General features: G+C 46.1%; 3 protein-coding genes across 3 annotated transcripts in view; 2 read left to right on the top strand and 1 right to left on the bottom strand.

Annotated features, from left to right (window-relative positions):
* The window catches only part of LOC144510639 (cell division cycle protein 20 homolog), a 46700-nt gene extending 20909 nt beyond the window's left edge, over positions 1-25791 (bottom strand). Inside the window, 7 exon segments of the mRNA XM_078240324.1 lie at positions 4402-4519; positions 10402-10626; positions 16202-16363; positions 16365-16431; positions 19488-19582; positions 21335-21522; positions 25641-25791. Coding sequence (XP_078096450.1) covers positions 4402-4519; positions 10402-10626; positions 16202-16363; positions 16365-16431; positions 19488-19582; positions 21335-21522; positions 25641-25791 — 1006 coding nt within the window.
* A 34142-nt stretch (positions 25792-59933) lies between these two features.
* On the top strand, positions 59934-74099 carry LOC144500235 (granzyme A-like). Its single transcript, XM_078222940.1, has 5 exons — positions 59934-60006; positions 61899-62043; positions 63984-64137; positions 66329-66601; positions 73639-74099. Exons 1-5 carry the CDS (start codon positions 59949-59951, stop codon positions 73780-73782), a joined length of 774 nt encoding a protein of 257 aa, XP_078079066.1. The 5' UTR covers positions 59934-59948; the 3' UTR covers positions 73783-74099.
* A 4953-nt stretch (positions 74100-79052) lies between these two features.
* LOC144510584 (granzyme K-like) lies at positions 79053-131711 on the top strand. The gene is made up of 6 exons (XM_078240184.1): positions 79053-79112; positions 110667-110829; positions 113533-113674; positions 121823-122092; positions 124750-124861; positions 131695-131711. Exons 1-6 carry the CDS (start codon positions 79055-79057, stop codon positions 131709-131711), a joined length of 762 nt encoding a protein of 253 aa, XP_078096310.1. The 5' UTR covers positions 79053-79054.
* The last annotated feature ends 12468 nt before the right edge of the window (positions 131712-144179 follow it).

Here is a 144179-nt window from a genome sequence, read left to right as displayed (position 1 = left end):
GAGACTAATGCACGAGGACATCAAGGTCTCGCTGAGTATCCATCTCGCTCATTTACACTCATTCAAATAACAATCTGTCTTCCTATTACTGCAACTGAAGTGGACAACCTCACATTATACTGCATCTGCTGTGAATATGTCCTCACACTCAGCCAGTGCAAATCATGCTGAAGCGTCTCTGCATCCTCCTCACAGTTCACCTCATTGGGGCTGAGGTTTAAAGATAGTTTACAAATCCTAGGAGGATTTGTGTTGAGGTTTTGGGCAGAAATGTGGCGTTTTGCCTGTGGTTTTTTTCACGGAGACATATTAATAAGTCATTGTTTCAAGTGTTGTGCATTACACTAGTTTAAAGCTCATGAATTACGAGTGGCTTCTTCTGTTCATAAAATCATTCGTGGTTGAGCCTAAAAGCCTCTGTCTGTGTTAGTTTGTACTTTATGAATTGCTAAAGTCATGAAGTGACAGAGTAAACAGGAGCTTGTACTTTTTATATGGGTGAGGCCAATTAAACCACCAACCAACATGTTGGCCTTCCTGTGGGCTCAGGGGTGGAGGGAGTCACGGGTGCTCCTGTGTGGCAATGGCTACTCCTGTGGTATTGACCAACCCCTGGGAGCAGCACCACCTACCTTTATCAACCATCCATTTCCTCCCCTTATCTCCGAGGGAGATCCAGCTGCTTAGGCTTCATGCCTCCCTCGACACCTAACCCCCCAGCTGGGGGGGTAGGCATTGTTCCATTATGTCCTGGCCACTCTTCGGGATAGCACTGAGACTACTGGGCTAATTTCTCGCTGTGTTTGGGAAGGGGGTTAGGTGGCATGGGGAGATGGGAATCTTTAAAGGGACAGTAGCCCTGATAGCAACCATTTAGTTGTATGACGCCCATAAAATGCAGCAGTGAGTCCTGCAAATTGTCGCCCCAGATTTTGGATCTATCATCAAGACCCAGTCGTAAGAATAAACATCCAATGTTTTTTTAAATAAAGGCTTCTATTTCAATATGCCCTCGACAAATGATGTTGCATGATTGGTGTATTTTTCAAGTGAACTTTGAAGATGCCCCATAGTTTAAACATTTTTTTAAATCTGCAATGCTGTTGGGGACTGTGTGCCAAATGAAGGCCATTAATTGCCAATTGAGGGCCATTTCCCACCCCTCCAGCATTTCACTCATGTTGGGAGGGCCAACCCCCTCCATGGGGAGACCATCATGTAAATCCTGATGACCTACTAGGGGGTTTCATAAAGAGGCCCATCGGTGACAATAGCTGCTCCTGTGGCTAGGCTATCACAGCAGAATGTCCCAACCACACTGATCATCAGACCTGCCTGTATGCCTCCAGCATGATAGAAAATAACTTCAGGGATGACATATCAATGGTCTCTTCAAGGTCCCTTCCTGATGCCACTGGAGTTTTAATGGGCTGTGGAAGATGGGCATTTTGCCACCTGAGGAGGCTGCCCATTAAAACCTGGCAGCCTCCCCAAGGGCTCCCATAGATGTCCTCCCCAGAGTCAAGATGTGTTCTTGCTGGAAGAATCCCTTACTCTCACAATAAAGTCCCTCCCCCTTGCCAAGACCTGCCTGATTGTATTCAAACAAACCCCATTTTCACCGGAGCAAAGGCCTTAAACCACATTGTATGACTGAAGATTTTGTTTTACCGAAGATGTGCGGAAAAGGTGAATAGGGTACCTGTAACTATCAAGCTGTGTAATTATTTCAATGCCTGCCTTTAAATTTTCATAAGAAGTCGGCCTGTGTCTCTGAGTTAAAACAAATCAGTGTTTCCAATCTCAAAAACTGTTTGTTGATATGACCCAAAGTGTTGCCATTGTAGTATGGTTATTGCTTGACTGTTTCCACAACCTGTAATTATCAAAGTGGGGGAGGGGAAGGCTGTAATTTCATTTGAATTGACAGATTCAAGAGCTTATTAAAGGATTAGCTATGTTTAATGTGATGTTATGAATACAAGTATCTATCTTCATAAGGTATTAAGTACTTAGGAGGAGTTAAATGTATTAAATGGCCCTTTCTCATCAGAGTGCATCTTTATATCACGAAGTCTGCAATAAATACTTAAAATTTTATTTTATCACTGTATGGCTCCTGAGGTCTGCCATGGTGGAGGCTGGGTGAGGTATCATGGAGGGTGTAAGAGCAAATGGTGGTGGGTGGGTGGGTGGGTGGAATGGGTTGGCATGAGTTGGAACTAAGTTGGCATAGGGGCTATAAGGGACCATGGGAGTGAGTGGGGGTCATGGAGGATATAAGGGACCTTTGAAAGTGAGTAGGGGGTGTAGGTTGACATGGGGGGTATGAGGGGCTATTGGGGTCTGTGATTGTGTGGAGGGTATGAGGGGTCATTGGGGGTAAGTGTGGGATGGGTTGGCATTAGTTGGCGTGGATGGGAATGATGCATGGGTAATGAGGTGTGAGGCAGCAAGGCTAGTTGGCTTAATATTCATCCACACAACTTGGAAGAAGTCCCAGAGCACCAAGGCGGTCCTTTTAATCATCCTGCCGGAGCACTCAGCTGACCCTGTAGCTGCATCCAAATTGTTTCTGGAGGTGGCAGTCCTGACTCCAGCTCACAACAAAAATTTCCTGACTCGCCGCACTCACCTCAGGAGCAAAAATCCAGGTGATTAAAACATAGAAACGTAGAAGATAGGAGCAGGAGGAGGCCATTTGTCCCTTCGAGCCTGCTCCACCATTCATTACGATCATGGCTGATCATCCAACTCAATAGCCTAATTCTGCTTTCTCCCCATAACCTTTGATCCCATTCGCCCCAAGTGCTATATCTAGCCGCCTCTTGAATACATTCAATATTTTGGCATCTACTACTTCCTGTGATAATGAATTCCACGGGCTCACCACTCGTTGGGTGAAGAAATGTCTCCTCATCTCCATCCTAAATGGTCTACCCCAAATGCTCAGACTATGAACCCTGGTTCTGGACTCCCCCACCATCAGGAACATCCTCCCTGCATTTAACCTGTCTCGTCCTGTTAGAATTTTATAAATCTCTATGAGATCCCCCCTCATTCGTATGAACTCCAGCGAAAACAACCCTAACCTAGTCAACCTCTCCTCATACATCAGTCCCGCCATCCCCAGAATCAGCTTGGTAAACCTTCACTACACTCCCTTGAAAGCAAGAACATCCTTCCTCAGAAAATGAGACCAAAACTGCACACAATATTGTAGGTGTGGCCTCACCAAGGCCCTGTACAATTGCAACAACATATCCCTGCTCCTGTACTCGAAACCGCTCGCTATGAAGGCCAACATATCATATTTTAATAATTATGTAGCATTGTCACATGTCCTGTCATAACTAACTTTCATCAAATCTGTATAATAGATAGTGATATTGAGCACCCAAAGTGACTGCAGACTCAAGTGAATATTGTCAGTACTGTGGTAAAAGTTCTGAAATACAATGTGGTGAGAGGGATAGAGCGTTTTGGGTGTGCCTACGCCACAGGGACTGCAGCGGTTCAAGAAGGCAGCTCGCCACCACTTTCTCAAAGGCAACTAGGGATGGGCAATAAATGCTGGCCAGCCAGTGACACCCACATCCCCCTGTAAATGAATTTTAAAAAGACTGTTATCTGAACAAATATAAAGGGTGTTATTTCTAGTTCTTATCAGTATCCATTCCAGGTATTATTCGAGTAAATCTTCTCTGAACTGCTTCTAATCATAGAATCCTACAGTGCAGAAGGAGGCTATTCGGCCCATCGAGTCTGCACCGACAAAATCCCATCCTGCCCCTATCCCCACATCCCCATGCATTTACCCCAGCTCGTCCTCATAGAAATCATAGAAATCATAGAAACCCTACAGCACAGAAAGAGGCCATTCGGCCCATCGAGTCTGCATTGACCACAATCCCACCCAGGCCCTACCCCCATATCCCTACATATTTTACCCACTAATCCCTCTAACCTACACATCTCAGGACACTAAGGGCAATTTTAACATGGCCAATCAACCCAACCCACACATCCCTTGGACTGTGGGAGGAAACCGGAGCACCTGGAGGAAACCCACGCAGACACGGGGAAAATGTGCAAACTCCACACAGTCAGTGACCTGTGCTGGGAGTCGAACCCGGTCCCTGGCGCTGTAAGGCGGCAGTGTTAATCACTGTGCCACCCATCTTGCATTTTCTTTCCTTGAATCAATTTGAATTGATGGACAATTGTTTATAATTTTCCCAGATATGTTCTTTTGGTAGTAAGATACTTTGGTAGTAAGATACTTTGCCATGAGTGAGAATTTGGATAATTGAGCTTAACCACTCAACATAAAACAATCTGTCAATGAGATTCTTGACATATTTATCTTTTTATGCAATCTGCAAGATGGTCAAGTCGTACCTTTCAGGTCAGCTGACTTCATAAGAGATGGGTAATTCCAGACAGAAACCTGGTACTTGGGGAAGCCATGGCCAGTTGCTAACTCCTTGTATTGTGATAACCAGAGCAACGAACAAATCTGAAACGACAATAATATATCAATTGGTATCAGCATTGGGTGTTTCTTTTAATATATGGCACCCAGGAAGTTTCACCTCTCTGTCATGAGGGAACTTTCAGCAGTCAGAGATGTGTCGCTGACTTTGGCCAATTTTCAGGCCAAGGGGTCATTTGAAAATTGCAAGCAGTTTCTGCTGGAGAGTCTGATTGAAATGGCAGTGAAAATTGTTGGGTTAAACACTGGAGTCTTCACACTGCCTGTAAAACTTTTCAAAACATTTTGCATCAACCTCAAAACAATCCATTACTTGGACAACAGTCGCACAGAAACTGCAGGGAAAATACTCAGGGCAGGGTTTATCATGCAATCCGCCACGTGTTACATGGCGGTGGGAGGCCACCCAACATTAACTGAGGGTGGGATCTCCTGGTTCCACCATTGTCAATGGGGTTTCCCATTTAATGCACCCCTCGCCACTGTGAAACCCGTGGCGGGGGCGCACCCTTGGCAGGACCAGAAGATCCTGCTGGCATGAATGGCCAGAAAGTTCCGGCCTTGGTCTTTCTCCACGCTTTGTATTTCTGGTACAGTAATCCAATCCTTTCACTGATGTGCTGAGCCTTTACCTTGCCTTCATTTGAAAAAGTGACAAATTTGTTGCCCCAACAAAGGGCTGAAGTGATTGATACATCCGTGTTTGCTCAACTCACACATCTGACCAAGGGCAGCAGAAATGGCTTGAAATCAACCTTCAGCATAAAACTTCAATGTGGTGATGACTTTTATCACAGTGGGTGGAATTCTCTGACCTAGAGCTAAGTACTGTGGTGGGGGCAGGGATGTGGAGAGCTTCCTGCTGTGGAGGCAGGTGGGAAATCATGTCATATCTTCCCTGACCTCATCAATTATGCAGCCGGGAGCAATGATTCCATTGTGGAGCAAGTTTGACTGAACTCATCCTGCCATCATAGCTGGGTGCCATATTGAAAAGATGCCAAACATCCCTGACTCACCGTTGAAGAAAGAAGATGGACCTCTTCAATGACATTGAGACTGGAGCATCCACCTGGTAGATGCTCCCCCTCCTCCACCCACTCTCCACCAACACCATCCCTCCCCGCCCCGCCCCTCCCCCCCCCCCCCCCCCCCCCCCGCCCCGCCCCCCACACCCACTGCTGTGGTCTTCCAAAGTTCCATGGTCCAGAGTCACTGGCAGCCTTCATGTTGAACTATGGAGGCAGCTCCAGGCTTTCTTTGGATAAGTCCTGACCTCTGCATGCCACGCTGTTCCAGATGTGTTCTTTCTTGCCAGCATCACAGAGAATCTCGCATCTGGGGAAGATTCTGGTCGGGCCTTCATTTGCATCCTATTAGTGGGGTGCAAATCAGTTTCACGCCGGCCTCCAGTGGGTTTCCCGATCTTCTGCCAGCAAAAGGTTCCAATATTTGGGCCTCCTGCCGAATTCGTTCCCCCTGCACACTCCCTCTCCCCCCGCCACCTCCCAAATGTGCCACTGAACATGCCAACAGGGGCATGAGAGAATTCCTCCCAAAACGTCAGACTCCCCCTGTAATGGATACTGTTTCAGGTGACACCCCCAGAAATAGCAAAACTGCCACTTGCTGAAACATAGACAGTGAAGTCGGATCTCATCCAATAGGCCCAAGCTGTTGGGCCTGTGTCATATGATGTGATCACATAATATTATTCTTTGATTTCATGTGTCTGCCATGATTATGTCCCTGAAAAGCAAAAGGAATTCCTTTTGCTTTTCCAAATACAATGCAGCCATTGTATTTTGGAGGGGCCAAAAGAGGTGGGGGAGTAGCAGTATTAGTTAGAGAGCATATTACAGCGGTGCAGAGGGAGGACAATTCAGAGGGGTCGTGTAACGAGTCATTGTGGGTGGAGCTCAGAAACAGGAAGGGCGCAGTCACTATGTTGGGAGTATACTACAGGCCCCCCAACAGCCCAAGGGAAGTGGAAGAATGGATATGTCAGGAGATACTGGATAGGTGCAGGAAAAATAGGGTTGTTGTAGTGGGAGACTTCAATTTCCCTGGTATAGACTGGAAATCGCGTAGGGCTGGGAGTCCGAATGGGGAGGAATTTGTAAAATGCGTACAGGAAGGTTCTTTGGAACAATATGTAGATAGCCCGACTAGAGAGGGGGCTATACTGGACTTAGTACTGGGGAATGAGCCCGGTCAGGTCTTCAAAGTTTTGGTCGGGGAACATGTGGCAAATAGTGACCACAATTCTGTTAGCTTTAGGATAGTGATGAAAAAGGATGAGTGGTGTCCCAAGGGTAAGGTGTTGGATTGGGGGAAGGCTAACTTTAATGGGATTATGCAGAAATTGGCAGCTCTTGATTGGGAGAGGCTGTTTGAGGGTAAATCCACATCTGGCATGTGAGAGTCTTTTAAGAAACAGTTGTTAGGGCTTCAGGATAGGCATGTGCCTGTAAAAAAGAAGGATAGGAAGGGTAGGATTCGAGAACCGCGGATAACCAGGGAAATTGAGGGATTGGTCAAAAAGAAAAGAGTGGCGTACATTAGGTCCAGGCAGCTAAAAACGGAGGGAGCTCTGGAGGAATACAAAGAAAGTAGGAAAGAACTCAAACGAGGAATTAGAAGGGCAAAAAGGGGTCACGAAATGTCTTTGGCAGACAGGATTAAAGAGAATCCCAAGGCATTTTATTCATACGTTAGGAACAAAAGGGTTGTCAGGGAAAAAATCGGACCTCTCAAGGACAAAAGTGGGGAATTATGCTTAGAGCCCAAAGAAGTAGGGGAGATCCTAAATGAATACTTTGCGTCGGTATTCACAAAGGAGAGGGATGTGTTGACTGGGAGTGTCTCGGAGGGGAGTGTTGACCTGTTAGAGAAAATCTCCATTACAAGGGAGGAGGTGTTAGGTTTTTTAGGGAATATAAAGACTGACAAATCGCCAGGGCCTGATGGAATCTATCCCAGGCTGCTCAGGGAGACGAGAGATGAAATCGCTGGGCCTCTGACGCAAATCTTTGTCTCATCACTGGACACAGGTGAGGTCCCAGAGGACTGGAGGACAGCTAATGTGGTCCCGTTATTTAAGAAGGGTAGGAAGGATAACCCGGGAAATTATAGGTCGGTGAGCTTGATGTCCGTGGTCAGGAAGTTGTTGGAGAGGATTCTTAGAGATAGGATGCATGCGCATTTGGAAAGGAATAAACTCATTAACGATAGTCAGCATGGTTTTGTGAGAGGGAGGTCATGCCTCACTAACCTGGTGGCGTTTTTTGAAGAAGTGACTAGAATGGTTGACGAGGGAAGGGCCATGGATGTCGTCTATATGGACTTTAGTAAAGCGTTTGACAAAGTCCCTCATGGTAGGTTGGTGCAAAAGGTTGGATCTCATGGGATAAAGGGGGAGGTGGCTAGATGGGTGGAGAACTGGCTTGGTCACAGAAGACAGAGGGTGGTAATGGAAGGGTGTTTTTCCGGATGGATGCCTGTGACTAGTGGTGTTCTGCAGGGCTCTGTATTGGGACCTCTGCTGTTTGTGATTTATATAAACAATCTGGAAGAAGGTGTAACTGGGGTGATCAGTAAGTTTGCGGACGACACGAAAATGGCTGGACTTGCAGATAGTGAGGAACATTGTCAGAGGCTACAGAAGGATATAGATAGGCTAGAAATTTGGGCAAAGAAATGGCAGATGGAGTTCAATCCAGATGAATGCGAAGTGATGCATTTTGGTAGAACTAACGTAGGGGGGAGCTATACGATAAATGGCAGAACCATAAAGGGTGTAGATTTGCAGAGGGACCTGGGTGTGCAAGTCCACAGATCCTTGAAGGTGACGTCACAGGTGGAGAAGGTAGTGAATAAGGCATATGGCATGCTTGCCTTTATAGGACGGGGCATAGAGTATAAAAGTTGGGGTCTGATGTTGCAGTTGTATGGAACGTTGGTTCGGCCGCATTTGGAATACTGCGTCCAGTTCTGGTCGCCACATTACCGGAAGGACGTGGAGGCTTTAGAGAGAGTGCAGAGGAGGTTTACCAGGATGTTGCCTGGTATGGAAGGGCTTAGTTATGAGGAGAGATTGGGGAAACTGGGGTTGTTCTCACTGGAAAGACAGAGGATGAGGGGTGACCTAATAGAGGTGTATAAAATTATGTAAGGCATAGATAGGGTGCAAGGTGGGAAGCTTTTTCCCAGATCGGTGGTGACGTTCACGAGGGGTCATAGGTTCAAAGTGAGGGAGGGGAGGTTTAACACGGATATCAGAAGGACGTATTTTACAAAGAGGGTGGTGGGGGCCTGGAATGCGCTGCCGGGCAAGGTGGTGGAGGCGGACACACTGGGAACGTTTAAGACTTATCTAGATAGCCACATGAACGGAGTGGGAATGGAGGGATACAAAAGAATGGTCTAGTTTGGACCAGGGAGCGGCGCGGGCTTGGAGGGCCGAAGGGCCTGTTCCTGTGCTGTATTGTTCTTTGTTCTTTATTCTATTGGCAGGTCACATTTAGCACTGTGTACAGCTGCTGGAAACAACTGGTGATAACAGGAATGCTGTTGTGGGAGGTGTGCACCAAAAGGGCACTGAATCAAAAGCTACCAAGCCACAGTGAAAACATCAATTCGCTCCAGTGTACTTGTCCTGCTGTCAAAAACTTCAAAATGTATAAAGGTCTCACAAATGTAACAACCCAACCTCCGAGGGCGATGTACCATGAAGACACGCTGCTCAGGGGAAGGCCCACAGGACCACAGGTCAACTCGGGTGCAGTATTAACTGTGGCTTTGCCAATGTTGCCCACATCCTTAACAACATTTAAAAGAGTTTTTTAACAAACAACAATTTGATTGAGAAAATCAGGAGCAGCGCTGCCAATCAAGGAAGAAATTGTGACATTGGATGTTTTTCAGCAGTTTACATCATTCTCTCGGGGTTAACGGGAAGGTGCTACATAGCACTGCCTCAAGAGCTTTAAAAAATTGTCCTATGTAATTGGGAGGTCCGCAGGGTCTGTGTTGTTGGCAGGGGATCATTTTAAGTTCCACATCATGGAACTTATGTTGGAATATTATGTGATGCCACAGCTTGATAGAAAATATTATAGGTATCCATTAATGTTAGGTAATAGAACAGTAAGAAGTTTCACAACACCAGGTTAAAGTCCAACAGGTTTATTTGGAATTACGAGTTTTCAGAGCACTCACCTGATGAAGGGGCAGCGCTCCGAAAGCTCATGATTCCAATTAGACCTGTTGGACTTTAATCTGGTGTTGTGAGACTTCTTGCTGTCCCCACTCCAGTCCAATGCCATTAGGAAATGGAGGTAGTTTAAGTAATTTATATTTGTGTTGTGTCAATTAGAAGTAAGGCATAAATTTAAGTAAGTTTAATTTGTCTTTCTGTGTTTGTACGCTAAGAAAGGGAATGCAAGGAAACAGCCTGGACTGAATTCAAGAGGGTAAATCAAAATAATTTTGACCATTGAATATGGGCAGTAAAAGTAGAGACAACATGCAGAGCTTTTTGGGAAGTAGTACCCTTGGAGGAATTTAAAGATTCACTTCCTTCGGTAGTTAGGAGCCATGTTGCGGGACAGAGGGTTAAAATGGCTAGACAGGCAACAGAGATGGTATTGATTATGAACTGATCTTTCGATCCAAACTTTTTTCATCACCCCCATTGTGGCCAGGAGGCCAACAGCCAGAGCAGCCAGGCCTGATGGGAATTAGGACAAGCCAAATTGAACCGGCACAGGTCAAGGCAAGCTGGGCAAGTCCTGACATGTCCTGTGTACTTTGGCCTGAGGCTCCCTCCCCAACCAAATAAGGACAATGTTATGGATGCTTTACCAGACACACCAGTGCCGCATTTCCATATATGGTGGGGCTACATGTGCTCCGTGCATCCACAGGTACTCCTGGCGCCTTCCATATTTGGACTCCGTAATCCCATTGGCTGGCTGCCAGGGAAACTTCTGGAAAGGTGCCAAAAGGAGGATAACAGGGGAATCCGAGAAACCCCACCAGCGAAGACTCGGTGTCAGCAGCAGAGGTGCAACAAGGATCCAGTGAAGAATCAGCGAAGAACCAAGACTATTTTCGTAACGTGGAAGATCCTGAATTTGGAACTCAGCAAAGACCCAAGACAAGGAATCATGCCCGGTGGAGCGAGCCCGGCCAGTTCAATCTCACAGGTAGTATTCAGGCCTCGGATAAATGTGCTAGAGTAGTGTTTAGTTTAAGTAAAAGGAGTTTCATTTAACAAAGGTGTTTTGTCAAAGTTTGGTACCAAAAGTATTGTAATAAAGACAAAAGTTTCTTAAAGTATAATCGGGAGTCAACTCTCTGTCTTCTGTTCATTACACAAGGAAGTGCATCTTGATAAAAGAGTGATAATACACTGGTCAAAGTGTCGAATTTCCAGACAACACCATAAATCTAAGAAGGATAGAAAATGGGCAAGTGAAAGGAAAACAAGTAGCCAAGGAAGCAAAGAGACAGTTGGGAATGGTGAAGAAATTTCACCTCAGATCAGAAAGGAAAGTGCTGAGGGTGAAAGCGAGATTCAAAGGCCTGAGGTGGGGCACATTCAGGCAGATTGCTGGAAACTAAATTGGAGACCACGTGCAGTCAGAGGAAAGGTAACACCAGAAAAGGAAGTCATTTTGAAACTGTAGCATTGGTACAGGTTAAATCTGTTCCCTTAGAATCTACGAGAAAGGAGAATATGGTTCAAGATAGTTCAGAGAATTCTTCTTTAAGTACCTTTGAAGGAAGTCAAGCTAGTTAAGGTTTTGGATGCTTTATTTCAAAGGGAAAAGTGTCCCCTTACTCCTCCAACATAATAAGTAAACAAATTAAACTTTTGAAAGGAACAGGGACAGATCAACCATAGATGGTGGCTGATGATATGATGTGTGTTCCAGATAGTTTCATGAAGGAAAAAGCATTAATCAGGGATCTCGATGGAATTTATTAAAATGTTTCTTTATGTAAAGTTAAATTAAGAATTGACTTTGTAAGTTGAATTGTTATAGTGGAATTATCCATAAATCACCTATTGAAGGAGTTGTATTTATTCTGGGTAATCATTTGGCCAGTGAAGACAGTAATACGGTGACACTGTATCACAGCAGACAATTGATCATGTTGATCTTACAAACTCTTGAAAGCTACTATAGACAAAAATGAGCTTGAGCAGCACAATGGGGTGTGAGACACCAGTGGCGGGCCTTTAGCGAGGCTCGCTGAACACCGGTCATGAGTCTCACAAACACTTTTTTTTTAGCGCAATCAGCTCCGTGCCAGAAATCGGCGCGGAGCTCATTATCATATGGAAATAACAATTTCCATATGATTAGCGGGCCTGGGACGGTAGTCTCTGGGTCCACTAGATTCGCCCCCCACCCCCGCTGGGAGCGGTTCCCTCCAACGGGGTTTATGACTGCTCCCCACAAATGGGGAACAGGCATCCTCACCCCACTGGTGCGGGCAGAGGCTATTGAGGCCCCCTCCCAGAAGGTGGGTAGCAAGGGGGAAGATGCATCTTGGTCAGTGCCATCCTGGCAATGCCAGCGTGGCACCCTGGCACTGCCCAAGGGGAGCAGTGGCACTGCCTGCTGGGCACCTTGGCACTACCCACTGGGCAGTGCCAAGTGGGTGGGGCATAATGGGGGCGCAATCAGTGGGGTGGGAGGCCTCGCTGCCACTGGGATCGGTGAGGGAGGGAGGAAGGAGGCGATTGGGGCTGACCCGGGAGGTCCGGTAGGCCATCGACCGGTGGCGGGGGTGTCAGGAAGGCCAGCGATCAGGGGGTCTGTGAGACAGGCCAGTGATCGGAGACCAGCGTGGCCGGTGATGGGAGGCTGGGCCAATGTGCATGCGTTGATCTCTGCACGGACAGATCGGCGCATGAGCAGTGGCCCACTCAGCACTATGCTGCCGATCTCAGATGGGAATAGGCCCTGCCTATTGCTTACCAGAGTGGATCACGCTGAGGCGCTCAGCGATACACAGAGTGTCGGAGATTCGCTCTGCTAAGTACGCCCAAAAAACGGGAGTACTTACCAAACCTGATCACTGTGAAAAACCAACTTTCATGTACAAAAGATGAGTTTGATAATGAAAAAAGAGAATTGGCAAGAACAACAGAATCAATCACAGAATGTCGAACACTTGACTGAGTACATGAACTTAAATGATAAACTTATAAAAGAAAACTTAACAAAGCGCAATCTTTGGTTAAAATCTGATGAACTTCAGACATCCGATTTCTCTATGAAGATTCATGGAAAATGTCTTGAATAGGAAAGGAATTGCTGGTAAATCAGAATAATTAGTCGAATGCAGAATTAAAAACCAAACTAAAGGACTGTTAAAACTTTGTCACGAAAAGAGCAATGAGGTTCGAGAACTTGGAAGAAAACTGGAGTAAATGAAAGAGAATAAGGGTGGTATAGAGTGTTCCAAAGTTGCGCCTGTGTAGCAAAACTCAATGTCCAATTCTAATGCAGTTGAGCAAAAATCTGATCCAAGTAACCTTACTGAGGTTCATATCCCAGTAATGGACAATGGGAAACAACTGAAGTGCCCAAAAATTTGGAAATCGTGAAGAGTCAACAAAAAATTTAATTACAAAATTATTTCTCCAAGTAAATGACCAGAGACACTCATTTACAGGTGCTATCCCAATGATCAAACACAAAATGTATCAGTTGGAAGACAGGCAAGTGGACAGTTCGCAAATGACCATCAAAACCTGTTGAGAACTGGGCAGAGATAGTTCAAAAATTATGCAAAACATTGAAGGGTTAGAACAAACTGTGATCCTTCAGAGAAAGTAATTGATGATGCTCAAAGAGTAGTGGAACGGAGCTGTTCAAAATGGGGTTTGGGAGAAAAAACAAGATCATAAAAGGTTCAAAGAACAAACCAAGCAGGAGTACTTCTAAGTGAACATAAGAAGCATCTTAATATCATCCCTGAAACAGCTAAAAGAGATGTTTTACCAGAGAAGAAATGAGATGTTAATGCACAAAAATGTCAGAGAATTTTCAGGTGAGACAGGGGAGGAGGTAAAAGAGGAGGAGGCATTGCATTATTAGTTAAGGAGTCAGTTACTGCAGTAAAGATAGATGATAGCTTGGAGGGGGCATCAAATGAAGCTTTGTGGGTAGAGCTTAGGAATATAAAGGGGCAGCCACATTGTTGAGTGCTTATTATAGACACCCAGATAGTCAGAGGGATATTGAGGAGCCCAGCGAACCATGGATGACCAGAGATATTCAGGATACAATGAGAAGGAAAAGAAAGTCTTTTAAAAAGTACAAGGGGAGCAAATCAGTGGAGGCATTAGTGACGTACAGAAAGTGCAAGGTGGAGCTTAAGAAAGCAATTAGGAAAGCAAAGGGGGGTTATGAAAAAGCTCTGGCAGATAAAAGTAGGGAAAATCCCAAGATATTCTATAAGTGTATCAATGGGAAGAGGACCAAGGGGGCAATCAGTGGGTGGAGCCAGAGGACATTGGTAGAGTGTTGAATGAATACTTCACATTCGTCTTCACCCAAGAGAATAAGGATGATGGTATGGAATGCAGGGAGCAAGATAGTGAGGTTCTTGAGCAAATTGACATCGGGAACGATAAGTATTGGAGGTATTGGCAACCCTGAAAGTGGATAAATCTCCAGGTCCAGATGAATTGTGCCCTGGGCTGCTTTGGGAGGCCAGGAAGGATATTGCAGGGCTCTGACCGAAATCTTGACATCCTCTCCGGCCACAGGGGAGATGCCAGACGACTGGAAAACAGCTAATGTGGTTCCGCTATTCAATGACTTACATCCAGAACTGGGAGGAATTCGTCAAAGCGGCAGAGAAACTCTGCCTGACCGAAACCATGAAGGTTCATGTGGTCATTAAGTATCGGCACTGTGCTGGGCTTCTCTCCATGAAAGTGACTGATGATGTTTTGATTTGATTTATTATTGTCACATGCATTAACATACAGTGAAAAGTATTGTTTCTTGCATGCAGACAAGGCATACCACTCATAGAGAAGGAAACGAGAGAGAGAAGAATGTAGTCATAGCTAGGATGGAGAGAAAGATCAAGTTAATGGAAGGTACGTCCATTCAAACGTCTGATAGCAGCAGGGAAGAAGCTGTTCTTGAGTCGGTTGGGACATGACCTCAGACTTTTGTATCTTTTTCCCAACAGAAGAAGGTGGAAGAGAGAATGTTGTGTGTTGTGTGAGAATGTTGATGTTGTGTGCCTGCAGTACAAGACAGACCAAGCTCAGAATGTCAAGAAGTTTGAGAAATTCCAGAACCAATTGATGCGTCTCATGGTTTCCCGGGAATCACAGAAACCTGATGGAGATGGACTAAAGATCAGCATTTGCTGACTTGCAAACCCATTGATGGAGGGGACAAGAAGAACTTCTGTGAATAGAAGCTATTGGGAACTGGAGGGGGGTGTGGAACAGGGGCTGACAGTGGAGAGTGGAGATGAAGTTTCTCTGAGGAGGCTCCAGTGGGAGCTCGGGTTTATTGGAGCTTTGAATCTACTCCTCTTGGTGGATGGACTGGGATTGGTTCAGCCAGCAAGACTCAGACCTCTGAATTCTGGTCGTGTATCATGTTACGTTTCTGCAGTCAAGACAAAGTCCTTTTCCTTTGCATAATCCTCATGGTTTGCGATTCCTTGGGGAAGATACCAGTTAGTGTTGGAGCTGGCTGCTAAAATAAATGATCCTTGGCTGAATCTGCCTCCTCTTTTCTCATTTTCGTTTTCTTGCTGAATCCTCCCTCAGTGTACCCGAACAGGTGCCAGTGTGTGGCGGCTAGGGCATTTTCACACCAACTTCATTGCAGTGTTAATGTAAGCCTACTTGTGGGACTAATAAATAAAACAAAGTAAAGTAACTCCATTGAAGGCTAAACTCCACCTGAAATTGAATTCAGTCTAAACTTCACATTCTGGTTCGTTTGCATAGCATTGGCGGCTGAGATTTACCGCTCAGTTCAAATTCATACTTAACATAAACATACAACTAAACATACAAAGATATGAATAGGAGCAGGAGTAGACTAATTGGCCCCTCGAACCTGCTTGGCAATTCAATAAGATCATGGCTGGTTTCACTGTGGGAGCACTTACACTTTCCTTTCTTCCCCTATTTACCCTTTGACACCCTTGTTGCTCAAGAATCTATATAACTAAGCCTTAGAAATATTCAATGCCCCTGCCTCCACTGCTCTCTGAGGAGGAGAGATCCACAACCCTCTGACAGTAAAAATTTCACCTCACCCCATGTTAAATAGATACCCCTTATTTTTAAAAGTGTACCTCGTTCTAGTCTCTCCCACGTGGGGAAACATCCTTTCAGGATCCACCCTGCCAAGTCTTCTCAGGATCTTATAAGATCACCTCTCATTTACATGATCAGTGTAGCCCCGGAGGATCATCCGCACGGGGAACATGGAACACTTACATAGAACCAACAGATAATATGCTCATCCTATCAGCTTGGGTAGATTTAATTCCAAGTCCCAGAGCTAAAAAAGCTGTTCAGTTAAACTACGATACCACCCAACCACTTGAGAAAATTTGATATGAATTAAGGTTTTAAACTGATTGGTAGCGTAAGACAGAAAACATGCATTGCAACATTGTTCACAGTTAAGCAATACTCACCTTTACAGCTGACTGTTGATTATCAATGGTTACGTCTGCTTTGCTGTTAATGTTGGCTCCTGGATCATTGAGCCAGATATTCAGTCGACCATCATTGCCACCACTAGCAAGGAGCCCACCATCTGGTGACCATTTGAGGCTGCATACTTGGGAGTTGTGAACAGAGTGTTCCAACATGGTGCCGTGCAATTCTTACATCATGATGGCGAATTGTGCCAAATCGGGAGCCACTGCAGAAAGCAAACAGATGGAAATATATATGACACATTTTTATTCCTATTTCAACAAACTTCGGCAGTTATTTACAAAATGTGAAATTCCATTTCCAACATACCTCAAATCAGTCCGACATACGAGTACAGCGCAACTTGATGGGGAGAACTCATTGGATGCCCCATCCCAGAATACAATGCATTCCATGGAACTATAGGAACCCAACAGTGCATAAAGATGCCATTCAGCCCATCAAGCCTGCAACGACTCTCCGAAAGAGCATTTTACCCAAGCCCACCCCTCACCCTTCTACATAATTCGCACATTTACCGTGGTCAATCCACCAAACCTACACATCATTGGACTATGATGTTGTCGTGGGGAAATTAAATAAATGGTTACCTGACACACAAAATGGTTGCCTGGCACACAAAATGGTTACCTGGGAAGGGACTGGCACTGGCACTGGCTTTTAGTACAGACAAGTTACTTAGAGTTAAAGCATGCAGGAACCGAAATGCTGCAGGAAGCTAGTCAGAGCTTGAGGCACTTTAAGATAAGGGCAGACCCAGAACAATAAGGTCTGATGATAAGATTAGTCACAGATGGGAACATAAATACATAAATGCAACAAAACCAATCACTGAATGTGTAGATCGAAACCAGTCATTGATAGAGGAAATGTATCCATTCTATGAACAATGCTACGTGAACTGCTCATGTCTGATGTACCTGCTCATGTACCTGTCTGATTGTAACGATGTGTTAACTATCGATCACCGTGATCTGTCTACTCAACTTATAACGGTGTGTTAAATGGCTAATGTCCGGACTACCTATTGTCTAAAAGTTAGAAAAATGATCAACTGCCATTGTATGATTGAGAAGGTAGCTGCCAAGTACTGCGGAGTACCAGCGCTTTCTCCCCGAAGCTTCGTATCCGAAATAAAACTGTGTTATTGAACCTCCAGCCTGACTCCGGTGGTAAATTTCCCACAACAATGTGGAGATGCCGGCATTGGACTGGGGTGTTCTTACTGTGCCCATCTTTGGACTGAGAGAGGAACCAGAGCACCCAGAGGGAACCCACAAAGGAGAACATGCAAACTCCACACAGTGGCCCAAGCTAAATTCGAACCCAGGTCTCTGGCGCTGTGAGGCAGCAGTGCTAACCACTGTGTCACCATGCCACTCAAAATCAAGAACCTTTGCATCTTCCTGATATCTTCCACTCTTGTCGTACTATCTTCCTCAAGGCTGATGGCCACTTGGCAGGTGAAAGGAAAAAATGGAGATGTCAGGACATTGGAGACTTGAACTAACCTTCATGGTCCATTAACAGTGACAATAAGATTGATACAGAGGCAACTTGCAAACACCCAAGTGATTCTCCTTTGCAAACTGCAAATTGTTTCTTTTTTTTCCCTATTAATTCCAAATGGTACTGCCCCCTGTGGCTTCAGCAGAGCTAGAGACTCATTCACCTGTTCTGGGCTGAGATACTCATGGAAGACTAGGAATTATGTTCTGTAGAAGGGTCATTTAGATCTGAAATGTTAACTCTGTTCCTCATTCCACAGATGCTGCCAGACCTGTTGAGTTTGTCCAGCATTTTCTGTTTTTATTTCAGATTTCCAGCATCTGCAGTATTTTGCTCATATTTATTAGAATTATTGGCTATCTGACCTCGCAGAGATTTTCAGAACTGTATCGAAAAAGGAAGATTTAAATGTTTTCGGGTTAATTAGGAAAAAAATACAATATCCTAATGCTCAATTCAACAGAAGAAGGCAGTCTGATGCCACAGAGACAAGGAGGGGATCAGGATGCTAACGAGCCCTGACCTAATGAGCTAGTACCTGAAACCATTATCCATAATGATCTGACACAGACAATTTGTTATCTCATTTTGGTTAGACGTTAGTATTCACCAGGTATGATGAGAAACTGTGTCCTTGAATATAAACCATGGGTGGTTTAACATAATCTCCACAGCCCCAGGCCCAACTGGGCAGGAAGCCATACAGTCTTTCACAGGCCTGGGTCAAACTCCCTGAATCTCTCAGTTAAACATTGCGGGAGCAGCTTTGGGTCTGACACATGGCCCAATAAAGCGACCATCGATGCTAAGGTAAGTGTTTGGGAGAGGGTTTGAGGATGATCAGAGGTAGGGACATGCCTGAGGTTGGTGGAGGTTTTGTTAGTGAGCCCAGAGGACCTCACCATGCAAGCCTAGGGTTAATACTGCAGTCAGGTCCCAATGGCATCATCAGAACCTGACCTGCATATTTAAAGCAAGAACCCACTGCCTTCCTGCTGCTTGATAGAGGGGCAGCGCTCCAAAAGCTTGTGGCTTGTGCTACCAAATAAACCTGTTGAACTTTAACCTGGTGTTGTGAGACTTCTTACTGTGTTTCACAACACCAGCATTAATATTGGGACCTCTATGAATTCAACAGGACAGTAAGTAGCTTGGTGCATTTTAAGCACTTGCCTGCCCACTATGACTGATGGTGTTCGAGTACACAAAGCATCCTGGGCTTGAAAATCAAAATAATCTTTCCATTTATGTGAAAATGATAACTCAAATCAATAAAATCTACACAAACAAGATGTGCGCAGAAGAACTGGGGAATTTTACTTACTCTTTTCACATTGGTTCTAAACAATGCAATGTTTAACATGCAAAGCATAAAGCTATGTTTTGCAAAATGGAGAAAACATCAAACACAAAATAAATTTTTATTATTTTATTTTAAATTTTAGTTCCAGTTTCTGCTTTTTCCCACTGGAGTGGTTAAATATGAGGTTCTCTCAGTAACTATTTCAATCTGAACAAAACTGTGTCTCGAAATGAGAAACTACCCTGATTCTGCCTTCTGCCCATATCCCCTGATCCATAGAAATACATAGAAATCCAATACATACAGTAAAAACCCAGAAAATGCTAAGTCAATTTATGCCTGTTTCAGGAACACGTAAGTGCTTTGTAAAATTGAGCTAAAATGTGTGAAACGTGTGAGTTCATATAAGTTTAGACGGTGGTTGTGCAACCAGATTACTAAAGACATACCTGCTAAGAATGTAATCATTCCAGCTCAGAGCACCAACCATCGAGTTATGGCTGTGCATATTTTGTAATTTCTTCGTAGTCTCAACATCCCATAACTTGAATTTAAAGGAAAGATTGTGAACAAAATGTATCCAATCTACCACGATCTGAATTTTGCGTGCAACATATTCAATGACAATTATTAATCTCCAAATGTCATCCTACTACACCTTCTCTCAATCACCCTCGAATCTCCCACCATCATGTTTGATCCAGTGATAGTGACCCTTGACCTTTCATCTCTCACCCTCGACCTGCCTTCTATAAGCGTCCCTCCATCATTCTTAATCTGTCTTCTGAGGTCCTCAATTCGCCCTCAGACACCATTGACCTGCCCTCTCTCAAGGTGGGCTTTCCCTCCATTATGCTTCAACTCCTCTATCAGTGATACAGCTGCCTCAATTAAATACCCAGGGCTCAACATTGGACATTGGAACTCCCTGGGAGCATTGGATGCCAGCCTGTAGGCCAGACAACTGCTCTATTTAAACTACTTTCTCCCCTGCCACACTCCATCCCTCCACACGGATCATTCAACCGGTCGATGCCCCATTATTGCTCCCACTGTTACTTTGGCTCCACCATATGTAAGCCCTGCTCTTGACCCCAACATGCAAGAACCCACCCCTGCTTCACCCTACCTGCTAATGACAGTCCAGATCCATGAACTTTCCCTGCTCCTATTCCCCATCCCCTTTTCCTCAGTGTTCAACAAAGACAACTGCTCACCTCTGATCTGAATGAACCACTTCATCTGGTGCATGCCACCTTTAACCAGTTGTAAATCAGATGGCACATTTGTCGCTGGTTTAACCCTGAAAGTGTAATTTAATTTGGAATATAGAATCATAGAATCCTACAGTGCAGAAGGAGGCCATTTGGCCCATCGAGTCTGCACCAACCACAATCCCACCCAGGCCTTAACCCCATAATCCCATGCATTTACCCTAGCTAGACCCCCTGACACTAAGGGGCAATTTAGCATGGCCAATCCACCTAACCCACACATAGTTGTAATTTATCAAGGAGATATGGCATACAAATATATGGAAAAGAGATTCTGGCCAGACACACCACTGTAACACTGCCAACTTAATTCCTTCAACTCAACCTGGCATTGGCAAGATTTTGGCCCCCACCTGATTAAATCATCCAACCTGCTTCTGATAGCCCCATTACATTCCGAGCTGCCAGCTGCAGTCCTGTGATGCAGACTGAGGGGACGAGGCCTGCTTAGGGTGGAATGTCCACTGCAGCCCAGAGATGACTGGTCTCCACTCAGGATCCATTGAAAATCTGCAAAGGCCCTGGTTTGGGGCTGCTTTTATCCATCCCAAAAATGGCCCCCGGTGCCAGGTGACCGGAGTCAAGTGGAGAGAATTCTCCCTCCAGGAATTTCTTCAGCCCTGGCCTTTGAAACACTGGCCAGAATTTTCTGATCGTTCACACCAGCAGGATTTTCCCATCCCGCCACAGCGTATGGAGATTTGGCTTGCTGCCAAATTCTCTACCTTCACTGCAGTGGCCGTGTGTTGTGAATGGGCGGTAAGATGGCGCCCTTCGAGCGACCTTCACACCAGGATGAAAAACGCAGGGTCCACCTCTCCTGATTATACAATCTTTATTGCAGATGTATTTCTGTTATCACTTTTATAATGGCAACGCTTCTTAACGCCAAATGAAGAATGCCAGAATTTATTGCATGCGACATTAAAGTGTAAAAAATTTGATTTAAACAAACAATAATTTCTATAATCTATTTGGTTACTCAAATCAAGCTGAAAAGATGATCATTAATATCCTCTCACCTGCACATCTGCAGCACTGGTTCCAATTGCAAGGTTGTTTCTATCCTTAATCCAGGCGACTGATGAGATGAACCCTGATTCCAAATTTATGGTTTGCTGCACTCCCTTCTCCGGGTGCCAGAGGTACACTGCATTGGAAAGTGCAATGGCTACCAGATTTGTAATGTTCCAGTCAACCAAGTTAAGATCTAAAAAAATTAATACAGAATTGGGTCTAACAGCAAAAAACTATACTTCATATCGTGCCTTTAGCATGAAATGACTTGGAGGAGCTTGCAACACTCGTTCAAAATGGTGACAACCTGTCCATCAAGCTGTACCATGCTTTGAGTGATAATGTCTTAATGATGAGGCAGAGCAATAGCAGAGACGGAAAGAAAAGGAAGCAAATCCTGCACTCCGGATGCCACAACCTTTCGGGACCTCCTGCCCCATGTGCCCAAAGATTTGTGGGAGAATCGGCCTGTTCAGCCACATGAAGACCCGTGGCAGAAAAATAAAACCTCGAGTACATTTGAGTGTCACGGTGGCACAGTGGTTAGCACTGCTGCCTCACAGCGCCAGGGACCCGGGCTCGATTTCCAGCTTGGGTCACTGTCTGTGTGGAGTTTGCATATTCTCCCCATGTCTGCATGGGTTTCCTCCGGGTGCTCCGGTTTTCTCCCACAGTCCAAAAATGCGTGGCTTAGGTGAATTGGCCATGCTAAATTGCCCCTTAGTGTCAGGCGGACTAGCCAGGGTAAATGCATGGGGTTATGGGGATAGGGCCTGGGTAGTATTGTGGTTGGTGCAGACTCGATGGGCCAAATGGCCTCCTTCTGCACTGTAGGATTCTATGATTCTATGATACATGTTATCTTTGAATGGAGGGACAGCCATCAGCCAGGGCAATTGGTTTCTTTGGCTAATTAGACTTCCTTTCAAAATTTTCCAGCGGCTCCTTCCAAGTCCCATTTTCCCTTCTTGCCCAGGTAAACTGGGTGAAACAACCTATGATGGAAACCCAAAATATGACGGCCAGTTGAAAATGGGATTCAACTTGTCTTCTGTTCAGCAACCAGACCCTCTAATATGACAGTTACCCGGCCAGTCAACTTGTTAATCAAGATATAAACACAAACATAGCCTGCAGTTTGACAGGTTGAGAGGACACTGTAAACTAAAATGTCTTACTGCCTTAGAATGCACAGCAGCCTATTATGCCTCACAGAATAGATTGGAAAATGCTCTGGGACATCAAGGGTAGTTACTATTTTGTGGTTCTTGGCAGCCATATCACAGTATAATGACAGAATGTTTATCCCATTAAGGAGACTAAGCAAAGAATTTTGTGAACACACAATAGATTCTTGCTTCAATTTCTCTAAAAAGGTGACAAATACTACTAAAGATAAACCACTTTTATGAGCAAAAACTAGGCCTCAAAAGCCTGTGGTATCTCCCTGCCTCCAATTACTATCTCACACAAGGAACACAATTAGCCACAAGACTTGTCACTTCCAGGTCTGCAGCTTACAGAAAAAAAATCAACAGATACAGAATGCACGTAATGAACCCGTGGTAAGGCTTCCATGGCAAGGTGGGCAACAGGGATTTACCTGTCTGGAATGACTGAGGGTCAGTTTGCAGAATCCTTTCTTGTATACACAGCCGAAAAAATATTTTGCTAACCTCTGTAGTCAAAGCTGATATTTCAGACAAAATTCGTTCATCAAAGCTTGTGAATTCAACCACTTCCTGGTTTGACAAGACATGCAAGTAACCTAACCGTCTTAATTTCTGGAAGCTTGAGTTAAGTTGGGTGCAATTCTGGTGTAAATGACTGAATCAATGAGTTAGCAGCTTTTTGCCCTTGTTATCATGTTATTTACATACACTGAGGACCAGTAATCAATCCGACTGGAATTTTTGAGCAGGAAAAAGATCCCAGATCTATTACCCAAGCTCCAGCAAACATGCCAGGACAACTCCAATAAAATATAGAACGGTAGATGTAAAAATTGTTTATTGATGCACAGTTCCATGATCATTAGTTGCGTCTCCATACATCATCTAACAGCCTTGAAGTTGACTATTGCAAGAGGATTTGATAGACAGGACAGCACAGGTCAACTTGGTACCATTCTCACATAATGTTCACACACACACACACACGTATTTCTCTGCAATGGTGATTGAATTAAAATCAGACCTTGACTGATCTCTACTGCTACTGGTGTGAAGATCAATTAACTAAACACAGGCTAGGTATTCAATCTCTGTCCTTCCCACTGAACTATTTGGGGTTCTAATAAAGGTTATTGTTATTTATTCGTTGTTATTTAAATGTGTTTATAACCGCTAGTACTAGATATAGGGGCCAGAGTGCTCAGTTAGCTAGAGTGTGGAGGAGAATGACACCAAAAACATGGATTTAATCCCCATACCGGTTGAAGTAGTTTTTGGGGCCTGTCTCCTCGCCTTGCCCCATAATAATAATATGACATAAATTTCAAGGATTTCCTTAGCAGCAACAGTAACAAGAATGTAAAAAGGCCTGAAAGGTAAAAATCTGCCTAACAACAGTAACAGCAGCATTTTCAGGGACAGGCAATACCTCTAAAAGTGATCAGGGCATTTCAACAATATGAGAGCATCTAAAGATGATCAGGTGTGAATCGCTTTAGTGGTAGAAACAGGTTACTTAGATGACTGCTATAGAAATGTTAAGCTCCACAAACAGAAACAGTTTATCTAAATGACTGGGTGATTCAGGGCTGTAGAAATGCTAAGCTCCAGAAAAGGAAAGAATTCAAGATATGTAGACAGCTGACTCGAGTTTGAAATAACAAAAGGACAAACAGTATAACTGTTACTCCTCTTTGGTAGCAGCCGACAGTCCACACCTCGCAGCCAGAAGTCAGTTCGACATTTCAGGCCTTTTAAAATTCTTTTTACAGTTGTTACAAGGCAGATGTAGTATGGGGATTGAACTCATGCTGGTGGTGTCATTCTCCTCCACATTCCAGCCAACTCACAGCCAGGAGGCTGAGATCCATTTCACAGCCAAGGGGTCCTGCAACATCTTTTAATTCTCAGAGATGCTGTAGTGTTGCATCTAAGTCTTAGAGCTAAGGCATTGCAAGAAACTTTTAATATCTTTGCTGCACCAGGAAAAGACATTTCCCAGACTTGATCATCAGCCCTGTGATGTTTGGTAACTATAAGCTGGATTTGACTTATAGATTTATAAATTTGGATGTTGTTTGGAAAGGGAAGTCTTTGGGAGCTCTGACATTCCAGATATATTTTGGAACAAGGGGATAATTTCTACATAAACTGTGTGTGTATTTAGCCATTCATAAACGTAAGTATCTTAGAGTATTGTAGTCCTTTTCATTGTATAATTTTCTGTTTTGTTAAGTTAATAAATATTCTTTAATAATTGTTTACACAATGACTGAACTGACTTCTCACTGAGGTTGAATGTGACTCCTCACATTATTCCAAAAAAACTACACACTCCCATGAACCGGTGTTTCGAGTCGCAGGTAACATCAGTGTGGTTTGTGACAATGAACCATGAAAGGCAATCCTTAGTCTATGAGGACATCAGATAAAGCTCGGCACAACATTGTGGGCCGAAGGGCCTGTTCTGTGCTGTACTGTTCTATGTTCTATTACATAGAGAGAGAGAAATACCAATATTCTTCAAGTCTTTAGACTTACATTTGGTTCCAGGTAATAGAGTTTATTTTGAATGTTATTTTTCGAATAGTGTTCATTCCACTCAATGGAATTATCTATTTGGTAGAATCAAAACATTTTGAACTAACATCCGTTAAGAAAAAGGTTTTGCTTCACAAAGTTATTTTACAATATTATGCTCAATAAACTTCAACAAAATTGAAATAACCAAATAGTGCAATGCTTCTCTTTAAACACATATTTTGGATCAAATCTAATATCAACTGCTTCCTTCCTTGATGATATCAGAACCATTCTGTTCAGATAATTACCCATTTGTTGTAGTCTTGATACAGCACAATAGTCAGTTGTTAATTTGTGAAAATGCTGATACCAATATCAAGTTCCTCAATAATATCATTATTACATTCACATTCATTTTCCCCGGCAATATTAATTCAGGTTAATATTGCAATTCAACAAACCCCAGAGAGAATAATCTGCTCATTTTCTACTTTCAATTTAGTTCTAAAACCGGTGTGAATGAGGCTTGGGATATACAGAAGCCAATCTCAAAAATATATGATTCCTAAGGAAGTAAAAATGTTTGTAAAGCCCAGAAATCTGCAAGAATACTTACAGTAATCATCCTTCAGACCTGGAGCATCTAAGACTTTCATAGGGGTGAGGGATATACACCGTTTGCTTTTTGTACCATCACATTCACCAGGAAGAAAAGCATCACCAAGGTTGTTCTTGTCTGCTGAGATAAAGAACAGCAATTTCAACATGATTGCGAGGACCTTTAATTCCTTTCTTATCAGTGCCTCAATCTAATCATAAATACTGACCAATAATCAGTAAATGGATGAGTCACAGTAAAATTCATTGGCAATATTTCACCTTGCTGGAATTACGTGTGTGCATATCACCTTACTGTCCAGACACTGGCCTGAAGAATGACCAGTTAAGTAGCTAAAGGCAATTGATACCAACTTTAATGGATGATAAATTAAATAACTAGGGATAGAAATTCTTCCTGGGTAGGACCGCAAAATGCAAAACATCAAATATATATATCCTGTCCATATGTTCAATTCCAGAATATCTGGTGGGTGTATAACAGGCAGCTAATGTGTGATACCATTCAATTTATCCTACTACCCAAAATGAATTTCTATTCTCTGTCAGATCAGCACTGAGAAGAATACTGAAGTCTAGATGTACAATGATTCAAACATCAGGATCCTGAACATTACATGACTTTGAAAACTTCATCATGGGCAATCATAGATGAATATGACATCATGCAGCTTGGGAAGACATGTAGGAATTTAACCAGGCTGGGAAAACAAAGTGACCCTCATTGGTTAAGAAGCACACATCAAACCCTGCTCTGTTTCAGGCGGGATAGAGGCAGAAGGATAAAAGGTGGGGGGTGGCATTGTTGGTCAGGGAAAATGTTACAGCGGTACTCAGGCAGGATAGATTAGGGAGATTGTCTACAGAGGCCCTATGGGTGGAGCTCAGAAACAGGAAAGGTATGACCACATTAATGGGGTTGTATTATAGACCACCCAATAGTCAGCGAGAATTGGAGGAGCAAATCAGCGGAGAGATAGCTGATAACTGCAAGAAACACAAAGTTGTGATAGATGGGGATTTTAGTTTTCCACATATAGATTGGGACTCGCATACTGTTAAAGGTTTAGATGGGGTAGAGTTTGTAAAATGTGTTCAGGAGAATTTTCTACATCAGTATATAGAGGTGCCAACTAGAGAGGATGCGATATTGCATCTCCTATTGGGAAATGAGTTAGGGCAGGTGATGGATGTGAGTGTGAGGGAACACTTTGGATCCAGTGATCATAATGCCATTAGTTTCAACCTGATCATGGATAAGGATAGATCTGGTCCTCGGGTTGAAGTTCTGAACTGGAAAAAGGCCAAATTTGATGAAATGAGAAGGGATCTGGGAAGTGTGGATTGGCACAGGCTGTTCTCTGGTAAGAATGTAAATGGAAAGTGGGAGGCCTTCAAAGGAGAAATTTTGAGAGTGCAGAGTTTGTATGTTCCTGTCAGGATTAAAGGCAAAGTAAATAGGAATAAGGAACCTTGGTTCTCGAGGGAGATTGTTACACTGATTAAGAGGAAGAGAGAGTTGTATGAAATCTACAGGCAGCAAGGAACAGATCAGATGCTCGAGGAGTATAAAAAGTGCAAGAAGCTACTTAAGAAGGAAATCAGGAGGGCTAAAAGAAGACATGAGGTTGCTTTGGCAGACAGAGTGAAGGAAAATCCAAAGAGCTTCTATAGGTATGTTAGGAGCAAAAGGATAGTGAGGGATAAAATTGGTCCTCTTGAAGACCAGAGTGGTAGACTGTGTACGGAACCAAAAGAGATGGGGGAGATACTAAATGGTTTTTTTGCATCCGTATTTACTGAGGAAACGGGCATGGAGTCTACGGAAATAGGGCAAACAGGTCGGGAGGTCATGGAACCTTTACAGATTAAAGGGGAGGAGGTGCTCGCTGTCTTGAGGCAAATCAGAGGGGATAAATCCCCAGGACCAGACAGGGTATTCCCACGGACCTTGAGGGAAGCTAGTGTTGAACTTGCAGGGGCCCTGGCAGACATATTTAAAATGTCAGTATTCACGGGGGAGGTGCCAGATGATTGGAGGGTGGCTCATGTTGTTCCGTTGTTTAAAAAAGGTTCCAAAAGAAGTCCGGGAAATTATAGGCCAATAAGTTTGACATCGGTGGTGGGCAAGTTATTGGAAGGTGTGATAAGGGATAGGATCTACAAATATTTGGATAGACAGGGACTTATTAGGGAGAGTCAACATGGCTTTGTGCGTGGTAGGTCATGTTTGACCAATCTATTAGAGTTTTTTGAGGAAGTTACCAGGAAAGTGGATGAAGGGAAGGCGGTGGATGTTGTCTACCTGGATTTCAGCAAGGCCTTTGACAAAGTCCCTCATGGGAGGTTAGTTAGGAAGGTTCAGTCGCTGGGTATACATGGAGAGATAGTAAATTGGATTAGACACTGGCTCAATGGAAGAAGCCAGAGAGTGGTTGTGGAGGATTGCTTCTCTGAGTGGAGGCCTGTGACTAGTGGTGTGCCGCAGGGATCGGTGTTGGGTCCATTGTTGTTTGTCATCTATATCAATGATCTGGATGATAATGTGGTCAATTGGATCAGCAAGTTTGCTGATGATACAAAGATTGGAGGTGTAGTGGACAGTGAGGAAGGTTTTCAAAGCTTGCAGAGGGATTTGGACCAACTAGAAAAATGGGCTGAAAAATGGCAAATGGAATTTAACGCAGACAAGTGTGAGATATTGCACTTTGGAAGGACAAACCAAAGTAGAACGTACAGGGTAAATGGTAGGACTCTGAAGAGTGCAGTTGAACAGAGGGATCTGGGAATACAGGTACAGAATTCCCTAAAAGTGACATCACAGGTGGATAGGGTCGTAAAGAATGCCTTTGGTACATTGGCCTTTATAAATCGGAGTATCGAGTATAAAAGTTGGAGTGTTATGGTAAGGTTATATAAGGCATTGGTGAGGCCGAACTTGGAGTATTGTGTACAGTTTTGGTCACCTAGTTACAGGAAGGATGTAAATAAGGTTGAAAGAGTGCAGAGAAGGTTCACAAGGATGTTGCCGGGACTTGAGAAGCTGAGTTACAGAGAGAGATTGAATAGGTTGGGACTTTATTCCCTGGAGCGTAGAAGATTGAGGGGAGATTTGATAGAGGTGTATAAGATTTTGATGGGTATAGATAGAGTGAATGCAAGCAAGCTTTTTCCGCTGAGGCCAGGGGAGAAAAAAACCAGAGGGCATGGGTTAAGGGTGAAAGGAGAAAAGTTTAAAGGGAATATTAGGGGGGGCTTCTTCACGCAGAGAGTGGTGGAGTGTGGAATGAGCTGCCGGATAAAGTGGTAAATGCTTTTAAGATTTAAGAAAAACTTGGACGGGTTCATGGATGAGAGGGGTGTGGAGGGATATGGTCCAAGTGCAGGTCAGTGGGACTGGGCAAAAAATGGTTCGGCACAGACAAGAAGGGCCAAAAGGCCTGTTTCTGAGCAGTAATTTTCTATGGTTCTATGGTGAACATGACATTGACCCAGTGCTGAAATAGACTAACACTGCTGAATACCTATTATAATGATAGCTTAACCCAGGGAATGTAACAGTGCATTCACTTGACATTCAAACTGAATCTCATGGGGGGAATTTTAATTGGAAAACTGGAATGGGGTTAGTGATTGTTCAAAAGGCTGAAAATAACAGCGTGCACAAAAACTGGCAGCAAGCTGCTGACTTTCACCTTCAGGCTGAGGATAAACTGCTGAACTTAAAAAACCACTGCGAGACCAGTGGGTTGGTAACTATAACGCGTGATGATGTTCATTAAAAGCAGGATTTGAACTTTAGTTTTGGGTGTACAGATTTTCCAGGCTTCGCAGAACTTGCTTAGAAAATCAAACATGAGAGAGCTGAACAAGCAAATCTGTTAAATACTGAGAACTCGTAGCTGCTTCCTTGCCTCTGTGAAAGGCTTTTGCCCACAGGACTTGTTCTGAAAGGGTGTTTGCAGGGATCATTTCCAATACATTCAAGTCAGTTCATTGGACCTTCACTTCCCAGCTGTCAATCTTCAGTTCAGTATGGGAGCCACTTCTACAGCTTGAACTGGGACTTCAGGTGAGCAACAAGATGAGCACCAACCACAGCAACAGAAACAACATCAATAGCAATGGCAGCCAGCCTTCTCCACAGCCACATGTTGCTCCACAGAGCAGAGGAGATGGTCACAGAGCTCCAGCTCAAAGGAAGTGATCTACCCAGTGCAGGGTATATAAGTAATGGGGATAAGCTTCCTCGACATGACTGAGCAACAGGGCCTCAGGACACCCAGGCTTTTGTGGAAAGTTGCTGCTGACATCTGCAGCCTCCTGAAACAAGACCTCCTTCCAAGAGGATGAGACGGACAAACATTGCCAATGCAATGTCTGCCAAGGTCACCTCTTACGCCCATTTTCATTTGGGGAGGTCAGTCAGACCCAGAAGGCTCTCACATTTGCTGCAGTATTTCCACAGATACAAAGGGCAGGGTTTTGGGCTGGGACCCCAACATCAAGGTCAAATGGGAGCCCAGAGACCACATTTTGTGAGAAACAGCTGCTCAGCCGTGATTTTTCCTGAATTGGCCAAACCCAGTAAGCTTTTTTTTAATTCATTTGCGGGATGCGGACATCACTGGTTAGGTCAGCATTTATTGCCCAATCCATAATTGATCTAGAAGGTGGTAATGAGCTGCCTTCTTGAGCCACTGCAGCCCCTGTGGTGTAGGTACACCCACAGTGCTTTAGGGAGGGAGTTCCAGGATTGTGTCCCAGCGACAGTGAAGAAATGGCGATCTATTTCCAAGTCAGGATGGTGGGTGACTTGGAGGGCAACTTCCAGGTGATGCTGTTCCCAGGCATCTGCTGCCCTTATCCTTCCAGGTGACATTGGTCATAGGTTTGTAAGGTGCTGTCTAAGGAGCCTTGGTCAGTTCCTGCTGTGAATCTTGTAGATGGTGAACACTGCTGCCATTGTGCACTGGTGGTGGAGGGAGTGAATGTTTGAAGATGGGATACCAATCAAGCTTTATCCAAGATGGTGTCAAGCTTCATGAGTGTTGCTGGAGCTGCACTCATCCAGGCAAGGAGAGAGTATTCCATCACACTATTGAAGATGGTGGACAGGCGTTGGGGGGGTCTCGAGATAAGATATTTGCCACAGAATTCCCTGCCTCTGTTCAGTTTCTGATCAATGGTAATCTCCAGGATGTTGATAGTAGTGGATTCAGCAATGGTAATGCCAGTGAATGTCATTGCTTGCCATCCAATTAGGGCAGTGGGCAGTCTTTCAAAGCTGAAGGGCCAATAGGATGCTCTGCAATGTTGAAGGAGCTGCATCCTTCCATTGTAATTAAGACAAAGAGAATATGCCTCTGTTGTACCTGTTAATTCTCAGATACTTTCAACCAGTTTACTTACTCCAAGGTTTTACCCCGGTGCCCTTATTTGCAAGATGGACAAAGGACAAACACAAGTAAAGGTTCAACAAGTTTATTAATAATAACACTATTAACCCTTAAATTACCCACATAAAACAAGAGGATACCACAGATTCAAGTATACTACCCGTAAAGGTGGTTTGGTTAAACTGCAGGCCCGATTCTCTGAGTCCCTCTGGTCTGTCGTCACGAAGGTGAGCCTCGATGGCCGCTTCTTCCTTCCTTCCTTCCTTCTCTGGTCAGTCTTCTGAATGGTCACGGCCGCCTCCCCTGTCGAGTCTTCGCCGCTGTGTGACTCGAAGTGTGTCCCTTTATCCCCAGCCTGCTTGCCTTTCCAGAAACCTCTCTGGCTTCTGGCCAATGAGGTCCCAAGAGGGGGTTCCAATACCCAGTGGGTTTCTTGATGTCTGCCTGACAGGACACCAGGGTCCGCACCCCAGGTGTCCATCTCCATGTTGTTGAACTTGTTATCAGGTAAGGTTTTTACAGGATCTCTTGGTGACAGAAAGTCTGGCCCGATCTGGGCTTCTAACAATAGACCGATGCATTTCAATGAGGTGCCATGATCTCCTGCTAAGTCTCAAGTAGAGTGTAACGACCTTTGATGGGTGGTTGATGGGTCAGGCCCAGACACATTTGTGTATTGTACAATTGGCCTGCCTGAGGTTTGACTGTGTTTGATTTCAAAATGCCCAATTCTTTAATTTAGGATATCCAATTTTATCAGCCTTAAAACTAGGCCCTGTTTATATCACCACACCTCCATCTTGTCAAAGTTTACAATTTAAAAATGGCCACAGCTGCCAGGCCACCATTGTGGAGGGGACACTTCCACAGGGGACCTGTAGTCACAGCTATGGTAGGCAGAGAGGCCATCAAGCCTGTCTGGAACTGTTGCCCTCTCCCATCCCGAGAGGCCATTTCCAGGCAGCTGACCTCCCCCTGACGTTACAGGGATCCTGCAGGCTAGCTGGAAAATCCCAGTCAGCCTCTGATAATTGACTGTCATTCGTCATAAATTTATCTTAATTGGTGACCCACAGTTTGCAGGAAAATGGCCCAAGGGCCAACAGAATAGCAGCTGGCCAGCCATATCCTGCGGGCAAAAATCCTTCTCAGGGAGTCACTGCCCCAGGTGGGCAGTTAATCAAGGTGACCTCAGGTCATCCTGATGGGATTCACTCCTTATAATCTCCAGAACATTTTCATGTACATCTGCTCAAGGTCTCCTGAACACTTCCACAATTCCTTCAATCTGCTCCTGTAAATCCTCCCTCATGTCTTTGTACCTCCTAACCGAGTGAGGGATGGATATTTGGAGACAAGACCTACCCTCTGAGGATGGGACTGACTGCCTCTGTGAGGAGCCCTACCACAGATGCAGAGGAAAGATACAACCAGAGCCACATGAGCTTAAAGGTGATCATTGAAAAAGCCAATTAGTTGCTGAAGAAAGATTCAGGTCATCTGGACAGATCAGGGAGCTTCCACCAGCAAGGGTATCGAGGTGGTGGTTCACTGTGCCTTGCACAACATGGAGAAAGGACTGGAGCTATAGGAGGAGGAATGTGCTGACCACCCTGCATCCATCAACAAGGAGAAGGAGGAGATTTGTGGGACCAGGGCCACTCACTTTGCTGCCAGAGGAATCTGTGCCATGTTCATCAGGCACACTTCACATCACCTGAGGATGTGAAGCCACAACAATGCTAAACCCTGTAACCAAAAGAGAAGACGCTGGAAAATCTCAGCAGGTCTGGCAGCATCTGTAAGGAGAGAAAAGAGCTGACATTTCGAGTCCAGATGGCCCTTTATCAAAGCTGATCTTAGCTTTGACAAAGGGTCATCTGGACTCGAAATGTCAATTCTGTTCTCTCCTTACAGATGCTGCCAGACCTGCTGAGATTTTCCAGCATTTTCTCTTTTGGTTTCAGATTCCAGCATCCACAGTAATTTGCTTTTATTTAATGCTGAACCCTGTGGCCCCTAAAACACAAATCCATATTATAGTGAAAAACTCCTCCATCACATTCACCCACTTTGCTCAGCTTCTATTCTGGTCATGCCGTTCTCCTCAAGGTGAATGGGTTGTGGGTCATTACACTACACCCTGATTTCTCACTTTATGGGTGGAATTTTCCGGCACGCGCCACAGCGTGTTTTCAGGTGGCAGAGGCAGCTCACCATTGGCCGCCAGCTGGATCTCCTAGTCCCACCAATGTCTACGGCATTTTGCGTGGCTCACCCATTCACTGCCAGAGAATATGCCATGAGGGGGGTTCGCCATCGTCAGGACCAGAAGATCCAACCAGCGGGAAGGGCCAGAAAATTCCATCCCATATTAAATTAAAGACTACACATTTTAACATCTGGATTTTAAAACTCTAAATAATTTCTAAAACCTGCGAATGTTTGCTCCATATTTCTCTCAACCTATATGCATAATATAGGAAGCTTATGTGCTTATACATCTCAATGGATATATCTCTTTAAATAGTTAAACAGCCAGACAAAGTGGACTGTAAGAAATTGAAATGAAACATCTCCGGGCCCAGATGGGCTACATCCTAGAGTTCTAAAGGAGATAGCTGAAGAAATAGTGGAGGCGTTAGTTATGATCTTTCAAAAGTCACTGGAGTCAGGGAAAGTCCCAGAGGATTGGAAAATCGCTGTTGTAACCCCACTGTTCAAGAAGGGAACAAGAAAAAAGATGGAAAATTATAGGCCAATTAGCCTAACCTCAGTTGTTGGCAAAATTCTAGAATCCATCGTTAAGGATGAGATTTCTAAATTCTTGGAAGTGCAGGGTCGGATTAAGACAAGTCAGCATGGATTTAGTAAGGGGAGGTCGTGCCTGACAAACCTGTTAGAGTTCTTTGAAGAGATAACAAATAGGTTAGACCAAGGAGAGCCAATGGATGTTATCTATCTTGACTTCCAAAAGGCCTTTGACAAGGTGCCTCACGGGAGACTGCTGAGTAAAATAAGGGCCCATGGTATTCGAGGCAAGGTACTAACATGGATTGACGATTGGCTGTCAGACAGAAGGCAGAGAGTTGGGATAAAAGGTTCTTTCTCAGAATGGCAACCGGTGACAAGTGGTGTCCCGCAGGGTTCAGTGTTGGGGCCACAGCTGTTCTCTTTATATATTAACGATCTAGATGACGGGACTGGGAGCATTCTGGCCAAGTTTGCCGATGATACAAAGATAGGTGGAGGGGCAGGTAGTATTGAGGAGGTGGGGAGGCTGCAGAAAGATTTAGACAGTTTAGGAGAGTGGTCCAAGAAGTGGCTGATGAAATTCAACGTGGGCAAGTGCGAGGTCGTACACTTTGGAAAAAAGAATAGAGGCATGGACTATTTTCTAAACGGTGACAAAATTCATAATGCTAAAGTGCAAAGGGACTTGGGAGTCCTAGTCCAGGATTCTCTAAAGGTAAACTTGCAGGTTGAGTCCGTAATTAAGAAAGCAAATGTAATGTTGTCATTTATCTCAAGAGGCTTGGAATACAAAAGCAGGGATGTACTTCTGAGGCTATATAAAGCACTGGTTAGGCCCCATTTGGAGTACTGTGAGCAATTTTGGGCCCCACACCTCAGGAAGGACATACAGGCACTGGAGCGGGTCCAGCGGAGATTCACACGGATGATCCCAGGAATGGTAGGCCTGACATACGATGAACGTCTGAGGATCGTGGGATTATATTCATTGGAGTTTAGGAGGTTGAGGGGAGATCTGATAGAAACTTACAAGATAATGAACGGCTTAGATAGGATGGACGTAGGGAAGTTGTTTCCATTAACAGGGGAGACTAGGACGCGGGGGCACAGCCTTAGAATAAAAGGGAGTCACTTTAGAACAGAGATGAGGAGAAATTTCTTCAGCCAGAGAGTGGTGGGTCTGTGGAATTCATTGCCACAGAGGGCTGTGGAGGCCGAGACGTTGAGCGTCTTCAAGACAGAAATTGATAAATTCTTGATTTCTCGAGGAATTAAGGGCTATGGGGAGAGAGCGGGTAAATGGAGTTGAAATCAACCATGATTGAATGGTGGAGTGGACTCGATGGGCCGAATGGCCTTACTTCCGCTCCTATGTCTTATGGTCTTATGGTCTTATGGTCACTAAAGTCTAATAATTTGATAAAGTTTATATCTTGGCAATCCTGCATGCAATTCTAAAAATAATTTATTCAGCTCTTTCTTGCGGGAGATGTACTGATACACTGAGTGAGGTTTTTAATCATTGGTCAACAGAGGCACTTTGCCTCAGGAAGTAGGTGTAGCAAATAGAAGAGAAGCCCACAGTGTTAAAACAAACCACACACATTCTCTGCAGGCTGCAAGAGGAAATTGTGCATCTTGACGAATAGATTACAGATCATGCAGAAGATTACAGAGTGGTCAGTTTCATTCTGTTGCTACTTTTTTCCATTCCGCCCCTCCCAACTACTGTGAGGTGCTCCCCACCCCCCACCCCCCCCCAAACCCCCCCCCCCCCCCACCCCCCTCACCCCAACTCCTAATGCAGCAATTATCATTAAAAGGCGCATGAAGTGGGATAGGCGGGGGGGGGCGCGGGGCGGGGGGGGGGGGGGGGTGGGAGGGTTGGTGGTCGCAGCTGGTGTGTCTGGTCCTGAAACCTGCTGCCTGTGTTTCAAAAGTTCTTAGAGCGCTGTGTTATTCAGCTGATGGTGACATGGGGTGGCTGTGGGTGCGGGGCATATGAGATTGGGGGGTGATGTGAATGAAGGAGGCGGGCTTAAGGAGCTGGGTGGATGAGATCCTGAAAGAGAAGGCAACACCTGACAGCAATGAGATCTCAGCCTGAGTAAGAAAAGTGCCCATTGGCCTTGACTATCCCTGATGCAGACAGTAATTGTGCCCTCTAACCGGGGCGGCATGGTAGCACAGTGCTTCGCACTGCTGCCTCACAGCGCCAGGGACCCGGATTCAATTCCGGCCTCAGGTCACTGTCTGTGTGGAGGTTGCATTTTCTGCCCCATGTCTGTGTGGGTTTCCTCCGGGTGCTCCGGTTTCCTCCCACAGTCCACAGATGTGCGGGTTAGGTTGATTGGCCGTGCTAAATTGACCCTAGCGTCAGGGAGATTAGCAGGGTAAATGTGTGGGGTACGGGAATAGGGCCTGGGTGGCATTGCGGTCAGTGCGGAACTGATGGGCTGAATGGCCTCCTTCTGCACTGTAGGGATTCTGTGAATCTATATCCGGACAAGCTGAGCGCGCCTCCTTCTTTCAGTTCTGGGCTTTTGAGATCCTTGTCGACATGAGAACTAAGTGTCGGAAGAAGCATATGCACAGGGTGAAGCGTAAAGGATGAAAGATGAGGCAGAGCTCCAGGTGAAGGACTGCTGACGATGCCGTACTGATCAGGCTCTGTTGAATTTTACAAAGCGAAGGGACTCTGACGCTTCTGCTGAAATGGCTTTTTCTAAGACCAAAAATTTAGAGGCACCTCAGATGCTGGCCATGAGGAAATCATAGAATGAAATCATAGAAACACTACAGTGCAGAAGGAGGCCATTCGGCCCATCGAGTCTGCACCGACCACAATCCCACCCAGGCCCTACCCCACATATTTACCTACTAATCCCTCTAATCTACACATTTTAGGATTCTAAGGGGCAATTTTTAACCTGGCCAATCAACCTAACCCGCACATCTTTGGACAGTGGGAGGCAACCGGAGCACCCGGAGGAAACCCACGCAGACACGAGGAGAATGTGCAAACTCCACACAGACAGTGACCCGAGCCGGGAATCGAACCCGGGACCCTGGAGCTGTGAAGCAGCAGTGCTAACCACTGTGCTACCGTGCCGCCCTTATACATTGATCTGTTGTAATACTGTGCATTGAAGTACAGTAGTTGCAAACTAAAATGGGAAAACTAAAAAAAAATTCCTGAGACACATGTTTGTCAAACTAATTGACCATCGAGAGTAAACCCTTAACAATGCCAGCTGCCCATAGTCTCAAAGTCAAGGGGGGGCGATAATAACTCATTGTTCAAGAATAAACGCTTGGGTGCACAGGATCGAGAGGGACTGTTGATGCATTAGTGCCAGATCCCAGTGTCTGCCATTGAGAATCTATTAGCCCCAAAGGTGGACATAGCCATCCAGTTGACCCTACCAATGAGGGATGGGCAACCTCACATTAGAACCCCCAGTGACGTAGTAAATACAGGAGGGGACAGCTAGACGGAGGCCAAGAGTGACTCTGACTAGGCAAGGGCATTGACCGGGGCCAGTGAAGTGATGAAGATGGAAGGACCTCAATATGTGGGTGAGCAGCAGCCAGATAGGATATAGGACCAGTTGCTTCCAGGGCCGGGAGGCCAATGAGTGAGGGGAGGTTCTGAAGTTAAGCGGCTCGGACACCAAGCTGACTCTCTCTCTCTCTACTTACCGATGGAGATGTTATGGAGCCAGCAGAGCACAGACTCCAGCAGCAATAAGCAGTGGCACCCTGGTAACACCCAGTGCCAGGAGCCCAGGGGGCTGCGGGGCAGGCTCAAGGCCCAAAGGCCACTGCAGTTAAACAGTGAAGGCAAAGAAGGAGACTGAGGCTATACACGACCTGAGTGTCCTTCATGGAGCTGTCGAGCAACATGTGCCGCCAAAGACTCCACTTCACTGTGCGGTACCTGTGCCATATTCTTTGCACTTGGAGGAGGAGGGCACCCTGTGTCCGTGAGGGTCACGGCACCCCTCAACTTCTAAGCGACAGGTTCATTCCAGGGTTCTAGAAGTGACCTGTAAGGCATTTTGCAAGCATCCACCCTTGTGGTGGCGGATGCATTCTAAGCAAGGGTGTCGGACTTCATTCATTTCAATCTGGACCAGGCCCAGCAGGATGAGAAGGCTGCGGGATTCAGGATCATAGCTAGTCTGCCACAGGTGCAGGGGGCAATCGACTGGACTCATGTCGCTCTACGCACCCAATGGCACTGACTTTCTGACGGAGCATCTTACCTTGGCCCTATCCCCATAACCCCACGTATTTACCCCACTAATCCTCCTAACCTACACATCTTGGGACACTGGGAGGTAATGTAGCATTGCCAATCCACCTAACCTGCACAGCTTTGGACTATGGAAGGAAACCAAAGCACCCGAAGAAAACCCACATGGGCACGGGGAGAACATGCAGACTTCACACAGTCACCCAAGGCCGGAATTGAACCCAGGTCTCTGACGCTGTGAGGCCGCAGTGCTAGAAAGGGAATGACTTCTATTGCGGGAAATGCAGCGGCCACTTTGTGCAGCAGAAGCAGCCATGAACAGCAATGGCTCTTTTGAGCAACACAAAGGTAATAGGTTAGTTTGAGGTCAGACAATTCAGTGATAAAGGGAAGAATTCAATTGTGGAGGATGAAGGTGTGGCAAAGATGTTAAATATATTATTTTTCAAATATCGATGGAAACGCAAATATCAGTGTGTCAGAAGAGAATATGGAACAATTGTTAGCGTTAACTGTGGAAAAGAAATTGGCTCTGAAAAAAATGAGCAGAACCCAGAGTGAATCCGACACCAAGCCATGCTGGAATAAGTTTTGAAAGACGTCAGATAGAAAGTCACAATTCATCGCTCCTCATTAAATATGCAAATTATATCATGTGACCTGAGAATAGTTGATTTTACATCCTTATTCAACAAGCGATGCAAAGATAAACCAGCTAACTATAGATGAGAAAGCTTACTGCAGCTATGGGTTAATTCTTAGAATCTATTATTCAACATTAAATTCGTAAACACTTCGTAATGTATGGGTTATTTGAAGAAGTGGATAGCTGAAGGCAATGCAATAAAGGTAGTGTAAGTGGATTTTCAGAAGGCATTCAATAAAGTTTCTCACAAGAGGCTTGATACAAACATTCAGGCCTATGGTACAGGAAATATAGTGCAATGGATAGAATATGGTTGGCAGAGAAGGAACAAAGGAAAGAAAATTCATTCACATAGCGCATTGCGTAGATTGGCATTACCATCACTGAATCCATCACTATCAATATCCTGTGAGTTACCATTAACCAGAAACTGAACTAGACTAGCCATGTAAATACTGTTGCTACAAGAGCAGGTTAGAGGCTAGGAATTCTGCAACAATAACCCACCTCCTGACTCCCAAAACTTATCCACCATCTACAAGGCAGAAGACAGGAGAGTAATGGAATACTCTCCACTTGCCTGGATGATAGCAGCTCCAACAACATTCAAGATGCTCAACACCATTCAGGACAAAGCAGCCACCCTGGTTGTGACCCATCCATCACTTCCAGCATTTACTCCCTCCACCACTGATGCACAATGACATCAGTTTATATCATCTCAAGATGCAGTGCAGCAACACAGTAAGGCTCCTTCAACAGCCTCTATCATCTGGAAGGACAAGGGCAGCAGATGCATGAGAACACCATCATTCAAGGGCAATTAGGGATGGGCAATAAAAGCTGGCCTTTCCAGAGATGCTCACATCCCATGAAAGAATAAAGAAAACAAAATGATTCCTCAGGGATAGACGGTACCATGTGCTGCTACCTTCACTTTGAAGTTTCACAATGCAAATTAATTATTTTACCGTGGTGTTCGGGTGTATCAATGATTCACAGACTTGGACAGCAATGTGGTTGACTTTTAACAGTCCTCTTAAGTGGTCCAATAAGCCACTCAGTGGTATTCAAGAATTAGCGATGGGCAACAAATGCTGGCCTTGCATTTGATGCTGGAGTTCAGACTGGTGAAGGACAGTAGATTTTCTTCCTTGAAAGATATCAGTGAAGCAGAAGTATTTTCACAACAAATCCAGTTCACGATTGAGGTCATGTCTGACAAATCTGTCAGAGATCTTTGAGGAGGTAACAAGGAAGTTCGATAAAAGAGAACCAGTGGATGTGATTTATTTAGATTTCCAGAAGGCCTTTGACAAGGTGCTACATTAAGACTGTTAAATACGTTAAGTGCCCATGGTGTTAAGGGTAAGATCCTGGCATGGATAGAGTCTTGGCTGACTGGCCGAAGGCAGAGAGTGGAGATAAAGGGGACTTTCTCAGAATGGCAGCCGGTGACTAGTGGTGTGCCTCAGGGGTCAGTGCTGGAACCACAACTTTTCACAATATACATTAATAGTTTGGAGGAACGAACTAAAGGCACTGTTGCTAAGTTTGCAGATGATACAAAAATATGTGGAGGGACAGGTAGTATTGAGGAAGCAGGGGGGCTACAGAAGGACTTGGACAGGTTAGGAGAGTGGGCAAAGAAGTGGCAGATGGAATACAATGTGGAAAAGTGTGAGGTTATGCACTTTGGAAGGAGGAATGGAGGCATATACTATTCTCCAAAGAGGAAAATACTTAGAAAATCAGAAACACAAAGGGACTTGGGAGTAATTGTTCAAGATTCTCTTAAAGGTTAACATGCAGATTCAGTCGGCAGTTAGGAAGGCAAATGCAATGTTCGCATTTATGTCGAGAGGGCTAGAATATAAGAGCAGGGACGTACTTCTGAGGCTTAAAAAGCCTCTGGTCAGACCCCATTTGGAGTATTGTGAGCAGTTTTGGGCCCCATATCTTAGGAAGGATGTGCTGGCCTTGGAAAGGGTTCAGAGGAGGTTCACAAGAATGATCGCTGGAATGAAGAGCTTGTCAGAGGAGGAACAGCTGAGGACTCTGAGTCTGTATTCGTTGGAGTTTGGAAGGATGAGGGGGGATCTTATTGAAACATACAGGATACTGTGAGGCCTGGATAGAGTGGACATGGAGAGAATGTTTCCACTAGTAGGAAAAACTAGAACCAGAGGGCATAGCCTCAGGCTAAAGGGACGATTCTTTAAAACAGAGATGAGGAGGAATTTCTTCAGCCAGGGAGTGGTGAATCTGTGGAACGTTTTGCCGCAGAAGGCTGTGGAGGCCAGGTCATTGAGTGTCTTTAAGACAGAGATAGATAGGTTCTTGATTAATAAGGAGATCCGGGCTTATAGGGGAAAGGAATGGGGATGAGAAAAATATCAGCCATGACTGAATGGCGGAGCAGACTCAATGGGCCAAATGGCCTCATTCTGCTCCTATGTCTTATGGTCTTATGATGATATTTGCTTTTTCTCCAGATTTCTTTAACTGAATTTAAGCTCCCCAGTAATATGGTAGGTATAAACCCATATGCCTGCATCCTGCAAATTAATTTTTGAAAAACAAAAATAGTTCTTCATTATAAAGCATAAAGTAAATATGTTGGAAAAAAATAGATAAATAATAGGAAATCAGTTTACCTTTACAAATTGCTCCAGATTTTCCATTGATGGTCAAAATTCTGGACTTGTTCAAGCTGCAAGACAACACTCTCTGGGCTTTCTATTTGGGAGGATATTTTCAAAATGACGATCAATATTAGTTTTAGCAATAAAATAGAAACCACTAGAAATATTCAGCAGGTCTGAGAGCACTGTGCAGAGAGAAACAGAGCTTATGGGTCAAACTTGCAAATGGTCACAGAGACAGGAAGGGTTGCACTGGAGAGAGTGCAGAGGAGATTCACCAGAATGCTGCCTGGGATGGAACATTTAAGTTATGAAGAGAGCTTGGATAGGTTTGGGTTGTTTTTGTTGGAGCAGGAAGACTTGTATACCTGATCAAAGTATATAAGATTGGGGAGGCGATGGCCTAGTGATATTATCGCTAAACTATTAATCCAGAAACTCAGCTGATGTTCTGGGGACCCGGGTTCAAATCCCACCACGACAGATGGTGAAATTGGAATTCAATAAAAAAATATCTGGAATTAAAAATCTACTGATGATCATGAAACCATTGTCAATTGTTGGAAAAAACCCATCTGGTTCACTAATATCCTTTAGGGAAAGAAATCTGCCATTCTTACCTGGTCTGGCCTACATGTGACTCCAGAGCCACAGCAATGTGGTTGAATCTCAAATGCCTTCCAAGGGTAACTAGGAATGAACAATAAATGCTGGCCAGCCAGCGATGCCCATGTCCCACGAATGAATTAAAAAAAAGATTATGAGGGGCATGGACAGAGTGGATAGGGAGCAGCTGTTCCCCTTAGTTCAAGGGTCAGTCACGAGGCGACACAAGTTCAAGGTGAGGAGCAGGAGTTTTGAGGGGTGTGTTATGAAGGAATACTTTGTTACCCAGAGTGTGGTGGCAGTCTGGAATGCGCTGCCTGGGAGGGTGGTAGAGGCGACTTGCCTCACATCCTTTAAAAAGTACCTGGATGAATACTTGGCACATCATAACAAGGCTATGGGTGAAGTGTTGGTAAATGGGATTAGGTGTGACATGTTGGTGCAGAATTGATGGGCTGAAGGGCCTGTTCTGCACTGTACGATTCTGTAATTCTGAAAGGCGATAGGGCCACAATTTCCACCCTCGGTTGGCATGCCAGTTTAAGGTTATGTTCCTGTCTCCAAGCTATTTTTGAACATGTAAATTTGGGAAGGTTAGTCAATTAGGCATCCATATTGCCGAATAGGACCACACTGTTGATGCCAACTAGAATTTTGCAGTCAGCAATGGGGCCCATCATGATGCCAAAACCTTACCAAGGGATGGAGGCTGCCACTCTGCAGCAAACTGGAGGGCAAATGCTACCTTCAGTGCCACAGGACTACAGCTACACCTTCAGGCCAGCCTTTGAAAGGGTTGCCCTTCCAAGATAACAGCTTGGTTGCTGTGGCCTCTTTGTGTTCTGATGCCTCCATCCAGAGGCACTCTATCTTTTTAGTTCCCTACACCAGCAGCTCCGACCTGCTGGGACTGCTGATCTGTACATACTGGAGGGTCTCCTGCTGGCTCTCTAGCCTTGGAGCCCATCCCTAATAAGGCAGGGTCCTGGAGGCAGCCAATAAATTGGCCATCTTGTCAAAAGTCATCCCTCTGCCAGCAGCTCTGAGTTTCCAATCTGGAATTCTGCTCGGTGTCAGATTCAGAACCCTGGAATGAAAATTCAGCACAACGGTTTAGATCCATGACCTTTCGTCAGAACTAGTTTCAGTAGAATGTGCTTGTAATACATATCCATGTGCCTAGACATTGCTGGACAAACAGGAACCGGATCAGTTAGCCCCTTAAACCTGGTTGGTGAGATCATGGTTGATCCACGGCTTTTGCCCCATATCCCTTAATTCATCTCGTTCCTCTCTCAATATCAGATTTAAAATCAACAATTGATCAATCATCACTTGCTGTATCCTTAAGAGAACTCCAAACTTCTACCATCTTTTGTGTGTAGATGTGTTTCCTATGTTTATTCCTGAAAGGCCTAGCTCTAGTTTTTAGACTATATCCCCTAAATCCTAGATTCCCCAAATACCGGATATAGTTTCTCCCAATCTCCCCTATATATTCCCCTTAATATCTTGAAACCTGAATCAAATCATGCTTAACCTTCTAAATTCCAAGGAATATAACATTGGTTTGTATAACCTCTCCTCACAATTTAATGCTTGGAAGCCAGGTATCATTCTGGTAAACGCTGCACCCTGGTCAATACATCCTTTCTCAGGTGTGGTGCCCAAAACTGCTCACTGTATTCAAGGTGGGAGCTAACCAGGGTTTTGTAAAACCAGAGCATATTTTCTACCCACTTGAATTTTAGTCCTCAAGTTATAAAAGCCAGCACTTCATCAGCCTTTTTGATTATTTTCTATTCCTGTTCATGACATTTTAATGATCTATGTACCTGGATCCCCTTATCTCGTTGAACCTCCAAAGATCTAGTTTTTCACCATTTAGAAAGTACCCGCTTTTATCTTTCATGTTCAAAAAGGATGGCCTCACGTTTGCCTGCATTAAAATCCATTTACAATATTGCTCATATCTTAATTTCTCTGGTTATATGCTTCCAAGATTTCTTTGCAACGTTCTGCTTTTATTTAGCAACATGTACATCAGGCTAGCATCTGGTGTGATTGCATCAAATTTCTCTACCAGTTTAACAAAGATATAAATCTACTTATTTGAATTTTACTGGACAGGAAAACACATGAGCCATAGACAGCTTGGTCTGCAGGCTGCCCTGCAGTCAGTATCCCTGAGCCTGGTGACTCTGTACTGGGCTGCAGAGGGAATGGTGATGGTTACTGGGGGCATCTGCAGCAGCTGTAGATAGGGACAAATAATACAGCTGTAGGGGGGCTGAGTATCTGAAGCTCTCACAAGGTACGGAAGGGTGGTTTACCCCTGTTCGCTGCTGTGCACACAGCCTCCAGATGGAGTAGGTAGTGGTCGATATGGGGTATGAGTGCCTCATTGTTGCTCAAGTGGTGGTTTCAGGGAAAGGGTCGGAAGTTCCACCACCACAACAATGGGATCTGGTATTAATGGGACAGGACCTCCACATTGCGAGGCTCCAGGTAAATCAGAGGCGTAAGGATAGCGAGGGGAGTTCAAACTTGGTCCTGAAATACAGATGTAGCAGCATCATCCTGAGGGCCCAGAAAAACAGCATTGTGCAAAAACAAACGCAAAATTGGTTCTGACTGGGAGGAGTATGAAGCAATGTGGGAGGAATGGCTCACTGGGCTATGGGGCTTCTTCTTGGGATGTACACTCACTGGCTGGTTGTTATTTGGCTCCACCAGTTAAGTAGTGAACAATGAAGTTTATTTATTAGTGTCACAAGTAGGCTTACCTTAACACTGCAATGAAGTTACTGTGAAAATCCCCTAGTCGCCAAACTCCAGCGCCTGTTCGGGTCAATGCACCGAACCATGATTTATTGGCCATTAAGAACCATGTACAGAGACGCAGATTTACTTGTGTAATCTTCAGCCTCCAGATCACTCTGAGGCAACAGTCTGCACTTCCTCACATGTTAACAGGTCTGACAGGTCACATGATCCTTCAAAGATTCGCCCTTTAGAGGGGCAGACTACTACAGCACTGCTGCAACAGTGGCTGGGATCCAGGTTGCTTTAAAAGGACAGAGGCCTCATATCCTGGGTAGCAACTTTAAACAGTCCTGAGGCATGGTACATTGGGGAGAACATACAGACGCTACGACAGTGGATGAATGAACACCGCTCGACAATCACCAGAGTGTTCCCTTCCTGTTGAGGAACACTTCAGCGGTCACGGGCATTCGGCCTCTGATCTTCAGGTAAGCGTTCTCCAAGGCGGCCTTCACAACACACGGCAGCGCAGAGTTGCTGAGCAGAGACTGATACCCAAGTTCCACACACATGAGGCCGGCCTCAACCAGGATCTTGGGTTCATGTCACACTATCTGTAACTCCCACGACTTGCCTGGGTTTGCAAAATCTCACTAACTGTCCTGTCTGGAGACAATACACATCTCTTTAACCTGTGCTTAACGCTCTCTCCACTCACATTGTCTGTCCCTTTGAGACTTGATTACCTGCAAAGACTCGCATTCCAACCATTATTTTGTAAATTGAGTTTGTGTCTTTATATGCCCTGTTTGTGAACAGAATTCCCACTCACCTGACGAAGGAGCAGCACGCTCCGAAAGCTAATGGGTTTTGCTACCAAATAAACCTGTTGGACTTTAACCTGGTGTTGTGAAACTTCTTACTGTAGCAACTTAAAGCCAGCTATTTCATTCAGTAAAGTCTCAACGTCGATTGAGTATAAGGACAGAATGCAGCCTTGGAGGGTGAAGGCAATAGTGAAGGAGGCAGAGCAGCAGAGCATTTCTGCCATCCCATCAGTGAAGGACAGGCATGGGTTAACAATGAATGCCATTCATCAGTGGCCAAACGGATTCCACTCATAGACCATGAACAACTGAGAGGTCATTGTCATGCCCATTCAAAGACTGGAGTACAGAGCCATTTTGGTTTAATCTGTTCATTCACAACTTGTCATCGCCCCACAGGGCTCTAGATGTTACATATCTGGCATGAGATGTTACTTATCTCTATGTGTGTGCTAGCATCTCTGGGGTAAGGCTACATCAAGTACAATACAATCCAGACACCCAAAGATGTGCAACCCCACATCTTCCACAAGTTTCTCAATCATATCTTCTCATTCTGCTCTCCTTAACTATTCTTGGACTGTTGGACTTTAAGTTGTCAGAGTGAGCACTTTAGCAGGACATCGATGACCACACAGCTAAGATCTAATCCAAGTGAGTCGTCAGCACTTAAGGCCCAAGTGTGAATGCTGGACCCATCCTCTCAGCGATGGCTCAACTATTCCCTCAGAAATCAGGAAGTGGCTTGGAGGGTGTGGTGAACCATCGTTGGTTCACCACTGGGGTTTGTTACCATGTTACTGTTGGGCTAGGGTGTTATTACTGTGGGGGTTGTACTATGTTGTTGGGTTAGGGTGTTTACCTGTTATGAGAGTTATCGTGGCACATTCCAGTGGGGTCCCGCCTCCGGTGGCAGGGTATAAGACCCCCTGCTCCGGCAGGACCCCTTCAGTCTGAACTGGTGTATTCGTGTTAGTAGTTCCCTTGTTACTGTATTAAAGCCTTCAATACCAAAGCCTTGATTCCATGTGCTCATTGACGCGCATCAATTTAATACAGTAAACAGAGAGTATGGAACAGATCCTAAAACCGGATCGTCTGACACTGGACCCACGTGCGGTCGGTGCAGCTAACACATTCGACCATTGGTGGAAGTGCTTTGAGGACTACCTGGCAGCCTCGGTAGCTATCACTACGGACAGTGATAGACTCCAGGTCCTCCACGCGAGGGTAAGCGACACGATTTACCTAGCCATTCGTGCAGCTCCCACTTACCAGGGTGCCGTCGAGCTCCTAAAGAATAGGTACATTATGCTACCCAACGAGATACATGCTCGTTACCTCCTCGCTGCACGACGTCGGCAGTCGGGCGAAACCATAGAGGATTATGCCAATGAGCTCCTGCAGCTTGCCAGGGGTTGCGACTGTAAGGACGTCTCCGCCGAGCAGTATATGTACGACCTCGCCCGAGACGCGTTCGTAGCAGGGGTAGGGTCCTCGTACATCAGGCTTAAATTGCTAGAAAAGGGGAAACTCAACTTGACCCAGGCAATGGGGATGGCCGTGAGGTTGGAGGCGGCGTCGAAGAGCTTGGCGCTGTACCCCGAGGACCACGTGCAGTCAACGTGGTTGGAGCAAGCTCTGCTCCCTCCTCGCCCCGCGAACCCGCGCTCCCAGATCGATTCGACGACGGCGGCAGCTCCAGGTGGCCAGCGATGCTATTTTTGCGGTGGGGCCAAGCATCCACGGCAACAGTGTCCGGCAAGAACGGCAATCTGCAGCCAGTGCGGTAAAAAAGGCCACGACGGCAAAGTCTGCAGGTCCAAAACTAAAAACGGCAGTGCAGCTTGTAACCCTCCTGAACGGAGACCATCTCTTTCGGCGTCGCAGTACCCACGAGGTCCGACCACGTGCGATCTCAGGACGGCGCCATCGTGGCAGACAGAGGAGGAGGAAGACCACCAGGAGTCGCTGCGCTTGGCGCCCTCGCCCACGTGCGATTCATGGGGGCGGCCATCATGGTCCACGACGACTAGGAGCGACCAGCAGGGGTCCTCAGCATCCACATCGGCAGCATGCAGCAGCGACCAGCAGGGGTCCTCAGCATCCACATCGGCAGCATGCAGTGACGCCCAGGGGCCAACGGTGGCGTCGATCTCTCTGGATCAGACCAGGCATTACAGACTGGAACATTTTATGATGGAGGTAAAGGTTAGTGGCAGAACTGTGAATTGTCTGTTTGACAGTGGGAGCACCGAAAGTTTCATACACCCTGAAACTGCTAAAAGGTGTGGACTCCGGGTTCTCCCTGCCAAACAGACAATTTCCATGGCATCACAGTCCCGGTCTGTACCGATCCAAGGACGATGTATGGTAACTCTTGAGGTACAGGGCACAGTTTACGAGCAATACAGGCTCCTTGTGCTACCTCACCTTTGCGCGCCAATTCTCCTCGGACTAAACTTTATGGTCCACATGAAGAGTGTGATCCTACAGTACGGTGGGCCACTCCCTTCACTGGCAGTAGGGAATCAGCCGCAGCCTCCAAATTGCCCAAAGCGCCCCGCGTGCAATTTATCCACCCTGAAGATCACGACACCATCCCTTTTTAAAAATCTGGTACCTGGCTGCAAGCCCATCGCTACTAAAAGTAGGCTTTACAGCGCTGAGGACCGGATCTTTATTAGATCTGAGGTTCAGCGGCTCCTCAAGGAAGGGATCATACAGGCCAGTGCTAGTCCGTGGAGAGCGCAGGTCGTGGTAGTCAAAAGCGGGAACAAACCTCGGATGGTCATCGACTATAGTCAGACCATTAATAGATACACGCAGCTGGATGCGTATCCTCTCCCGCGCATTTCTGATATGGTCAATCAGATTGCGCAGTACCGAGTGTTTTCTACCATAGACCTTAAGTCCGCCTACCATCAACTCCCCATCCGCCCAGAGGACCGACAATATACGGCTTTTGAGGCGGATGGTCGTCTATACCAATTCCTCAGGGTTCCATTTGGTGTCACCAATGGGGTCTCGGTCTTCCAGCGTGCTATGGACCGAATGGTGGACCAGAACGGGTTGCGGGCTACCTTCCCGTACCTGGATAACGTCACCATCTGCGGCCATGACCAGCAGGACCACGACACGAATCTCCAACACTTTCTGCGCACTGCATCTCGCCTGAATCTGACCTATAACAGGGAGAAGTGCGTATTCCGTACGCGTAGGTTAGCCATCCTCGGATACGTGGTGGAAAACGGGGTCATTGGCCCTGATCCAGACCGTATGCGCCCACTCACTGAACTTCCCTTGCCCGCTAGCACGAAGGCACTGAGGAGATGCCTCGGGTTCTTCTCATATTATGCACAGTGGGTCCCCAACTACGCGGACAAAGCTCGTCCGCTCATTAAGTCCACGACCTTCCCACTTACGCCGGAGGCCCAATTGGCCTTCAAGGTTTTGAAGAGCGACATCTCGAAAGCCACGATGCACGCGGTGGATGAATCCATCCCTTTCCAGGTGGAGAGTGATGCATCTGACTTCGCCCTAGCCGCCACACTAAACCAGGCAGGCAGGCCCGTCGCGTTTTTTTCCCGCACCCTTCAAGGCCCAGAGATTCGGCACTCAGCGGTGGAAAAGGAGGCTCAGGCCATTGTGGAGGCAGTCAGACACTGGCACCATTACCTGGCAGGTAAGCGGTTCACCCTGATCACGGATCAACGATCCGTGGCGTTTATGTTCAGTAACACGCAGAGGGGCAAGATCAAGAACGATAAGATCTTGCGGTGGAGAATTGAGCTCTCCACCTATAATTACGATATTATGTATCGTCCAGGGAAGCTCAATGAGCCCTCGGATGCCCTCTCGCGCGGAACATGCGCCATCATGCAGGAGGACCGCTTGAAGGCTCTCCACAATGATCTGTGTCATCCTGGAGTCACCAGACTCTACCATTTCATCAAAGCCCGCAACCTGCCCTACTCGGTGGAGGATGTCAGGTCAGTAACTAGAAGTTGTCGGATTTGCGCAGAATGCAAACCACACTTTTATCGACCAGACCGGGCACAATTGGTCAAGGCCACTCGCCCTTTTGAGAGGCTGAGTGTGGATTTTAAGGGCCCCCTTCCCTCAACGGACCGGAATGTCTATTTTCTCAATATAATAGACGAGTATTCCCGGTTTCCGTTTGTTTTCCCCTGTGCGGACACGTCAACTGCCACCGTCATCAAGGTTTTCAGTGAACTTTTTACCCTATTCGGGTACCCCTGCTACATTCATAGCGACAGGGGCTCGTCGTTCATGAGCAACGACTTGAGGCAATTCCTGCTCTCATTCGGGATTGCCTCTAGTAGAACCACGAGCTACAACCCTAGGGGTAACGGACAGGTGGAAAGGGAGAATGCTACAGTCTGGAAGGCTGTCCTACTGGCACTGAAATCCAGGGGCCTTCCAGTCTCCCGTTGGCAGGAGGTCCTTCCAAATGCGCTCCATGCTATCCGCTCCCTCCTGTGTACGGCAACCAATGCTACTCCCCACGAGAGGATGTTCTCATTCCCTCGGAAGTCGTCCTCGGGGACCTCATTGCCAGCCTGGTTGACGTACCCAGGACCCGTCCTTCTGCGGCGCCATGTGAGGGCTCGCAAGTCCGACCCCTTGGTCGAACCGGTCCAACTCCTCCACGCCAACCCTCAGTATGCCTATGTGGCATATCCTGACGGGCGAGAGGACACTGTCTCCATTAGAGACCTGGCGCCCGCAGGGGACGTAGCAACCCCTGTCGCTCCTATTCCCCCAGTCACAAATCCACTACTCCTCATTACTTCCCCAGACGTGGCGCGGTCAGCACCGGGACCAGTGCATAACACTTTTACTCCCATGTACAGCTTGCCTGTGACTCGGAGATCGGCGCCACCATCATCATCACCACCACCACTACCACCAAACGTTCCAGGATCCCCTGCACCATCGCCTCACCAGGGCCGGCCGGCCCGGGAGTCCTTGAGGGGACAGCCAGACGTTACTTTAAGAGAGCCACCACAAGCACCTGCTCCGTTTTCGCAACCGGTGTTGAAGAGATCAGCACCTGCTCCGGTTTCGCAACCGGTGTTGAGGAGATCGCAGCGTCGGTGCGGTCCTCCAGACCGTCTGGACTTGTGAATCCTGTGATTTTTTTTTGTTATTGTCTGTTTTTCGTCCACCCCGCCACCTTTTGTTCCTAAAGGAGGGGTGAATGTGGTGAACCATCGTTGGTTCACCACTGGGGTTTGTTACCATGTTACTGTTGGGCTAGGGTGTTATTACTGTGGGGGTTGTACTATGTTGTTGGGTTAGGGTGTTTACCTGTTATGAGAGTTATCGTGGCACATTCCAGTGGGGTCCCGCCTCCGGTGGCAGGGTATAAGACCCCCTGCTCCGGCAGGACCCCTTCAGTCTGAACTGGTGTATTCGTGTTAGTAGTTCCCTTGTTACTGTATTAAAGCCTTCAATACCAAAGCCTTGATTCCATGTGCTCATTGACGCGCATCAGAGGGCTAGAGGAGATGTCACCTGATGATCATACTTAGCTTTGCTCCTCCTGGAGTCTGTCAGCTATGAGGGTATCACAGACAGCATGCTCATGTTGTCCCTCAACATCCCACTGAGCTTCCTAAACCTCCTCAGCTTCATCTTCCGAGGAGGTCTCCTCCTCCAGTTCAACTTCTGGCAGGACCTCATGTCTTTGCATCACCAAATCGTGAAGGGCAATGCAAGTATGGCAAACCCTCTCCGGTACATTTGCAGAGAGAGACCTGAGTGGTCCAGGCATCTGAATTGCATCTTCAGCAGCCCTATGGCCTGCTCTATTCCCACTCACCTGACGAAGGAGCAGCACGCTCCGAACTTAAATGTTTGAACCAATGTGGCTCTGAACTCTACTCATTCACTTAGCATAACTAGAAGCATTGTTTGCTCATGGTGAATGAATGGAATTCATTGAGGCACTGACAATTGGCATCAATTGTTAACCCGTGACTCCCTTTCACTGATAGGATGGCAGAATTGATGCAGCTGTGCTCCTTCACCAAAGCTTTCACTCTCCAAGGCTGCAGTCACTCTTACACTATGTAGCTTTTCAAAATTTGACATGAGGCTATTGAGTTGTGCCAATCCCTTTCAAAATGCCAATTTTCAAATCTGGCTTTCTCTTGCACCCTGGGCAATGGGCTCTGAGTCCTGTGTAACTGACCTGAACCCTGTTCACTGTAGTGGCACCAACAAGTGGCTATGCATTGCAAGAAGGAGCCTCAGAGCCCATCTTAGTCCTCCCACATTTCATCAGATCCCCACCCCCCCAGATAGAAACGATCTTACTTTTGATTTTTGATGATGTCATTTTAACTGAATGTCAACATGGTGGTGCTGCACAGAACAAAATTCAACGCTCCCTCCCTCACTGTCTGCATGCCTCTGATTTACCTGGAACCTCACAACATGTCGGCACAGATACCACCTGTTATTCTCCAGCCTCCCCAGTGATACTGGATCCTGTCTTTACAGAAGTGAACATTGACACATTCCCCCAGAGCCCGTCACCACCCCCCCCCCACCCCACCCCCCCCCCCCCCCCCCCCCCCCGACCCCCTATTGTGTGTTCCCTATCCACAGGTTGCAGATGCCCCCTGTGATCATCACCATACCCTCTGCAGCCCAATACAGAGTCTGCCACACTCAGGGATGTAAGCTTCAGGGCAATCCTCCATATTTTAAAAGGACTCAGGAGAAACCTGACAGTTTAAAAATGGCCAACTCTGGCTGCTGGCTGATAAAAACCTCCCAGAAGGCTCGGCAGGACAAAAGTAACCTGCCTGTGGACTGTGCTAAGAAAAGGTGGGAGTCCCCTGAATATGCAAGTGGCCAGAAAGGCAGACACACCAGTGATCTAATCATCAGAAGTACAAAGGAAGATGGAGGCCAGCAGACGAACAGTAAACAGACCAGCAGGGAGACAATGGCCACGGAAATCGGCCCATCCACAGAAGACAAGAAGACCCATCCCACGAATGGGATACCGTTCAGGAAGCTCCAGAGGAGCATTAAGAAGGCATTAAAATAACGACCCAGAGGGGTCAAGGCAGTTCCAGCCTTTTGTGTTTGGACTTGACTCAATTAAAACCGAGACTGCCGGTGATCGGAAGCCCATTGTCCTTGAAAATCACCTACGGGGGCAGGGAAGTTGGTTGTGAAATTGGGCGGAAGTTAAGATTAAGAGAGAGACAGACAAGCCAAACCGAGCTCTCTTCCAGAATCGCAAGCTGATGTGCCAAAAAGGCCAAATTTGATGAAATGAGAAGGGATCTGGGAAGTGTGGATTGGCACAGGCTGTTCTCTGGTAAGGATGTAAATGGAAAGTGGGAGGCCTTCAAAGGAGAAATTTTGAGAGTGCAGAGTTTGTATGTTCCTGTCAGGATTAAAGGCAAAGTAAATAGGAATAAGGAACCTTGGTTCTCGAGGGAGATTGTAACACTGATTAAGAGGAAGAGAGAGTTGTATGAAATGTACAGGCAGCAGGGAACACATCAGATGCTCGAGTATAAAAAGTGCGAGAAGCTACTTAAGAGGGAAATCAGGAGGGCTAAAAGAAGACATGAGGTTGCTTTGGCAGACAGAGTGAAGGAAAATCCAAAGAGCTTCTATAGGTATGTTAGGAGCAAAAGGATAATGAGGGATAAAATTGGTCCTCTTGAAGACCAGAGTGGTAGACTGTGTACGGAACCAAAAGAGAAGGAGGAGATATTAAATGGTTTTTTTGCATCCGTATTTACTGAGGAAACGGGCATGGAGTCTACGGAAATAGGGCAAACTGGTAGGGAGGCCATGGAACCTTTACAGATTAAAGGGGAGGAGGTGCTCGCTGTCTTGAGGCAAATCAGAGTGGATAAATCCCCAGGACCGGACAGGTATTCCCACGGACCTTGAGGGAAGCTAGTGTTGAACTTGCAGGGGCCCTGGCAGACATATTTAAAATGTCAGTATTCACGGGGGAGGTGCCGGATGATTGGAGGGTGACTCATGTTGTTCCGTTGTTTAAAAAAGGTTCCAAAAGAAATCCGGGAAATTATCAGCCAGTAAGTTTGACGTCGGTGGTGGGCAAGTTATTGGAAGGTGTGATACGGGATAGGATCTACAAATATTTGGATAGACAGGGACTTATTAGGGAGAGTCAACATGGCTTTGTGCGTGGTAGGTCATGTTTGACCAATCTATTAGAGTTTTTCGAGGAGGTTACCAGGAAAGTGGATGAAGGGAAGGCGGTGGATGTTGTCTACCTGGATTTCAGCAAGGCCTTTGACAAGGTCCCTCATGGGAGGTTAGTTAGGAAGGTTCAGTCGCTAGGTATACATGGGAAGGTAGTAAATTGGATAAGACACTGGCTCAATGGAAGAAGCCAGAGAGTGGTTGTGGAGGATTGCTTCTCTGAGTGGAGGCCTGTGACTAGTGGTGTGCGCAGGGATCGGTGTTGGGTCCATTGTTGTTTGTCATCTATATCAATGATCTGGATGATAATGTGGTAAATTGGATCAGCAAATTTGCTGATGATACAAAGATTGGAGGTGTAGTGGACAGTGAGGAAGGTTTTCAAAGCTTGCAGAGGGATTTGGACCAACTAGAAAAATGGGCTGAAAAATGGCAAATGAAATTTAACGCAGACAAGTGTGAGATATTGCACTTTGGAAGGACAAATCAAAGTAGAACGTACAGGGTAAATGGTAGGACTCTGAAGAGTGCAGTTGAACAGAGGGATCTGGGAATACAGGTACAGAATTCCCTAAAAGTGACGTCACAGGTGGATAGGGTCGTAAAGAGTGCCTTTGGTACATTGGCCTTTATAAATCGGAGTATCGAGTATAAAAGTTGGAGTGTTATGGTAAGGTTATATAAGGCATTGGTGAGGCCGAATTTGGAGTATTGTGTACAGTTTTGGTCACCTAGTTACAGGAAGGATGTAAATAAGATTGAAAGAGTGCAGAGAAGGTTCACAAGGATGTTGCCGGGACTTGAGAAGCTGAGTTACAGAGAGAGATTGAATAGGTTGGGACTTTATTCCCTGGAGCGTAGAAGATTGAGGGGAGATTTGATAGAGCTGTATAAGATTTTGATGGGTATAGATAGAGTGAATGCAAGCAGGCTTTTTCCGCTGAGGCCAGGGGAGAAAAAAACCAGAGGGCATGGGTTAAGGGTGAAAGGAGAAAAGTTTAAAGGGAATATTAGGGGGGGCTTCTTCACGCAGAGAGTGGTGGGAGTGTGGAATGAGCTGCCAGATAAAGTGGTAAATGCGGGGTCACTTTTAACATTTAAGAAAAACTTGGACGGGTTCATGGATGAGAGAGGTGTGGAGGGATATGGTCCAAGTGCAGGTCAGTGGGACTAGGCATAAAATGGTTCGGCACAGACAAGAAGGGCCAAAAGGCCTGTTTCTGAGCTGTAATTTTCTATGGTTCTATGGTTCTATGCAGAGGTGAAGACCAACAGCAGCCCAGTTTCGACCCTGCACTAAGACATTCGAGCCCACCACAAATGAACCCCTTTTAGAATTGTGAGTATCCCAGCCAACCTTGTGAAGCTCCCAAGGATAGGATAGAGGTTGAGGCAAGGGGAGGGGTGGTGTACTGTAATTTTAAAGTTCAGTAATCTTATTGTGAACTGTGTAAAGTAAGATTTTACGTTGTACCCGTTAGCATTTCTCCCATAGCGATAGTATAAAGTGTAAGTTTTATTCATGTGGTGTGGTATTGGAGAGGTTGATTCTATTGTTAAATAAATCACTGTAAGTTTTGAAACTCGTTTGGAGTTCATCTTGCCTCTTGTTCTCTCATCAGCGCACTCTGGCGCGGTCACAGTTTCAATATCCCTTACCATAAATCCGGAGTCCAGAACCGAGGGTGATCTGAGCGATTCGAACCCGCTCACTAAAGGGAGACTGCTGGTCAGGAGATAAAAAGGATCCGAGTCTCTCTGTTCTCTCTCTTGGAGACCTACTCGAGTGGAGTGGGTGCAGGGTGGCCGTTGTCCCACCGACAAGGGAGAGAATCACTCAGGCCTTGGTGGCGGTTTTGGGATGGCTGTGTGATATAAGTATCAGGTTACCGGTCAGGTATAAACGGTGAGCCTGGTTCAGCGCTCCCTCCTGCGGAGTTGCCCCAGTGCAGCATTCCCCGGCCTTTGAAATTTGAAGGCCTGTAAGAGAGAGACACTCGCAGCTATCGGCAGACCTCCAAATACCGGCCTGGTAAGTGGAGTAAAGAGAAAGATCCCGTTACAGGAATATCGACTGATGAGAACTCTGCACACCAAGCTGTACATGTTTCGTGTGGAGCACACAACCCTTGTCCCTCTCTGCAGCACGGGTACACAATGCTTCCAATGATTGCTCTGCTGCATGCCCGCTGCTCTTGTGCGCTGTCTCCTCTCTCTGATTTCAGACTGTGAGATCCTCATACCTCCTGGGCTGCCTGTGTTCTGTGACTACTTTCCATTTTGCAGTGGAACGTCTGCACTCTCTGACTCCTGTCTGCCAACCCCTGAACTTAAATGGGAACCTTAGCATAGTTCCCATTTCCATTGAGGACAATGCACAATGTTAACCTTCACAAACCACTGCAGCCCCGCTATGATTAGTATTCTTGTGAACCATCCCTTCCTTATGTGCTGTAGTAACAGGCCCCACCCCATAATCTGCAGCCTTTTTTCATCCTCTTCCAGAATATATGTGCTGACCCTTAGAGCCCCATGTTTGTCTGTGCTTCATGCAGCCTTGTCAGGTTGCAGCTTCCTTCCCCTCAGTCTTCCTCCTGCCTTCGACTGTTCATCCTCATCCACCTACTTGCCCCACTGCCTCTCACTGTGAGTCCCTGCGCTTATCCCACCCGCTTCCTTGCACAGTCGCCTTCCACATTGCCCCACTTGTCTTCTTCCATCAACCCCAATTCCCTGCCTACTTCAAAACCCAACCCTTTGGACCTATGTTGTGGTGGCTGCATGAGTCCCAAGGCACAGTGCTGTCCAGATAGACACTGGTTGTGGTACTGGGGGAAGGAAACCCCTGTATTCTCTCACCCCAGGAACAGTACTGAACTGAGGCGGTGACACAGGAGAGTCCATGGGTGCAGCAGCACGGTGCTGTCCATGAAGGACAACTTGGCATGGAGATTAAGTTAAAGCTTATTTATTACTCACAAGTAAGGCTTACAGTAACACTGCAATGAAGTTACTGTGAAATTCCCCTAGTCACCACATTTCGGCGCCTGTTCGGGTCAATGCACCTAACCAGCATATCTTCCAGACTGTGAGAGGAAACTGGAGCACCCGGAGGAAACCCATGCAGACACGGGGAGAACGTGCAAACTCCACACAGTGGCCCAAGGCAGGAATCGAACCCGGATCCCTGGCACTGTGAGGCAGCAGTGCTAATCACTGCTGGAGAGCAGGAACCGGTCTGCCCCAGCAGGCTGCAGCACAGTGCATCAGGAACAATGCAACACTATGGCAGGGAGGCTTTGCATGTCGCACTCACCTCGAAGTCTCTGGTGAACTGAGCACCATCTTGTACACACCACCTTTCAGCAGTCGGGTTTGCTACCGACATAATTTCCCACAGGTGTAATGCAAGATTGGAAGGCTTGATGGGACACTGGTGGGCAGATGTTTTAATGAGAATTCATGAGATGCAAATCAATGCAAATGATGTTCACGCCACCTCCCAGGGAGAAGACCGCCTTGCCATTCACCCGCCATTGGGAAAATTGCAGCGTGATTTTACACTGGTGGGGTTGCACATTTTTGGCTCTTGCCACATTCTCCAAGCCCACCCACAACCAAACCTACTGATTTATACTTGAGAAATCCTGAAAGAAAGACAGATTCATTTATTCACTTATTCAGCCAAGGCTGAAAGAGTCTTGCGAATTCTATCTCACCTCACGAGACTGGCTGGGAAGACACAATTTTACAATTCTCATGATTTACGACTAGGGAACATAAAATCAAGTTTAAATGATGTGTAAGTATAAAACATAAAACATTACATTGTGTGTTGCATGTTACATTATCAGCCTTACCATTACAACAATTAATTAATTGCTTAATATTGAATTGTCTCACAAATTAGACTCTTTATTTGACTGATCTGGTGGGTTTCCAATAATGCAGTAACTGGTTTAGCTTTTAAAAGTTTCGTTCAAAGTAATTTCTGAGCATGTGAAGTTCATTATGCTAAATAACATATTGATTTAGGCTACAAGATGATCGGAACACTAAAACTATTGATTGTGAAGCTACCAATAGCTCCCTAAACTGCATTGCGCTTCATGCATGGTTGCCAGTCACGCTGTTCCCTGGACATTGGCCTTCCAAACCAGAGAGGAGATGCTCGGGTGCATCCAGGAGCTACACAATGGGTAGAGGACACGCCAGTGTGCCCGGTCTCTTTGGAAAAAGACATCGAGGCCTAGCAACTGAAGCAGGGTTCTGTCTTTTTCATGACGTTTGGTTGTGGCTCAATGCCATCTTGAGCAGTCTTCTGGCAATAAGTGGACTGCAGGGAGTGATACGAGTGTGTTGCATAGGAGTTAAATATAGTTCTGGGACCTTCGAATTTGCCAGCTTACATTGGGTGGACGAATCAGCTGCCGGCCATGAGATGATTCAGAGAGAGACTTAATCATACATAATTAATTAGGCTCCAAGCATGGGATCAGGTGCACGTTCACACCATTCCAGCCAATGGGAAGGATGCCGCTGGAATCATTCACCACCACACTGAGACAAAAAAATGGAAAATTCCACCCATTAATTTTCTCTTCCTCTCTCTGAATTTTTCCAGACCGATTGAGTATGTCCTGCATTTTCTGTTTTTATGTCAGCGTGTGTCTTGATTCAGTGCCTCTGACCTTTATGTCGGAGGTTTGTAAGTTCAAACTTTGCTGCAGGATTTGCGTAACCTTGGTTGATCCTTCAGTGCTGTAGTTAGAGAGTCCCATTCTGTCAATGAAAAGCAGTTCAAATCTCATCTGCTCTCGATGTAAAACAGCCACAACATTATTCTCAAGAGGGGTCAGGATTACCTCAATTTCCACGACAATACGTGTGCCTCAGCCAACAATAAGAACAGGTTATTGGGTCATTTCTTTCATTGGTTTGTGCAAATTGGTTGTTATCCTTGCTTATATTAAACCTGTGAATATACTCCCAAATTATATCCTTGGTTGTGAAGCACTTTAGGATAAGGTGAACTCATTATGTAAATATATGCTTGTCCTTCCTTCCTAACAATAACCTGCAGTATTGGGGAACAGTCTGGTTCACGATCAGACTGGCTGAGCAAAAGAAAATGGAACCTAAAAGATCCAAACAGCAGACAATAGGTGAAAAAGATTGTCTGAGTATCTGGAATATTTTTGTGGGACCAAGAAGAGAATTCCTGCCCATTGGTGACTCAGAATTACACCACAGCAATCCAATTAACACATACAAAATGCTCTTGTGCTGAACCAGACAGACAGTTCAGACTCCGTCACCTCAATCAGGGCCTTTTGGTGGAGGGCTGGATTGCAGACTGGGTGATAACTGGCCTGTGGTCATATTCAGACCACTACAGCCCATTCCCGCCAAGTGGTCAGTTAGAATTGACCTCCATTCCACCTGTTCTCTTGGTGCTGGGCTTGGAGCTGGTGATGGTGATGATTCTAGAACATTCCAGATCAAACTGCAATTGTTAGAAACAGGAAACCTCGGCAGGACGGACTAACAACAGGAAAATAATGTAATGAGTGTTCAATAAAGAGCACATACCCTCAGCAAACATAAAGTACTGTGAACTATTCACGTTCTTTTGATTTGATTTGATTTGATTTGATTTATTATTGTCACATGTATTGGGATCCAATGAAAAGCATTGTTTTTTGCATGTTATACAGAGAAAAGATACCATTCATAGAATACATAGGGGAGAAGAAAAGGAGAGGGTGCAGAATGTCGTGTTACAGTCAAAGCCGGGGTTTAGAGAAAGATCAGTTTAATATATGGTAGGTCCATTCAAAAGTCTGATGGCAGCAGGGAAGAAGCTGTTCTTGATTTACACTTGACTTTGTCTTATTATTTATTTTCCCTTTTCTGTTCCTTTATCTGTCCCATCAGTTATTTCCACCAATCTTCACTGATCAAACTGTCATTCACATCACTCACTGCTGTCAGTGCCAGTCAGAAATGAGGAATTAACATGTTTTAAACATGAGAAATTTCTGAGAAATTGTCCCCATGATTCGCAAGTTGCTGAAATATGTGAGAGGACATATCAAACTGACAAACCACATCCTCAGTCTTTGTTATAAATAGACAGAAAGTGTGTAAACTCCACTCACAACTTGACTGCAACAATGATATTTCAGGCTTTCTTCAGATCTGCAATGATTATTTACTTCCTAACACCAGGCGGTAAGAATGCCAAAGTATTTTGACCTTACCTATACTGATAAGAATGATGTGTAGAAATGTATGCGTGAGTTTGTATTCTGGACACAGAGGATTCCAATTAGTATGAGCTATGAAAAGCATAACTGCGAGAAATATAATGGAAATGAAAAGGGGAATTTTAATTCATTCTGATCAAGGTGAAATGATAAGAGCAGTTAAAAAGGCACAATTCCATATCCCATTCTCTTCATTTTAGTGGCACAGTGGTTTGCACTGCTGCTTCACAACGCCAGGGACCCGGGTTTGATTCCGGCTTGGGTCACTGTGCGGAATCTGCATGTTCTCCCCGTGACTGCGTGGGTTTCCTCCGGGTGCTCCGGTTTCCTCTCACAGTCCGAAAGATATGCTGGTTAAGTGCACTGGCCACGCTAAATTCTCCCTCAGTGTACCCGAACAGGCACTGCCGGATTGTGCCGACTAGGGGATTTTCACAGTAACTTCATTGCAGTGTTAACATAAGCCTACTTGTGACACTAATAAAATTAACTTAAAGTTTCATTTTTAATGCTTGGCCCTGAGAATAGATGAAGCCCCCACCAGACACTAGATTAAGAAATGTACTCCAGGGGTCCCATGGTCACAGGAAATTCTGAATCTACTTTAAAGCACAGCTGTCCCTCCAGATAGAGTAGGCAGGAAACCAGAACATCCTCAGGTAAGTTCCAAAACTTTTCTTATTGTCCCAGAACAAAGAGTGCTCTTTGATTTTGATTTGATTTAATTTATTATTGTCACATGTATTAACATACAGTGAAAAGTATTGTTTCTTGCGCGCTATACAGGTAAAGCATAATGTTCATAGAGAAGGAAACGAGAGAGTGCAGAATGTAGTATTACAGTCATAGCTAGGGTGTAGAGAAAGATCAACTTAATGCAAGGTAGGTCCATTCAAAAGTCTGATGGCAGCAGGGAAGAAGCTGTTCTTGAGTCAGTTGGTACGTGACCTCAGACTTTTATATCTTTTTCCCAACAAAAGAAGGCGGAAGAGAGTATGTTCGGCCAGCTCACCAAGAAAAGTTAAAGTTTCTTCTGCCCTAAGTCCTTCATCCTCATCCTGTTAACAGCGCTTGCCTCACCCCACCTCTATTTTGTTGCCAGGATTATTCACTTGCTTCCATTACATCAGCCAGCTGTCAATTTAAATCCAAAATGAGTAGCTCCATATCCCCAGAGTGTCTAAGAGGTAAAGGCATCAATCAATTGAGTTCCTCCTTTCTGAATTGTGTCCAATATTTTGTCACATTGTGAATTTAACCTTGCAGATAGCGGAGTTGCTTCAAGTCAGTCAAATCTACCCCCCATTGTGTATGTGAAGAATACCAGTGGGGCAATGTCCTAGAAGACACTTAGTGGCTGTAAATTGTACTCCTGCAAGAATTAGAGAGATGCGAGGAAGAGAAACAGATCTCATTTTCTACAATTCAGTGTCTTGGAACCAGATTTAGGTAAAAGTTAAAACAAGTCTATTTTGCCTTTTCTACAAGGAGTATAATCGGACAGAGTTTCTGATGTCTATTTGAACCAAGTCTGAAGTAGTGTTACCAGTGTTACTGAGAGAGAATGCTGAAGGCCGTTGGGAAATAGCAGCAAACTGTGAAAATATCTCTTTTTGTGGAGTTGGAAGGTCTGTTTTCCCATGCCAAGCGGCACCCATAGCTCTCCCTTCCACAGAGATAAAGACCAGTGCTAACTTTTAGGTGCAAGCTCCATTTTTAGTCTCCAGATTTAACCAAGTATTGGAACAATTAGTGATCCTGACCAGACCATATACACTTCAGCACTTGTGTGTTCTCTGTATCAGTCACATTTCTCTGCTCAGCCAATATACAGTTTCTCTGTGTCTGCTCTTTCAGATGACGCTGTGGAAATCATTGGGGGTAAAGATGTTAAACCTCATTCCAAACCTTACATGGCATCAATCCAACTTCGTCGACGTCATGTGTGTGGAGGAATATTAATCAAACCAGGATGGGTATTGACTGCAGCACACTGCAATCTGTAAGTTACAGAAGCTGTAATCTGTGTATGAACCATTTTCAGAACAGTTGAGTGTTTTGGATCTTTTCCTTATGATGGATTCAGTCAAGGTTTACACAGTTTTTGGGGATCTAGAAGTGGTTTAGATCTTCTATCTGGCAGTCTCTTGTGAACGTTTCTCATAATAGCCCTGAATTTCCTCATTACCTTCAGTAGGTACACTGCTGTTAGGTAGTTATTTGGCTGACAAGATTGAGGAACCATGAGTTTTAGTGTAGTGAGTATATTTATACCATTATTGTGCAAAATGTAAGTTAGCAGTGCCCTCACCTTGTGCCATAAGGTTCATTTACAAAATTGCAGTGTCGGGCATCGAAGTGGGGATATCGCGAATGGTGGCCTGATTCCTTAGAAAAACTAAGTATTTCGAAAATTAAATCTCGTAAAGGCAAAATCCTTCAGTTTAAAAGCGTCCCAAGATTTATTAAAAGCATATAAAACTTACCTAGACAGACAAGAACATAAAAGAATGGCCGAAGGGAGATTCTCAGATTGCCGGGCAGTACAGAGAACCGCGAAGCCTTCCAAAAATCCCAACCTAGTGCCAAAATTTCATGCAATTATACCTTTGTTTCTTATCTAAGCCTTCCCTACTAATTAGCTTAATTCGATTTTATTGCATGTTAAATTGTTAGTCTTTATCATATCAAATGTTTCAGTCAATTACAATACGCCACCCAATTTAGCGACATTTCTAGTGGTCCATTCCAATATCTGATTCCCATCTATTTAGCACAATATAAAGATACTATTCTTTTCTTGTATTATCTGTGGAATAAATATCAAAGATCTTGATAATATTAAATCCAGGGCCCTTGGCTCTGACGTTATCTCATGCTTGTTAATTAACTCAATTATATTCCAAATTCAACATTGCATCATTTGTTCTCATATCGAAACATTACGTTAATGTTAAGCAGATCATGAACATTCAAATTCCATTACTGCCGCTTCTGCATTCTTTATCTAAATGCTTGGAATATTTGTAGTGTTAGCATTTTACTGAGTAGCACAGATATATTAAATTTTAGTTAATACATATTATTTAAAAGATGTTTTCTTGGTTGAATAAAGTATTTCGCATACAGACTCATAATATATAATTTCACTTCAATTAAATGCAATCACATATGATTTAAAAATGTTAATATCCAATGTTGAGTAAAAATCATTTTAACGTTTCCCTCCCCATGTGTTACTGTAACTAACCCAATGTTATCCCCTTAGCTAACTAGAATCCCCTTCTACAGATGCATTAAAGATTCCTTGGTTTATGTCACAAATGTAATTATACACAAAACTAAAGGATGATGGGATTAAATTGACCCTTGACTCGGGGCAGCCGGTCCTAACAGTGAGCCGCTGCTGTTGCTGCGTCTGTGGTGGGAGCTCCTTGGCAGTCTGCTATTGCTCGCCACTCTACACTGCCATTGTATTGTGTAGGAGACTGGGACTGACTGTACCAATGATTCAAGCTGTTGCCAACCCACAAGGCCCTGGATCTGCACCCACTGATCAGTTGGTGACAGGTCTAGTGGCCACCCTGGTTATTCAGTAAACTGTGCTGAGTATCCCAGAAATGGAGGAGGCCGCACTCGTCATTATATAAGTTAGGAGACTCCTAACCAGGGGAGAAGGCAGGAGAATGGCACCAAGTGAATTGCTCAGTGAGCCAGTGCGGACATGATAGGCTGAATGGCCTCCTTTGGTGCTGTAATTTTGTGATTCTTTAAAGATCAAACATTCTAATAGAGATCATAAACATGATTTATTTTCAAAGCGTTTACTGCAATTGAAATAATTTGGAATCCATGTTGAGTGGCTCTGGGATTTTAAGGTGACATTCCGAAGTAAATTTAACAGTTTATGTACTTAATGTGTCTTCTTCATATCACACATAGCGCATTTAAAGACCAAAGTATTCAGGTGGTTCTTGGGACAGATTCACTGAGGAGAGACAAAGACAACTCAGCACAAAAACTCACGGTGAAGCAGAAATTTCCTCATATTTGCTTTGACAGTAAAAGCTTTAAAGACGACATCATGCTGCTCCAAGTAAGTGAGATTTAATAAATTATTTCCATATTCACTCTCATTGTGTTATGATAGAAATCGAATAAACAATGCTCCCATCTAAACTTATTTGTCAAGCTTCCTTATATTAAGTTGATCTTTCTCTCCACTAGCTATGACTGCAACACTACATTCTGCACCATTTCCTTTCCTTCTCCCTTATGTACTCTATGAATGGTATGCTTTGTCTCTATAACGCACAAGAAACAATTCTTTTCACTATATTCCAATACATGTGAAAAAAATAAATCAAACCAAATCAAATATCATTTTCAATCACCCTAATGTCATTGCCAATATAACGTGTAACTTCTCTCTTCCTGAAGTTACTAATATTTCATTGTATAAAGCGCCCAGTTACATCTGAGTCCAAAGCATTTCTTGTAGTTCCTACAGGCTGACTAGAATACCGTCGTTCAAATTAGTGGAGGCGGATTCGATAGGGTCTTTTAAGAGACTTTTAGATAAGTACATGGAACTTAGTAAGATGGAGGGTTATAGGTAACCTAGTAATCGCTAAGGTAGGGTCATGTTCGGCACAACTTTGTGGGCTGAAGGGCCTGTATTGTGCTGTAGTTTTTCTGTGTTTCTAATTCCTCATGCATATTTACTTAAATCAGCTCCTTTATCCTGCATCACATTTTTCATCCTAATTTTATTCTGGTTTGGTCATTCAAAATCCCTCTGAATTAACATTATTATGAATAATATTTATGTGAAAGCATCTTAAAACACGACCCTGTGCTGCTTTAATCAGGAGCTCCATGGCTGATAGCGGAACGAGCCAGAAGAGCACCAGCCCTGAGGCACCAGTGCAAAAGGAGGAACTGAGGTTTTTAGTCTCTTCATGAACCTGTTGCATGTTCCTCTCTGATCCTCCAATCTCATCCTGGGGACCACACTTCCTCAGTGCATTTTCTAATCTGCCTGGCTTTGACACTGGGAAATGCTGCAAAGTTCTTCCCACCTCACTTACATTGCTCTTACATATTTCCGCATGCTGTGGGTACAAGCACTTCATCACCAAGAACGTACCTGGCAGTGCAAGTTAGATGCAGTGAAATCATGGGATAAAATCTGATTGGGCCGAATTTTCGTCAGTGTCATAATGGCGGGAAACTGGGAGTCCTCCGCACCAGTGTTTTCGGCAAGCTCCACATGCAATCTTTCGACACTCTGTCATTTTTGGTGACAGTTGGGATCTTGGCGCCAGTACAGAAGGCGGAGCCTAAACATGCCTGTGAAACTCACTTCAGAGCCCTCAGGCACCATTTCACCGGATGCCCTGATCTGCCAGTGAACTGGGAGACTTCCTCCCACACACACAGACATCAATGGACCCTTACCCCCTCTTCATGGGCAACATGTTCTTGCCCCCATACTGAATGGGTCGCCAGCATTAGGGCATCATGGCCCACCTGTTGGGTCCCCTGAGGGAATCCCTGACATGTGTCCGAGCCCCCGTCATGACTGCCTTCATGACCCAACCCTACATGTTCCCCCCCCCCGCACGACACCACCCCCCCCAAGCATGACACCCCCTGCACGACCACCCCCCTTCATTATGCTCCTTGCACGCAAACCCCCCTCCCCGCCCCTCCCCCCCACCCCCGCATATGCCACTCCGTCATAGTGCATAACACCCTCTATCACAGCCCCACACACTCTCAGGCCCCACTCCCACTCAGGCCCCACCTTCTTAGCATTGCCCTGGCACACTTACAGTGCCAGGTGGGCAATGTCCAGCCATGCCCCTGACCACTGGGGGCTTCAATGGCTTCCAATCCCCCTGGCATGGCCATGGCACCCGGTCTCCGCTGATGGAGACCAATAGTGATTCTCGCTGGCACGACACTCTCTGCGCCCTTTTTCTCTGGAGGAAACAAAACTGGTGGAATTTACAGATAAACAGAATTTAAAAATCTGTTTATTTCCCATCCATCTTCCCTTTGTTTCATCCTGTTTGTTTCTCTGTAACAGCCTCCAGTTCCAGTGGAGCTTCCACACTCGAAACGTTAACCTGCCCGATCTCTCCACAGCTGTTAACTGAGCTGTGAGTGTCTCCAGCACTTTTTTCATGTCACATTAAGGAGAAGGTGGAAGATAAATCACTCATTTCAGGGACTTTTGATGTACGAAAGAACACACAAAATAATATTTTTACTTCTTACAGCTGCAGACTGAGGCAAAACTTAACAAGTTTGTGAATGTCCTCCCTCTGCCTGAATATGACTGTGATGTAGAAGAAGGAACTATCTGCACTGTTATGGGATGGGGAAAGACAAAACTGAATGCAAAAAAGTTCTCTGACGACCTCAAGGAAGTGAATGTAACCATCATAAACAGAGCAAAGTGCAACAGTAAGGATTATTACAACAACAACCCTGTAATAACCACGGACATGCTCTGTGCTGGTGACAGCAAAGGTGGAAAGGATGCATGCCAGGTGAGCTAGATTGTGCAAAATGTGGCTGCAATATTGGACGGAATTATTAAAATTAACTATTTTAGTTAGTGCTGCATAAAATGTGCTTTAAGCTTATCATTGATTTATTTATTACACAAAATAATTAACTTAATAGAGTCACATGGCATTTAACAAGGCCTTTGACAAGGTACCACATGGTAGGTTGTTGCATAAGGTTAAATCTCACAGGATCCAGGGTGAGGTATCTAAATGGATACAAAATTGGCTTCTTGACCGAAGCCAGAGGGTGGTATAGAGGTGGTTGACCAGTGGTGTGCCTCAGGGATCAGTGCTGGGTCCAATGTTATTTGTCATTTATATTAATGATTTGGATGAGAATATAGAAGGCATGGTTAGTAAGTTTGCAGATGACACCAAGATTGGTGGCATAGTGGACAGTGAAAAAAGTTACCTCCGATTGCAACGAAATCTTGATCAATTGGGCCAGTGGGCTGACGAATGGCAGATGGAGTTTAATTTAGATAAATGCGAGGTGATGCATTTTGGTAGATTGAACCAGGGCAGGACTTACTCAGTTAATGGTAGGGCATTGGGGAGAGTTACAGAACAAAGAGATCTAGGGGTACATGTTCATAGCTCCTTGAAAGTGGAGTCACAGGTGGATAGAGTGGTGAAGAAGGCATTCAGCATGCTTGGTTTCATTGGTCAGAACATTGAATACAGGAGTTGGGACGTCTTGTTGAAGTTGTGCAAGACATTGGTAAGATCGCACTTGGAATACTGTGTACAGTTCTGGTCACCCTATTATAGAAAGGATATTATTAAACTAGAAAGAGTGCAGAAAAGATTTACTAGGATGCTACCGGGACTTGATAGTTTGAGTTATAAGGAGGGGCTGGATAGACTGGGACTTTTTTCTCTTGCACGTAGGAGGTTGAGGGATGATCTTATAGAGGTCTATAAAATAATGAGTGGCAGAGATCAGCTCGATAGTCAATATATTTTCCCAAAGGTAGGGGAGTCTAAAACTAGAGGGCATAGGTTTAAGGTGAGAGGGGAAAGATACAAAAGTGTCCAGAGGGGCAATTTTTTCACACAGAGGGTGGTGAGTGTCTGGAACAAGCTGCCAGAGGTAGTAGTAGAGGCGGGTACAATTTTGTCTTTTAAAAAGTATTTAGACAGTTACATGGGTAAGATGGGTATAGAGGGACATGGGCCAAATGCGGGCAATTGGGATTTGCTTAGGAATTTTTTTAAAAGCGGCATGGACAAGTTGGACTGAAGGGCCTGTTTCCATGCTGTAAACCTCTATGACTCTATGACCTCGATCAGGTCGCCCCTCAGTCTTCTCTGCTCCAGCGAAAACAACCCAAACCTATCCAACCTCTCTTCATAACTTAAATGTTCCATCCCAGGCAGCATCTGGTGAATCTCCTCTGCACTCCCTCCAGTGCGTTCATGCCCTTCCTATAATGTGGTGACCAGGACTGCACTCAGTACTCTAGCTGTGGCCTCACCAAAGTTCTATACAACTCCATCATGACCTTTCTGCTTTTGCAATCTATACCCTGATTGATAAAGGCGAGTGTGCCATATGTCTTTTCCACCACCCTATTAACCTGCCTTTCCGCTTTTAGAGATCTATGGACAAATGCATCAAGGTCCCTTTGTTCCGCAGAACTTCCCAGTGTCAGATCTTTCATAGTATACTTACTTGTCAAATGACTCCTTCCAAAGTGAATCACCTCACACTTTTCAGGGTTAAATTCCATCTGCCACTTATCCGCCCACTTGACCATCTCATCTATATCTTCTTATAACCCAAGACAGTCAACCTCAATGTTAACCACCCAGCCAATCTTTGTGTCATCGGCAAACTTACTGATCCTACCCCTCACATAGTCATCTATATCGTTTATATAAATGATTCACACATTTGGCTAACATAACATAATTAAATTCTTTGTTGTAGGGGTGTCAATGCAGGAAAAATCAAAAAAATAGGTTTAATTTTCATGGTCTGATATTCCTCTCCTAAAATCCGCGTAAAATGTTCAATTCCCAGCTTGAAAGTAGAGATAAAGAGATGGAAATATAGACATGTGGAACTGGGCTATCCTGCAACAACAATGGTCCCGACTTTCCTCCACCCTCACCTGGCACTCGAGCCCCTCCTCACCCTCTTCAGTCTGCTGATGTCTAAAAGCAGTACTTGATGGGAGAGGCAGAACGCCTCCATTAGTGACGGCATGGTGGCACAGTGGTTAGCACTGCTGCCTCACAGCGCCAGGGACCCTGGTTCAATTCCAGCCTTGGGTCACTGTGTGTGTGGAGTTTGCACTTTCTCCCTGTGTCTGTGTGGGTTTCCTCCAGATGCTCCGGTTTCCTCCCACAGTCCAAAGATTTGCGGGTTAGGTGGATTGACCATGCTAAATTGACCCTAGTATCAGGGGGATTAGCAGGGTAAATGTGTGGGGTTACGGGAATAGGACCTGGGTAGGATTATCGTCGGTACAGACACGATGGGCCAAATGGCCTCCTTCTGTACTGCAGAGATTCTATGGTTCTATGATAGAGGCTGCTTCAAACATCAGTGAGGCAAACAAGAGTGGGTGCAGAGGAACGGGGATATGGGAGGTGGGGTGGAGGTGTAGGGAAGAATGGGTACAGGGAGGAGGAAGGAGTAGAAGTTTGAAAATTCATTTATTAGTCACAAGTGAGGCTTACATTAACACTGCAATGAAACATAGAAACATAGAAACCCTACAGTGCAGAAGGAGGCCATTCGGCCCATCGAGTCTGCACCGACCACAATCCCACCCAGGCCCTACCCCCTTATCACTACATATTTACCCGCTAATCCCTCTAACCTACATATCCTAGGACTCTAAGGGGCAATTTTTAACCTGGCCAATCAACCTAACCCGCACATCTTTGGACTGTGAAGTTACTGTGAAATTCCCCGAGTCACCACACTCCGGCGCCTGTGCGGGTCAATGCACCTCACCAGCACATCTTTCAGATTGTGGGAGGAAACCGGAGCACCCGGAGGAAACCCACGCAGACACGGGGAGAACGTGCAAACTCCACACAGACAGTGACCCAAGCCAGGAATCGAACCTGGGTCCCCGGCGCTGTGAGGCAGCAGTGCTAACCACTGTGCCACCGTGCCACCCCAGAGGATTACAGAGGAGGCTGAGTGTTGGAGGAGGGGGTGTGCTGTAGGAGGGGAGGCAGGAGAAGGGATGCTGAGGAAGGAGCGTGCTGGAGTAGAGCGGGTGTACTGGAGGAGATTTGGGGTGCTGGAGGAGGAGGGGATGCTGGAGGCTGAGGGGATGTTGGAGGAGGAGGGAATGCTGGAGGAGGAGGAGATGCTGGAGAAAGGGATTCAGGACATGGAAGGTGGAGTGCCAGAGGAGGTTGTGGGATGAGGGGTGCTGGAGGAACCAGGAGAATGAGAAGGATGGGGGTTGCAGAGAGGAGGGAGGGGGGTTCCGGAAGCGATGGGGACAGAGAAGGTTGGGTTGTGGGAGGAGGTGGAATGCTGGAGGAGCCTGGGGTGTTGGGAGTAGAGGGATGGTGAGTGACAGAGGAGCCAGGTCTGTGGGGAGGAGTGGGGAGTGCCACAAGAGCTGAGGGTACTGTGGGGGGAGTCAAAGACTCCATTTCCATCACCCTTTGAGAGTTCCAAAGACTCATGACCCTCTGAGAGAAAAATGTTTTCCTCATCGCTCTCTAAGATGATTAACCCGTTTGGCCTGTAACATTCTCAGAGCATCAATCTCCGACGGGTTGTTACTCTGGATGGACTTACTCACATTGAAATTCCTGTCTTGCTTGACCTTCCTCCCTCAGGCTGCTTGGGACAGGAGCAGCGAAGCATGTCCGCGCTGCATCAGAGCATAAACACTGGGGCATAGAGAAGAAAGACACATCCCCTTTTTACAGCAGTAGCTGCCATAAAGTTCATAAGTTCATAAGATAGAGGAGCAGAATTAGGCCATTCGGCCCATCGAGTCTGTTCTGCCATTTGATCATGGCTGATATGCTCCTCAGCCTCATTTTCCTGCCTTCCACCCACAACCCTTCAGCCCATTACCAATTTAAAATCTGTCTACTTCCTCCTTAAATTTACTCACTGTCCCAGCATCCACCGCACTTTGGGGTAGTGAATTCCACAGATTCACAACCCTCTGGGAGAAGTAGTTTCTCCTGAACTCGATTGTAAATTTGCTACCCCTTATCCTCAGACTATGACCTCTCATCCTAGAGACCAGGTGGGGGTCTTGGAGACCCGATAGGGGGCTGGGTAAAACCAGGGCAGTGGGAGGTCAGACTGACAGAGAAGGGGGGGGGAATCAGACCAGGACGGGATGTTCAGAGGGGTTGCACCGCATGGGAGGAGAATCAATTCCCCTCACAAAAAATGGAAACACCCTCTTCACTTTCCTAATTACTTGCTGTACTTGTATATTAGCCTTTAGTGATTCATGCACAAGACCTGAGATTGTCCCAGTTTTAGGTTAGATCTGTTGCAATTATTCTAGGAAGGGAGGCAGAGGATAAACCCTCTTAGTTATGGAGCAAAGGACCCAAAAGTGAGCTACTCAAATGAACTGGGGTTCACTGAGATTGCCGGCAGCAACTTTCATTCACCTGGAACAGTCTTGGAAAGAGTTTAATGAACTTACTAGGTCATCCAACGTGGGAGAGCCCATCATTGGGCGTGATCTTTTCCCCCCTGCTACCCTGATTGATTTGCAAAGCAGGGTGGGAAATTTGAGCGGGGGGCCAGAAATGCGAATTGCGCTCAGCGTCGAGCCCTTCATGATTTTCCCAGACCATTTTTGCCAATGTAATCAGCCTCACACCCAGGAAGGGCACAAGGCTGATTTAAATATTTATAAGATCATTTAAATCTTATGAGTGAGCCTGGGACATAATAGTCCGGGCTCAGTTAGCTTTCCGGCCTCGCCAACAGAGGTCCTCACCAGCAAGGATCATAGCTGGTCCCCACCAATGGGGGCCACATGTGGTGGCCTTGCCAATGCGACTAGAAGCCATTGAAGCCCCTGGTGGTGGGGAGAAGGGGCGTACAGTGCCCCTTTAGCAATGCCAGCTTGGCACTGCCAGCCTGGGACCCTGGAAGAGCCAATCTGGCACTGTTGCACAGCCTACTGGGCACTGGGAAGTACCAAGGGGGAGGGATCAGATGGCAAAGCCTAATGGTGGTGGAGCCTGACCAGGGTGAAGTCAAATGGATGGGAGAGGTCAGTAGGAGGGGACGGAAAGAGGGATCTCTGCATCGGTGGCTGAGGGCTAGTGGTGGGGCCAGTGATCAGGCGTCAGGACCGCCGATCGGGGATTGAGGCCAGAAATTGGGAGTCAGGGCTGGTGACCGAGGCCGGGGCCCCCAATGGGGGGTTGAGGCTAGCGATCAGGGGGGAGGTAATAAGGGAGAGTGGCAATCAAGGGGGCAAGCGATCAGGGGTCAGGGCTATCGATTGAGGGGGCTGGCAAATGGAGGGGGCAGTGAGAGGCTGGCGACTGGGGAGGGAAGGTGAGAGGCCAGAGGCCAGTGATGTTTGGGGGGTGGGGCAGCCATTTCCATGGTGGGGAGGCTATGTCCATTGGGGAGAGGCAAGATAAACAGGACCTCCCGGTATTTTGGGAGATCGGTGCACGTGCGCACTGGCGCCCTGAGTAGTCTGTTGCTGGCCTCTCTAGCAGAATTAGGCTCCACTACCACCCCTGCCCCCCCCCGCCCCACCACCCTGGTATGGAACTCCCGACTGCCAAAAAAATTGACAGAATGTGAGAAACTCTTTGACACTTAAGAGGCAAACTTGCCAAAAAACATTCTAAGTCTAGAATGAGCAGGAAAACAGGAAAGTTTCAGATCTGTTTTTTCAGTGAGGTGGCAAGTTGAATCTTATGCTCTCAGTGAGAAAAAAAAGCTCTCGATCTGATTTCTGCCTTTAGGGCGTGTGGGCGAGGTCTAGCTCGCCCGAAAGCTGGCTGATAGCAGCAGAGGGCACAATTGCACATGTGCAGGTCCTTGTGCTCAGAGCAGCGGAGACCTGTCACTCACTGCCTCTGCAGCCAACAGCAAGGCCGCCATGGCCTAAACCCAGCACCCCCCACCCGTCCAGCCAGACGAATTGAACAAAGAACAAAGAACAATACAGCACAGGAACAGGCCCTTCGGCCCTCCAAGCCCGCGCCGCTCCCTGGTCCAAACTAGACCATTCTTTTGTATCCCTCCATTCCCACTCCGTTCATGTGGCTGTCTAGATAAGTCTTAAACGTTCCCAGTGTGTCCGCCTCCACCACCTTGCCCGGCAGCGCATTCCAGGCCCCCACCACCCTCTGTGTAAAATACGTCCTTCTGATATCCGTGATAAACCTCCCCCCCCTCACCTTGAACCTATGACCCCTCGTGAACGTCACCACCAATCTGGGAAAAAGCTTCCCACCGTTCACCCTATCTATGCCTGAGATCAAATCAATTTAGTAGTTTATTCAGCGTCACACCGGAAATGGGCAATTCAGTCCATATTGCTGTTAGACTTTATGGTAGCGGGATACTGTGCTTCCAATTTTGGACACTTAACAATGGATTTTGATTGTGTCTGTGTGTATTAATTGGGACTCACCTATGCTCATATCTATAGGCGCAGGCTGAAAAATGGTTGTTGGGTTTGAGGTGTATTATATGAAATGTGGCTCTGGAAATAAAAGCCTAGAAGTTTATAAGGACTTGGCTCTATGTTCTAACCTTTATTCCTTCATTTTTCTGAGTTTAAGTAACACCTTCTTGCAATTCTGCCAATTACAGCCAACTGAGTTACTGCTTGAGGTTTGTGTATCATCCATCACGACTGCCCTAAATGTGTTGCAAGATGAATTTCAGTCCTTGTTTAATCTCTGTATAACCTTCAGGAAATAATCAAATTATAGCTGCTTAAATAACTCTTAGTTATAAAATTATTAAACAGGAATGTTGATGCATTGTCTGTTGTTTGAGATTAATTAATTATTTCTTGTTTTTTCAGTGGGATTCGGGTGGGCCATTGATATGTGAGGATGAGCTCCAAGGAATTGTATCTTTTGGGATAAAATGTGGACTTCCGACCAAGCCTGGAATTTATATAAGGGTCACTCAGTATATTGAGTGGATTAAGAAAATAACAGCTTGAACCTTCCACAATGTTTTGAAACTATTGAGGTTTATGCATTATATTTTTCCTGTGGATTGCTGCATCTTGAATAGCTATTGCAATGGCATTTACAATTTAAATTCATTGAGATTATTTTAAAATAGAATCCTGCACCTATCCCTTGCTAAAAGCTCAGGCTAGTTATGCATAAAAAAATCTTTTAAAATGTGAATGCTCACAGCTGTGTTACTGGATTGGTGAAATACTTGGAGGTGCTTTGTTTAAACAGCAAAGTAGAACAATATTTTCACGTGTAACAGTTCAAATCTTTTATGCTTCAATAAATAAATGATCATAGCTTGTGTTTGATTGATTTGAAGTATCAGGTTGAGTGAGTTAGTTGTACTTTCCTTCCTTAATCAGGACATTGCGGCTAACCCTGCTCCAAGACACCAGACAATAACCTAAGCAAGTGCTGAAGGAGTTCAGTGTTGTTGAGGTCTCGCCTTTACAAACATACAAATCGGATGATCAGGAAAAGACCAGCTGGTCTATCAAGTCTCCTCCACATTCATGATAGTTAGAACATCAGGAAAAACACAGCCTGACCCTGTGCCCAACCACATAATGTTTTGGAAGAGACCAATAAGGGGAAAAGTATTCTGAAACATTCCTTGCCCTTGTTGAGAGGATCACACAAAGAGAACAGAATTGTGGAATGATAACAATAGGAAGGAGGCCATTTGGACCATCGTGTCTGTGCTAGCTCTCTCTCTCAGAGCTACTCAGTTGGTCTCATTCCCTGTCGCCATGTAATTTGTTTTACCATTCCAACAACACAAAACACTGACTGGAGATTGGAGGTCAGGATCACTTTGGAACAGAATAAAAGAGACCTGGATCAGATTGGAGCAGAATAAAGGAATTGGGATCAGATTGGAGAGAATAAAGGAGACCGGGATCAGACTGGAGCAGTAGGATCTGCTTTGTTACCCGTAATGTCCTGTCGGACTTAGTTTGGCCAAATTCATTATTTGTATTTTTCCACATGGTTGTGAGGCATCTTTGCTGCTTGACCCTTATGTGTCATGAAAGTGGCATTGCTGAGGTAGGGAGGCCAGCCCTGAAGCAGATGGTGGAAGAGGAGGGGACAGCTCTACACTGCAGAGTGGAAATACTCATGACATAAAACATGGTGCTGGAAAATCTACTGGCAGAGCTGTTGTGTATTCATAGAATCATAAAATCTCTACGGTGCAACATGAGACCCATCGGCCCATCAGGTCTGTACTGACTCTCTGACAGTGCATCTTACCCTGGCTCTATCCAAATGCCACCATGGCAGATGGTGAAATTTGAATTCAATAAAAATCTGAATTAAAAGTCTGCTGATGACCATGAAACCATTGTCGATTGTCTTTAAAACGCAGCTGGTTCACTCATGTCCTTTAGGGAGGGAAATCTGCCGTCCTTTCCTGGTCTGGCCTACATGTGACTCCAGACCCACAGCAATGTGGCTGACTCTCTAATGCCCTCTAAACTGGAGGGCAGTTAGGGATGGGCAATAAATGCTGAACCAGCCAGCAACATCCACCTCCTGTAATTTAAAAAATAAAACGAAACAAAGGGGAAAGTATCCATTGAATGAAAAGGGTGCGAAAAAGAACCAGAGTCACAGGCAGAAGATGAACTTTCATTGTTTAAGTTTTAAGTTTATTTATTAGTGTCACAAATAGGCTTACATTAACACTGCAATTAAGTTACTGTGAAAATCCCCCAGTCTCCACACATTTGTACGGGCACACTGAGGGAGAATTTAGCATGGCCAATGCACTGAACCAGCACATCTTTCAGACTGTGGGAGGAAACCGGAGCATCTGGAGGAAACCCATGCAGACATGGGGAGAACCTGCAAGCTCCATACGGACACTGACCCAAGCTGGGAATTGAACCCATGTCCCTGGCACTGTGAGGCAGCGGTGCTAACCACTGTGCCACCATGCTGCCCCCATATTGAACATATTGGTCATTGCAGGAGCAACAAACCGTTGCTGGGTCACTCCTTTACTGGATGGAAACTGATTAAAATGGAGGTGTACGCTGGAGCAGCAGTTTTTTTTTCCAGGAACTATTTACCAAGAAAAACTACAACATATTGCCTTGAAAGTTTGTGTTATATATCTATACTAGAGAAGTGATTGCATCTCCAGGCTGTATTGATGCAACTGAGCAGTTGGATAGACAATCTGCAGACTTCTCCTTGCTGTTTGTTACTGTGTACACAGCTTTCATATGGGGTGGGTAGTTGTCCACATGGGGCATGGGCAGCTCACGGCTGATCAAGTGATGGGCTCGGGTGAAGGGTCGGAATGTCCACCACCACAACAATGGGATCTGGTATGCAGGAGGCTGGAGAATAACGGGCCAGTTCTACCTGCGCATTGTGATGCTCCAGGTAAATTGGAGGCATGTGGATAGTGAGGGAAGTTCAAGCTCGGTCCTTAAGTACAAGTGCAGCAGCACCATCCTGAGGGCCCAGAACAATGGCATTGTGCAAAAATGAAAGTAAGATATGTGGCAATGTGGGAGGACTGCTCCATTGGGCTATGGGGCTCTTTCCTGGGACGCACACCCACTGACTGGGTCTGCTACAGTGGCTGGGATCCAGGTTGGTTTCAAAGGACAGAGACCTCACTGCTCAGGAAACAACCTAACTCCAGCTATTTCATTCAGCACTGTTGAACGGATAGGCAAAACTCAACAGTCTCACAGCAAAGTCTCAATGTCGATTGAGTATAAGGGCAGAATGCAGCCTTGGACGGTGAAGGCAATAGTGAAGGAGGCAGAGCGGCAGAGCATTTCAGCCATCCGATCAGTGAAGGGCAGGCATGGGTTAACAATGAATGCCATTCATCAGTGGCCAAACGGATTCCACTCATAGACCATGAACAACTGAGAGGTCATTGTCATGCCCATTCAAAGACTGGAGTACAGAGCCATTTCGGTTTAATCTCTTCATTCACAACTTGTCATTGCCCCACAGGGCTCTAGATGTTACACCTCTGGCATGAGACGTTACTTATCTCTATGTGGGCGCTAGCATCTCTGGGGCAAGGTGCATCAAGTACAATACAATCCAAACACCCAAAGCTGTGCAACCCCATAATCATGTCTTCCCGTTCTGCACCCCTTAATTATTCTTGTCTTCAGTGTTTACTTTTCGAGAGAAGACAAAATGCAGAATGAATCCAGGTGTCAAGGCTGCATTTCACAGAGTCCTCATTCAATGCAGGAGGTGAAGGAGAGAGAAGCATTGGCAGCTTCAACAGGAGGCACTGCACGGGGAAATGGCCAACGGGAGCCTGAGCATGAACAGGAGAGTAAGGAAGGTGAATTCAGATGCAGTGGTGACTTGTCAGACCAAAGGTTTGTCAAGGAAGAACCTCCTACTTAAAAATGAGTGAGAGGCAGTGCCAGGAACACCTGCAATTGTCCAGAGACCTCATATATCACATATGCCAAATTCTTCCTGACGACCTGGCGCCAGGAAGAGGTTGGAGGCTTCCACTTACCAATGGCTTTGAAAGTAACGGCAGCACTCAATTTATTTGCCTCAGGATCTTTACATGGATCAACACGGGACCTCCACAGAATCCCCCAATCTGCAATAATCAATGTATGAAGGAGGTCCCTTTACAGCAAGGCTCATTATTATGCCAGCTTTGCTCGAGACAAGGATAGCCAGGCTGAAAGTTTTGTCTTTGCAGCTATTGTACACTTCCCAGGAGTGCAGGGTGCAATAGACTGCACTCTTGTGACGAAACGGCCTCCCTGGCAGCAGCCCCTAACGTTTATATTCTGCTAGCACTACCATTCTATCAACGTGCAACTCCTCTGCGACCATCGCAAGCACATCCTGCATGCGTGTGCTTGTTTCCTGGGAGTTTCTGTGATTCCTATATCCTCAACCACTCACAGCTGCCTGGGATTTTCAAAAGGTCAGAACATCTCAGTTAAGTTTATTTATTAGTGTCACAAGGAGGCTTACATTAACACTGCAATGAAGTTACTGTGAAAATCCCCTCGTCACCACACTTCGGTGCCTGTTCAGGTACACTGAGGGAGAATTTAGCATGGCCAATGCACCTATCCAGCACATCTTTCATATTATGGGAGGGAACCAGAGCATCCGGAGGAAACCTATGCAGACACGGGGAGAACGTGCAGACTCCACACAGACAGTGACCTAAGCCAGGAATCGTACCCGGGTCCCTGGTGCTGTGAGGCAGCAGTGCTAACCATTGTGCCACCATGCAGCCTGTGCTTCTGCAGGGAAGGTTGCTGGGGGACAAGGGCTACACACTTAAACATTGGCTGATAATTCTGGGGCATCACCCGCAAACTCATGTCAAGGAGAAGTTAAATGAGATAATCTGGAAACATCTCCTCCAGTCCTCCAACCATTCCCTGTCATCTCAGGGGATGGCCAAACCATCACTGAGTGGATGAGTGCACTCATGCTTGGACATTATGACCTTATGACCTGCTGGATTTGATCTTATCTCTGGTCAGTGGTGACCAGCTACTTGGCTCACTCTGTCAACTTAAAGTCCACTGAAAAAGCGACACCAAGTGTGAAAAGGCTTGAAACTTTCAACCCATCGAATGAAGCAAATACTGCCACTAATGAGATGTGGACCAGCTGAGAGCTCTCATGCTAAGTTCATATCTTGGGTTCAGAAACTCACAGTGGGGAGAACCAAATGCTACTAGAGTATCATTGCTGAAGAGCTATTCTCAACTGTTCCTTGAGGAATAAGGATTCAAATGTTTCTCATAACACACTGCTAATAAAGATTTAAGCACATCTCCCTGACAACACACAAGGGTCTGGAAACTAGTTACACCGACGTTGACATCAAATGAATGTTCATCATATAATGGAATACTATCAGAAGGGTGGGAGGACTGGGAGGGACCTTGAGATAAGAGGATTCCAAAGTCCAAATCACAACATTTTCAACTGACCAGAAAATTCAAGTGCCCATCCAATGAGTTTTAATCAGTGCAATTTATTTACAGTGATAGCACACCCATGAACCAGAGGTGACATCAACATTTCTTCAAAATGTCAGTGTCACTCCAAAATGAGGAATTAACATGTTTTAAATACAAGAAATTTCAGCGAAATTGCAAAAGTTACTGAAAGATGTTCCAGAACACATCAAACCACACTAACAAACCACATCCTTGATCTTTGTTATAAAAAGTCAGAATGTGCAAAAACACTACTCACAACTTGACTGCAACAATGTTATTTCAGGCTTTCTTCAGATCTGCAATGATTATTTACTTCTTAACACCAGGTGGTAAGTATGCCAAAGTATTTTGACATTACCTATATTGATAAGAATGATGAGTCGAAATGTATGCGTGAGTTTGTATTCTGGACACACAGAGAATTCCAATTAGTATGAGCTATGAAAAGCATAACTGCGAGAAATATAATGGAAATGAAAAGGGGAATTTTAATTCATTCTGATCAAGGTGAAATGAGAACAGCAGTTAAAAAGGAGCAGCTCCAAATCCCACTCTGTTCCCTTTCCAATTTCAATGCTTGGCTTTGAGAGTAGATGAAGCCCCCACCAGACACCAGATGAAGAATTCTAGGGTCCCATGGTTACAGGTAACTCTGAATGTATTTTAAAGCACAGCTGTCTCTCCAGGTAGAGTAGGCAGGAAACCAGCACATCCTCAGGTAAGTTCTAAAACCTTCCTTATTGTCCCGGAGCCAAGAGTGCTCTGGTGAGCTCAATGAGAAAAGTTGCAGCTTCTTCTGCCCTCAGTGCTTCACCCTCACCCTGTGAACAGCCCTTGCTGCACCCACCCCACTGCTATATCTCTTGCTGCCAGATGTTTCACTCGCTCCAGCAGCCTCCAGACCACCTGGGATCTCCTTCACTTACACCCCTCTCCATCAGCCAACTGTCAGTTTAAATCCAAAATGAGTAGCTCCATATCCCCAGAGTGTCTAAGAGGTAAAGGCATCAATCAACTGAATTCCTCCTTTCTGACTTGTGTCCAATATTTTGTCACATTGTGAATTTAGCCTTGCAGATGGCGGAGTGGCTTCAAGACAGTCAAATCTACCCCCCATTGTGTATGTGAAGAATACCACTGGGCCAAAATCCTAAAGGACATTTAGTGGCTGTAAATTGTACTCCTGAAAGAATTAGAGAGATGTGAGGAAGAGAAACAGATCTCGTTATCTACAATTCAATGTCTTGGAACCAGATTTAAGTAAAAGTTAAAACAAGTTTATTTTGCCTTTTCTGCAAGGGGCATGATTGGACAGAGTTTCTACCGTCTATTTATCCCAGGTCTTAAGTATGAAAAGTGTTACCGAGAGAGAATGCTGAAGGCCACTGGGAAATGGCTCCAAACTGTGAAAATATCTCTTTTTGTGGAGTTGGAAGGTCTGTTTTCCCATGCCAAGCGGCACCCATAGCTCTCCCTTCCACAGAGATAAAGACCAGTGCTAAATTTCAGGTGCAAGCTCCATTTTTAGTCTCCAGATTTAACCAAGTATTGGAACAATTAGTGATCTGATGCGCGTCAATTGAACACGAGGCACGAAGCTTCGGTAACAGAAGGCTTTTATTGTCTAACAATGGAACTTAATAGAACGTTAACACACTATCCCAGACTGACGAGGTCCCGCCCGAGCAGGGGGTCTTATACCTCTCCCAGGAGGCGGAGCCCGACTGGGATGTACCAAAACAGTAACAACCACAGGTGTATCAAACCCACCCTAGCCCAACAACAACATTAGAACAATCCCACAGTGGGAACACCCTAGCCCAACAACAACATTAGAACAATCCCACAGTGGGAACACCCTAGCCCAACAACAACATTAGAACAATCCCACAGTGGGAACACCCTAGCCCAACAACAACATGAGAACAATCCCACAGTGGGAATCAACGATGGTTCACCACATGATTCTAACCAGACCATATACACTTCAGCACTTGTGTGTTCTCTATATCAGTCACATTTCTCTGCTCAGCCAATATACAGTTTCTCTGTGTCTGCTCTTTCAGATGACGCTGTGGAAATCATTGGGGGTAAAGATGTTAGACCTCATTCCAAACCTTACATGGCATCAATCCAACTTCATCAACGTCATGAGTGTGGAGGAATATTAATCAAACCAGGATGGGTATTGACTGCAGCACACTGCAATCTGTAAGTTACAGAAGCTGTAATCTGTGTATGAACCATTTTCAGAACAGTTGAGTGTTTTTAATCTTTTCTCTATGATGGAATCAGTCAAGGTTTACACAGTTTTTGGGGATCTAGAAGTGGTTTACATCTTCTATCTGGCAGTCTATTGTTAATGTTTCTCATAATGGCCCTGAATTTCCTCATTACCTTCAGTAAGTACACTACTATTAGGCTGTTATTTGGCTGACAAGATCGAGGAACCATGAGTTTTAGGGTAGTGAGTATATTTATTCCGTTATAATGTGAAATGTAAGTTGGCAGTGCCCTCGCTTTGCACCTGCCGTAAGGTTCGTTTACAAAATTGCAGTGTTCGGGTACATAGAAGTTTCCTTGGTTTATATCGCGAATGTAATTATACACAAAACTAAAGGATGATGGGATCAAATGCAATCATATATGATGTAAAAATGTTAATATCCAATGTTGTGTAAAAATCATTTTAACATTTCCCTCCCCATATGTTACTGTAACTTCCCTGAGAGGTTTCCTCAGGGAAATGTATGGAAGAAATGTGGCAAATTTTCAGGGAATATTTATCTGGAGTTCTGCATAGCAACGTTCCAATGAGACAGGGAAGTTATGGTAGGTTACAGGAACCGTGGTGTACAAAGGTTGTAATGAATCTAGTCAAGAAGAAAAGAAAAGCTTTCAAAAGGTTCAGGGAGCGAGGTAATGTTAGAGATCTTGAAGAGTCTACAGCTAATAGGAAGGATCTTAAGAAGGAAATTAGGAGAGCTAGAAGGGGTCATGAGAAGGCCTTGGCAGGCAGGATTAAGGAAAACCCCAAGACATTCTACAAGTATGTGAAGAGCAAGAGGATAAGACGTGAAAGACTAGGACCTATCAAGTGTGACGGTGGGAAAGTGTGTATGGAACCGGAAGAAATAGCAGAGGTACTGTGGTGAACCATTGTTGGTTCCCACCAGGTAGTGCTGAGCCAGGGTCTGGCCAGTACTATGAGTCTGTATATATGTTACTGTTGGGGTTAGGGTTGGGCTGTTCTACATGTTACTGTTGGGGTTAGGGTTGGGCTGTTCTACCTGTAATATAGTACTTGTGGTACATCCCAGTCGGGCTCCGCCTCCTGGGAGCGGTATAAAGGTCACTGCTCTGTCTGGGACCCTTTAGTCTGGGATCGTGTATTATATATGGTAGCTCTATTGTTGTAGTCAATAAAAGCCTTTATTTCCCCGAGTACCTCTAGCCTCGTGAGTTATATCGCGCATCAATTTTATTGACTACAATTGAACTCTCTTCGTTGAAAAAAAAACGACACAGAGAACATGGAGCAAATGCTTAAACCCGAACGGCTTACGTTGGACCCACGTGCGGCGGGTGCCCCTAACACCTTCGACCACTGGTTGAAATGCTTTCAGGATTACCTCGAAGCCTCCGCAGCGGTCACCACCGATGCCGACAGACTCCGGGTCCTCCACGCGAGGGTAAGCGACGCTGTATATTTAGCGATCCGTGGGGCCACCGACTACAAAGGGGCCCTCGAGCTTCTTAAGAGGCGCTACATTAAACCGCCGAACGAGATGCATGCTCGATATCTCTTAGCCACTCGACGGCGGCAGCCCGGCAAAACGACGGAACAGTACGCGTGCGAGCTCCTACAGCTAGCCAGGGGCTGTAACTGCAAAGCAGTGTCGGCAGACCAGAACATGAACGACCTCGCTCGAGATGCGTTTGTGGCGGGAATCGGCTCGTCTTACATCCGCCTTCAGCTGTTGGAGCAAGGTAATCTCGATCTCACTAAGTCCATAGAGCTAGTGGATGTGCTAGAAACGGCCTCCAAAAGTCTGACGATGTACGTCGACGACCACGTGGAGACAGCGTGGCAGGGGCAGTCACAGACCCCACTTCATTCAGCGGGGCCGAAAAACTGCGTGATGGCGTTCCCACCCTCGGGCCCGATGATGGCAGCAGCTCCAGGCGGCCCGCGGTGTTACTTCTGTGGGGGAGTGAAGCACCCTCGGCAGCGATGTCCCGCTAAAGCGGTGTTGTGCTCCGCCTGCGGCAAGAAGGGGCATTATTCGAAGGTATGCCGATCCAAACTTCCATCCAGGAACAGCAGTGCGGCGCGTGACTCCCCGGAGCCGGTTTCCTCGTCGTCGGCATCGTCGAGGGCTTCTTCCACGTGCGAGGCCAGGACGTCGCCATTCCAGACGACGGAGTCGCAACAGACGCGCGACCACCAGGAGCCGCTGGTTTTGGCGCCAACACCCACGTGCGACCTATGGGGGCAGCCATGTTGGTCGGCACCGACCGCGAATGACCAGCAGGGGTCGTCATCATCCATCTCAGCTGCCTGCAGTTGTGCCCACGAACCAACGGTGGCGTCGATTATCCTGGACCAGGCAAAGCCTCACAGACTCGATAAGTCCATGATGGACATACAGGTAAACAAACACATGATTTATTGTCTGTTTGACAGCGGGAGCACGGAGAGCTTTATTCACCCCGACGCCGTGAAGCGGTGTGGCCTCCGGATTCAGCCTGTCAAGCAGACAATTTCGATGGCGTCAAGGTCCCGGTCTGTCACCGTGCTAGGGAGTTGCGTGGTAAATCTGACGGTGCAGGGCACGGTTTACGAGAGCTTCAAGCTCCTAGTGTTACCGCACCTTTGCGCGCCAATACTCCTAGGACTAAATTTCATGGTCCACTTGAAGAGTGTAACCCTGCAGTACGGTGGGCCACTCCCTCCGCTTTCAGTGGGAGACTCGCAGCCTCTAAATTGCCCAATGCGCTCCATCTGTAGCCTCTCGACGCTTAAGATTACCACACCCTCTTTATTCCAGAATCTCGTGCCAGGCTACAAGCCCATCGCGACTAAGAGCAGGCGTTACAGCGCTGAGGATCGGATCTTCATTCGATCTGAGGTTCAGCGGCTCCTCAAGGAAGGGATCATACAACCTAGCACTAGTCCTTGGAGAGCGCAGGTCGTGGTGGTCAAGAGTGGGAACAAACCCCGGATGGTCATGGACTATAGTCAGACCATTAACAGATACACGCAGCTGGATGCGTATCCCCTTCCGCGCATATCTGACATGGTCAACCAGATTGCGCAGTACCGGGTGTTCTCCACCATCGACCTAAAGTCTGCTTACCACCAGCTCCCCATTCGCCCAGAGGACCGACAATACACGGCTTTTGAGGCGGATGGTCGCTTGTACCATTTTCTAAGGGTTCCTTTTGGTGTCACCCATGGGGTCTCAGTCTTCCAGCGTGCTATGGACCGAATGGTGGACCATAATGGACTGCGGGCTACCTTCCCGTACCTGGATAACGTCACCATCTGCGGCCATGACCAGCAGGACCACGATGCCAACCTTCTTAGATTCCTACGCACTGCATCTTGCTTGAATCTGACCTACAACAGGGAGAAGTGTGTATTTCGCACGCGCCGCCTAGCTATCCTCGGATACGTGGTGGAAAACGGGGTCGTTGGCCCTGATCCAGACCGTATGCGTCCCCTCCTTGAACTTCCCCTGCCCACTAGCGTAAAAGCACTGAGAAGATGCTTAGGCTTCTTCTCTTACTACGCACAGTGGGTTCCCAATTACGCGGACAAAGCCCGTCTGCTCATCAAGTCTACCTCTTTTCCCCTAGCACCAGAGGCTCGTTTGGCCTTTGAAGAACTAAAAGCTGACATCGCGAAAGCCACGATGCACGCTATCAATGAGTCCATCCCCTTCCAGATGGAGAGTGATGCATCGGATTTCGCCCTGGCCGCCACACTTAACCAGGCGGGCAGGCCCATCGCCTTTTTCTCTCACACCCTCCAAGGCCCCGAAATGCGACATTCGGTGGTGGAAAAGGAGGCCCAGGCCATTGTGGAGGCCATCCGGCATTGGCGCCATTACTTGGCGGGAAAACGGTTCACCCTGATCACGGACCAACGGTCCGTGGCGTTCATGTTCAATAACACGTTACGGGGCAAGATCAAGAATGATAAGATCTTGAGGTGGAGAATTGAACTCTCCACCTATAATTACGACATCATGTATCGTCCAGGGAAACTCAACGAGCCCTCGGATGCCCTGTCGCATGGAACATGCGCTAGTATGCAGGAGAATCGATTGCAGGCTCTCCACAATGACCTCTGCCATCCGGGGGTCACTCGGCTCTACCACTTCATAAAAGCCCGCAATCTACCCTACTCGGTGGAGGATGTCAGGTCCATAACCAGAAGCTGCCGGGTATGCGCGGAATGCAAACCGCACTTTTACCGACCTGACAGGGCACAACTCGTTAAGGCCACTCGTCCCTTCGAAAGACTGAGTGTGGATTTTAAGGGTCCCCTTCCCTCGACAGATTGGAACGTGTACTTCCTCAATGTGGTTGATGAGTACTCACGATTCCCTTTTGTCATTCCCTGTTCTGATATGACCGCTGCCACGGTTATCAAGGCATTTCGTGATCTTTTCACCCTGTTCGGTTACCCCTGTTACATCCACAGTGATAGGGGCTCGTCATTCAGGAGCGATGACTTGAGGCAATACCTGCTCTCATACGGGATTGCCTCTAGTAGAACCACGAGCTACAACCCTAGGGGTAACGGACAGCTTGAACGTGAGAATGCTACAGTCTGGAAGGCTGTCTTACTGGCGTTGAAGTCTAAAGGCCTTCCAGTCTCCCGTTGGCAAGAGGTGCTCCCTGATGCGCTCCACTCCATACGCTCACTCCTGTGTACGGCAACCAACGCTACTCCCCATGAGAGACTGTTTTCATTCCCTCGGAAGTCTTCCTCTGGGACCTCATTACCGTCTTGGTTGACGTACTCAGGACCTGTCCTCCTGCGGTGACATGTTAGGACCCGCAAGTCCAACCCTTTGGTTGAACAGGTCCATCTCCTCCACGCCAACCCTCAGTATGCCTATGTGGCATACCCTGATGGGCGAGAGGACACGGTCTCGATTCGAGACCTGGCGCCAGCAGGGGGCTTGGAAACCCCTGTCGCTCCCATACCTCCTGTTAGAGACCCCCCAACTATTGTTTCCCCTCCTGACACGGCGCGGGCAGCATCGGGACCACCACTTAACCCTTTTCCTCCCGTGTACAGCTTGCCTGAGTCCAGGAGATGGTCGCCACTTCAAGGTGTGCCCGAGTTCAGCAGATTGTCACCACCTCGGGGTCTACCGGCCCGTGAGACATTGGAGGAGCCGTTGGACACCGCCTTGGGGAGAACGCCACCGCGAGTGCCTACACCGGTGTTGTCGCCGGTGTTGAGGAGGTCACAACAACGGTGCGGTCCCCCAGACCGTCTGAACATATAGACTGATGAACAATTGTTCTGTGTTTTTGTACCCCGCCGGCCTTTGTTTTCAAAGGAGGGGTGAATGTGGTGAACCATTGTTGGTTCCCACCAGGTAGTGCTGAGCCAGGGTCTGGCCAGTACTATGAGTCTGTATATATGTTACTGTTGGGGTTAGGGTTGGGCTGTTCTACATGTTACTGTTGGGGTTAGGGTTGGGCTGGTCTACCTGTAATATAGTTCTTGTGGTACATCCCAGTCGGGCTCCGCCTCCTGGGAGAGGTATAAAGGTCACTGCTCTGTCTGGGACCCTTTAGTCTGGGATCGTGTATTATATATGGTAGCTCTATTGTTGTAGTCAATAAAAGCCTTTATTTCCCCGAGTCCCTCTAGCCTCGTGAGTTATATCGCACATCAGGTACTTAATGAATACTTTACTTCAGTATTCACTATGGAAAAGGATCTTGGCGGTTGTAGCGCAGACTTGCAGTGGACTGAAAAGCTTGAGCACGTAGATATTAAGAAAGAGGGTGTGTTGGAGCTTTTGAAAAGCATCAAGTTAGATAAGTCGCCGGGACCGGATGAGATGTACCCCAGGCTACTGTGGGAGGTGAGGGAGGAGATTGCTGAGCCTCTGGCGATGATCTCTGCATCATCAATGGAGACGGGAGAGGTTCCGGAGGATTGGAGGATTGCGGATGTTGTTCCTTTACTCAAGAAATGGAGTAGAGATAGCCCTGGAAATTATAGACCAGTGAGTCTGACCTCAGTGGTTGGTAAGTTGATGGAGAAGATCCTGAGAGGCAGGATTTATGAACATTTGGAGAGGTATAATATGATTAAGAATAGTCAGCATGGCTTTGTCAAAGGCAAATCATGCCTTACGAGCCTGATTGAATTTTTTGAGGATGTGACTAAACACATTGATGAAGGAAGAGCAGTAGATGTAGTATATATGGACTTCAGCAAGGCATTTGATAAGGTGCCCCATGCAAGGTTTATTGAGAAAGTGAGTGGGCATGGGATCCAAGGGGACATTGCTTTGTGTATCTAGAACTGGCTTGCCCACAGAAGGCAAAGAGTGGTTATAGATGGGTCAGATTCTGCATGGAGGTCGGTCACCAGTGGAGTGCCCCAGGGAACTGTTCTGGGACCCTTACTCTTTGTGATTTTTATAAATGACCTGGATGAGGAAGTGGAGGGATGGGTTGGTAAGTTTGCTGATGACACAAAGGTTGGAGGAGTTGTGGATAATGTGGAGGGATGTCAGAAGTTGCAGCAAGACATTGGTAGGATGCAAGACTGGGCGGAGAAGTGGCAGATGGAGTTCAACCCAGATAAGTGGGAGGTGGTTCATTTTGGCAGGTCAAATAGGATGGCGGAATATAATATTAATGGTAGGACTCTTGGCAGAGTGGAAGATCAGAAGGATCTTGGGGTCCGAGTTCATAGGATGCTCAAAGCAGCTGGCAGTTTGAGGCTGTGGTTAAGAAGGCGTATGGTGTACTGGCCTTCATCAATCGAGGAATTGAGTGGAGGAGTCGTGAGATAATGTTGCAGCTATATAAGACCCTGGTCAGACCACACTTGGAGTACTGTGCTCAGTTCTGGTTGCCTCATTACAGGAAAGATGTGGAAGCCATAGAAAGGGTGCAGAGGAGATTTACAAGGATGTTTACTGGGTTGGAGAGCATGCCTTATGAGGATAGGTTGAGTGAGCTCGGCCTTTTCTCCTTGGAGAGACAAAGGATGAGGGGTGACCTGATAGAGGTGTCTAAGATGTTGAGAGGTATTGATCAAGTGGATAGTCAGAGGCTTTTTCCCAGGGCTGAAATGGTTGCCACAAGAGGACACAGGTTTAAGGTGCTGGGAAGTAGGTGCAGAGGAGATGTCAGGGGTAAGTTTTTCACTCAGAGGGTGGTGGGTGAGTGGAATCGGCTGCCAGCAACGGTGGTGGAGGCGGATTCGATAGGGTCTTTTAAGAGACTTTTAGATAAGTACGTGGAACTTAGTAAGGTAGAGGGTTATAGGTAAGCCTAGTAATTGCTAAGGTAGGGACATGTTCGGCACAACTTTGTGGGCTGAAGGGCCTGTATTGTGCTGTAGTTTTTCTATGTTTCTATGTTTAAAACTATGTTATCCCCTTAGCTAACTAGAATCCCCTTCTACAGATGCATTAAAGATTCCTTGGTTTATGTCACAAATGTAATTATACACAAAACTAAAGGATGATGGGATTAAATTGACCCTTGACTCAGGTCAGCTGGTCCTAACAGTGAGCCGCTGCTGTCGCTGCGTCTGTGGTGGGAGCTCCTTGGCAGTCTGCTATTGCTCGCCATTCTACACTGCCATTGTATTGTGTAGGAGACTGGGACTGACTGTACCAAGGATTCAAGCTGTTGCCAATCCACAAGGCCCTGGATCTGCACCCACTGATCAGTTGGTGACAGGTCTAGTGGCCACCCTGGTTATTCAGTAAACTGTGCTGAGTATCCCAGAAATAGAGGAGGCCGCACTCGTCATTATATAAGTTAGGAGACTCCTAACCAGGGGAGAAGGCAGGGGAATGGCACCAAGTGAATTGCTCAGTGAGCCAGTGCAGACATGATAGACTGAATGGCCTCCTTTGGTGCTGTAATTCTGTGATTCTTTAAAGATCAAACATTATAATAGAGATCATAAACATGATTTATTTTCAAAGCGTTTACTGCAATTGAAATAATTTGGAATCCATGTTGAGGGGCTCTGGGATTTTAAGGTGACATTCTGAAGTGAATTTAACAGTTTATGTACTTAATGTGTCTTCTTCATATCGCACATAGCGCATTTAAAGACCAAAATATTCAGGTGGTTCTTGGGACAGATTCACTGAGCAGAGACAAAGACAACTCAGCACAAAAACTCATGGTGAAGCAGAAATTTCCTTATATTTGCCTTGAGAGTAAAAGCCGTGAACACGACATCATGCTGCTCCAAGTAAGTGAGATTTAATAAATTATTTCCATATTCACTCTCATTGTGTTATGATAGAAATTGAATAAACAATGCTCCCATCTAAACTCAGTTGTCAAGTTACCAGATCATTTTCAATCGTCCTAATGCCATTGCCAATATAAAGCGTAACTTCTCTCTTCCTGAAGTTACTAATATTTCATTATATAAAGCAGCTAGTTAGATGTGAATCTAAAGCCATCATTTTTTTTAGCTCCGACAAGCTGATTACAATACCACAATTCAAATTAATTCCCCATGCATATTTACTTAAATCAGCTCCAATATCCTACATCACATTTTTCATCCTAATTTTATTCTGATTTAGTCATTCAAAATCCTTCTGAATTGGCATTAATAAAACAAGATGCAAAAACATCTGAGGCACAGATTATCTCTGGACTATTAATCCAGAAACTCAGCTAATGTTCCGGGTGGACCCAGGTTTGAATCCTACCACGGCAAATGGTGAAATTTGAATTCAATAAAAAATATCTGGAATTAAGAATCTACTGATGATCATGAAGCGATTGTCAGAAAAAACCCATCTGGTTCACTAATATTCTTCAGGGAAGGAAATCTGCCATGCTTACCTGATCTGGCCTACATGTGACTCCAGAGCCACAGCAATGTGGTTGAATCTTTATAAGCGCTTTGATTTGATTTATTATTGTCACATATATTAACATACAGTGAAAAGTATTGTTTCTTGCGCGCTATACAGACAAAACATACCATTCATAGAGAAGGAAATGAGAGGGTGCAGAATGTGGTGTTACAGTCATAGCTAGGGTCACTGGCCAGCCAGTGAGGTCCATGTACCATAGATGAATAAAAAAAGGCACTGCAAGGCCGGAAACTCTGGACAAATGTGAGGTAATGCATTTTGGAAGGTCTAATACAGATGGGGAATATATAGTAACTGGCAGAACCCTTAAGAGTATTGATAGCAGAGGGATCTGGGTGTTCAGGTACACAGGTCACTGAAAGTGACAACACAGGTGGAGAAGGTCGTCACGAAAACATACGGCATGCTTGCCTTCATCGGCCGGGGCATTGAATTTAAAAATTGGCAAGTCATGTTGCAGCTTTATAGAACTTAGTTAGGCTGTACTTGGAATATAGTGTTCAATTCTGGTCATCACACTACCAGAAGACTTTGGAGAGGGTACAGAAAGGATTTACCAGGATGTTGCCTGGTATGGAGGGCATTAGCTATGAGCAGAGGTTGAAGTAACTTGGTTTGTTCTCACTGCAATGATGGAAGTTGAGGGGCAACCTGATAGAAGTCTACAAGATTAGGAGAGGCATGGATAGAGTGGATAGTCAGAAGCTTTTTCCCAGGGTGGAAGAGTCAACACTAGGGGGGCATAGGTTTAAGGTGCGAGGGACAAAGTTTAAAGGAGACGTACGAGGCAAGTGTTTTATACAGAGGGTGGTGGGTGCCTGGAACTCACTGCCGCGGGAGGTAGTGAAAGCAGATACGACAATGAGTTTTAAGTGGCATCTGGACAAATGCATGAATAGGATGGGAATAGAGGGATATGGCCCCCGGAAAGGTCGGGGGTTTTAGTTCAGACAGGCAGCATGATCGGTGCAGGCTTGGAGAGCTGAAGGGCCTGTTCCTGTGCTGTAATTTTCTTTGTTCTTTTTGTTCTTTGCACTAGCAAGGAGACCTCCAGCCCCGAAGGAGGAACTTAACCTTTTTGTCTCTTCATGAACCTGTTGCATGTTCCCCTCTGATCTTCCAATCTCTTCCTCAGGGCCACTCTCCTTCAGTGCATTTTGTAATCAGCCTGGCTTTGAGATTGGGAAATGCTGCAAAGTTCTTCCCAACTTCACTTACATAGCTCTCATATATTTCCGCGTGCTGTGGGTACAAGTACTTCACCACGAAGAACATACCTGGCAATGCAAGTTAGATGGAGGGCCCAGATTCATGAATTAAATTCAGAAAAATTAAGCAAGTCTGGCAGTATTGATGGAGAGAGAAACAGAAATTACGTTTCAATTCCAGAGAGTTTTGAGAGTCATATAGAATCGACATGTTAATTTTGGGCTGCATTTACTGGCCCTTCCCACTGGTGGAATCTTCCAGTCCCGTCAAAATCAAGCCCCCACCCTGGGTTCCCCAGCAGCGGGACAGGCAAACCATGCAAATTGTCATTGACTTCGGTGGGACAGGAAGATGCCTCCAGCGGCCAATGGCGAGCTACCTCTGCCACAGGGTAATCTGATACATACAAGGGAAGGGCTGGAAAATTCTGGCCTCTGTTTCTCTCCCAACAGATGCTGCTAGACTTGCTGAGTTTTTGAGGCATTTTCTGTTTTTTCACTTCAGGTTTCCAGCATCCACAGTATTGAGTTTTTATACTAGAGTCACTGGTCTCAAGCTCTTTTTGCTTTGCACTTGGAAACAAATATTCCCCAGGCACAAACACAAGTAAAAATATTTGGCCCTCTGTATATTGATGTCATGAGCAAGCGCTTGGTGAGATCGTACAAAACTTAAAATCACTGGGGGAGAAAAGGTCAAATTAGATTTCATCACTTCATCGGTAAATGTTTGAGACAATTCAGGGAATTTAATCCATCAAAGTTTCACGTTTATTTTTATAAAGAGATCTGAAGAACTGAACCAGAGATTCAGAAAAGATATATGATATACAAATTGTTATTATGTGTATTATGAAAAATGGCCACATTATTTAAGAATATAACTAAAAAAGACAGATGTATGGAGGATGGAAATCAAAAACAACTGAAAATTCAGGACCATCTCAGGAGGTCAGGCAGCATCTATGGAGGAAACAGAACTGGTGGAATTTACAGAAAAACAGAACTTAAAAATCTGGGGGCCATTCTGCCTTCCCGCTGCGTTGCTTTTTTAGCGCAGCGAGCTGGGAGACTCTCGCAGCAGCCGATTCGCACAATTCACGCTGGGCGTCCAGACCTCTGCGTGTATCCCAGTGCCAGATTTCCGGCGCCATCAGCTCTGCGCAAATTCTATGCAGCAGCTCATTGTAATATAAGTTAAATAGCATTCCCCTCTCCCCCCTCGCCAGGAGTATTTCACTCCAGCCGAATTTACTATTGCTCCCCACTTGGGGGAAGCTGGCAGCCCGATCTTGCTGGAGTGAAGGGGAGGGCAAGCGAGGACCCCCAGAGGGTCAGGCACCCGGGAGGGTGGGGGGGGGGGCCTTGGCATTGCCATCTTGGCACTGGCCAGCCTGGGCCGCCTGATACTCCACAAGGGGCAAAGTGCCAATGGCCCAGGGGGCATCTTGGCACTGCCCACCGGGCATGGGGCAGTGCCAAAGGGGCGGGATCTAGGGGGTGTGGGGACTAATGGGGGCAGGTTCACTGGGGTGCGATCTGTGGGGGGCAACTCTGCAGTCGGGATGGGTCGGGGAGGGAGAGAGTCCAACGATTTGGCTGGCCAATGGGTTCGGGGGGTGGGGCAGCCTGCTGGGGGATTGGGCTACAGGGAGGGGGGCAGTCGGCACAGCGGGGTGGGGCAGGGGGATGCAGATTGGAACTGGCAGTGGGAGGGGAGGTGGTCAATGGGAGATGAAGATGACCCAGGAGGTGGGGGGTGGCGGGTCGAGGCTGGGCCGGACATGTCCACAAGACCAGCGATCGGACTGTGGGGTTTCGGAGGGCCAGTGATGCAGGGGTCGTAGGCCTGGCCAGCAATCGAGTTGGCCAGCAAATCGGGAGACGTACAGACAGGGGCCACCAATCTCAACGCTCAGCGCTAGGCCACCGGCCTCTCCAGCGGGAATAGGCCCTGCCCCCTGATTCTCAGCATGATCCACGCTGAGGCACTCTGCAGTACACACAGTCTGGGAGACTCATTTTGAAACTCCTGCTGAAAAAACCAACGCAATTTAGTCCAGTTTTTACGCAAATTCGAAACTTAGGATTTTTGTGGGAGAATCCCACCCCTGTTTATTTCCCATCCATCTTCCCTTTGTTCCATCCTGTTTGTTTCTCTGTCACAGCCTCCAGTTCTCGTGAAGCTTCCACACTCGAAACATTAACCTGCCCGATCCCTCCACAGCTGTTAACTGAGCTGTGAGTGTCTCCAGCACTTTCTTCACGTCATATTAAGGAGAAGGTGGAAGAATAATCATTCATTTCAGAGGTTTTTGGTGAATGAAAGAAAACACAAAAAAATGTTTTACCTATTACAGCTGCAGACTGAGGCAAAACTTAACAAGTTTGTGAATGTTCTCCCTCTGCCTGAATATGACTATGATGTGAATGATGGAACTATCTGCACAGTTGTGGGATGGGGAAAGACAAATGTAAAGTCAAACAAGCTTTCTGACAACCTCAAGGAAGTGAACGTAACCATCATAAACAGAGCAAAGTGCAACAGTAAGAATTATTACAACAACAACCCTGTAATAACCAGGAACATGCTCTGTGCTGGTGACAGCAAAGGTGGAAAGGATGCATGCCAGGTGAGCGAGATTGTGTAAAAAGTGGCTGCAATACCAGAGAGAATTATTAGTATTTGCTGTTTTAGTTAGTGCTGCATAAAATGTGCTTCAAGCTTATCATCTATTGATTCTTGAGCTGTTAAAATGAATAATTAATTTAATCAATTCACACATTTAGTTAACATAACATACTTAAACTCTTTGTTGTCGGGGTGTCAACGCAGGGAAAAGCAAAATATCGGTTCAATTTTCGTGGTCTGATATTCCTATCCTAAAATCCATGTAAAATGTTCAACTCCCAGGTTGAAAAGTAGAGATAAAGAGATGGAAATATAGACATCCAGAACTGGGCTATCCTGCAACAACAATGGACCCGGCTTTCATCCACTCTCACTTGGCACTCGACACCCTCCTCACCCTCCTCAACCTGCTGATGTCTAAAAGCAGTACTCGATGGGAGAGGCAGATCCCCTCCATTAGTGGCTGCTTCAAACATTAGCGAGGTAAACAAGAGTGGGTGCAGAGGAACGGGGATGTGGAGGTGGAGGTGTAGGTAAGAGGAGGACAACAGAGAGGAGCCTGGGGTGTGGGGGGGGGGGGGGAGGGGGTGCAGAGGAGGGAGGGTACTGCAAGGGATGAGGTGCATAAAGGAGGGGGTGTTGGAGAAGAGGTGGTGCTGAAGGAGGGAGTGCAGAGGAGGGAGGAGTGCCACAGCAGCTAAGGGTCTTTTGAGGTGAGGGGTGTTGAAGAAGCCAGGGGTGCAGGTTGGTGGAGGAGCGCTGGAGGAGCCAAAGGCACAGGGGAGATGGGAGGGTTCCTGGCAGAGGGGTCGTGCAGGTGTGAGGGGGCTGTGGGGAGATGAGGAGGTGCAAGAAAGAGTGGAATGTGCCAGAGAAGCCGGGGTTGTGGGAGCAGGGGTACTGTTGGAGGAGTCTGGGATGTTCCGAGTCGTGGGATGTGTGCAGAAAAGTTCCAGATTGTCCCAAAAGGGGAAACATCTGTTCACATCCACCCTGTCAGGACCTCTCCGGATCTTACATGTTTCAATCAATTCACCTCTTACTCCAGCAGTACAAGGCTAATCTGTTCAACCTTTCCAGTACAGATCTTAATCCAGTAGACCTTCTGTCAAATGCTTCCAATGCATTTACATCTTTCTTTAAATAAGGAGAACAATACTGTACACAATACTTCAAATGCGATCTCATCAATGTACAATTGAAGCATAATCTCCCTACTCTTGTAATCATTTCCCCTCACAAAAACAGGAACATCCTCTTCACTTTCCCAATTCCTTGCTGTACTTGTATATTGGCCTTTAATGATTCATGCACAAGACCTGAGATTGTCCCATTTATAGAATAGATCTGTTGCAATTATTCTAGGAAGGGAGACAGAGGAGGAACCCTCTTAGTGATAGGGCAAAGGACCCAAAGGTGAGCTGCTCAAATGAACTGATATTCACTGAGATTGCCTGCAGCAACTTTCAGTTCACCTGGAAATAGTCTTGGAAAAGGTTTAATGAACTTATCAGATCAACCAAAGTGGGAGGTTTTTATTTGGAAACATCAAAATGTGACACCCAACACTTTTATGAGTCGGCATAATATTGAAACATTGACATGTGCCTCAGGATGTTAAAACACAAGTAGAACTCACTCCAATACCTGTACACAACAACCAAAGTGGGAGAGCTTATCATTCATTATCTTTAATTAATGCAGAATGTAAAGCATGTGTATTGCATAAAACAATACCTACAGTGATTCAGTCCATGTTGCATTAGAACATATGATAGCAGAAGAGTGGTAGTGGGAGTTAAGTGTAAGTGTTTTCAATTCTGTACACGAAACAATTGATTTTAATTGTATTTGTGGGTATTGGCATTCACCTGTGCTCATATATATATGAGTAGTCTGAAAGAATGGTTGTTGGTCTGAGGTGTATTATATTAAATGTGGCTCTGGAAATAAAGGCCTAAGTTTATAAGGACTTGGCTCTGTGTTCTAACCTTTATTCCTTCACTTTTCTGAGTTTAAGTAACACCTTCTTGCAATTCTGATGACTGCAACAGTCAACTGAGTTACTGCTTGAGGTTTGTGTATCATCCATCACTATTGCCCGAAATGTGTTGCAAGATGGATTTCAGTCCTTGTTTAATCTCTGTATAACCTTCAGGAAATAATCAAATTATAGCTGCTTAATAACTCTCATAAAATTATTAAACAGGAATGTTGATGCATTGTCTGTTGTTTGAGATTAATTAAGTATTTCTTGTTTTTTCAGGGGGATTCGGGTGGGCCATTGATATGTGAGGATGAGCTCCAAGGAATTGTATCTTTTGGGATAAAATGTGGATTGCGATACAAGCCTGGGATTTATACAAGGGTCACTCAGTATATTGAGTGGATTCAGAAAATAACAGCTTGAACCTTCCACAATGTTTAGAAACTATTGAGGTTTATGCATTATATTTGTTCTCTGTGGATTGCTGTACCTCGAATAGCTATTGCAATGGCATTTACAATTTAAATTCATTGAGATTATTTTAAAATAGGATCCTGCACCTATCCCTTGCTAAAAGCTCAGGCTAGTTATGCATAAAAAAATCTTTTAAAATGTGAATGCTCGCAGCTGTGTTACTGGATTGGTGAAATACTTGGAGGTGCTTTGTTTAAACAGCAAAGTAGAACAATATTTTCACGTGTAACAGTTCAAATCTTTTATGCTTCAATAAATAAATGATCATAGCTTGCGTTTGATTGATTTGAAGTATCAAGTTGAGTGAGTGAGTTGCACTTTCCTTCCTTAATCAGGACATTGTGGCTAACCCTGCTCCAAGACACCAGACAATAACCTAAGCAAGTGCTGAAGGAGTTCAGTGTTGTTGAGGTCTCGCCTTTACAAACATACAAATCGATGATCAGGAGAAGACCAGCTGGTCTATCAAGTCTCCTCCACCTTCATGATAGTTAGAACATCAGGAAAAACACAGCCTGACCCTGTGCACAGCCACATAATGTTTTGGAAGAGACCAATAAGGGGAAAGTATTCTGAAACATTCCTTGCTCTTGTTGAGAGGATCACACAAAGAGAACAGAATTGTGGAATGATATCAATTGGAAGGAGGCCGTTTGGACCATCGTGTCTGTGCTAGCTTTCTCTCTCAGAGCTACTCAGTTGCTTTAATTTCTTGTAGTCATGTGATTTGTCTTAACATTCCAATAGCACGATATACCAAACATCCACTCATTCTAAAGCAGCAAAAGAAACTCAAAAAAAATTTAACCTGGAATCCCCATGGCAATATCATCAATTAGCACTAGTAAGGGAGTGTCCCTCACTTTGCTGAACACATGTTCAGCTGAGGGTGTTTAAGGGAGAGCATTATCAATATCTGTGTTAGACTCTGCTTCACCGCACAATGCAACCATCATAGCATTTACACCGCATGCATGGTATGAACATGTTAGCTCTTTTACAGTCAGTGCGTACAACACTTGTCACACTTCAAATGGCCAAAACTATTCTCCAAACATTTTAAGAGTGTCAGGCATCCCCAACACCAGCGCCATTGGGTATGGAGGTGAATTTCACAGCCTGGACTTATTCCAAACAAGGCGCACAAGACAAATTCACTGCCACGCAACTTGGTGTGAAAAAAATATGAGGAATCATCACAGCAGAGATTGGGAGCAGTGCAGACAGGAGCAGAATAAAATAGGTCGGGATCAGATTGGAGCAGAATAAAGGAGACCAAGATTGGATTCCTGGTGCTGGGATCAAGAATGTCACTGAGTGGTTACAAAGCACTCAGGGGCCATTTCAGGACCAATCACTGAAAGGGAGGTCACATCCTGTCGGCAGAATTTAAGGAGTTGGGAAAGAAACTAACAGGCAGGATCGTAGAGGTAGTGATCTGCACATCATTCCCAATGCCATGCACTAATCAGTGTAGAAATAAAGCAGATGATAGGGTTTGGCATCAGTTCTGGGGGAGATGGGACATGTATATGCCAAAGGTTTGCACTTGAACAGAACCGGGACGAATCTCCTTGCTTACTGGTTTGTTAGTTCAATCATGGAACACTTAAAACTTAGGATTTGGGAATCAGTTGATCATATTAGATAGAAATAACAAGGTGCACAACAATGGGAAAAGTTGGATGGCACGAGAGTAAATAAGAGTAAAGTGGGGTGGAGTAAGATGAAATACAATCAGGCCCACATGATGTTGACAGTGCCTGTGTGTGATTGCACTGAGTGAGGTATAAAGGATTGGTGAGCGGCAGGTTCAGGTCGCCCTGCGGAGTAAGTTATCATGGTGAGATAGGAATAGTCACTTACAATGGTAGATCAAAATGAGAAAAGATGGGAGGAGGTTCATGTCAAGTATAAAGCCAGCATGGACTGATTGCACTGAATGACAGGATTCTGACAGGATTAATGACAGCCCACATTGCCTCGACTTTCTCAGGAGACTAAGGAAATTTGGCATGTCTGCTACAACTCTCATGAACTTTTACAGATGCACCATAGAAAGCATTCTTTCTGTCTGTATCACAGCTTTCTAGGCTCCTGCTCTGCCCAAGACCGCAAGAAACTATGAAGAGTCATGAATGAAGCCTAGTCCATCATTCAAACCAGCCTCCCATCCATTGACACTGTCTACACTTCCCGCTGCCTCAGAAAAGCAGCCAGTATAATTAAGGATCCCACACATCCCAGACATACTTTCTTCCACCTTCTTCCATCAGGAAAAAGATACAAAAGTCTGCGATCGCGTACCAATTGACTCAAGAACAGCTTCTTCCCTGGTGCCATCAGACTTTTGAATGGACCTACCTCACATTAAGTTGATCTTTCTCTACATCCTAGCTATGACTGTAACACTACATTCTCCACTCTCTTCTTTCCTTCTTATTCTGTGGTATGTTTTGTCTGTATTGTGCGCAAGGAACAATATTTTTCACTGTAGACTAATACATGTGACAATAATAAGTCAAATCAAATCAAATCTATACCATAAATCTGGTGTAATCCTGTGTGATAACAGAGAACTATTTTTTCCCGCCAAAATATAATTCACAGTTCTTTGCATGGCTGCTAAGGGACCACCCATTCCACCAGCCGATGTCCTTTCAAAGTTTATCATTTTCCTCCTCACAGTTCACTACACTTTCAAAGTTTTGTGTCATCTGTAAATTGGGAACTCATGTCCTACATACTCAAAGATGGAAAGCTAAAGTGCGTGTGTATTGACATCGATAGAAAACTGGTTGGCAGACAGGAAACAAAGAATAGGAATAAACAAGTCTTATTTTGAAAGGCAGGCAGTGACTAGTGGAATGCCACTGGGATTGGTGCTAGGATCCCAGCTACTCACAATATATAATAATGATTTAGGTGAGGGAACTAAATGTAATATCACTTTACATATCACAAGTAATTCATTTGCAGAGATGTCTTGCTGCAGTTATACAGGGCCTTGTTGAGGACACACCTGGGATTTGTATACAGTTCTTGTCTCCTGATCTGAGGAAGGATGTTCTTGCCATAAAGGGAGTGCAGAGATTTACCAGACTGATTCCTGGGATAGTGGGACTGACGTATGAGGAGAGATTAAGTCAGTTTGGATTATATTCGCTGGAGTTCAGAAGAATGAGGGGGGATCCCATAGGAGCCTCATAAAATTCTAACAGGACTAGACAGGATAGATGCAGCAAGGATGTTCCCGATGGTGTGAGAGTTAAGAACCAGAGGTCACAGATTAAAGATACAGAGTAATCCATTTAAGAATGAGATGAGGAGAAATTTCTTCACCCAGGGAGTTGATAAGCCTGTAGAACTTCACTACCACGGAAAGCAGTTGTGGTCAAAACATTTTATTTTTTGAGAAGGAGTTAGATATAGCTCTTGTAGCAAAAGAGATCAAAGGATATGGGGGGGAAGATGGGATCAGACTATTGAATTGGATGATCAGCCATGATCATAATGAATGGCAGAGCAGACTCAGAGGGCCGAATGGCCTCCTCTTTCTCCTATTTTCTATGTTTCTATGTTTCTATCAGTCCTCTTTGTTAGCTTAAAAGCTAGTCAAACCAATTAGTTAAAAATAGATTGGGCGAAATTTTACCAGTCATTTAGCCACCCCACCCACATACCAAAAACAAATCGGAAGATTATGACCAATGTGTCCCTAATTTCCTTCCTTAATTCCCTCAGCATCGTTGGAGAAATCCCATCTATTCCTGATGACTTTCAACTTTTTAAGTACAATTACTCTTTCTAATACCTCCATTTTATCGATTTTTAGCCTATCCAGTACCTCAATTACCTCCTCTTTCACTATGATTTTGGAAGCATCTTCTTTCATGGTAAAGATAGATGTGAAGTGCTTCAGCATACCCTCTGTTCCTGGGTGTCTACCCCATTCCTGGTCCTGAAAGAGCTCTCTCTTTAATCTACCTTTGACTATTTGTTTTCCAATAGAAGGATTTTGGATTAACTTCATGTTAGCTACCATTTCCTTCTTCTATTCTCTCCTTGTTTAATGTATTTTTCTCAATTCTATTCTGAACTTTCTAATTCAGCAGGTTGTCACTCACGTTATTAACCTGCCATCTGTTATACAGACCCCTCTCTGCTTCATCTTACTTTCTACATCAGGCTTGTTGCCAACCTCCTCACATTGTGGGAATATACATTGACTGTATGTGGTGAACCATCGTTGGTTCCCACTAGATAGTACTGAGCCAGGGTCTGGCCAGTACTACAAGTATGTATATATGTTGCTGTTGGGGTTAGGGATGGGTTGTTCTACTTGTTGCTGTTGGGGTTAGGGTTGGGCTGTTACACCTTGTATTATAGTTATTGTGGTACATCCCAGTCGGGCTCCGCCTCCTGGGAGAAGTATAAAGGTCTCTGCTCTGTCTGGGACCCCTCAGTCTGGGATCGTGTATATAATTAGTAGCTGCCTTGTTACAGCAAATAAAAGCCTTTATTTCCTGAGCATCAAGCCTCGTGTGTGATAACGCGCATCACTGTACCTGAACCATCTTCTCTCTATTGGGAAGCCATTTTTCTGTTCCAATTTTTCCTGTCATTCTTTGATTCCAATTTATCTGAGTCAACTTTGTTCTTGCCTCACCTCAATTGGCCCTCTCCAAATTAATTACTTTGGATTGCTTCTTTTCTGTAGCTACCCCAAACCTTATGACACTATGATCACTGCCACTTGAGCCTCTTGAACCCATTTCATTGTCTAGGACCCTGCAGCACATTTCACAACTGTGCTCGAGGCTGAAGTGACGTGTACAATGGGTAGTTCAATCTAGTTTTTCTTTTGATCCAGACAGCATGGAAAAATTAAACATAAAGGGAGGAATTTCCTCGTCCCGCCGCCCACCACGGGAATCGTAGCGAGCGGGACAGGACCATGCAAAGGCCCATTGCCCTCGGGCGGGATTTTTCGGCCTGGGGCAAGTGCAGCTGGAACATCCTGCCCAAAGATTACTGATATCAACATCTGGGAACCAAAGAAACAGAAGCCCATAGCATGGTGGGAGTGATCATCTTAGAGTAAACTTCAAGTATTTTAAATTAATTTACTGCTGATTTGAAAAACTGCCCCACATTAGTGCTGGAAGGAAAGATTAGCAAATCGTGCAAAGGTGAAAAATGAAATGCTCTCTGATCCAGCGCAAAGAGCATCTGGTGAAAATTTAGCCAGTCATCTGATGAAACGGTTGGATGCTTTGAGGATTTTGGAGTGTCCTTTCATTATTGACTCAGCAATAGAATCAGTTATTCATTCCCATGTAAAGCAACAATAGAACTAAAAGGGAAGCTTGAAAGACAGAAGAAAAGAAACTGTTTGCCAGAGTCACAATGCCCACAGTTTGGGTAAGTTCCATTGTATTCAGTGTGAAGACAAATGGACGGCTAAGATTTTGCCTGAATCCAACAGTTCATAGTCAAGTAAAGAGAAGAATCACTACCCCATTCCAACGCTGGAAGAGATCGCACCAGCACTGACAGAGACAAAACATTTCAGCAAGCTTAATGCCTGAAAGGTTTCTACAACATGTAACTAGGTGTGGAATCTTCACTGTTGACAAAGGTCAACACATCCTTTGGATGGCACAAATTCCTGCATCTATTTTTTGGCCTTAAAGTAAATCAGGATGTGTTTCAGCAGAAAGTAGATGAGACATATTGAGGATGCAAAGGAACAGTCGGCTTGGCAGATGATATCCAGATATACGGTGTCGATGGAAAACATCATGACAACCATCCACATGAAGCCATGGGGAGAAACAGGAAAGCTGGGATCAAGTGAAACTGAGACAAATGTATTGTAAAAGTTGCAGAATGCCTGATGGAATCACACGAAGGTACAAAGATTTGAATTAGGAGCAAGAGTAGGCCACTCAGCCCCTCAAGCCTGCTCTGCCTTCAGTAACATCCTGGTTGATCAATCGGAGCCCTGAAAGAATCATAGTTATCTCTGTGATAGAAGCCCCACAGATAAAATACAGGTGAGAAGTTTCCTTGGCTGAACCCAAAACATGAACTCTTTCATATTGCATGTGTCAGAGCACACAGCAAACCTACAGGAGCTGAGAAAGAAGTTGCAGAGTACCAGTCATCAGAGTCACACACTCAGAGTTACAACAAACTTCAGCAGACAAGTTTGTCATAGTACAGCAGAGAAAATCCATCACTCTGCAAATATATGCTTCCATAAAAGTACTGGGAACAGCCCTGGTACAAGAGAGAAAACTGATGGCATCCAAAAAGGGGCGGCACGGTAGCACAGTGATAAGCACTACTGTTTCACAGCGCCAGGAACCCGGATTCGATTCCCGGCTTGGGTCACTGTCTGTGTGGAGTTTGCACATTCTTCCCGTGTCTGCGTGGGTTTCTTCAGAGTGCTCCAATTTCCTCCCACATTCTGAAAGACTTGCTGGTTCAGTGCATTGACCTGAACAGGCGATGGACTGTGGCAACTAGGGGAATTTCACAGTATCTTCACTGCAGTAAGCCTTACTTGTGACTGATAAATAAGCTCTAATATCATCTGAGACCAGGTATGCCAACATAGAACATAGAAAGAGATTTTGGCAGTTATGTTTGGACGAGATGTGTTCCATGCATATGGCGGAGCAGACTCGATGGTCTGAGTGGCCTAATTCTGCTCCTATGTCTTATGGTCTTATGCATATCTTTAGAGAGGAAAGTTCATAATGGAGAGTGACCATCGTCCACTGGAGTAGGTTTACAAGAGGAATCTGTGTAAAGCACCAGCAAGACTGCAAAGTTTGCCCTGAAGACTTCAGAGCTACAATTTCACTCTGAAATACAAGCTAGAAAGAGAAATGGTGCCGGCAGAAACACTATCTTGGTTCTCACCACAGGAGAAACTCATAATAGGAGATCCAGGTATCAAGATCTATCAAGCCTAGTAAATGTAAGACCATCAGAGCTGAGCAAAATTAGAGATAAGAGCAGCAAAGATGAGAGGCTGCATATGCTGCCTCAGCGAGTGACCTAGACATGGCTTGATAAGATGCAAAAAACACATTCAACAATACAGCAGTTCTAGTCTATCAGGCACGGCATCTCACAGGAAGATGGTGATCTTGCTCAACTTGAACCTCAATAATCATGTCCAAAACAATGTGGCAAGGCATTCTCCAGAAGATATACAAAGTCTACGTGGGAATGGGGAAGTGTAAGCTCAGAGTCAGATCAGCTGTGCACTGGACAGGCATTTACAAAGGCACTGAAAATATGTCTACATGCAGCATCTGAGAGTAAATTTAAAGCATTTTAAATTAATCTACTGTTGATTTGTAAAATTGACCCACATTAGTGCCAGAAGGAAAGGCTAGTGAATCATGTGAAGGTGAAAAACGAAATGCTCTCTGATCAGGTGCAAAGAGCATCTTTCAGCAGAAAGAGATAATAGTGACTGAAAATTCACCCAGACTGTGGCATACTGTGGGAGCCAGTCTATGAAGAATGGTGGGCTGGAGTTTCCACTCCGGTCAGTGATGGACACAATGGTAGGTGGGAGGGGAAAATATTGCGGGAGCACAAAAGCCAATTTAATGTTGGCGTGAAGACACGTCACAATTATCCTCTCCAGACTTCAATGGCGGAGTGCGTTTCCTGCCGCACCATGTCAGAAACAGCTTATGAATACATTTGAATCTCATGAATGCTCATTATGAAGGCAGCTCGCTGGAATCCTGCCGCCACGCTCAATCAAAAGGCCTCACTGGTGTCGAATTTAGACAGGAATCATTCACAATCAGGCATAAGGGATGTGAGCCTGGTGAACTGCACTTCACTTGTAAATTCGGGGTATATCCGCTTGCTTTACATTGCACATCGCTCCTGGCTTCTTCTCCAGGCTGCGCAGACAGCAACACAACAATTTCAGGGTGCTTCAGGGACAATGTTCTCTGTGCCAGACCAGTGGTAAGGTGGGGAGCTGGTGGTTACATGAGATGCAGACAAAGGCCTGACTGTAGGACTGGGGATACATGAGACAAAGGGAAGACATTAGATAGAGAGCAAAGGCTTTACTGGCAATGTTGTGGCGGGGCAGGGAGGTGGTTGCACTGGCACTCAGACACATTATTGGGTGGGGCTGTGAGAATATCCTTGGGGCCAGAATGGGAAGTGAGTCTAGGCCAGAAAGCCAAATGTCATGCAGGGAGAATGAAATCTGGTCTGCTAATAGCTCCATCATCTTGCAACATGAAGCTACAGCACAGTAAACTATGAAAATACTCTGTTGGGGTGAACTCTTCGGTGAAAGGGTGCAAAGCAGAACCTCTGCCATAGCACTACATGTCCACGATAGCCTTGTGGGAACAATGCAGTTCCAAAATCACTAACAGTAATGTAGCACTGAAAATCAGAACAGAAATGTGTCGGTGAGTGTCAGAGCTCAGGAACATCTTTCTGTTGCAGCAGTATTGGGCTGCAGTCATTGAGAAGGCTCTGTGTGTGCGTGCATTTTAAATATGGCGCCTGCTGCAATGGCACAAAACTGTTTCCAGGATGTCTTCCCCACACACAGCCAACAATTCAGTTCAACATGTCCCCTTAAATAGCCTATTTCCATTTTATCTTTGATTTAATGGTCCTCAGCACTTCTTTGAACTTAGTCTTTCCAAATTTTTGTAAGTATTTAATGTTTTCTTATGGCCCCCATTTTCAGGTCAAGTAAAATTTAATAACTTTCCCTTGTTTACTTCTGACACCTTTGCAAGTTGACCAGTGAACTTGTGCACAAACTGTGGGAGAGACCTCACCCAGAGTGAGACACATCCAGAGTGAGGGTGAGGCTATCGGGAATTTGGAGCTGAGTGGGAATTTGGTGCAGAGGGGAAAAGAGGCACCTTCTGCCTTTTCTCCCTGCTTTCTAACATTGAAATCTCAGGAGTGGTCTTGTCCTACTGCTGTAGCAGAGGACACAAGGGAAAGAGCTGATAGGTAAGTAGTGGGTAAGGTTGGGTAAGCATTTAATAGTTTTATCACTTATAATTATCACATAGTTTCAGAAGTAGTTTTTGTGGTTTATAGTTTGTAAGAGTTATATTCAGCAGTAACGAGGAGTAGGGAAGATTGGCCCTCGGAATTGGTTATATTCTGATATCAATCATCTTCTAATAGTTTAATTTAAAGAGGGAAAGTCATGACAGGAGAACTCCAAGCCGTGGTCTGCTCCTCGTGCTCCATGTGGGAGACCATGAACATTTCCAGCATGTGACCAGGAAGTGTCTCCAGCTGCAGCTCTTAGCAACCTGAGTTTCAGAGCTGGAGCAGCATCTGGGGAAATGGTGGAGCATCTGTGAGGTGGAGAGTATCGTTGATAGCAAGTATAGAGAGGTGGTCACACCTCAGACTCAGACTCCACAGACATGAAGGGAATGGGTGACCATCCAGCAGAGTAAGAGGGCCAGGCTGGAAGTGCAGGAATCTCCTGTGGCTATTCCCCTGCAAAACAGATATACCATTTTAGATACTGTTGAGGGGAATTGCCTCTCAGGGGATAACAACAACAGCCAAATTTGCAGCACCATGGTTGGCTCTGCTGCACAGGCGAGAAGCAATAGGTATAGAAATGCAATATATACAGGGGATTAAATTGTAAGGAAGATAGATAGGCATTTCTCTGCCACAAATGAGACTCCAGGATGGTGTGTTACCTTCCTGATGCTTGGATCAAGGATGTCTCAGAGTGGTGGCAGGACACTCTGAAGGGGGAGGGTGAACAGCCAATTGTCGTGCACACATTGTTACAAACCACATAGGTCGAAAAAGGGATGAAGTCCTAAAAGCAGAACACAGGGAGCTAGGAAGCAAGCTGGAAAGTACAACCTCAAAGGTAGTGACATCAGGATTACTACCAGTGCCACATGCTAGTCAGAGTAGAAACAGCAGAATATGGAATGCATACATGGCTGAAAGGATGGTGTGAGGGGGAAGGGCTTCAGATTCCTCAGGCATTGGGACCAGTTCTGGGGCTGGTGGGACCGATATAAACTGGACAGGTTACACCTGGGCAGGACCAGGGCTGATGTCCTTGGTGGGGGGGGGGGGTAGGTGGAGGGTGGGGAAGGGGGATGGGGGGGGGGTTACTTGCTAGAGTGGTTGGGGAGGCTTTAAACTAATATGGCAGGGGGATGGGAACCTATGTAAGGTTTCAGAACAAATGGAATCAAGAACAAGAAGAAAAGACAGTAAGGAGAATAAGAAAAGTGATAGGCAGAGAAATCAAGGGCCAGAGTCAGATAAAGACAGAGTAAAAAAATAATGGGAACGGGACAAGAAATGTTAAATGGGTTCACTTTAAGGTTTTGTACCTGAAACTTAGAGCATTCAAAACAATGTAGATTAATTAGTTGCGTAGACAGATGTAAAACGGTATGATATAGTTGGCGTTACAGAGATTTGGCTCCAAGATGACCAAGGAGGGGAACTAAATCTTGAGGGCTATTCAGTGTTTAGTTCAGTGTTCATCACTCACCTGATGAAGCGGCAAAGCTCCAAAAGCTCGTGCTACTAAATAAACTGGTTGGACTTTAAGCTGGTGTTGTGAGTTTTCTTACTGTGTTTAGGAAGGACAGACAGAAAGGAAAAGGTTGCATTGTTGATTAAAGAAGATATTGATATAATATTGAAGAAAGATATTAGTACAGATGATGTAGAATCTGTATGGGTCAAATGCGGAAACACCAAAGCGCAAAAAACATTGGTGGGGGTGGTATATAGACCACCAATCTATGGTGGTAATGTTGAGAAAAGCATTAGACAGGAAATCAGAGTTCCATGTACTAAAGAAACATCTGTGATTATGGGCGACTTTAATCTGCATCCAGATTGGGTGAGTTAAATTAGTCACAGCACAATAGAGGAGAAATTTCTGCAGTGTATACAGGATGGTTTTCTGGTGTGTATACGGGATGATTTTCTGCAGTGTATACAGGATGGTTTTCTGGAGTGTATACGGGATGATTTTCTGGAGTGTATACAGGATGGTTTTCTGGAGTGTATACGGGATGATTTTCTGCAGTGTATACAGGATGGTTTTCTGGAGTGTATACGGGATGATTTTCTGCAGTGTATACAGGATGGTTTTCTGGAGTGTATACGGGATGATTTTCTGCAGTGTATACAGGATGGTTTTCTGGTGTGTATACAGGATGGTTTTCTGCAGTGTATACAGGATGGTTTTCTGCAGTGTATACAGGATGGTTTTCTGCAGTGTATACAGGATGGTTTTCTGGAGTGTATACGGGATGATTTTCTGCAGTGTATACAGGATGGTTTTCTGCAGTGTATACGGGATGGTTTTCTGCAGTGTATACAGGATGGTTTTCTGGAGTGTATACAGGATGATTTTCTGCAGTGTATACAGGATGGTTTTCTGGAGTGTATACGGGATGGTTTTCTGGAGTGTATACGGGATGGTTTTGTGGATTTATATGGGATGGTTTTCTGAGCAATACATTGAGGAATCAACAAGAGAACAGGCCATGTTGGCCTGGGCAATGTGCAATGAGAAAGGATTAGTTGTATCAATATCTTCTTTAATCAACAATGCAACCCCACTATCTTTTCCTTTCTGTCTGTCCTTCCTGAACACTGAATAACCCTCATTGTTTAGTTCCCATCCTTGGTCACCTTGGAGCCATGTCTCTGTAATGCCAACTATATCATACCCCTTTACAGCTATCTGCGCAACTAATTCATCTACTTTATATCGAATGCTCCAGGTGTTCAGCTACAAAATCTTAAAATGAACCCTTTTAATGTCTCTTGTCCCGTTCCTACTATTTTCTACTGTGTCCGTATCCGACTCTGGCCCTTGATTTCTCTGCCTATCACTTTTCTTATTCTCCCTGCTTTCTTTTCCTCTTGTTCTTGATTCCCCTGTTCTGGATCCTTACATAGGTTCCCTTCCCCCTGTCATATTAGTTTAAACCCTCCTCAACCATTCTAGCAAGTATCCTGCTCCCCTCCGCTCAGGACATCAGTTCCAATCCTGCCCAGGTAAAACCCCTCTAGTTTGTACAGGTCCCTAGTTGTGAGAGAACCCTTGGGGATGAGTGACCATAATATGATAGAATTCTTTATCAAGGTGGATAATGACTGCTGCCTCACAGTGCCAGGGTGGTTAGCACTGCTGCCTCACAGCGCCAGGGACCCTGGTTCGATTCCTGGCATGGGTCACTGTCTGTGTGGGTTTCCTCCGGGTGCTCCAGTTTCCTCCCACAGTCCGAAGTTGTGCGGGTTAGGTTAAATTGCCCCATAGTGTCAGCGGGGCTAGCTAGGGTAAATGCATGGGGTCAGGGGAATAGGGTCTGGGTGGGATTGTGGTCAGTGCAGACTCGATGGGCCACATGGCCTCCTTCTGCATCGTAGGATTCTATGATTCCATAACGTAGTTGATTCTGAGACCAGGGTCCTGAATCTCAGTAAAGATAACTATGTTAGTGTGAGACATGAATTAGCTTTGATGGACTGGGAAGTAAAGTGTGGCCAAGTCCTTGCTGGTGATTGTCTGTCCACCGTAAGCCACAAGGTCGGACTGCTGATTGGGATCCAGTGTTGCCTCCAGGTCTATTTCTCACAGAACATTGCACTTTCCCCCATTTTAATTTTGACTTTCACTGGTATTGGTTGAGATTATCTGTACTGTCGAGAATACTTTTCCTTTGTTGAGTGGTCAGTTCCACACTTTTGCAATAGAGCATGGATGATTGCATTGATGGTGCCTTGGTCGTTTCATTCAGATGACACTGAGTCCGAGTTACACGCCTGTCCCTGGGGAAGTGACTGTCAGGGGTACTGCTGGCACTGGGGAGAGGCTGTTGTCATTTGGATCTGCAGCATTTGGCAAAGTGATTTCACTTGCCACAGTGATTACATGTTTTTCCAAAGGTGAGATATTGTGCCCTGTTTGGAAGGTTCTGGTGCTGCAATTGGTGCAGGCTGCCCCCAAACTGAAAAGACTTCAGTGTCCTGTTGAAATGGGCACAGTAAGAAGTCCCACAGCACCAGGTTAAAGTCCAACAGGTTTATTTGGTAGCACGAGCTTGTTGAAATGGTGCTGTTTCCCGTTGTAAATCTTTATGCAATGTTGCAGATAGTTCATCAATTGATGCAGAGTGCCCCTGTACTGCACACCCTTCCGTTTCCCTCGTAAACCATGTTGTTTCATGCCTGAATTATCGGTTCCAGCTCATGGACTGCTCATTTAAAATGCACATTTCTAAAGCAGACTGTGAAGTCAGGTCCATCTGTTTCAGGAGCTGTTTTCTGAGTACATCACTTTCGATGTCCCCTACCAACCAATCACTAATGAATTTGTCAATAAACGCTCCAGATGCACATTCTGCTGCTAAGACCTTTAGTGCGTCCACTTAGGACTGGATTGATCCAGCAGTCTGACCTCCTTGTGACCCTGGGAGTCTGTCCTCCCCATGACCCCGGCAGTCTGACCTCCTTGTGACCCTGGGAGACTGTCCCTCCCGTGATCCCAGCAGCTTGACCTCCCCATGACCCTGGGAGCCTGTCCTCCCTTTGACCCTGGCAGTCTGACCTCCTTGTGACCCTGGGAGTCTGTCCTCCTCATGACCCCGGCAGTTTGACCTCCTTGTGACTCTGGGAGTCTGTCCCTCCCGTGATCCCAGCAGCTTGACCTCCCCGTGACCCTGGGAGCCTGTCCACTCCATGACCCTGGCAGTATGTCCTCCCCGTGACCCTGGAAGCCTGTCTAGCCCATGACCCTGGCAATATGTCCATCCCGTGACCCTGGCAGTCTGTCCACCCTGCAACCCCGGCAGTCTGTCCACCCCATGACCCTGGCGGTACATCCTCCCCGTGATCCTGGGAGCCTATCTAGCCCATGACCCTGGCAGTATGCCCATCCCGTGACCCTGGCAGTATGTCCTCCCCACGACCGAGGGAGCCTGTCTAGCCCATGACCCTGGCAATATGCCCATCCCGTGACCCTGGCAGTATGTCCTCCCCATGACCGTGGGAGCCTGTCTAGCCCATGACCCTGGCAATATGCCCATCCCGTGACCCTGGCAGTCTGTCCACACTGTGACCCTGGCAGTATGTTCTCCCTGTGGCTCTGAACAGTCTGCCATATTGCAGGCCCAACAGCCTTTCCCTCACTCCCTTCTCCCCCTTGCCTCCTGTGTGAAAATCTCTTTCTCCTCAGCAAACATGCTGCCGTTTGCAAGACTGTTTCTGTCCCACATTTCCCGCTGATTGGCTCACAAGTTCCTCCTGGATGATAGTGAGATGAGACCCTCACCACAGAATACCCAGTCTGTCACCTGTTCTTGTGACTGTTGTATTTTAACCAATCAAATAGCCTTTCAATATCTTCTTTTTTAATACAGATTATGGTGTGGAAATTATCGGAGGCCATGAAGCTAAACCCCATTCAAAACCTTTCATGGCATCGATCCAGAAATATAACAAGATAATTGGCCGCTATGTACATAGTTGTGGAGGAGCTTTGATTGAACGTAGATGGGTCCTGACTGCAGCACACTGTGAACCGTAAGTTAAAGTGTGAACTTATACAGATGAAATATTGCTGATTATGAATTCAAATATAAAAATAGTTTAACTCCCAAATCTAACTCATATCAAATAATTACTTTCAAACACTACAGCCATACCATTACTGGTACACAGATACCTTTGATTTGATAAAAAGATCCAATTATTTACTTCCACCGATGGCTTTGTTGTAAGATGGCAAAATATTATTTGGTTCTCTAGTGGTGAGAATGTGGATAGCAGAATGTCCACCCCATGACCCTGGCATTATGTCCTCCCGTGATCCTGGGAGCCTGTCCAGCCCATGACCCTGGCAATATGCCCATCCCGTGACCCTGGCGGTACATCCTCCCCGTGATCCTGGGAGCCTGTCCAGCCCATGACCCTGGCAGTCTGTCCACCCTGCAACCCCGGCAGTATGTCCTCCCTGTGGCTCTGAACATATTGCAGGCCCAACAGCTTTTGTGGAGTTTGCGCATTCTCCCCGTGTCTGCATGGGTTTCCTCTGGTTGCTCCGGTTTCATCCCACAGTCCAAAATGTGAAGGTTAGGTGTACTGGCCATGCTAAATTCTCCCTCAGTGTACTCGAACAGGTGCTGGACTGTGGTGACTAGGGGATTTTCACAGTAACTTCATTACAGTGTGAATGTACGTCTACTTGTGACTAATAAATAAACTTTACTTTACTTATTAGACCATTCACTTGCAGGATTATATAGATCCAGGTGGCAAGAATCCCTGTCCCTAATAATAGTTCTACCCCATAGCTCCAATCAGTGAGTTCACCTATGTTCTCATTGTTAGAAACAGGATTATATTAGTGACATCCCGAGCAACATTCAGGATAAACAAAATGACCACAGTCTATTATTAGTAACTTGTGTGAGTAATGGCCTGATGACACCAACATCAATTCCTCATATCAATCTAAAGTGCATTATAAATATTCTATGAGGTTGTTTTGCTGAATATATTCTATTGGTGAGGCTTTACTATAGACAGCGGGTATCACAAAATCACAAGTGAGGCTCTCTAACAGTAACACAGTTAGAAAATTAACTAGGGCAGAACTCTGGGGGTACAGCCTCTGTAATCCTTTACTGGACACCTGGAAAGCCAGAAATTAACTTAGGACCTGAATACATCAGGTTTTATGTTAGGGACACTGCAGGGCCTCATTATGGATAGAACCTCTGTGTACCTCGTGTAGGGCCTGTGAAATAGATGGATGTAGACTTGGGCTGGGAGTTTCTGTGACCTATCAGTGTGAACATGATAGACAGTGGTACACCTGGCCATCCACATTATGGCATGTGTGTCCCAACTGAGGGTCCAGGTCCCAGAACAAACAGGACATTTATCCCGATCATTTAACTGAAAACCCTTTGGAAAGGAACTTTGGAGTGCTGGTGCTTTCAGTCAGAGGGAGGGGTTCCTAAGTAAGTTAAGTTTATTTATTAGGCACAAGTAAGGCTTACATTCTCACCGCAATGAAGTTACTGTGAAATTCCCCTCGTCGCCACATTCCGGTGTCTGTTCAGGTCAAAGCAACTAACCAGCATGTCTTTCAGACTGTGGGAGAAAACCGGAGCACCCGGAGGAAACCCATGCAAATACGGGGAGAACGTGCAAACTCCACACAGACAGTGACCCAAGCTGGGAATCGAACCCGGGTCCCTGACGCTGTGAGGCAGCAGTGCTAACCACTGTGCCACCATGCCGCCCCTAGCTCCTCCCACTGTGGACATTCTTCTGCACTACACATCCTCTGGCGCACTGGTGGTATCTAAATATGACCCTAGTGATGTGGGAGAGCACCAGTGGCACAGGAACTCATCAATGATCAACTGAGCTTGCAAACATGAGCTGGTCATTGGCTAAGATGTGCTGTCCCAATAGAATTCCCTAAGGCTTTCCAGAGTGAATATTTCACCAATATTTTATTTCCATTCTATTGTTAAAATCCACATCTCAATCTGTCTGCACTTCTCCAGATTAATAACTAATTCACTGCACTAGAGATCAAAAGAAAAACTGTGGTTACTGGAAATCTGAGGTAAAACTCTAGAAATGATGCACAATGGATCTGTCAGCATCTGAGAAAGAATTTGAATAAAGTGCCAACTTTATGGATACTGACTAAGTTGCTATTTAATTCCAGTAATCTGTGTTTTTATTTATCTAATAATCTGCCTTACTGTGTGTTGGCAAGAATCTTTACATATATGAGGGAAATGCATAACGGGAGATATGGAACAGAGTGGGATGACATCGGATGACATCTCCTGCTCCCGCACATGGCAGGTTCCTCAGCGATGTGGCTGGCAAACAAGGCAAAACGCCATTGACATTGGTGGGACCGGAAGATCTTTCCTCTGACCAATGGCGAGCCATTCCCGCCATTGGAAAACAAGCTGTGAAGGGGAGCAGAAAATCCCACCAACAGAGAGTGGAAGTAAATTCATTTCAACTAATGCCATTTGGACAAGTTGAGCTAAGTGGTCTATTCCTGAATTGTCGATTCAGTGTTTGATCAGTGGAAGGAAGAAATGCTAAATAGTAAATATTGGTTAATTTTGTTCAGCTTGATATTCTTACACTGGTTGAAATGATAATCGTTCTTTTTTCATGAATTTATGGAAATCACTTCTTTTTTAATGAAAGCAAATAATAATTGTCTCTGTTTCTGATGAAATACAGCTTTGAGTTGACTCAAGTGGTTCTTGGAGCTCATTCTCTCAAATGGAATGAGAAGAGTCAACAAAAACTTGCAGTGAAGAAGCAACATTCCCATTCACAGTACGATGAAAATAAGCATACAAATGACATCATGCTGCTCGAAGTATGAATTTTATTTCTTCTATTCAGATTTCCTTGTGGTGTTTACAATTATTCATTCAGAAAGACATCAATGTTTAATTTCACAGGAAAGTTACGGCTTTACCTCTTTAAATAAAGTTTATAGAAAACAATTAGTGAGATTCACCAGTCATTTTGTTGGTTGAAGAATTGACAAAGATGAGGGCTACATTTTCCCATCTTGCCTGCCACGGGAATCGTAGCGGGTGGGACAAGGACCGTGCAAAGGTCTGTTGACCTCGGGCGGGTTTTTCTGGTTTTGGGGCGTGCGTGGCCAGAAAATCCCTGAGACTCAGACATGCAGAAGATCACAGTGCTGTCATGTGTATTCTGTTCATGTGTATAATGAGCATCAACAAGCTGCTTGTCCCTGTGTCTTCATCCTGAATCCACACTGGGGGCTTTTCAGCAAGTCGTTAGACAACAATCAGAGGCCATGTTCATTTACCAATCTTTGCTCCTCAGGCTAGGACACCTACCCTGGTTCAATGAGGCATCAAGCAGATCATGTCAGGAGCTGCACCTGGCATAAGGGTCAGCTTGGTTTGTTTCGCAATTTCACATTGTTTTTCTCTTTGGGGACAGTGGGCAAATGTTGATTGGATTAGCAAGCTAATTATCAACCTGTTAAACCATATCGTGAACACTTCTTCCATGTCCAACTCGTTCGGGAGTGAGAATTGATCCCAAAGCTTCTCACAGAATCATAGAATCCTACAGTGCAGAAGGATGCCATTCAGCCCATCAAGTCTGCACCGACCACAATCTCACCAAGGCCATATCCCCATAACCCCATGCATTTACCCTAACTAGCTTGTGCCTGATACTAAGGCACAATTTTTTACCATGGCCAATCCACCTAACCCGCACATTCTTGGAGTGTGGGAGGAAACCAGAGCACCCCGAGGAAACCCATACAGACACGGGGAGATTGTGCAAACTGCACGCAGTGACCCAAGCCGGGAATCGAACCCGGGTCTCTGGCGCTGTGAGGCAACAGTGCTAACCACTGTGCCACCATGCTTCTGACTCAGAGTTAAGGGCTCTAACTACTGAGTCACATGACTTTCATGTCAAATGGGTGAGGTTGCATGCATGAGGAAGCAGCATGCTATAGACAGAGCAAAGTGATTCCACAACCAAAGATCAGATCAAAACTCTGCAGTCCTCCTACATTCTTTCATGCATGGTGGTGGACAATTAAACATCTAACCAGAAGAGGTGTCTCCACAAACACTGCCAAGCTCAAAGATGGTGGAACTCAGCATGTCAGTGCAAAAACAAAACTGACGCTTTTGGAACCATCTTTGGTTAAAAATACCAAATGGATGATCCATCTTGGACTCCTGTTGAGGTCCCCACCATTATAGATGCCCACCTTCAGCCTATCCGATTCACTCATGTGATATCAGGAAATAGCTGAGTACACTGGACCCAGCAAGGGCTGAACACTTGCTCTCCAGAATTAGTTGTTCCCCTGTTCAAGTACAGGTACAACACTGACAATCTGGAAGATTACAGAGGAATAAAAAGGTTAAATTTAATCCAGCACATTAACATCCCATTAGTTTACTTTCAATCAATATAAAGTGATGGATGATTTTACTCACAGTTATCAACCATGTGTCGAAAACAATAACCTGTTCACCGATCTTCATTTATGTTCTGACAGACCACATGGCTCCAGCCCTTATTTCAGCCTCCGTTCAAATCTAGAAAAAAATAATTGAATGCCAGGGATGAAGTTAAAGGGACAACTTTTGACATCAAGCCTGCATTTCGCCAAATGAAAGAGATGGAGTTGAAGTCAATGGGAATCGGGGGAAATTTCTCCATGGGTCAGGATCAGAGCTAGCACACAGGAAGATGGTTGAGGTTGTAGAGACCAGTCATCCCTGTTGCAGGATATAACTGTGCATGTCCTCAGGACAGGGTCCTGGACACAACCAGCTTCAGCAGGTTTTCAAATTTATTCTATCATGGGATGTGGTCATCACTGTCAAGGCCAGAATTTGTTGCCCATCACTAATTGCCCTTGAGAAGTGGGTGACCAGCACCTTTTGAACCAAGTGGGTAAACCCTGTGCTGTTAGGAAGGGAGTTCCACACTTTACATCCAATAAGAACAATGCCAGTGAAGGAACTGCAATATGAGTCAGGATGGTGCATGGATTCTTAGTAGCATTGTAGAAGTATTTAAAAGTTTGGTGTTTTGTCGCATCTCAATGCAAAAGATCAAAAGAAATTGGCGGCACGGTGGCACAGTGGTTAGTACTGCTGCCTCACAGTGCCAGGGACCCCAGTTCAATTCCAGCCTCGGGTGACTATCTGTGTGGAGTTTGCATGTATGTTCTCTCTGTGTCTGCGTGGGCTTCCTCCGGTTTGTGGGTGCTCCAGTTTCCTCCTACAGTCCAAAGATGTGGGGGTTGGGTGGATTGGCCATGTTAAATTGCCCATAGTCAGGGGGACTAGCAGGGACATTGGAGGGGTGACCAGGATAGGGTCTTGGCGGGATTGGTGGCGGTGCAGATTCGATTGGCTGTGTGGCCTCTTTCTGCACTGTGGAGGTTGTATGATTGTATGTTATCTTAATTGTTGCAGTTTTACGCCCAGCCCTGAGTTGCCTTGATCATTCAGGGTGAATCAGCAAACTCTCCATTCACCCTCATGCAAAACATTCAAGTATTTGAGCTTTTCCCATTTACACCACTTCTGAAAAAGCTGTAACTGTTTACTCATTATAGTTCTCATGTTTCTAAGTCTTCAGTTTGCATTTCTCCTTAACCTCCCCAACATTTTTATATTGTCAAAATATAAAATACCAAGGCTGGGATTCTCCCAAAAAAAATCTAAGTCCCCAATTTGCGGGAAAATGAGAGTTAATCCTGCTGGTCTTTTCAGTGAGATTTCCAGAATGAATCTCCGACACTCTGTGCATGACAGAGTGTCCGAGTGGGATTCACTCTCAAAATCTGTGGGTGGGGCCTATTCCCGCCCAAAAGGCGGCAGCATAGCGTTGAGTGGGCCCCTGTGAATGCGCTGATCTGTCAGCACCGAGAGCGGCGCATACGGAGTGGCCCTGCATTGCCGGCCACCAGTTCACTGGCCAGCCCGATCGCTGGCCTCCCGGAACTCCCCAGGCCGGTCCCAATGTTCTCCCCACCCAGCCGGCAGCCCTGATCTCCCTGACGCGCCACCCCGCCCCCCCCCCCCCCCCCCCCCGGCCCAATCTCCTGATCAGCCCCCAACAGTCCCAACCCCCCACCCCCCTCCAGCAGCCCCAACTCGTGCCCCATCACCCTCCGGTAGCCCCAAAATCCCCCTGCAGTCGGCTGTCCCAACCCCCCCATAACTAGGCACTCCTGACCCCACAGCAGCCCCGACCCGGTTGGCCAGCCCTGATCACCTCTTCCCTCCATCTGCCTGCGATCCTGATTGTAGAGTGGTAGTGGGACCCTCCACCCCCAACAATCACCCCCCAATAGCCCCACCTCATGTCCTTGCTCCTTGGCACTGCCCAATGCCCTGTGAGCAGTGCCAAGGTGCCCAGTGGGCAGTGCCAGCTTGCCCCTTGAGTACTTCCAGGGTACAAGGCTGGCATTGCCAGACTGGTACTGCCCCCTTATCCCCAACCTCCCAGGAAGGCTTCAATGACCTCTGTTCCCTCCAGCTTCAAGTTTTACTTTTCATCTATTCAAAGGTAGTCGCAGAGGAACATGGACAAAGAACAAAGAACAGTACAGCACAGGAAACAGGCCCTTCGGCCCTCCAAGCCTGTGCCGCTCCTTGGTCCAACTAGACCAATCGTTTGTATCCCTCCATTCCCAGGCTGCTCATGTGACTATCCAGGTAAGTCTTAAACGATGTCAGCGTGCCTGCCTCCACCACCCTACTTGGCAGCGCATTCCAGGCCCCCACCACCCTCTGTGTAAAAAATGTCCCTCTGATATCTGAGTTATACTTCGCCCCTCTCAGCTTGAGCCCGTGACCCCTCGTGATCGTCACCTCTGACCTGGGAAAAAGCTCCCCACTGTTCACCCTATCTATACCCTTCATAATCTTATACACCTCTATTAGATCTCCCCTCATTCTCCGTCTTTCCAAGGAGAACAACCCCAGTCTACCCAATCTCTCCTCATAGCTAAGACCCTCCATACCAGGCAACATCCTGGTAATCCTTCTCTGCACTCTCTCTAACGCCTCCACGTCCTTCTGGTAGTGCGGCGACCAGAACTGGACGCAGTACTCCAATGTGGCCTAACCAGCGTTCTATACAGCTGCATCATCAGACTCCAGCTTTTATAAGACCATAAGACCATAAGACATAGGAGCGGAAGTAAGGCCATTCGGCCCATCGAGTCCACTCCACCATTCAATCATGGTTGATTTCAACTCCATTTACCCGCTCTCTCCCCATAGCCCTTAATTCCTCGAGAAATCAAGAATTTATCAATTTCTGTCTTGAAGACGCTCAACGTCTCGGCCTCCACAGCCCTCTGTGGCAATGAATTCCACAGACCCACCACTCTCTGGCTGAAGAAATTTCTCCTCATCTCTGTTCTAAAGTGACTCCCTTTTATTCTAAGGCTGTGCCCCCGCGTCCTAGTCTCCCCTGTTAATGGAAACAACTTCCCTACGTCCATCCTATCTAAGCCGTTCATTATCTTGTAAGTTTCTATCAGATCTCCCCTCAACCTCCTAAACTCCAATGAATATAATCCCACGATCCTCAGACGTTCATCGTATGTCAGGCCTACCATTCCTGGGATCATCCGTGTGAATCTCCGCTGGACCCGCTCCAGTGCCAGTATGTCCTTCCTGAGGTGTGGGGCCCAAAATTGCTCACAGTACTCCAAATGGGGCCTAACCAGTGCTTTATAAAGCCTCAGAAGTACATCCCTGCTTTTGTATTCCAAGCCTCTTGAGATAAATGACAACATTACATTTGCTTTCCTAATTACGGACTCAACCTGCAAGTTTACCTTTAGAGAATCCTGGACTAGGACTCCCAAGTCCCTTTGCACTTTAGCATTATGAATTTTGTCACCGTTTAGAAAATAGTCCATGCCTCTATTCTTTTTTCCAAAGTGTACGACCTCGCACTTGCCCACGTTGAATTTCATCAGCCACTTCTTGGACCACTCTCCTAAACTGTCTAAATCTTTCTGCAGCCTCCCCACCTCCTCAATACTACCTGCCCCTCCACCTATCTTTGTATCATCGGCAAACTTGGCCAGAATGCTCCCAGTCCCGTCATCTAGATCGTTAATATATAAAGAGAACAGCTGTGGCCCCAACACTGAACCCTGCGGGACACCACTTGTCACCGGTTGCCATTCTGAGAAAGAACCTTTTATCCCAACTCTCTGCCTTCTGTCTGACAGCCAATCGTCAATCCATGTTAGTACCTTGCCTCGAATACCATGGGCCCTTATTTTACTCAGCAGTCTCCCGTGAGGCACCTTGTTATACTCTATACCCCATCCTATAAAGGCAAGCATACCATATGCCTTCTTCACCACCTTCTCCACCTGTGTTGCCACCTTCAAGGATTTGTGGACTTGCACACCTAGGTCCGGGTCCCTCTGTGTTTCTATACTCCTGATGACTCTGCCATTTATTGTATAACTCCTCCCTACATTATTTCTTCCAAAATGCATCACTTCGCATTTATCCGGATTAAACTCCATCTGCCACCTCTCCGCCCAATTTTCCAGCCTATCTACATCCTGCTGTATTGCCCGACAATGCTCTTCGCTATCCGCAAGTCCAGCCATCTTCGTGTCATCCGCAAACTTGCTGATTACACCAGTTACACCTTCTTCCAAATCATTTATATATATCACAAATAGCAGAGGTCCCAGTACAGAGCCCTGCGGAACACCACTGGCCACAGACCTCCAGCTGGAAAAAGACCCTTCGACCACTACCCTCTGTCTCCTATGGCCAAGCCAGTTCTCCACCCATCTAGCCACTTCTCCTTGTATCCCATGAGCCTTAACCTTCTTAAGTTCTTAAGTTCCATGATATCCTTGGTGCCCGACCATGTATGTTGAGTTCTGCTGTTTATGACTGTTTTTATAAAGAGGCATAATTCATGAAATTAGTAGGAGTTTTTCTCATAAGTACCAGTTGGCATGATAGGCATAAAATACAGTGTAGCTATGTCATCTGAGAAAATTCCTTGGCACTGTGAACAAATAACCATATTTATCTATTCCGTCCCCATATCCCTTCATCATTTTTCCTTTATCTAACTATTCACCCTAATATTGAAGGTCAGAATCGTTTCTACATGAACAACTAAACCTGGAATTGAGATACAAAGCTTCACAACTGTCTAAACAAGGATTATCGACCTTCCCCATCATCTTTTGTCCTAAAGTATCTTCATTTATCAAGTCCTTCATTGCAATTGTCTTTCTGCATCTCAAACAGTAACTCTGTGACCGCTACCATGACTCCAGCTCTGGATGGTTGTATAATGTATGTTTCTCCAGGGTATCCTCGTGCAAAGTCTCAAAAACCTTCCCATTGGGTGGAGTTCAATTCTGCATGTAATTGAAATCTTATTAAGGTTTTAGCTTGGCTCATTATTAACTCTTGGCTTTCAATTTTATGCCTCTTAGGATAAAGCCTAGAATTCCAGCTTTTTAAAACCATTTTATCAACTTGGGATAATAATCTGTCAACTAAATCCTTCGGCTCATCTACAGAATCGTGACTGCTTCCACTCAAAATATAATTCCTATCTTTTTTTAAAAACAAAATTTAACACTTAACATAGAATCTATTGTCCACTTTTCCCCGATTCCTAACTCTTCTCTGATTTTCTAAAACTAATAATATAATATATGTATATTATTGTATTATAATATAATATATATACACAATATATATTAATGATTTGGATGAGGGAACAAAATGTAGCATCTCAAAGTTTGCAGATGATATCAAGTAGGGTGGGAGGGTGAACTGTGACGAGGATACAGAGATCATTCAGCATGATCTGGACAGGTTGGGTGAGTGGGCAAATCAATGGCAGATGCAGTATAATTTGGATAACTGTGAGGTTATTCACTTTGGAAGCCAAAACAAGAAGGCAGATTACTATCGGAATGGCTGTAAATTGCGAGAGCGGAGTATGCAGCGGGACCTGGGTGTCCTTGTTCACTAGCCACTGAAGGTAAGCATGCAGGTGCAGCAGGTGGTAAAGGAGGCAAATGGCATGTTGGCCTTCATTGCGAGAGGTTTCGAGTACAGGAGCAGGAATGTGTTGTTGCAATTATACAGGGCCTTGGTGAGGCCACACCTATGAGTATTGTGTGCAGTTCTGGTCTCCTTTTCTGAGGGAGGATTGTTCGTGCTCTTGAGGGAGTGCAGTGAAGGTTTACCAGGCTGATTCCGGGGATGGCGAGACTGATGTATGAGGAGAGATTAACTAGGTTAGGATTGTTTTCGCTGGAGTTCAGACAAATGAGGGGGGATCTCATAGAGATTTATAAAATTCTAACAGGTCTAGGGAGGATAGATGCAGGGAGGATGTTCCCGATGGTGGGGGAGTCCAGAACCAGGAGTCACAGTCTGAGGATTCAGGGTAGACAGCCAATGGGAGATATTTTCTTCCATATGGATAACCACATATTGATGTACATGTGGATATCCATATGAAATAGATCACACACACAGGTCAGGAAAATCCCAGATTCACGTTAATTACTGCCAGCTTGGACAGCAGTTACTTCCCTACAAATGGTTTCAATCACCCTCGGACTGCAAATTGAAAAATAACCAACTGGGAATCCTGCTCCAGATTGTCCGGTGATTGCTGCTGTGTGGGTGTTGGGTGTGAATTGGGTTGGGCTGAGTTGTGAACCTCCAGATAACAACAATAACCAACACGGCCCATAAATGATAAACAACATCTGGAGAGCCAGAGCAGAGAGTAGTCAGAGCCCATGGAGCCATTGACTGATCCAAGTCAGAGTACTCAGTCCTAGAGGGGAGATGTTTGCGAGGCAGGTTTCTCACAAGGAGAAGATTACTGATATATTTTGGAATAAATCAATACTATGAGATCTTCTTCACATTTTGAAGAGCAAAAATATTAATTAATTCTTATTATACCACAGCTGTCCAGTGAAGCAAAGATCGATGAATATGTGAAGCTGCTCAAACTACCTGCCGATAAAGGTGCGGATGTGAAACCGGGAACTCACTGTACAGTGGCAGGATGGGGAAAAACTAAACCAAATTCAATTTCCACAGCTGACCTGCTTCAAGAAGTGGACCTAACTGTAGTAGATCGCAAAATATGCAACAGTAATTACAGGGGTAATCCTAACATTACAGAGGACATGATCTGTGCTGGTGACGGACAAGGCAGGAAAAGCGCATACAAAGTAAGTGTACTGTGTTAGCTGGTATCAGTTAAAGTTACAATGAAACTTCTGTAATTACTCTAAAAATCCAGCTGGTTCACTAATGTCTCTTACTGAGGCAAACCTGTTGCGCTTACCTGGCCTGGCCTATAACTGACTCCAAACTCACATCATCAAAGTTGACCCTCTGAAATGGATTAAATGTCATTCATCGAATTATAAAATCCCTACAGTGCAGAAAGAGGGCATTCAGCCCATCGAGTCTGCATGACTCTGAAAGAGCATCCCACACAAGCCCTCCCCTCCAGCCTATTTCCATAACCCCACGCATCTCCATGGCCAATCCACCTAACCTACACATCTTTGGACACTAAGGGGCAATTTACCATGGCTAATCCACCTAACCTGCACATCTTTGGACTGTGGGAGGAAACCTGAGCACCCGGAGGAAACCCACGCAGACACAGGGGGAACATGCAAACTCCATTCAGTTGGATCAACAAAAATGCTTCACTAAAGCATCACCGTTTTCTCAGGTCAACTAGACATTGGCAATTAATGCCAGCCTTGCAAGCAATGCCCACATTGTGAGAATGAATTAAATAGAATGATAAACCGATGTATAGTGGATGGTCCAGTTTTACAAATGTAGATGCTAATCATGTAAGAACCAACATCCCTACAGTTGACTTAATTATCTGGAACTTTATATTCATGCACTGTATCAAGTTGATTTCATCAACTATATTACTGAGCCAACTCTTATAACTGCTGTTGCCCCTGTGGTGTACATACACCCATAGAGCTGATAGGATAGGAGGTCCAGGATTCTGACCCAGCAACAATGAAGGAATGATGATATAGATCCAAGTTTCGATGGTCGTGGCTTGGGGTGGAACATGCGGGTGGTGGTGTTCCCAAGCATCTGCTGCCCTTGTCTCTCTAGATGTTTGGATGGTGATGTAAAAGGAGCCTTAGTGAGTTGTTGCAGTGCATGTTGTAGATGATGCACAGTGCTACCCCTGTACATCAGTGATGAAGGGAGTGAACGTTGAAGATGGTGGATGTGGGCCAATCAAGTGAGTTGCTTTGCCCTGGATGGTGTTGAGTATATTGAGTGTTGTTGAAGCTGCACCCAACCGGGCAAGTGGAGAGTATTCCATCACACTCCTGACTTCTACCTTGACAGGCTTTGGGAGGTCAGAAGGTGAGGTACTTACCGCAGAATTCCCAGCCTCTGATCTGCTCTTGTCACCACCATATTTATATGGCTGGTCTAGTTCAGTTAGTGGCCAATGGTAACACTCACGATGTTACCAGTGGGCGACAGTTAAGGTAATGCCATTGAATGTCTTAAACTGTGTCCCCTAGTTCTAGTGTCCCCTAGAAAGGGAATTCTCCTCCCACAATTCCCCTTGTCAAGTCCCTTCAGGATCTGAAGGGAGTTCTCTGGAGTTCAGAAGAGTGAAAGGAGATCGCATAGAAACTTATACAATTCTATCAGGGTTAGACAGTGTAGGTTCAGAAAGAATGTTCCCAATGGCGGGGGAGTCCAGAACTAGGTCATAGTTTGAGGATAAGGGGTAAACCTTTTAGAACTGAGATGAAGAGAGATTTCTTCACCCAGAGGGTGGTGAAGGTGTGAAATTCACTACCACAGAAAGTAGTTGAGGCCAAAACGTTGTTTGATTTCAAGAAGAAATTAGATGTAGCTCTTGGGGCTAAAGGGATCAAGGGAAATGGGGGGGGGAGGAGAGAATCAGGATATTGAATTCAATGATCAGCCATGATTAAAATGAATGGTGGAGCAGGCTCGAAGGGCCGAATGGCCTGCTCCTGCTTCTAGTTTCTATGTTTCTATGATATGTTTCTATATGATCATCTCTCATCCTTCTAAACTCCAATGGGTGTCAAGCAAAACTGTTCAACCTTTCTTCATTAGATAAGCCCCTCATCCCAAGAATGAGTGGAATGAATTTTCTCTGAGCTGCTTCCAAATTAATTATATCCATTTTCAAATTAAAAGTTTACACTTTCTTCTGTTTAAAATATTCTCTACTAAATCCAATTTGCTCCAAAGTGCAAGCTCACCATCTTCTTGTGCCAATGTGGGATGGGCAATAAATGTAGCTTTGCCATGCAATGCAGAAATCCTGTGAGCAAATTTTTAAAATGATGGTGTGTGTTGCTGAAGGCCCCTGGTACTCTGGCAAGTCCAAATGCAGGGACACATGGTTATGGAAACAAACCATGGATAATGGAGAGAAAAAGGTGAGGTTCAGGATAGTTCACATGATGTAGGAAGTCCTACCACCAAACTCAGATTTAGTAAGTAAAAATATTTCCCTGTGTCTATGGTGTAAAGATCGTTGATGTTTAGTGACATTAAATAATGATGAAATGGGCTGTTGGGAGATAAGGGCTGAATTTAGCAGCAAATTTGAGAGTGGGTTGGTTAACGACTGGATGATATATTTGATAGAGGATAACAAGAGCTCTCATGGGATCTGATATTTCCTGGACCAACCAGATTGATGCAATGCCATTTTTTCTAACATTCTTGTAACCCTTAACATGTACCTAAATACTGAGCACAGCTCAACATGACATGAATATATTGCAATCTAAGCTGATTCAAATTTAGCCAATTCCGTTTAGTTGTTATCTTTTTCTTCCAGGGCGATTCAGGTGGCCCTTTCATTTGCAAAGGTGTGTACAAAGCGATTGTGACAGCTGGACCTGAGATTCCGAATCCCAATCAGCCTGGGATTTACACACTGGATTGCGAAAGTAATTGGCATGCAAACTTACAATATGACTGCTGAAGAATTATACTGAATCTTGAGAGTCTTTCTGTCACTCTGTTTAACTTCATAATTTGTTGAATTGCTTTGCTCAGAGAAGGACAAGAATGCTTTTGCCCAAATGCTTTAGTACATTGTACAACATTCTGCTATAAAATCAAATAAAAAAGAAACGTGAAATTTTCAATGTGTGAAATTCATTAACTGAATCCACAGACAGAGGTTCGAATTGTAAAAGAGGGTCAAACAGTTCTTTCACAATATACATTAACGATTTGGAGGAAGGAACTGAAGGCACTGTTGTTAAGTTTGCAGATGATACAAAGACATGCAGAGGGGCAGGTAGTATTGAGGAAGCAGGGGGGCTGCAGAAGGACTTGGACAGGTTAGGAGAGTGGGCAAAGAAGTGGCAGATGAAATACAATGTGGAAAAGTGTGAGATTATGCACTTTGGAAGGAGGAATGGAGGCATAGATTATTTTCTAAATGGGAAATGCTTCGGAAATCAGAAACACAAAGGGACTTGGAAGTTATTGTTCAAGATTCTCTTAAGGTTAACATGCAGGTTCAGTCGGCAGTTAGGAAAGTGAATGCAATGTTAGCATTCATGTCGAGACGGCTAGAATACAAGAGCAGGGATGTACTTCTGAGGCTGTATAAGGCTCTGGTCAGACCCCCTTTGGAGCACTCTGAGCAGTTTTGGGCCCAATATCTAAGGAAGGATGTGCGAGCCTTGGAAAGGATCCAGAGGATCTTCATAAGAATGATCCCTGGAATGAAGAGCTTGTCGTATAAGGAATGGTTGAGGACTCTGGGTCTGTACTCATTGGAGTTTAGAAGGGTGAGGGGGGATCTTATTGAAACTTACAGGATACTGCGAGACCTGGACACAGTGGACGTGGAGAGGGTGTTTCCACCAGTGGGTAAAACTAGAAGCAGAGGGCACAACCTCAGGCTAAAGGGATGATCCTTTAAAACAGAGATGAGGAGGAATTTCTTCAGCTAGAGAGTGATGAATCTGTGGAACTCTTTGCCGCAGCAGGCAGAGGAGGCCAAGTCATTGAGTGTCTTTAAGACAGAGATAGATAGGCTCTTGAGTAATAAGGGGATCAGGGGTTATGGGGAAAAGGCAGGAGAATGGGGATGGGAAAAAAAACAGCCATGATTAAATGGCAGACAGACTCGATGGGCTGAGTGGCCTAATTCTTACAATACTACCTGCCCCTCTGCATGTCTTTGTATCATCTGCAAACTTAGTGTGGTGGACCTCAGTTGTGCCTTTGTCCTATATGGACCACCGTTGTGTGTGTTTGTCATACCTGGACACACCCCCTTCCAGTTTGGTTCCTCCCCTCGGCACCTAGTACAAAGGTGGCTGTCTCCTCCCCCTTGTTCAGTCCAGGTCGGTTATTTGTTGGGATCTGCTCCTGATTCTGTTGTGAATAAAAGCCTACACTTGTATTGGCACACCGGTAGTCTTTCGCCTTATTGATAGCGCATCAATTTTATTCACAACAGTTGACCAGCATGGAGCAGTTTCTAAAACCCGACAAGTTAGCATTAGACCCTCAAGAGGTTGGAGCCTCTGATAAATTCAATCATTGGCTGGACTGCTTCGAAGCATTTGTCGACACCGCTACGGCCATCGACACCGACGAATCTAAACTCCACGTGCTCCACGCCCGGGTAAGCGAAGCTGTCTATGGAATCTTCCGGGACGCTGCTACATACGCGGACGCTATCGAACTCCTAAAAGGGCAGTTCCGAAAGAGCCCTAACGTGGTCTACGCCAGGCATCTCCTAACTACCCGCAAGCAGCAGCCAGGAGAATCGTGCGCCCAATTTCTGCGCGCCCTGCGGGTCCTAGCTCGAGCTTGTGACTGTAAGGCTGTTACAGCAGCTCAGAACATGGAGGACCTGATCCGCGACGCCTACGTTGCGGGCATTGAGTCTACATACATCCGGCAGCGCCTGCTGGAACAAGATGACCTAGATCTCCGAAGAACAGCCACGATGGCTGAAACGTTAGAAGCGGCCTCTCACAATCTCGGGTCTTACCCTGCATCCCGTTCTATCGACAGCTCCACCGCGACGGCTGTTCCGGCGGGGCCCAAATGTTACTTTTGCGGCCTACCCAAGCACCCTCGGCGTCGCTGCCCGGCGAAGGACACGATTTGCTCCGGATGTGGTAAGCTAGGCCACTTCGCTAAAGTCTGCCGGGCAAAGCCGCTTCCGAAGCCTCGTGGCGCCACGTGTGTTCCACGAGTGCAGCCATCTTTAAGGCAGGCGGCTGCACGCGAATCGCCATCTTTAATGCGGTCAACGGAAGTGCGGGAATTGCCATCTTTGATGCGATCACCGGAAGCGTGGGAATCGCCATCTTTGAGACTGGCATCAAGACACGCTGAGCAGGAAGCTTTATCCGTGACGTCATCAGACGGGGACAAAGACGGATTCTTCTTGGATTCGACGGTGGCATCGATTTGCCTGGACCAGTCGCAGCCTCATCAACTCTCCAAGTCAATAATGGAGATCAAGGTAAATGGTCATGCAGAAAACTGCCTGTTCGACTGTGGGAGCACAGAAAGTTTTATACACCCTCGCACAGTGCGTCAATATGCCCTTCCCGTGCGACCCTGGAGCCAGACCATCTCCATGGCCTCGAATTCCCACTCAGTGGAGGTCCTCGGGTGCTGCTTGGTGACGCTGATGGTACAGGGCACAGTCTACGAGCGTTTTTGGCTCCTCGTGCTGCCGCGACTCTGTGCAGCTGTACTGCTGGGGTTAGATTTCCTCAGCCATCATAGAAGCGTCATCCTGCAGTACGATGGCCCTTATCCCCCGCTCTCCGTTTGCAAGGAGCCGTCACTGCAGCGCCCCCCGCGCACCACCTGCAGTCTCTCGACCCTCAAGATCACCCCCCCCCCTTATTTGATAACCTCACCCCGGATTGTAGGCCTATAGCCACCAAGAGTAGGCGCTATAGTGCGGATGACCGGGCCTTCATTCGGTCCGAGGTACAACGTTTGCTCCGGGAAGGGATTATCCAGGCCAGCACCAGCCCCTGGAGGGCGCAAGTGGTCGTAGTTAAATCGGGGGAGAAACACCGCATGGTGATTGACTACAGCCAGACCATAAACAGGTATACCCAACTAGATGCGTATCCTCTTCCCCGTATCGCAGACATAGTCAACCGCATCGCGCACTATAGAGTTTTCTCGACGATCGATTTGAAATCGGCTTACCACCAGCTCCCTATCCGTTCGGAGGATCGCCCATATACTGCCTTTGAGGCGGATGGCCGCCTCTACCAGTTCCTCCGAGTCCCCTTTGGTGTCACCAATGGGATCTCAGTCTTCCAGCGGGCCATGGATCAAATGGTAGACCAGCACGGGCTACGGGCCACTTTCCCGTATCTGGATAACGTCACCATCTGCGGCCATGACCTGCAGGATCATGATGCCAACCTACAAAAATTCCTTCGTACAGCCACTCTCCTGAACCTCACATATAATGAGGCGAAGTGTGTTTTCCCGACACGCCGCCTCGCCATCCTTGAGTACGTGAGAGAAAATGGTGTCCTTGGCCCCGACCCAGCCCGTATGCGTCCCCTTATGCAGCTTCCCCTTCCTACTACCCTCAAAGCACTGAGGAGATGCCTGGGCTTCTTCTCCTACTATGCCCAGTGGGTTCCCCGTTATGCAGATAAAGCCCGTCCGCTCCTAAAATCGACCTCTTTTCCCCTGGCGGAGGAGTCCCGTCGGGCCTTCGACGACATCAAAGCGGACATCGCGAAGGCCGCGATGCACGCTGTGGACGAATCCATCCCATTCCAAGTGGAAAGTGATGCGTCTGACTTTGCCCTAGCCGCCACCCTTAACCAGAGGGGCCGTCCGGTGGCCTTCTTTTCCCGGACCTTACAAGGCCCTGAGATTCGACACTCCTCGGTCGAGAAGGAGGCCCAGGCCATCGTGGAAACCGTCCGGCACTGGCACCATTATCTTGCAGGCCAACGATTCACCTTAATTACGGACCAGCGGTCAGTTGCCTTCCTGTTTAACACCAGGCAAAAGGGCAAGATTAAGAATGACAAGATCTTGTGGTGGAGGATAGAGCTCTCCACTTACAGATATGACATCATGTACCGGCCCGGGAAACTCAATGAGCCCCCAGATGCCCTGTCCCATGGATCATGTGCCTGCGCCCAACTAGACCAGCTACAGTCCCTCCATAATGATCTCTGTCATCCGGGTGTCACCAGAGTTTTCCACTTTGTCAAGTCCCATAACCTGCCCTACTTCCTCGAGGAAGTTCGGACGATTACCAGGCAATGCAGGGTCTGCGCTGAGTGCAAACCGCAGTTCTACCGGCCAGGTAGGGTGCACCTTGTAAAGGCCACTCGCGCGTTTGAGCGCCTTAGCATTGACTTTAAAGGCCCCCTCCCCTCCTCTAAGCGCAATGTTTATTTCCTGAATATCATTGACGAATACTCACGTTTCCCTTTTGCCTTCCCCTGCTCGGACATGACCACGGCTACAGTGATTCGGACCCTGACCTCACTCTTCACTCTTCACCCTGTTCGGCTTCCCAGTCTATGTCCATAGCGATCGTGGATCCTCTTTCATGAGTGACGAGCTGAGGCAGTACCTACTCGCCAAAGGCGTTGCCTCCAGCCGCACCACTAGCTATAACCCCAGGGGAATGGTCAAGTAGAGCGGGAGAACGCAACCGTCTGGAAGGCCGTTCTATTAGCGCTACGGTCTAGGGGCCTTCCAGTCAGCCGTTGGCAAGACGTCCTTCCGGACGCATTCCATTCCATTAGGTCACTCTTGTGCACAGCGACCAATACGACCCCTCACGAGCGGATGTTTTCGTTTCCCAGGAAGTCCTCCTCGGGTACTTCGCTCCCGGATTGGCTGATGTCCCCGGGGCCCGTCCTGCTTCGGAAGCATGTCCGGACCCATAAGGCAGATCCCTTGGTCGAGGAGGTCCAATTGCTCCACACTAATCCTCAATACGCTTATGTAGCGTACCCTGATGGGCGGGAGGACACGGTTTCTGTCCGTGACTTAGCACCCGCGGGTGCCCCTGAGGTCACCACGTCCTTCCGCCCCACGGTCCCTGGTGTTGTCCACTCGGAGACTGCTGCACCTCTTCCTCCCTCAGTCCCTGTCCCCAATGTAGTGCGCCCAGAGCCTGTTGTGGCCCCCCACCCCCCAGCTCCGGTTCCCACTGTTCCCCATACGCCACCAGGGCCACTGCTCACTCCTCTCACCCCTGTGTACAGCTCGCTTGAGTCGCCGGAGCCGTCGCCACGCAGTACCCGACGACTGGACGGGACGACGGATCGGTCCGCTTCACACCACCTGGCGCCTTCTCTTGACGCTCACTGTACAGAGCCTGGGCCGACATCGCTCCCTGCTCGGACGACTCTGCGACCTGCACTACGACGATCGGGATGGCGGATCAAGCCACCGGTTCGTCTGGACTTGTAATATTGTTTCCGCTTCACCCCCGTGTTGTTTTTTTTAAAGGAAGGGGTGAATGTGGTGGACCTCAGTTGTGCCTTTGTCCTATATGGACCACCGTTGTGTGTGTTTGTCATACCTGGACACACCCCCTTCCAGTTTGGTTCCTCCCCTCGGCACCTAGTATAAAGGTGGCTGTCTCCTCCCCCTTGTTCAGTCCAGGTTGGTTATTTGTTGGGATCTGCTCCTGATTCTGTTGTGAATAAAAGCCTACACTTGTATTGGCACACCGGTAGTCTTTCGCCTTATTGATAGCGCATCAGTTGGCAACAGTGCATTCAGTTCCTTCCTCCAAATCGTTAATGTATATTGTGAAAGAACTGTTTGACCCTCTTTTACAATGTCCTATGTCTTATGGACTTATGGTCTAAGTAAGTGAGATTTTCATCTGAAATTATAGTAACAGCAGATCTGTTTATTCTATACAGTCCTGCTTAAGATAAAATCTATTACTTTCTGCATTAAAGTATCAACTAAACCACTGAACCTTTAAATAGAATCTGCCACTTACAACTCCAGCATCGGAATTCTCCCATCTCGCCCACCATGGGAATTGGACCAGGCGAGGGGCAGGCAATGCAAAGGCCTGTTGACCTCCGGTGGAATTTTCCGGTCTCAGGTCGTGCCAGGCCTTAAAGTGCTGCAGGAGTTTAACTACTATTTTGGAGAGTTATAAATCCTCCAAGGACCATCGGAAACATCTGGACCCATTGTGGTGTGAGATAAACTGGCAACAGCTACACAATCGAGACTCCCGGCTTCACAGGGATATAGGGAATGTGTAACATCTTCAGGTGCTGTGGCATTGCAGGATTGATGCTGGGAGACATGAAGACTGGGAAAGTAATGGAGCTTTATTCATGAGGTGTGTTCAATACAGGTTACTTCTTTACCCTGCACAAGTACCCCGCTAGCAATTGGTAATGTCTACTCCAGTAATGTCATGCCGTCATGCATATATCATTATACAGAGCTCGGTGCAGCTTCAGTGCTGCTTTTGAGAAATCAATATAAACACATTACATTTCCTCCTCCTTTAAATCAAATGTCCCCAACAAATTTAAACAAGTGTAACATAAACAATAATCAATCTGTCAGACGGGTTTGGGAGTCATCATTCTCTGAAATGTTGCTGATGAAACTCAGGCATCTGCTTCTTGGCATAGCTGTAACCACTGACGTTTCTGACTTTGTATGAACATCGTCAGTGGTTGTTTTCACTGGTGTCGACATTGTAGCTAAAGGTTGAATTTGTGTTTTTTCTGAAGTTGAGGTGTTGTTTTCCCTAAAGGTTCTGTCGGTATCTGAGTTTCAGGAAGGTTCAGTTCAGAACCTTGTACAGTTGAATTGGGATTAACTGTAGGTTCTATCTCCGATGGGATCAGTTCTCCCTGCCAACAGCTGGTCCATACTCCAGAGGCCATCATCCTGAGTCTGGACGGTATCGAGGACAGGTCCAGTCTCTGCATTGATTGTGGCAGGAACCCATTTCTCTCTGCAGAGTAATCCCCAGCTAGAGCATCTTGTCCTTGGTGGAAGACACAATATTTTGCTTTGTTTTCCCTCAATTCAATCTGACCTTGTTGTTTCTTTTCAATGATTTCTTTCACCTTTGGAGATTTTAAAAGTCAAATGTTGAATATAATTGTCGCGTCATCATCAGTAATGCTGGAGAAATGTTGTTGTTAAATGAGTAGTGTTCCTATACACGAGTAGGAATTGATTTCGATGTTTAATCAACGAACCTTGTTCCTTGGTTGACATTAAATGTGTGCTTCATTGTTTGCAGAATACGTTCTGCTAGTCCGTTTGTAGCACGATCGTACGGTGCAGACTTCATCTGTCGTATACAATTTTCTTTCAAGAAACTTTCAATTTCATGAGAGAGGAACTGTGTTCCATTATCACTCACAAATTGCTCAGAAAATCCAAATCTACTAAAGACTCCTCCTAACCTCTCGGTCGTCTTTGCTGATGAAGTTGACTTCACTGTAGTGGCTGATGCACTATCAATCGAGTCAAGACTAGTTGTGAGCAAGACAAATAGGCTTTTATTAACAAGAACTTGGAGCCATCCCTGTCGGTGATCTGGTCTGTACTAAAGGCTAGGGGGAGAAGCCACCTCCTTTATACCCAGACCAGGGGGAGGAGGCTTGGGCGGAACCGACAGGGATGTGCCACATATACAGGTACTGAGAAATACTAACTACGGTGGTTAACCACTACAGATAACATATAACAGTGGTTTACCACATTCACCCCCTGTTTAAAAAAGAGTCCGTCGGGGGTGAGGCAGAGTGAACAATATTTACAATATTTACAGATTGAGTCTGTCCGGGGGCTTGCTCTGCCACTGCGATCACCGTAGTGCCGGTTCCGATGTGGTTTCAGGTCGCGGTGTCATTTCGAACGCCAGAACGTAGCTGTCATCCGTGGTCTCATCCGCCCATCGGGTGCGTGGTGACGACTCCTGGGGCTCAGGCGAGCTGTACACAGGGGGGAGAGGAGTGAGTCATGGTTCTGACATGGTAGGGACAAAGTCGGGGGTTAGGGGTGAGGGGTTGGGGGCTACAGAGGTCCCTGAGTCATCTGCGGGCGCTAGGTCATGGATAGATACTGTGTCCTCCCGCCCGTCGGGGTACAGCACGTAGGCGTACTGGGGGTTGGCGTGGAGGAGTTGTACCTTCTCGACCGGGGGGTCAGACTTACGGGTCCTGGCATGCTTCCGAAGCAGGACAGGGCCCGGGTATGCCAGCCACGACGGTAGTGAAGTCCCTGAGGAAGACTTCCTGGGGAACACGAACATCCGTTCGTGGGGGGTGGCATTGGTTGCCATGCACAGGAGGGACCTAATGGAGTGTAGTGCCTCCGGTAGGACCTCTTGCCAGCGGGTGACTGGAAGGCCTTTAGACCATAGTGCTAGCAACACTGTCTTCCAGACAGTGGCGTTCTCTCTCTCCATCTGTCTGTTACCCCGGGGGTTGTAGCTGGTAGTCCTACTTGAGGCTATGCCTTTGGAGAGCAGGTACCGTCGCAGTTCCTCACCCATGAAGGAGGATCCCCGGTCGCTATGGATATAGCTGGGGAAACCAAACAGAGTGAAGAGGCTGCGCAGGGCCCTAGTGACTGTGGCCAAGGACATATCTGGGCAGGGAATCGCAAAGGGGAAACGTGAGTACTCGTCAATGACATTGAGGAAATATATGTTACGGTCAGATGAGGGGAGGGGGCCTTTGAAGTCGATGCTTAGGCGTTCAAAGGGGCGGGTGGCTTTTATGAGGTGTGCCCTGTCTGGCCGGTAGAAGTGCGGCTTGCATTCCGCGCAGACCTGGCAGCTCCGAGTTATGGATCTGACATCCTCAACGGAGTAGGGCAGGTTTCGGGCTCTAATGAAGTGGAAAAACCTGGTGACCCCCGGGTGGCAGAGGTCGTTGTGGAGAGCCTGTAACCGGTTCACCTGCGCACTGGCACATGTTCCACGGGACAGGGCGTCAGGTGGCTCATTGAGCTTCCCGGGCCGATACAAGATATCGTAATTATAGGTGGAGAGTTCGATTCTCCACCGCAATATCTTGTCGTTCTTGATCTTGCCCCGCTGCGTGTTGTTGAACATGAAGGCAACGGATTGTTGGTCCGTGAGTAAGGTGAACGATTTACCAGCTAAATAGTGGCGCCAGTGCCGCACAGCTTCCACAATGGCTTGGGCGTCCTTTTCGACAGAGGAGTGTCGGGTTTTGGGGATTGGAGGGTTCGTGAAAAGAAAAGAAGGCCACGGGTCTGCCCGCCTGGTTAAGGATGGCGGCTAGGGTGAAATCAGATGCATCGCTCTCCACCTGGAACGGGATGGATTCGTCTATAGCGTGTATCGTGGCCTTCGCGATGTCAGCTTTGATGCGGTCGAAGGCCAGACGGGCCTCCACCATCAAGGGAAAAAGGGTGGATTTTATGAATGGACGGGCTTTATCCACATAGTTGGGGACCCACTGCGCATAGTATGAGAAGAAACCCAGGCATCTTCTCAGTGCTTTGAGGCTAGTGGGGAGGGGAAGTTCCAGGAGGGGACACATACGGTCGGGATCGGGGCCGAGGACCCCATTCTCCACTACGTTCCGGAGGATGGCGAGGTGGTTTGTACTGAACATGCACTTCTCCTTATTGTAGGTCAGGTTAAGGAGACTAGCCGTGTGCAGGAATCTATGGAGTTTGGCATCGTGGTCCTGCTGGTCATGGCCGCAGATGGTGACGTTATCCAGATACGGGAAGGTGGCCCGCAGCCTGTTCTGGTCTACCATTCGGTCCATTTTGCACTGGAAGACCGAGACCCCATTGGTGACGCCAAAGGGGACCCTGAGGAAGTGGTAAAGGCGACCATCCGCCTCGAACGCCGTATATTGGCGGTCCTCCGGACGGTTAGGGAGCTGGTGGTACGCCAACTTCAAGTCAATGGTGGAGAATACCCGATATTGTGCAATCTGATTGACCATGTCAGATATGCGGGGAAGGGGGTACGCGTCAGCTGCGTATATCGATTAATGGTCTGACTGTAGTCAATGACCATTCTATGTTTCTCCCCGGACTTAACAACTATCACTTGTGCTCACCAGAGGCTGGTACTGGCTTCGATGATCCCTTCCCTGAGGAGCCGCTGGACTTCGGACCTGATAAAGGCCCTGTCTCCAGCACTATACAGCCTGCTCTTGGTGGCGATGGGCTTGCAGTCAGGAGTGAGATTCGCAAACAAGGAGGGAGGGGCGATCTTAAGAGTCGAGAGACTGCAGGTGGTGCACGGTGGGCAATTTAGGCACTGCTGATTGCAGACGGAGAGCGAGGGAAAAGGCCCATTATACGGTGCAGTGACGCTCTTCAGATGGGTCATGAAGTCGAGCCCCAGGAGTACGGAAGCGCAGAGGTGTGGCAGCGCGAGGAGCCTGAAGTTATCGTATACCGTGCCCCGCACCTTCAGGGTCACCACGCAGCAGCCGAGGACATTTACAGAGCGGGATTGCGATGCCATGGAGATCGTCTGCTGGACGGGCCGCACGGAAAAGGCATATCGGCGCACCGTATCAGGGAGAATGAAGCTCTCCGTACTCCCACTGTCAAACAAACAATGCACCCTGTGCCCGTTTACCTCAATGTCCATCATGGACTCGGCGAGACGATGAGGCTTCGTCAGGTCCAGGGTCACCGATGCCACTGTTGAATCCTGCAGATAGCTGTAGGGGGCTGATGAGGTAGGAGATGGTGGCCCCTGCTGGTCACTCGCGGCCGTTGTCGGCCAAGGTGGCGGCCCCCGTAGGTCGCCAACGGCCGATGATGTCATCCAAGATGGCAGCCCCGCTTGTCACACGCGGCCGGGGTCGTCCAAGATGGCGGCCCCCGCGGGTCACACGCGGCGCTCATGGATTCGGAGGTAAACTTACGGCAGGCCTTTGCGTAGTGCCCCTTCTTCCCACACGTGGAGCAGAATGACTCCCTCGCCGGGCAGCGTTGTCGGGGGTGCTTACCCAGGCCGCAGAAGTAGCATTTCGGGCCTCCAGAGGTTGCTGCAGTGATCAGGTCACCGGTGTGGCGTGGGGCAGCGTAGGGCTGTGGTCCTCCCGGTAGCGACGGCCACGGTGTCCACGATGCGCCCACGTGGTCAGGTGAGTAGGCTTCGAGGTATTGTGAGGTCACTTCTAGGGATTCAGCCAGTTGCACCGTTTTTTTTAAGTCCAGTGCACCCTGTTCCAGCAGCCGTTGCCGGATGTAAGTAGTCCCGATGCCCGTGACAAAGGCACCGCGGATTAAGTCGTCTGTATATTGGGTGGCAGTCACAGACCTACAGTTACAGTCCCGGGCAAGCAGACACAACGCACGCAGGAACTGGTCGACTGATTCACCTGGCTGCCGTCTGCGCGTAGCGAGGAGGTGTCTTGTATAGACTTCATTAGGCCGTTTATTATACTGGCCCTTTAAAAGTTCGATCGCGGTCGTGTAATTTTCCGCGTCTCGGACCGTAGCATACACTACGTCGCTTACCCGACTCTGGGGCACCCGTAGTTTGTCAGCATCTGTACTGATGGCAGTGGAGGCTTCGATGTAATCCTCGAAGCATTGCAGCCAGTGGTCAAACGTGTTTGAAGCTCCAGCAGTTTGCGGGTCCAGATTCAGCCTTTCGGGTTTCAGTAACTGCTCCATTCTTCAAAAAAACTTGCTAATAAAATTGATGCACTATCAATCGAGTCAAGACTAGTTGTGAGCAAGACAAATAGGCTTTTATTAGCAAGAACTTGGAGCCATCCCTGTCGGTGATCTGGTCTGAACTGAGGGCAAGGGGGAGGAGCCACCGCCTTTATACCCGGACCAGGGGGAGGAGACTTGGGCGGAACCGACAGGGATGTGCCACATATGCAGGTACTGAGAAATACTAACTACGGTGGTTAACCACCACAGATAACATATAACAGTGGTTTACCACAGTGGCTTCTGGCCACATTGAGCATCGAATGTGATTAGGAATATGTGTCCTTGAAAAGGTCCTGCGTAGTCGATATGCACTTATTAACAAGCCTCTTCCGGCCATTCCCAAGGATACAGTGGTGCTGACAGTGGCAGGTTTCGCATCTTCATCAAGCACACATTCCAGCCTTCTCCTCTATTTCTGCATCCAATTCAGACCACCAGAAATAACTCTTCGCTATCTCTTTCATTCTCACTATTCCACAAGCGCCATCGTGCAACTTGTCCAACAATCTTCTCAATGGTGGCGGGATGATTGCTCTGAGCCCCAAAGAAGACATCCTGACTACAGATAATGCCAATCTTCTAGTGGAGTATGATTTCAAGTCAAGTTTTGGTTCTGAGGTCTTGCATCTTAGCACCATATCTATTACCTCAGAGAGTGTTGGATCACTGCAGCTGTACTTCTTTATTTGCACTGAAGTGCCTATTCAAAGTAGAATATACTTCTGCTCAAACTATTTGCTGATGAATGATTTGGCAGTGGTCATCGAGAAAGCCCATCTGCATTACAGTGAAAACTTGATTATTGATTATATAAGTATCTTCAGACAAAAGCAGTGCCCGCTTCTGCATTCTGCCTGCTGCCAATTATGGTATTTCTGTATGTGGTCCAAACATTTTAAATAATGGACAATGATCCGTCAACAGCATGAATTCCATTCCATATCCTTCCATTCAAGGATTGGAGGAACCTTTTTACTCCAAAGATAATTCCAAAGGATTCTCTTCCAATTTGTGCGCAGTCACTTTCAGCTTTGCTCAATGTTCTGGACACAAAAGCAATGGGTTCTCCTCACGCGATGGCATGATGTGGGATACCACCGCTCCAGCACCACAGGGAGATGCTTGAAATGCCACCTGTAGATGTAGGTTTGGATCAAAACGTGTCCGGACTTCAGTTATGAGCAACTCCTCCTTGGCCGCAGTGGTTTAAAAGACAGCTCACCACCACCTTCTCAGGTACAATTAGGGATGGGTAATAAATGCTGGCCAAGCCAGCGATGTCCCCACGCAGAGTAAAAGAGTAAAATCAAAATCTTAGGATTTCCACCTTGTTAAAGCTGCAAAAATTACAGCCTCCTATATTAATTTTTACATGATGTATGTTCATTTAGTTATGATCATTATTAATGACGAATCTTTGGAGGAGAGTGCATTTTTGCATAAGAAATAAAAATATGATTACAATTTTAAATTCAAACAGAATATTACAAACATTAAAATCTGATTGCCTTCACATGTTAAACTGTTAAATGATAATGAATTACAGCTGCTGTTAAAGCTGAAAGGTGGAATCACTGGGGCGGGGCGGGGGAGGGATTTTCCACCCTGGTTTTTGGTGCACAGAAATGGCGGCGGGGGCGGAAAATCGAAAACCAAGATGGCTTTCACACCAATGGGATTTCCCCGTTTGATTGTCCCCTCTCCCTGCCAATGGCGTTATGGTGTTCCCACCATGGAACCTCTGGCTCTAAGGTTTAAATGTGGGCCTAAGCTCCTGACTGTGAGTTATGGACTGGCTTTCAGCTGTTAGATGTAAACTAGCCTGCCTGCTTCCATGGGTGTTGGCAATTATACCATTTTTCCTCTTTGATTCTTCATTCTGTGTATTTGGCTGTCAGCAGATCTCAAATTCCTTGACTCTATAAATGTGCGTGCGTTTACATCCATATCTCTCGGTTGTCGAGGTAAGTTGTTTCCCACTATTAAAAGATTTACACCTGGTTCTGTCTGCATTGGTGGTTCGCAACCAGTGTGCTGCGGCAAACTGGTGTGCCATGGAGAGCCCCATGTGATGATGACATGACGATCCAAGATGGCGCCGGAGCGTGGTGACTTCTTGCAATCTTGCCCAACATACCCTCTAATTCTATCTTTTGGTCCCGTTCTATGCTTTTAAAACTCTATTCACTACATTCTGCACCCTCTCCTTTCCTTCTCTATGTACGGTATGCTTTGTCTGTATAACGCATAAGAAACAATACTTTTCACTGTAAACTAATACATGTGACAATAATAAATCAAATCAAGTGTGACGTGAAAAAAGATTCAAAATGATTTTTTAAAATTCATGTCATTAAACTAAAACTAACCTTTATCTTCAGCTCTGTGGTCAGCATCTCCAAGATCCGACAGACCTCAGGGTCCCGCACATGTGCAGCTCTTTAGATTTAGATTTTTTAACATTGGTCAGACCCATGCACAAGACTAACGGGACTTGGAGCTGAAGACGAAGGCCCCATGCGCCCACACAAAAAGTGAAAACTCAAACAGGACACAAAAACCCTGAGGGAGGTGAGAGAGACAGAGAGAGTTAAACAAAATATAGCATTTGCTGTTCTGAAAATCACATCCCCGGACACTCCCCCCCAGCACTAATAGTTCATGAGGGTAGTTCATGGTGGGCAGTGCCTGGACACTACCCTGGCACAAACAGTGCCTGTGGGTAGTTCCTGGGGAAAGGTGCCTGGGCATTGCCAGGGGGTAGAGCCAGTGTGCAGTGCCTGGCAGGCTTCCGTTGAGGCTGACCGTAGGGGGGCAGTTTCCAGTAGTGGTCCCATGTCCTTTTGAGTGGGTTATCTGTGTCCTTGGAGTGGGGTTTTAAGTGTGCTGGAAGGGGACAGTTCCCTGTGTCCAATGGCGGGCGGGGGGGGGAGGGGGCAGTTCTCCCATGTGCATGAGAGGGGGGGATTCCCCATGTGCATGCAGAGCTTGCCCATGTTCATGGGAGGAGGGTTCCCGTCTGCATGCGAGAGTGTCTGCATGTCCTGGAGGGATGCTTGTGCTTATTTTTGTTGGATTTTTATAGGCCATCCCGAAATCTTGAAGGCCAACGTTACTTCAAGGCAGATGGGCTCATTCAGAGCCTGCCCTGCCACCGTGAAGTCGTGGGACTCATCTCCAGAATCATTTTTACCATGTGTCAAAACAATAGCAGGAAAAACCAGCAGTGGAGCTGGAGGGCTACACACAACTCTACCTGCCTGAGTTGATGCTTCATCAGAAACCAGAAAATTCTGCCCTTTGTTCATGGAGTAATTGTAGCAAGTATGGCGGGCATATCATTGATCATTGTGCAGTCTTGGTGGGTGTTGCTGGAAACTGTACAGGCAGACATATATATCAAATGCTTATTAATCTTTGTAACCAAAATTAAGGCAACGAGCCCGATTTTACCATTGCGGGCGCGAAAACTTGGTAAAGTTGTGCGTGAGGCCATTAACGCGATCCACGCCCGCGTCCGTGCAGATACCCACTTTACCAAGGCCTGAAAATGGCCGCAATCCGATTCGTGCCCAAAACAGGCGATTTAAATGCATTTGCATGCATTTAAATTGAATTAATGGACTACCCGCCCAACTCTACCAGCATTTCCCTCTTTACCATCACATCCACGCGTCCAGATTCGGCGCGAAACAGACCTGCTCAGCCAAGGTCTGTTTCAGGCGCTCCAGCTTCCGAAGAGGTAAGTTTAGAGCTTCCGGCGGCTCTCTGACTCAGATCGGTGGTGGGGGGATGAGGGGTGGGTCGGGGGGGCGGGGGGAGAGGCGGGTCAGATCATTCTCTGGTGAGTGGGGGGGAGGGAGGCCTGATCATTTTTTGGTGGGGGGGGGGGAGGAGGAGGCGGGTCAGGTGTATCTCTGGTGGGGTGGTGGATGGGGAAGGAGGCCAGATTGTTGTCCGGTTGGGGGTGGGGGCGCAGAGGGAGGCCAGATTGTTGTCTGGTGGGTGAAGGGGGGCAGAGGAAGGCCAGATTGTTGTCTGGTGGTGGGGGGAAGATGGGTGGGGGGGGGGGGGTGGGGGAGTGGGTGGAGGGGCCCAGGGTGGGGGGGCCCAGGGAGGCCAGATCATTCTCTGGTGGGGGGGGGCAGAGGGATCCGCTGCCACTCTGCGGGCGATCGGTTGGGGCGAAGGGGGGCAGAGGGTTGCGATCAGTCTGGGTAGCGGGGGGGGGTGGACGGATAAGGGTGACAGTTATGTTGTGGGAGTGGGGTGATGTCTATGGGGGCCATCGCTCCCGCTTTTCACTCCCGGGCCGCGTTGTCTGTTTTTTATGGCTCGGGAGCGATGTGACAATGGTGCGTTTTTCAAATTTTGTTCCTCACTGCGCATGCGCAGTTCAAAGCTCCGATCGTTTCAGGCGTGATAAGCCCCGCCCACAGCACGATTCAGGCCTACGATTTTTTTTCAGGCTAAGTGTGTATGGGGGCGCCTGAGAACAGGTTTCCAAGTCGGATCTGAATTGCGCCCAGATTCAGCACTTAGAATGAAAATGGTAAAATCAGGCCCAAAACGTTAACTCTCATGCTTGGTCCTCAGTGGAATGATCTTGAAGGCCCTAACAGTATAAAGATTTCGACCGCACTTCGGAGAGATTGCTATACAGGAAACAAAATGTTAGGAAAAAGTTCACTGATGGAATAAACAATTTAAAATCTCATTAAATGTTGATATGAGGATTCTTGAAACTGTCTCTGCTATCACACTTGCCTCACTCACGAAGACCAGTATGGTCGGTTTGCTGGGTCTCTTTAAGACTGATATGTTTATCTATAGGAAGCTTTGAAAGCCACTTGCTATCTAACGTTGACTGACATGCTAATCAAGTGATATTTTGCAGGGTGAGAAATATTGCTAACAACTCTGAGAAGGTTTTCCAACCAAAATGGTGACTCATCCTTCTTTCAGATGCCGACAGATGTATTTATGATGGTTGTAATTTTCTGGCCATTCAGGACGCACTGCTGTTGCTAGCGAGAATGGAGAATTTGGTGCTCAGCCAAACCTCTCGTCACTGCAGCAGGACCGGAGACTCCCAGCTGCAAGCGAGGTTGGAGAATCCAGCCCGATATTTTCTGGTCCCATTTAAAGTTTCTTCGACTTGTGTTTTTCCTCAAATCATTTTGGGATGACTGAATAATTGCGGCTTTCTTGGCAAACAACATCAACAACTTAGCTGTTTATCACCTTTAATGTAATAGAATATCCCAAGGTATTTCATGGAAACATTGTGATACTGAGTCAAGTAAGGAGATACTAAAAGTTTAAAAGTTTAAAGTTGATTTATTATTGTCACAAATAGGCTTACATTAACACAGCAATGAAGCCACTGTGAAAATCCCCTCGTCGTCACAGTCCGGTCAAATGACCAAAAGCTTGCTCAAAGAAATAGGTCTTAAGAAGAATCCTAAAAGAGGAAAGGAAGGTTGAGAAGCAGGAAAGTGTATCAAAGGTACGGAGAGTATTCCAGTACTTGGGACCTAAGCAACTGCAGGATGCATAAGAGGCCAGAATTAGAATGGAGCAGATATCACAGAAGATTGTGGAGGAGATAAATGGGATAAAGGCGGCCATGTAGAAAATACCATTAAATTGATTTTCTCAGTGGATTTTTAAAAAAATGTGATGAAACCAGCTTTTAGTCACCCACTTCTGCTGAGCATCAATTTTTGTTTAATTACATTTCTATGAAACTCCTTGGAATGTTTTTTCTCGGTCATAGGTTCTCCATCCAAGTTAGTAATTAACATAAGAGATGTCATGTAGGTGGTTTGTTAAACAAGAAAGCAACGCTTCTCTTTAAAAGTAATTATTTGTAGATCACACGATATCCAAAAGGAAAATACATTTTGTCAGTCTTTTGTCTGAAATTCACCTTTCCAGATGTACTCCATACATCTCGCAACTAGTCACACTGGCTCATGAACTTACACATCAGGAATTGTGTAAACTCATGACCCAATGGACTGACTGATGTATCCTTTCAGTCACAAGTGACTGGTTACACTATACCAATAGAGTGGCAAAATCTGAACTATCTCCTGAAAATCAAAGGACTCCTGGCATTGATCATTTCCATGTACCCATTTCACTATATTTTGTTTTTTATATGATTTCAAGATGTGGGTGACACAGACAAGCTGCATGTAGTACTCGTTCCAATTGCCTGAGAGCATCAAGGCAAATCTGACTCCTAAACAGAAACTTTTGATGGAATCACTCATTTGGTTACAGAGCATCTGTGAAAAGATCAAGAAATTAATATTGAACATTTCAACAGGACTGGGGGAAAATCACATTTGCAAAGAACAGAACAAAGTGAAGGAAGATTACGAGAGAGAAGTAGAATGATCTGTCATATGCTTAAATGGAAAACAAGAGAAGCAGAAGAAAGAAGTTAAAACATACAGGGAATATGTGAATCAAAGATTAGAGGAGGAGAAATTAAAGAGCAGAAGGTGGTAAAGCAGAGCACGTTACGGCAGCTCAGGAACTTCAGCATTGCAGACATTAGTTCCTGTGGTGTTTGATTTTCCCCCCTGAGAGAGCCTTTCTTGGCCTGGTCAGCTGGATAAGCTACTCATGTCCAAACTTTATGCACCCAATTAGAATGATAAGCTGCATCTTCTCCAATTGGCATGCTGCAGAAATCATGTGGTAATAACAAGATGTGAATCTTGTTAATTTGGGGGAGGCGATGGCCTAGTGGTATTATCGCTAGACTGTTAATCTAGAAACTCAGCTAATGTTCTGCGGACCCAGGTTCGAATCCTGTCATGGCAGGTGGCGGAATTTGAATTCAAAAAAATTTATCTGGAATTAAGAATCTACTGGTGACCGTGAAACCATTGTTGACTGTCGGAAAAACCCACTAATGTCCTTTAGGGAAGGAAATCTTCCATCCTTACATGGTCTGGCCTACATGTGACTCCAGAGCCACATCAATGTGGTTGACTCTTAACCATCCTCCATGGGCAACTAGGGATGGTCAATAAATGTTGGCCAACCAGTGACACCCATATCCCATGAATGAAAAATAAATAAAATGTGGGTACAACAGTTCTGCATCACAAAATGGGTTCAGTGCGATAATTGTTTACCAACAATGCGAAGAGAGTTAAATGCGTAACTTCCAGAGGCACTGGAGAGCTGTATGTTGTGTTATGGTGCCTGCATACTACTGTAATGTGCACGACAGAGCAAGGGTTAATGTGGAACTGGTGAGTAACATGGTCCACAGTATGGGTCACATGGTAATAGACTCTGAGAGAACCATCTAGTGAGAGCGTTCTGAAAGCAGTTACCTGCATGGAAGCAGAACTAGTGACAGAGAGGGGAGATGATGGCATAGAATCCATAGTGTCATAGAATCCCTACAGTACAGAAGGAGGCTATTCGGCCCATCGGGTCTGCACCGACCACAATTCCACCCAGGTCCTATTCCCATAACCCCACATATCTGCCCTGCTAATCCCCTGACACCAGGTCAAT

The sequence above is a fragment of the Mustelus asterias genome, chromosome 1 (assembly GCF_964213995.1).
Source record: "Mustelus asterias chromosome 1, sMusAst1.hap1.1, whole genome shotgun sequence".
Classification (NCBI taxonomy): domain Eukaryota; kingdom Metazoa; phylum Chordata; class Chondrichthyes; order Carcharhiniformes; family Triakidae; genus Mustelus; species Mustelus asterias.
The sequence above is the reverse complement of the archived record's forward strand: the minus strand, read 5'-3'. Positions and strand labels throughout refer to the sequence as shown.

Bases quoted from the DNA above. Each gene is read 5' to 3' on its own strand.
- LOC144500235 (XM_078222940.1), top strand. From the start codon at position 59,949: ATGATATTTCAGGCTTTCTTCAGATCTGCAATGATTATTTACTTCCTA. The intron at 62,044-63,983 runs GTAAGTTACAGA...TATCACACATAG, and splicing joins ACTGCAGCACACTGCAATCT to CGCATTTAAAGACCAAAGTA. The intron at 64,138-66,328 runs GTAAGTGAGATT...TACTTCTTACAG, and splicing joins ACGACATCATGCTGCTCCAA to CTGCAGACTGAGGCAAAACT.
- LOC144510584 (XM_078240184.1), top strand. From the start codon at position 79,055: ATGTTATTTCAGGCTTTCTTCAGATCTGCAATGATTATTTACTTCTTA. The intron at 79,113-110,666 runs GTAAGTATGCCA...TTTTTAATACAG, and splicing joins TTACTTCTTAACACCAGGTG to ATTATGGTGTGGAAATTATC. The intron at 113,675-121,822 runs GTATGAATTTTA...ATTATACCACAG, and splicing joins ATGACATCATGCTGCTCGAA to CTGTCCAGTGAAGCAAAGAT.